Source organism: Bombina bombina, chromosome 3 (assembly GCF_027579735.1).
Source record: "Bombina bombina isolate aBomBom1 chromosome 3, aBomBom1.pri, whole genome shotgun sequence".
NCBI lineage: Eukaryota > Metazoa > Chordata > Amphibia > Anura > Bombinatoridae > Bombina > Bombina bombina.
Window position 1 is genome coordinate 513,754,179 of NC_069501.1, and position 144,179 is coordinate 513,898,357.

General features: G+C 36.9%; 2 protein-coding genes across 2 annotated transcripts in view; one reads left to right on the forward strand and one right to left on the reverse strand.

The window, feature by feature from the left end:
- Nucleotides 1-23,987: 23,987 nt before the first annotated feature.
- On the forward strand, nucleotides 23,988-94,530 carry PKP1 (plakophilin 1). Its single transcript, XM_053706918.1, has 14 exons — nucleotides 23,988-24,349; nucleotides 38,829-38,932; nucleotides 58,056-58,579; nucleotides 59,677-59,824; nucleotides 60,316-60,523; nucleotides 65,345-65,522; nucleotides 72,292-72,406; nucleotides 77,550-77,708; nucleotides 79,867-80,043; nucleotides 81,914-82,067; nucleotides 82,159-82,345; nucleotides 86,413-86,497; nucleotides 86,692-86,786; nucleotides 93,734-94,530. The coding sequence occupies exons 1-13, from the start codon at nucleotides 24,142-24,144 to the stop codon at nucleotides 86,764-86,766; spliced, it is 2,322 nt and encodes a 773-aa protein (XP_053562893.1). The 5' UTR covers nucleotides 23,988-24,141; the 3' UTR covers nucleotides 86,767-86,786; nucleotides 93,734-94,530.
- Nucleotides 94,531-109,555: 15,025 nt separating this feature from the next.
- The window catches only part of TNNT2 (troponin T2, cardiac type), a 40,752-nt gene continuing 6,128 nt past the window's right edge, over nucleotides 109,556-144,179 (reverse strand). Inside the window, exons 2-9 of the mRNA XM_053704740.1 lie at nucleotides 136,861-136,977; nucleotides 135,434-135,511; nucleotides 135,249-135,359; nucleotides 114,582-114,691; nucleotides 113,746-113,836; nucleotides 111,383-111,423; nucleotides 110,489-110,494; nucleotides 109,556-109,733 (exon numbers count right to left, since the gene is read on the reverse strand). Coding sequence (XP_053560715.1) covers nucleotides 109,682-109,733; nucleotides 110,489-110,494; nucleotides 111,383-111,423; nucleotides 113,746-113,836; nucleotides 114,582-114,691; nucleotides 135,249-135,359; nucleotides 135,434-135,511; nucleotides 136,861-136,977 — 606 coding nt within the window. The 3' untranslated portion in view covers nucleotides 109,556-109,681. The remainder of the gene's footprint in view (nucleotides 109,734-110,488; nucleotides 110,495-111,382; nucleotides 111,424-113,745; nucleotides 113,837-114,581; nucleotides 114,692-135,248; nucleotides 135,360-135,433; nucleotides 135,512-136,860; nucleotides 136,978-144,179) is intronic.

The following is a 144,179-nucleotide window of genomic DNA, read 5'->3' on the forward strand; positions in this document are numbered from 1 at the left end:
CATTTTTTTATTTTTTTTTACCTGCAGCTGAGCAGCAGTTGAGTATAACTTTTTACACAAAACTTACTCTGCTAAGCTGAGGAAATTGTGAGGTAAAATATCTTCCTTTTTTACATAGAGATGCTCAGGTGATATTTTCCTGTCAGCTTTTTAAAGTTATACTGCATCAGTTTCAAGTGATTTAGCATATGAGTATTATGTCCCTTTAAATCTAAATACAAACTTGTGGGCCTGTGTTTCTGGCGAGTCTTCAGGCTCGCCAGAAACAGCAGTTATGAAGCAGCGGTCTAAAGACCGCTGCTCCATAACCCTGTCCGTCTGCTCTGATGAGGCGGACAGGAATCGCCGGAAATCAACCCGATCGAGTACGATCGGGTTGATTGACACCTCCCTTCTGGCGGCCGATTGGCCGTGAGTCAGCAGGGGGCAGCTTTGCACCAGCCACTCTTGTGAGCTGCTGGTGCAATGCTAAATGCGGAGAGCGTATTGCTCTCCGCATTCAGCAAGTTCTTGCGGACCTGATCCGCACTGTCGGATCAGGTCCATAAGACCTTTGATAAATAGGCCCCTTTGTCTCTATAAAGTAATGGGACCCACCATGTTGTAACTTAGTTTATCCTAGGTTTAAAAGCCAATTCTCCCTATATCCCTATCTTATATTGTCTGCTAAGGCCAGTTGGGGAAAGTTTGCAATATACTTTTATTAAATTTAAAGGGACAGTCTAATATTGTTTAAAAAGATAGAAAATCCCTTTACCCTTTACCCATTACCCAGTTTTGCATAACCAACACTGTTATATTAAAGGGACATTGTACACTCACTAGATTTTTATTTGCATCAATGTTTTGTAGATGACCCATTTATAAAGGTCATCTGGTAGTGTTTTTTTATAAAAAAATTATAGTTTTGTTTATTTTTGTAAGAACATTGTGCTGATTTTCAGACTCCTAACCAAGCCTCACTGTGCTAGATGTATACGCATGTTCCTCCTGTTAATGTTATGTGTCTGATCTTTTTGTTTACCCAGCTCCTTTTACCGTGTGTCCCAGACAAACATCATCAACAATGCTAAACTGGGAGCTTCTAAGTAAGTTTTAAAAAGGTTTTAAACTGGATTTTAAAATCAGTATCTGTACATATTCTTCTTTATAGTAGTGTCTGTTACATGCAGTTAAATTAAATAAAAATTGGTGTATTACTTTGTATCTAAGCCTCTGCAGACTGCCCCTTATCTAAGTTCTTGTGGCAGACTTGCATTTTAGCCAATCAGCGCTGGCTCTTAAATAACTCCATGGGAGTGAGCACAGTGTTATCTATATGGCACACATTAACTAGCACTGAGATAAGAGGCGTTTTTTAACAGTTTAGAAATCAGTTTGAGCCTATCAAGGTTTAGCTTTCAGCAACAAATTTCAAGATAACAAAGCAAATTTGATGATAAAAGTAAATTGGAAAGTTGTTTAAAATTGCATGCCCTATCTTTCATTAATCAGTTAATGAAAGTTTAATTTTGACTAGACTGTCCCTTTAACTCATTGTTGGCTGCTGCTATGTTTTAACTTTCCCCATTCCCCAGTTTTGCATAACCAACACTGTTATATTAATATACTTTATTCCTCTGTCTGATTACCTTGTATCTAAGACTCTCAAGACTTGTTTCAGTTGTTTTGACAGACATGCATTTTAGCCAATCAGGGCTGACACATAAATATCTCAACGGGAGTGACCACAATGTTATCTATATAGCCACATTAACTAGCGCTGTCTAGCTGTAAAAAACTGTCAAAATGCACTGAGATAAGAAGCGACCTTCAAGGACTTACAAATTAGCATATGAGCCTACCTAGGTTTAACTTTCAACAAAGAATACCAAGAGAATAAAGCAAATTTGATGATAAAAGTAAATTGGAAAGTTATAAAATAGCATGGCCTACCTGAATCATGAAAGTTTAATTTTGACTAGACTGTCCTTTAAGTTGCTCCTTATCTGTTTCCCCTGCTGAAGGCAATTATGAACCAATATAAAACAGGCAATAAAAGAGACTGCCCAGACAAGGCTGTGTGGAACATAAGATAGTCTACACTACACTATCATTAAATAAATTAAATTAATTAACTACAATTACCTAAAATTAAATACAATTAAATAAAATAAACTAAAGTACCAAAAAAACCCACTAAATTACAGAAAATAAAAAGAAATTTACAAGAAGTTTAAACTAATTACACATAATCTAAGCCCCCTAATAAATAAAAAAGCCCCCCAAAATAATAATTCCCTACTCTATACTAAATTACAAATAGCCCTTAAAAGGGCTTTTTGCGGGGCATTGCCCCAAAGTAATCAGCTCTTTTCCCTGTAAAAAAAAAATACAATACCCCACCCCCAACATTAAAACCCACCACCCACACACCCAAACCTACTCTAAAACCCACCCAAACCCCCCTTAAAAAAAACTAACACTAACCCTTTGAAGATCACCCTACCTTGAGCCGTCTTCACCCAGTCTCCAATCCAGTGGACTTCCAATCCGGGCAGAAGACTTCATCCGATCCGGGCAGAAGAGGACCTCCAGATGTGCAGAAGTCTTCATCCATCCGGAGTGGAGCATCCTCCCAGCACGACGACTACCCAATGAATGAATATTCCTTTAAATGACGTCCTTTAAAACATGTCATCCAAGATGGCGTCCCTTGAATTCCGATTGGCTGATAGGATTCTATCAGCCAATCAGAATAAAGGTAGGAAAAATCCTATTGGCTGATGCAATCAGCCAATAGAATTGAAGTTCAATGCTATTGGCTGATCCAATCAGCCAATAGGATTGAGCTTGCATTCTATTGGCTGTTCCAATCAGCCAATAGAATGCAAGCTTAATTCTATTGGCTGATTGCATCAGCCAATAGGATTTTTCCTACCTAAATTCCGATTGGCTGATAGAATCCTATAAGCAAATTGGAATTCGAGGGACGCCATCTTGGATGACGTCATTTAAAGGAATATTCATTCGTCGGGTAGTCTTCGTGCTGGAAGGATGCTCTGCGTCAGCTGGATTGAAAATGGACCCGCTCCGCTCCGGATGGATGAAGATAGAAGATGCCGCCTGGATGAAGACTTCTGCACATCTGGAGGTCCTCTTCTGCCCAGATCGGATGAAGACTTCTGCCCGGATCAGAGGTCCACTTGTGCCCGGCTGAGTGAAGACGGCTCAAGGTAGGGTGATCTTCAAGGGGTTAGTGTTAGGTTTTTTAAGGGGGGTCTGGGTGGGTTTTATAGTAGGGTTGGGTGTGTGGGTGGTGGGTTTTAATGTTGGGGGGGTATTGTATTTTTTTTTTTACAGGTAAAAGAGCTGATTACTTTGGGGCAATGCCCCGCAAAAAGACCTTTTAAGGGCTATTTGTAATTTAGTATACAATAGGGAATTTTATTATTTTGGGGGGCTTTTTTATTTTATTAGGGGGCTTAGATTAGGTGTAATTAGTTTAAAATTCTTGTAATTTTTTTTATTTTCTGTAATTTGGTGTTTTTTTTGTACTTTATTTAATTGTATTTAATTTTAGGTAATTGTAGTTAATTAATTTAATTTAATGATATTGTAGTGTTAGGTGTAATTGTAACTTAGGTTAGGATTTATTTTACAGGTAAATGTGTCTTTATTTTAACTAGGTAGCTATTAAATAGTTAATAACTATTTAATAACTATTCTACCTAGTTAAAATAAATACAAACTTGCCTGTAAAATAAAAATAAATCCTAAAGTAGCTTCAATGTAATTTAGACCTAGATTTGGAGTTTGGCGTTAGCCGTGAAAACCAGCGTTAGAGGCTCCTAACGCTGGTTTTAGGCTACCGCCGGTATTTGGAGTCACTCAAAATAGGGTCTAACGCTCACTTTTCATCCGCGACTTTTCCATACCGCAGATCCCCTTACGTAAATTGCGTATCCTATCTTTTCAATGGGATTTTTCTAACTCCGGTATTTAGAGTCGTGTCTGAAGTGAGCGTTAGACATCTAACGACAAAACTCCAGCCGCAGGAAAAAAGTCAGTAGTTAAGAACTTTCTGGGCTAACGCCGGTTTATAAAGCTCTTAACTACTGTACTCTAAAGTACACTAACACCCATAAACTACCTATGTACCCCTAATCCGAGGTCCCCCCACATCGCCGACACTCAAATAATTTTTTTAACCCCTAATCTGCCGACCGCCACCTACGTTATACTTATGTACCCCTAATCTGCTGCCCCTAACACCGCCGACCCCTGTATTATATTTATTAACCCCTAATCTGCCCCCCACAATGTCGCCTCCACCTACCTACAATAATTAACCCCTAATCTTCCGACCGCAAAGCGCCGCCACCTACGTTATCCTTATGTACCCCTAATCTGCTGCCCCTAACACCGCCGACCCCTATATTATATTTATTAACCCCTAATCTGCCCCCCTCAACGTCGCCTCCACCTGCCTACACTTATTAACCCCTAATCTGCCGACCGGACCTGAGCGCTACTATAATAAAGTTATTAACCCCTAATCCGCCTCACTAACCCTATAATAAATAGTATTAACCCCTAATCTGCCCTCCCTAACATCGCCGACACCTAACTTCAATTATTAACCCCTAATCTGCCGACCGGAGCTCACCGCTATTCTAATAAATGTATTAACCCCTAAAGCTAAGTCTAACCCTAACACTAACACCCCCTAAGTTAAATATAATTTAAATCTAACAAAATAAATTAACTCTTATTAAATAAATGATTCCTATTTAAAGCTAAATACTTACCTGTAAAATAAATCCTAATATAGCTACAATATAAATTATATTTATATTATAGCTATTTTAGGATTTATATTTATTTTACAGGTAACTTTGTATTTATTTTAACCAGGTACAATAGCTATTAAATAGTTAAGAACTATTTAATAGCTAAAATAGTTAAAATAATTACAAATTTACCTGTAAAAGAAATCCTAACCTAAGTTACAATTAAAACTAACACTATACTATCAATAAATTAATTAAATAAACTACCTACAATTAACCTAACACTACACTATCAATAAATTAATTAAATAAACTACCTACAATTAACCTAACACTACACTATCAATAAATTAATTAAATACAATTCCTACAAATAAATAATTAAATAAACTTGCTAAAGTACAAAAAATAAAAAAGAACTAAGTTACAAAAAATAAAAAAATATTTACAAACATAAGAAAAATATTACAACAATTTTAAACTAATTACACCTACTCTAAGCCCCCTAATAAAATAACAAAGCCCCCCAAAATAACAAAATGCCCTACCCTATTCTAAATAACTAAAGTTCAAAGCTCTTTTACCTTACCAGCCCTGAACAGGGCCCTTTGCGGGGCATGCCCCAAGAAGTTCAGCTCTTTTGCCTGTAAAAAAAAACATACAATACCCAAGCCCCCCAACATTACAACCCACCACCCACATACCCCTAATCTAACCCAAACCCCCCTTAAATAAACCTAACACTAAGCCCCTGAAGATCTTCCTACCTTGTCTTCACCATACCAGGTTCACCGATCCGTCCTGAAGAGCTCCTCCGATGTCCTAATCCAAGCCCAAGCGGGGGGATGAAGAGGTCCATGATCCGGCTGAAGTCTTCATCCAAGCGGGAGCTGAAGAGGTCCATGATCCGGATGAAGTCTTCATCCAAGCGGGAGCTGAAGAGGTCCATGATCCGGATGAAGTCTTCTATCAACGGCATCTTCAATCTTCTTTCTTCCGGATACATCTTGCAGACCTCCGACGCGGAACATCCTGCTGGCCCGACGGACTAACGACGAATGACGGTTCCTTTAAGGGACGTCATCCAAGATGGCGTCCCTCGAATTCCGATTGGCTGATAGGATTCTATCAGCCAATCGGAATTATGGTAGGAATATTCTGATTGGCTGATGGAATCAGCCAATCAGAATCAAGTTCAATCCGATTGGCTGATCCAATCAGCCAATCAGATTGAGCTCGCATTCTATTGGCTGATCGGAATTCTGTGGACTCTCAATACCAGAGTTATTTTTATGGTGCGGCCAGAAAAAAGCCGGCGTTAGTTTTTCGGGTCGTTACCGACAAAACTCCAAATCTAGCCGATAGGGTTTATTTTATAGGTAAGTATTTAGTTTTAAATAGGAATAATTGAGTTAATAATAGTAAATTTATTTAGATTTATTTAAATAATATTTAAGTTAGGAGGGTGTTAGGGTTATGGTTAGACTTAGGTTTAGGGGTTAATAACTTTACTATAGTTGCGGCGATGTTGGCTATGTGGGCTATGGCGGTTTAGGGGTTAATACTTGAATAGGTTAATGGCGTTGTGGGCTATGGCGGTTTAGGGATTAATACTTGAATAGGTTAATGGCGTTGTGGGCTATGGCGGTTTAGGGGTTAATAATTTAGTTATTACTTGCGGTGTGGGTTTGATGGCGGATATAGGGGTTAATAGACTTTATTAGTTATTGCTGTGGGGGATTGCGGTTGACAGGTAGATAGACATTGCGCATGCGTTAGGTGTTAGTTGATATTTTGCAGGCATTTTCGGGAGTTACGGTGCTCCCATACTCAGCGCAAGGCTTGCTACGGCTGCCTTTTATGGCGAGGTAAAAATGGAGTAAGATTTCTCCATTTTTGCCACGTAAGTCCTTGCACTGGATATTGGATACTGATTTACAACGCAGTCCCATGTTAGCTTATGGGAGTAAAAATTGCGGGGGGCGACAGGTAAAATATACGTGCCGCATTTATATGCGGCACTATATATAGGATACCAAACCCGAGCAAAAACTGGCATCGCCGGCTTTTGCGGGCGACGCTGCATATGTAATGGAGGCCCTTGCGTTTATACAAAAGCTTCTGTGTATTTCCATTATAAAATAAATAATGTTGGTAAGCAACCAAGGTTTATCTAAGGTTTGCATGTGTGCAGGAACACCGCTTTTTACAAGAGAGTGCACATGCATTTTAAAAGTGCGCACAGACAGGATTGGCAGTCATTTTTTTAAATGCAGATTTCTTTTTATAAATGTTTGGTGATAAGCAGGCGGATTATTTTAACTGGAGCTAGTTTGAATGCAAAGTAGACGGGAAATACAAAAACGTTTTTGCTGCCGTCACTCCAGCACTTCAGTCTTTGGCAGTGACTAAGTAGTGGTGGGCAGAGGGAAGGTACCAGATTTAGGTAAGTAGGCAGTTATCAATATCAGCTGCCTTTACAATACTTAAAGGGACAGTGTACTGTAAAATGTTCTCCTCTTTAATGTGTTCCCAATTATCTATTTTATCTCTTGAAGCATATTAAATTGATTACAAATAACTTCCTTACCGATACTTAAAGGGACATGACACTTCTATTTATAAACTTTGTTTCATTCTCTTGGTATTATTTGTTGAAGGATCATCAATGCACTACTGGTTGCTAACTAAACACATGCGTGAGCCAATGACAATCAGTATGCTTACCAGACGTCCCAGTTTGACTGGGATTGTCCCTGTTTGTAGGCGCTGTCCCAGTGTCCCACACAATTGTTCATTATGTCCCAGCCAGTGCCGGTATTACAAATACCGGCAATGCAAAAGATGTTTTTTTTACATTCTGATTGCAATTGTCTAGCATAGCTGACATGGGCGGTATATCAGGAAATGCTATACTGTGTACGTCCCAGAATGCCCCCTCTAAACTCAAAATTAATTGCAAGTACTACACAACCCTCCGATTGGAAGCCACACTCAGTGACACAACCAAAATAGCTTTATTCATCCAATCCAGAAATGCGCTGGAAGGTGCCATCTAACAAAACACTGACAGCAGCAGAGACAGTGCAAGGCAGAACCAGGGCTATAAGGAACTGGTAATAATCGTGGAAGAAAAGGGAAGAAAAGACTGAACCAGGACACGAAGAGAGTCAGTAACGAAAGCAAAGCAAGACCAGGAAATAGTTCATCATAACCGTGGCACCAAGGCCACAAGCTACCTCCAGTACACACTACCATGCCTCCCCTCAGAGTGAGCATAATCGGTTCCCGAAATTGGTGAGTCAGAATCAGCAGTCATCACTGTGCCACAAGCAGTGAGTATCACTCATTTGGGTTATAGTGTCATAAGGACTGACCCGTTGAAACTAGGAGGTAAATAATAAATGCAACCAACTGGGATCTTGATGTAGCATTATCCAGTACTGATATTTATTTATGGGAGCAACAATTACGTCACTTAATTTCCCAAAACTAGACTCTCTTATTTTACTGGTACAGTCTCCAACTCCCATCAATAAATGGTGAAATCCTAATCTTTTCCCTGTTTGGGTCAGTGCTTACCATGAATACTACGTGAATAGTTATAATTCACTACTGACTGCTTCTACTCTAACCTCCCATCACAATGGCTTCTAGTTACTATAGGCTTATCGATTAGTAGAGGAATGTAGTTGTTATCCCTCCCAAAGCTCTAGGGAGCAGCATTAGACATCTTGTTCTGTCTCTTCTCTCTCTATTATACAGCAGACTCAGAGAGGTTTAATAGAGATTTAAAAATTTGCCTTTGTTGTCCCCACAAATGAAGCATTCAAGTGCAACAGATCAAAAAGCTACTCTTTTATATGGGTGAAAAATAAAAGGGAAAAGTGTGAAGAAGGAGCTCAGTTTTTTACATTTTGCTATGGGGCCTTGGGTTTCTTTAGTTATGCCCCAGACTGGTCAAGCAGTAGCCTCACTCACTCAATGAGCATTCTGCCCCTGCTCTTCAACTACTGACTGTTCATTCAGTTTTATTACTAAAATCTGCTGGACATGAACACAGTCCAGCAGTTTAATGTTTCCATATCACAGTACCTACCATCCCTATACAATTGCTGGGCTTATATGTGTCTCCTTATGTGCACCATGCTGTTGCATTGGTCATACTAATGATAATGTATATTGTTCAATATAATATAATTCCTCTATATATGTAGAAATACTAATTTAAATAGCCATATCATCACCATTTCTGAATAGCTTCTGCTTTAACTTCTGACTTTTCCAACCCTAACTAATTAGGGTTGGATGATGCATTTGTGAGTTTTTTTTTAAATTAATTCCGGTCGACAATCGCCACACCCCCTTGAACATGCCCACTTGACTATGCCCCTTGACCATGCCCCTGACCACACCTAGTTTGTCCTATTTTCACCTCTAAAAATGACGGTAAGTATAAGTATATATATATGCAGCCAACAATCAGCAGCTAGAACATAGGTTCTTTGCTGCTCTTGAGTTTACCTAGATAAACCTTTCAGCAAAGGATAACAAGAGAAGGAAGCAAATTAAATAATAGAAGAAAATTGGAAAGTTGTTTAAAATTGTATCCCCTCTGTCTTAATCATGAATGTCTAATTATGACTTTAATGTCCCTTTAAGTATTCACTATGGAAAAGCTGTGTAAACCAGAATAATAAATTACACTTCCAGTTAGGTGTAATAGAGATACGTACTAATCTATTAATTTTCAGTTGTTCTCTCTAAGTATAGAAACAGACATAACATAACGAGGATTTGTGTGAGTGTATAAAGGGTGATAATGGAAGGAGAATTGATATCCCTGCAAACTTGACACACTGTCCCTTTAAATCTTTGCAACTGACAGTGCAGTGATCAATGGAGAGCAGTATGTACAGGTGGAACATTCCTCTGCAGGACCTCTGTTGGTGCTTGCAAATGAATTATTATACATTTTTGCATAGGGATTTATTAGCACATGCTTTGGTATCTGCTAATACTTAGAATTCTTTATTGAGAAAAAACTCTCCAGTTCTGTATTGTTATGAGTTTATAGGCTAAATCTCCCTCATAAGTGAGTTATCCAGATTTAAAAATTTAGTAAATAGACTAGAAAATCTACATTCAATAGAAGAGAAGGAAGAGAAGGAAGAGAATTTGAATGGGACAGATTTCTGGTTTATGTGGTTAGTTGGCTCACTAAGGGCTAGATCACGAGTGGAGGGCTAACTGTAGCATGCAAGCGATATCAAGTTTTTTTCTGCTTTTTGTATGCAACGCAATTAGCACGTATATACAGAGTTGAAAGTAAACACGTTTGTTCAAGCGCAATCTAATTTAATGCACATTGAGTTAAAGGGACAGTCTACACCAGAATTGTTATTGTTTTAAAAGATAGATAATCCCTTTATTACCCATTTCCCAGTTTTGCATAACCAACACACTTATAATAATATACTTTTAACCTCTGTGATTATCTTGTATCTAAGCCTCTGCAAACTGCCCCTTTTTTCAGTTCTTTTGACAGACTTGCAGTCTAGCCAATCACTGCCTGCTCCCAGATAACTTCTCGTGCACGAGCACAGTGTTATCTATATGAAATACGTGAACTAACACCCTCTAGTGGTGAAAAACTGTTCAAATGCAATCTGAAAGAGGTGGGCTTCAAGGTCTAAGAAATTAGCATATGAACCTCCTAGGTTAAGCTTTCAACTAAGAATACCAAGAGAACAATGCAAAATTGGTGATAAAAGTAAATTGGAAAATTGTTTAAAATTACATGCTCTATCTGAATCATGAAAGTTTATTTTGGCCTAGACTGTCCCTTTAATGCGACTTGAGAGCTTGAGTAAAGGGGAGGCGAAGAAAAAGTTGCATAAAACACAACATAAATACATGTAAAAGTATAGTTACACTCTATTTACTAAATTTTCAAACGCTGTGTGATAAAAATTATTTTTCAAAAATTATTTAAAAAGTTATAGATGGTATAAGGTGTTGAAAACAAAATAGCTGCAATGGGCTTTAACATATATATGCATACATAGACGTCTAAATATGTGTATGTCTGTATATATATATACTGTATGTATAAATGTGTGTACATATGTATTTTACTGTGAATGTACTGTACATATTTCCCATTCCAATGTCCTGTATATATATTCCTATAGGTATATATATATATATATATATATATATATATATATATATATATATATATATATATATATATATATATATATATATGTGTATTTTACATGAACAGTATCATATAAATATATATTTAATAATAAAAAGTACATTATTTTCTATGTGAAGAACATGGGAATGCAAACTATTGTCACACCCATGGCCAGGATTGAAACTGAGACTCCTACTTTGCAGCCTGAAGCCCTGTCTATGCGCAACCAGAGGGCTTTAACGCAACCTCACAGACAACTCTCTTCCCTGAAATTGTGGTTGTACCAGTCTGTTAGTGCCGCTGTCCTCATCTAATTTTCCTTTTTGGGTTTTTCCTCTGGTTCCTGAATTCGGCTTGCCCCCTGACTGCTCTCTTGGATTTCAACGGTTTTCTGGTATGTCAAACTTGGCATTGTCTCCTGACTACTCTAACAGATTCTCCCTGTATTTGGTAAATTATTGGACTGCTCTCAGGTATCTGACTCTCGGCTTGTCTCCTTGCTATTCTCTCATCACTAATCTGTCCCTGCTCTGGTATCCAGCTACTGCACCCAAACTCTGCAGAGGGTGTCTGTCAAGTTCCTCTATCCCATTCCTGTACCCCAGCTCTACAAAGGGTATCTGCCAAGTGCCAGTTTTCAGTTCCTTCTGCCAAGTCCTGCAGAGGGTATCTGCCATATACCAGTATCTAGCTATTGTACTCAAACTCTGCAGTTGGTGTCAAGTAGGCATTCCTGTCTCAGTCTCAAGTGGGCACTCCAGTCTCTGGTTTAGAGTGGGCATTTCTGTTCCTGGTCCTTTCTTGTCATTACCTCCGATTTCATCTCTGGAGTGGGTGCACCTGCACAACTATCCTGCTTCCAGTATCCGATCCTTCAATGCCAGTATAATAAACTTGCATTGACTGTCTGTTTCTTTAGCTATGCTTAAAAGGAAAGATCTATTAATAAGTTCATCTTACTGGCCCCTTTTAGTGCACAAGACACCCCACCTCCACACATGAGCTTGAAACCCCTGAACCTGCTCTGCAGAGCATGTCAGAATTTTTAGGGCAAAACATTGAAGCTCTTTGAGGTGGTCCAAGTTCTGAGATCCCTACTGGAACAGGTTACAAACACGATACAGCTAATACAGCAGTTTATTCAGGTTCTCTGTAATTTTTCCGATAAGCTACAGTTATTTTCACAGCCTATGTCTGCAAGTTTCCAGACTATTATGGATGGTCTAAAGGATTTTTTTTATAAGATCTTTGGTGCATATAAATCAGGAACTGAATTCAATCCATTGCCCCCATGGATAGTCCAAGAACTGCCTTGAAAACAGAGGTAGAGCGTGCAGCAACCAAAAAAGATACTATGACCACTAAGTCTTCCAAGTATCCAGGTGATCCACTCCCAGCTGCAGAAATTGCTAGAAGAAGATTACTGGGATTCTGTTTTATTGTGGGAGTAGTGGCCATGTAATATATTTTTGCCCAGTTAGACCTCCTAAGACCCTCACTCCTATACTACGCAAACAGTCCTCTGAAAACCAGCACTCAGAAATCATTATCTGTGCCTGGAAGCATTCCTGTTTCTCCTGAAAAACCTGAGGGTGCCGCTTGGAAAACAACAAAAAAGCCTCTAGTCTGCTTAAAACTGAGGTTTGTTTGAGTACAATTTCCCTACAACCATCGTCCGCTAGCAGGGGGTGTCAATCAACCCGATCGTATTCCATCTGGTTGATTTCTGTCCCCAGCCTCAGAGCAGGCGGACAGGTTAAGGAGGAGCGGATCTTGATAAATATGCCCCCATGTGTGAATGCCAACTGGGCAGTTTGTGGATTGTGTGTTAAAACATTTTTAAGTTTGACTACACCCAATAATAAAGTGCACACACATTTTAAGTCAATTGTCAAAAAACTGCACTGGTAAAAAAATGTGCTCACAGTGCTCAAAAAAATGTTGGTGTTATGTGTAATAGAACTGCTGTGTTTACTGACCCTTCAATTCCTTTGCTGTCGAGACATTTCACACACCCCTCCTGGAGCTGCTTTCAGTTGTTTGACCCTCATTGCATTTACACCTAAATGTAACCTTTTTGTGTGAGGTACCCAAACAAATAATACTTCTTTTTTTTTCACCCCTCTGAGGAAGCGTTTTTTGTGAAACGTACGTCAGGGGTCCTCCGGGATAAGCTCTGTCTTTCCCTTCTTTTTAACTTGCTCACCTTTGTTGGTCTGGTATAAAGCAGCTTTAATTATTGGTAAAAATTTAAATTTAAACCTAGCCCTCGGATTGTAAGGGCTTAGCCTATATCTATAATTCTGCTGCCAGATACCTTTGATACTGATTTCAGACTAATTTAAAATTCACAGCTCAACTTAGGTGCAGTGTTTTTAATTTTTAGCTCTTGCTAAATGTATGTGTGGTTAAAAATTTTGACTTTAATAAACTTTAGTGTATGAATGGAGAACAACATTTTTTCTAACTAAAAACAATCTAGCTCTGATTTTGCGAGGGCATTGGTGGAATTTTCCTCACAGATTTAAGCTACCTACTCTTACTTGTAAGTCTATTTACAATTACTTGTTAGTTCTTTTTTTTTCAGCAGACCAAGGGGTCGATCTGATATAAATCGTCGCCCGCAAAAGCCGGCGACGCCAATATTTACGCTGATTTGGTATCCTATATACGGCGTAACCTAGAAGTTACGCGCGTATATTTCTGCCGTCGCCCGTAGTTTTTTGGGCCATTGGCAGGTATACCAAACCAGCGCAGTTTGGTATCCAATATGCAGCGTAAGGACTTACGTGGCGAAAATGGAGAAAACTTACTCCATTTTCACCTCGCCACAAAAAGCAGCCGTAAGAAGCCTTACGCTGACTATTGGAGACCCGTAACTCCCTAAACTGGCTGCTAAAATAAACCTAACACCTAACGCATGCGCAATGTCTATCTCCCTGTCAACCGCGATCTTCTAAAATAAACCTAACACCTAACGCATGCGCAATGTCTATCTACCTGTCAACCGCGATCCCCCCCCCCCCCGAAATCCCTAATAAAGTTATTAACCCCTAAACCGCCGCTCCCGGACCCCGCCGCCATCTACATAAACTAACCCCCTACTGTGAGCCCCTAAAACCGCCGCCATCTACCTTATCTATCCCCTAATTAGAACCCCTTACATCGCTGTCATCTACCTTATCTATCCCGTAATCTGACCCCTTACACCGCCGCCACCTATATAAAAATTATTAACCCCTAATTTAATCTACCTACCCCGCCGCCAGCTATGTTATCTATATTAACCCTAAGTATATTATAGTTAATATAGTTATTACATTATATATATTAACTATATTAACCCTAATTATATTAGGGTTAATATAGTTACTATAGTATTTATATTAACTATATTAACTCTATCTAACCCTAACACCCCTAACTAAATTTATATTAAATTAATCTAATTCATTTATAAACTAAAATATTCCTATTTAAATCTAAATACTTACCTATAAAATAAACCCTAAGATAGCTACAATATAATTAATAATTACATTGTAGCTATGTTAGGGTTAATATTTATTTTACAGGTAAATTGTTAATTATTTTAACTAGGTATAATAGATATTAAATAGTTATTAACTATTTAATATCTACCTAGTTAAAATAATTACCCAATTACCTGTAAAATAAATCCTAACCTAAGTTACAAATACACCTACACTATCAATAAATTTAATAAACTACAAACATCTATCTAAAAATACAATTAAATTAACTAAACTAAATTACAAAAAAAAAATAAACACTAAATTACAAAAAATAAAAAAAAGATTACAAGATTTTTAAGCTAATTACACCTATTCTAAGCCCCCTAATAAAATAATAAACCCCCAAAATAAAAAAAATTCCCTGCCCTATTCTAAATTAAACAAATTTCAAAGCTCTTTACCTTACCAGCCCTTAAAAGGGCCTTTTGTGGGGCATGCCCCAAAGAATTCAGCTCTTTTGCATACAACAAATACAATCCCCCCCCCCCATTACAACCCACCACCCACATACCCCTATTCTAAAACCACCCAAACCCCCCTTAAAAAAGCCTAACACTACCCCCCTGAAGATCTCCCTACCTTGTCTTCACCACACCGGGCCGAACTCCTGATCCGATCCGGGCGATGTCTTCCTCCAAGCGGCAAAGAAGAATTCTTCCTCCGGCGATGTCTTCCTCCAAGCGGCAAAGAAGAATTCTTCCTCCGGCGACGTCTTCCTCCAAGCGGCAGCAAAGTCTTCATTCTTCCGGCGGCATCTTCAATCTTCTTTCTTCGCTCCGCCGCCGCGGAGCATCCATCCAGGCCGACGACTGAACGACGAATGAGGTACCTTTAAATGACGTCATCCAAGATGGCGTCCGCCGAATTCCGATTGGCTGATAGGATTCTATCAGCCAATCGGAATTAAGTTAAAAAAATCTGATTGGCTGATTGAATCAGCCAATCAGATTCAAGTTCAATCCGATTGGCTGATCCAATCAGCCAATCAGATTGAGCTCGCATTCTATTGGCTGATCGGAACAGCCAATAGAATGCGAGCTCAATCTGATTGGCTGATTGGATCAGCCAATCGGATTGAACTTGAATCTGATTGGCTGATTCAATCAGCCAATCAGATTTTTTTAACTTAATTCCGATTGGCTGATAGAATCCTATCAGCCAATCGGAATTCGGCGGACGCCATCTTGGATGACGTCATTTAAAGGTACCTCATTCGTCGTTCAGTCGTCGGCCTGGATGGATGCTCCGCGGCGGCGGAGCGAAGAAAGAAGATTGAAGATGCCGCCGGAAGAATGAAGACTTTGCTGCCGCTTGGAGGAAGACGTCGCCGGAGGAAGAATTCTTCTTTGCCGCTTGGAGGAAGACATCGCCCGGATCGGATCAGGAGTTCGGCCCGGTGTGGTGAAGACAAGGTAGGGAGATCTTCAGGGGGGTAGTGTTAGGCTTTTTTAAGGGGGGTTTGGGTGGTTTTAGAATAGGGGTATGTGGGTGGTGGGTTGTAATGGGGGGGGGGATTGTATTTGTTGTATGCAAAAGAGCTGAATTCTTTGGGGCATGCCCCACAAAAGGCCCTTTTAAGGGCTGGTAAGGTAAAGAGCTTTGAAAGTTGTTTAATTTAGAATAGGGCAGGGAATTTTTTTTATTTTGGGGGTTTATTATTTTATTAGGGGGCTTAGAATATGTGTAATTAGCTTAAAAATCTTGTAATCTTTTTTTTATTTTTTGTAATTTAGTGTTTATTTTTTTTTGTAATTTAGTTTAGTTAATTTAATTGTATTTTTAGATAGATGTTTGTAGTTTATTTAATTTATTGATAGTGTAGGTGTATTTGTAACTTAGGTTAGGATTTATTTTACAGGTAATTGGGTAATTATTTTAACTAGGTAGATATTAAATAGTTAATAACTATTTAATATCTATTATACCTAGTTAAAATAATTAACAATTTACCTGTAAAATAAATATTAACCCTAACATAGCTACAATGTAATTATTAATTATATTGTAGCTATCTTAGGGTTTATTTTATAGGTAAGTATTTAGATTTAAATAGGAATATTTTAGTTTATAAATGAATTAGATTAATTTAATATAAATTTAGTTAGGGGTGTTAGGGTTAGATAGAGTTAATATAGTTAATATAAATACTATAGTAACTATATTAACTATATTAACCCTAATATAATTAGGGTTAATATAGTTAATATATATAATGTAATACCTATATTAACTATAATATACTTAGGGTTAATATAGATAATATAGCTGGCGGCGGGGTAGGTAGATTAAATTAGGGGTTAATCATTTTAATAGAGATGGCGGCGGTGTAAGGGGCTTACATTAGGGGTTAATAATTTTAATATAGATGGCGGCGGTGTTAGGGGCTCACTTTAGGGGGTTATAGATATAATATAGCTGGCGGCGGGGTACGGGAGCGGCGGTTTAGGGGTTAATAGCTTTTTTATTGTTAGGCTAGTGAGGGGGGATAGCGGATAGAGGGTTAGACGTGTCGGGCTATGTTAGGGAGGCGTGTTAGACAGTGCGGGCTATGTTAGGGAGGCGTGTTAGACAGTGCGGGTGTTTTAGACTTTAGTCAGGTTTTATAGGCGCCGGCAGTTTCTAACGTGGCGCAAGTCACTGGCGACGCCAGAAATTTGTACTTGCGCAGATTTCTGGACATCGCTGGTTTGTGAGACTTACGGCACGTTAGCATCTGACAGCGACTTATATGGGATAGCTCGAGTTGCGAGCTGAAACTGCGGGCGACGCCGGTTCCCTCGCTTGCGCCGCAAACTGCGATCTATATCGGATCGCGCCCCAAGTATTTTAAAAAAAAAAAAATAACTTTAGTTTTCATAAATTCCCAAACCGTATGAAAAATAAATAAATCATTAGCTCTTAAATATTTCCAACACATCAGGTAATGACTCAATTTGTCAATGGCTGACATGATACAAGCCCCAGCTGCTGTTTAAAATGCTGATGCACCGAGAATATCTAGCTATGCTTCACATGCAGAGAAAAATGTTAACACTAAAACAGTGACAACTTTTACTAGAAACATTTTTGCCAGTACACGTATATTGCAAATATGTTTATATTGAAAGATATAATTCATCTATGTGCATTTCAATTTTGACTGGAATGTCCATTTAAAGTGCCATAAACAGGTTGACATCTGTGCATATCCTAAAATGGGGTAATTAATTAAAAATAGTGTGCATCAAAAATTGTTTAAAAATTGCTGGCAACTTGTATTTTAAAATAATTTTCAAAAATACTTACATAGCCATGCTGTCTGGAGCACTGTGCTCCACCCCCTATCAGTGTTTAGACACAGGCATTGTATTTCAACTGAGTTCACAACTTCTATGCATGCTCCAGCAGATAATCACTGTGCACTTTTGTATTCTACCAAAACAACAGTATATATAGATACAGCCACAGAAGGAAATGTGTGGGGGGAGTTAAAGCTTTACAATTCGGAAACTTAAAAGAAAGGGTTAATGGCGAGGCACTGCAGTATAAATTTGCAGGTAAAGTAATTAAAGTACATATTATATTATTTTGTCTCTATCCCAACTTGTTTTATGTCCTTTTAAATACACTTTTTAAACAGCTATGGCTTTTATTACAAGCATTTTAAGCTAATACATGTATATTGCAAAAATGCTTCTATTCAAAACTGAAATGCACCCGTGTGCATTACAATTTTGGCAGGACTGTCCCTTAATGAATATTTGCCCTTAAAGGGACACTCAATCAAAATGAAGCATTCATTATTCAGATAGAGCATGCCATTTTAAACAACTTTCCAATTTACTTCCATTAACTAAATATGCACAGTCTTTTTATATTTAAACTTTTTGAGTCACCAGCTTCTACTGAGCATGTGCAAGAATAAGTGTGTATGCTTTTGTGAATGGATGATGGCTGTCACATGGTACGTGTATGCATTTATAATTGGCTGATGTCTGTCACATGGTACAGGGGGAGTAATAAAAGACATAACTTAAAATTGTCAGAAAAAAATCTACTACTCATTTGAAGTTCAGACTAAGTGCTATTGCATTGGCTTGTTATTTTGCATTTGTTGATTATGCAAATCTACTCTGTTGACTGGTCCTTTAAATATCATTCTCTACAATCTGCTCTCTCCACTTAATCCTTTCCGTAAATAATTTGTATATTTTTCTCTGCCTCTCAGACTCAATAGGCTAGATCTAGGGATGCTTGTTAGGCTGCCAAGGAATCTCGTTGTTAAAGTGAAATCAATTTGAAAATTCAGATGCTCACACCTTTCCTAGCATTTTGTTAGTGGGATATAGAAGAACAACCTAAAAAAACCTCATAGGTGTGAACAAAGCAATGGGTGTTCTAGAGGTGTACCAGATTCTATTGTCTTTGTGAAGTATCTGGTCTTGTGGTCAACTTTTACTATTTTAAAGTTGATGAGGTTGTCTCCCTTTTATCTTTTTTTTATCTCTATTAAACTTTCTCAAATGTTTTATTTTTTTCTTGCACGTATGTTAGAGTGGACTGTTTTATAGATTGCACGCTAGTATCCTAGACAGTGGAACTCATTCTATGGGCTCCATTTAACAATGGTCGTGCGGACATTATTTGCTACATCGCTGGACATCTCTGCGGGCGGACAGCATACGCTTTCAGCATTGAACATTGCACAAGCATTTCACCAGAAATGCTTGTGCAATGCTGCCCCTGCTGACTGGCTCAATTACCCCAATCGAATCAGGACGATTTCAATTGTGGTGAACAGTTAAGGAGCAGCAGTCTTATTTCAGGCGAACCGCTGCTTGATCAATAGAGCCCTATGAGTCAAGGGAGCACTTACAAGACAGATGCAACGCTATTATTTATAACGCAGTTGATTCCACAATTTGTACCTGTGATGAGAGATGGTTATAAATATCTTTAAATTCTGCAATTTGTGAGTTACATGGTTACATGTTATGGCAAGTTTTTTTTTAGCAAGATTTTAGTTTCACAAATGAGTTGTATTGAATCTAAGCCAGTGTTTTCACTAAAATGAATTCCTTGATACCTCTCAAATCTTAATGAATTCCAATAACTATTCAATAACTAATTTCCCTAAATTAACTTTCTCTCTTCCCTTACTCTCAAACCTTAACAAATATTTCCCAAAAATATTTCTCTCTCCCCTCTTTGTAAAAAATTAAAGGGACAGGAAACCCCAACATTTTCTTTCATGATTCGGATACAACATAACAATTTTAAACAACTATTTCCAATTAACTTCTATTATCAAATTTACTTCATTCTCATGTTATTCTTTGTTGAAGGATCAGCATTGCCATAATGGCTTAACATGTCTAGTTAGGTAGTCACAAGAGACAAATGTGTGCAGGGACCAGTCAACAGCTAGCTCCCCCTAGTGTAGGATATGTGCGTATTCTTTTTCAACAAGGGATACCAAGAGAACAAAGCACATTTGAAAATAGAAGGGAATTTAAAAGTGTCTTAAAATTACATACTATGGGGCCGATTTATCATCGGTCTGTCTGACATAATCCGCTCAGCGAATCATGTCCGACAGACATCGATGGATGCATTTATCATTGCAAAAGCAGTTCTTGTGAACTGCTTGTGCGTTTCCGCCCCCTGCAGATTTGCGGCCGCTAGCAGGGGGTGTCAATCAGCCTGATTGTATACGATAGGGCGGAATGATGTCGGCAGCCTCAGAGCAGGCGGACCAGTTAAGGAGCAGCGGTCTTAAGACCGCTGCTTCATAACTGCTGTTCCCGGGGAGCCTGAAGGCTTGCGCGGAAACAGGGGCATCAGGGGCAATTTGGCCCTTGATAAATTGGCCCCTATATCTGAATCAAGTTTAATTTTGACTTTCCTATCCTTTTAATTTATTTTTATTATCAAATAAATTTGTAAATGCTGAAAGTTTTATTACACATAATTTAAATGTTATTGCCCTTTGAAGTGTGTACAAATGATGTAAGCTTTTTATGTGTGACAAACAAATACCATTTACTATTACTTTAACCCCTTAACGACCAACAGGGTACGTCATAGAAAAACTGGTAGTTAACAATCAACGACGTACCCTTTACATCGTCAGGGGTTTCAAGTGGTGGAAGCGATCCTGATCGCTTCCAGCCGCTTTCAAGGTATTGGTGTGATGCCTTGATATTGAGGCATCACTGCAATACCTTTTTTTACACACCGATGCAGAGAGAGCCACTTTGTGGCCCTCTCTGCATCGGCCAGCAGTGGTGCCGATCGTTGGTGGGTGGGAGCCATTGCAGAGAGCCGGGTGTGTGGCCCATCACTGACAAACTTCCAGCCAGCAGTGGATAATCACTCCAGTGTGCGCGCGTGTGTGCGCGCGCCTGCGATCTGCCATATGAAGTGGTGTGAGAGGGTGGTGGGAGGAGAGGGTGAGAGGGAGGGGGGAAATAATGTTTGGAAAGGGATCTGGGAGGGGGGAGGAGGGTAAAGGGAATTAAAGGGAGACTCAATCAAAATTAAATTTTCATTATTCAGATAGAGCATGCCATTTTAAACAACTTTCCAATTTACTTCCATTGACTAAATGTGCACAGTCTTTTTATATTTAAACTTTTTGAGTCACCAGTTCCTACTGAGCATGTGCAAGAATAAGTGTGTATGCATTTGTGAATGGCTGATGGCTGTCACATAGTACGTGTATGCATTTGTGATTGGCTGATGGCTGTCACATGGTACAGGGGGAGTGGAAAAAGACATAATTTTTAAAAATGTCAGAAAAAAATCTACTACTCATTTGAAGTTCAGACTAAGTGCTATTGTATTGTCTTGTTATCTTGCATTTGTTGATTATGCAAATCTACTGTGTTGACTGGTCCTTTAAGGGGGGCAGCTACACTACAGAAAAAGTGGGAATAGCATTAAAAAACATGGTACAGGGGGAGTGGAAAAAGACATAATTTTTAAAAATGTCAGAAAAAAATCTACTACTCATTTGAAGTTCAGACTAAGTGCTATTGTATTGTCTTGTTATCTTGCATTTGTTGATTATGCAAATCTACTGTGTTGACTGGTCCTTTAAGGGGGGCAGCTACACTACAGAAAAAGTGGGAATAGCATTAAAAAACAGCATAATTTTATTGCAAAGTGGGTACTGGCAGACAGCTGCCAGTGATGCAATTATTTGATCGCATTTGGCACATTGGGTATTTCTAAACTCAAGACAAAATTTAGAAACTTTTTAGCATGGTTGTTTTTTGGTGGTTGTAGATGTGTAACAAATTTTTGGGGTCAAAGTTTGAAAAAGTGTGTTTTTTTTATCATATATTATATTTTTTTATAGTAAATTATAAGATATGATGAAAATAATGGTGTCTTTAGAAAGTCAATTTAATGGCGAGAAAAACGGTATATAATATGTGTGGGTACAGTAAATGAGTAAAAGCAAAATTACAGCTAAACACAAACACCGCAGAAATGTAAAAATATCCCTGGCCCTTAAAGGGACAGTTTACTCAAAAATGTTCTCCCCTTTAATTTGTTCCCAATGATCCACTTTACCTGCTGGAGTGTATTAAATTGTTTATAAGTAATTCTGTTGCCCTTATATTAGCATTTGAAATAGTTTATGTAGCCTGTGGTATCCACACCTATCCTTAAAGTTTTTGGCCTCGAGGCCAAGCTGTGTAAACACAGCCATTAGAAGAAATTACACTCCCAGTGGGCTATAGAAGAGATAAGGTAATAAATGTTAATTTTTCATTGCTCTCTCCAAGTATTGGTGATTGGTTTATGGACAGATATAATATAAGGAAGTAGGTATATGCACACAATGTGATAAAGTAATGAGATCTGATTATACCTACAAGCTCAACCCATTTTATTAGGTTGTGGCTTCAAAACACAAAATCAGCTAATTCATATAAACAAATAAGCCTTAAAAAAGCAAATCTCATACATTTTATACTCTGCAGCTGGTAAAAAAACGTAATTGGAAACACATTAAGGGAAAAACAATGTTATAGTATACTGTCCCTTTAAGGGTAAGAAAACTGAAAAATAGTCTGGTCCTTAAGGGGTTAAAGGGACAGTCTACACCAGAATTATTGTTTAAAAAGATAGATAATCCCTTTATTAGCCATCATCCAGTTTTGCATAACCAACACTTTTACATTAATATACTTTTTACATCTTTGATTACCTTGTTTCTAAGCCTCTGCAGACTGCCCCCTTATTTCCGTCCTTTTGACAGACATGCATTTAGCCAATCAGTGCTAACTCATGAATAACTCCATGGGAGTGAGCACAATGTCATCTATATGACACACATAAACTAGCAGTGTCTAACTGTGGAAAACTGTCAAAATGCACTGAGATAAGAGGGAGTTTAACGACTTAGAAATTAGCATATGAGCCTACCTAGGTTTAGCTTTCCACAAAGAATACCAAGAGAGCAATGCAAATTTGATGATAAAAGTAAATTGGAAAGTTGTTTAAAATTGCATGCCCAATTGGAATCATAAAAGTTTAATTTTGAATAGACTGTCCCTTTAAGTCTTTTTGTAAATGCTGCAAATCTAAGTATTCATGATAGAAATTTTGAGTTTTCTGTATTGTCTGTGTAAATGTTGTGAGCTTTATTATGAGTGATCTGAATGTTTACATTTTACTGTCCCTTTTAGTGTTTGTGTAAATGCCGAGAGCCTTATTAGGCATGATAGATTTTTTTTTGTTTACTGTCCCTTTTTGTTTGCATATGTAAATGCTCTGAATCTTATTGTGTGATTTCATTTTTTTACAGTTTCCTATCCCTTTAAGTTTGCGTGTAAGCGGGACACAAATACTTTATAGCATTGTTCATAGCCCTGAATTAAACCTCCAAACCAATGTTAAAGGGACAATATACACTCGATTTTTCTTTGCATAAATGTTTTGTAGATGATCCATTTATATAGCCTATACATACTTATTTTTAAATAACATTGCGCTTATTTTCAGACTCCTAACCAAGCCCCAAAATTTTCGGAGAATACCAACGTATACCTACTCCAGCTTGCTACTGTTTTTGTAAATGGTCTTTTCATATGCAGAAGAAGGGGGAGTGTCTGCTTTTTTTGCTATTGAGGCACTTGCAGTGGGTGTTCCAGCTAATCTTTTAAACAGAGCTAAACTTGGAGCTTTAAAGTACATTTTTTAAAGGTTTTTCACTGGATTTTTGATCAGCATCTGTGCATATTATTCTTTATGGTGTATACTGTCCCTTTAACAGTAATATCATATCAATATTTAGAATGCTAAATTCTGATTGTACCAGAATTCTGATATAAATTCAAACACCTTTGTTTGGGATTTCCATTGTACTGCAGATACCTGTGAGATAAAATCTTGTCCTTGAAGTAGTTAACTGGGAGTGGTTGAAATTCTGGTGTGTCTGACAGATGCAAAGACGCCTCTCTAAACCTGTACAGACTCCACTCTCCCAAAAGGCGTCACACGAGAAGAAGCAGTGCATGTAGTGAGTGGTTTAGGATCCATTTTGATTGCCTGGATTTTTTTACAGCTCTGTTTACAGCAAATACTTATATAACTAGCTATACACACACATAAATATCTACAGATACTTTTTGCCATGTTAGCTTCACCGTCCCCATTAAAAACTGCACTGCAGTCAGAGGTCTTCCAGTGGCAGAATGAATCTTCTTTAGCTGTGCCTTCGGACAATCATTTGCGGAATGGAGCATCTGGTGACCAGCGTGTCAAGGAGCAGGTTATGATGACTGTCAGAAGGCAGAAGCCAAGGACCTCCCAATCATCAACCCTGAGTTACGGGAACAGAGGTAAAGAATACTTAAAAAATGAATTGAGAAAAAAAATCAGGAATTGCAGATACTAGGCTAGTGAGAAAAAAAGTAAAATGGAGAAAAAATATATAAGGCAACTGCATTGCAAGCTATCCACTGTATTTATAAGGTTAATTAAAGGGACACTGAACCTATTTTTTTTCTTTTGTGATTGCACAACATTTTAAGCAACTTTCTAATTTACTCCTATTATTCTCTTGGTATCTTTATTTGAAATGCAAGTTTAGATGCCGGCCCATTTTTGGTGAACAACCTGGGTTGTTCTTGCTGATTGGTGGATAAATTCATCCACCAATAAAAAAAGTGCTGCCCGGAATACTGAACCAAAAAAAAAAAAGTTTAGATGCCTTCTTTTTCAAATAAAGATAGCAAGAGAACAAAGAAAAATTGATAATAGGAGTAAATTTGAAACTTGCTTAAAATTGCATGCTCTATCTGAATCCCTTTAATGTGTTCTGGTCTAAGGCCTGAGGTATATTTAATTAAAGGTGCATGAAATGCAAATGTTTTCTTTTGTGATTCAGATAGAACATACTTTTGTAAATATTCTGATTTACTTCTTTTATCAGTTTTTTCGCTTAACACATTGGTAAGCCAATCACTTAAGGCATATATGTGCAACCACTGATCATCTGTTCGCTCATAAACTTACCTTGGTATGCTTTTAAGCAATGGATACCAAGAGAACAAAACAAATTAGATAATAGTAGTAACTTGAAAAGTTGTTTAACATTGTATGCTCTATCTGAGTCATGCAAGAAAAAATACATTTTTCCCAAGTTTTATTTCCTTTTATTAATAATCTTTTTAAAATTGAATCCTGCAATAAACAAAGCCAATCTCCAATTATTTTTTCTGCTGAACTGTTTCCTTACTTCACAACAGTAAATAGTGTCCCATCATTGTAAGCTGTCTTTCAATTCATATCAGTCTGTACTCACCACACACCAGTTTGCCCTCTTACCAAGATTTTGCCCTGAACAATTTCTCTGCTGACAATGTACCATCTTTATTTCACAGTAGTTTGCTTACTGCTGAAATGTATTCCCTCTGCACTTTACCTAAACTAATATTCCCTATTATCTTGTTTTTATTACTACGTTTTCCTTTTATAACACTGAACATTATGTTTTTTTTCTGCTAAAACTGCACACAACATAACAAAGAATAAACACATACCTAGGTCTCCCTTCACTAACCTAGTTACCAGCATATTTTGGACTGAATCACATTCCAGTTGTAATCTTAAAGACTAGTTTTAACAACAACAAACTGTATACAGTAATCTCTAAAGGAGATTTTTTTAATTATCAACTGTAAAATATATAACTGGAATTTAATATAGATATCTTTCCTCTATTACACTCAATTTATATCAATTATTTAATTAATCATATTGGCATTATTTGCAACAAATCTATTAATGTTGCCAAAGAATATGATAATTATTGTAGTTTAATAAATATAATCTATTTGGCAATTAAATCTATATAATTGTTTTAAAAAATATATAAATTATTAATAAAGAAACTTAATAAATTTTGTGAAATCTACACTTTGTAATGTTAATTATTTCAATAACACTTTAATGATTTTAGTGTGTAAGAAAAATAATTTGCAGGTTTCAAAGCCTGGGCGACGACACCAAGATTTTTGTTTCCTAATGTGATGTTACATTGTGTGAGGTGGAGAACAGAACTGAAATATTGTGTCACACTGTCTGTTACTATGAAGCGCTGGCAATAAAAGAAAGTTTTGCCAGGTTAAATAGTAGTAGCGCTATGGAACATTTAGCTCACAGCCTCTGGGAGCAGGCAGAAGTCACATTATTTAAAAACAAACAAAAAACACAAATCATATTTATTTCACCTCACAAATATCTTTACTCCAACTCCAGTACCATCACCATCATTATCTGTCATACACAGAGGATTTTAACTCTTCATGTGGAACCAATGTAACTTGTAAGGGTTAAAATACTGTGACCCTATTTAGAGCAACTCATTTGAGCCACGGGCCATTTTCCATACAAGTGAAACTCACACGGGACACACACTACCTACATATCTTGCCATTGCTATGTTTGTTGTTAGGGAATTTCATTGAGGGTCTTTCAAAGATATTTTATTATCTAATGACAAATCAATTATGATGTATTTCAATGTTCACAATGAAACTTTTTGATTAAAGGGACAGTATATAGCAATTTTCATATATAGATACTACTATAAAGAATAATATACACATAAAAAATCCAGTATAAAACCTTTTAAAAACTTACGTAGAAGCTCCCAATTTAGCACTTGATGAAGTTAGGCTGGGACACCTACTGAAAGGGACTGAGAAAGCAGAAATAGCAGACACTCCCCCTTCCCCTGAATATTTAAAGACCCATTACACAAACAGGAGAAAGCAGGAATCTGTAGATTTCAGTCTACATCTGATACTTTGGGGCTTTGTTAGGAGTCTGAAAATCAGCACAATGTTATTAAAAAAAAAAAGCAAAACTATACATTGTTACAAAAACATTCCAAGATGGGCTTTATAAATGCATCATCTAGAAAACATTTATGTAAAGAAAAAAATGAGTGTAAATGTCCCTTAAATTTTGTATCGCTAATAATTGTGGTAATTAAAATGAAAACATTGTGAACGCTATGAAATTCAGCATCCAATGCCAAAAACAAACTTTCCTTTCATTTTCTTGTTATTATTTATCATTGAATTGTGTCTTTTCGGCTCCCACAAGAAAGGCTGAAGTACATATACCATATGTATTACTTTTTGCATTCATGTCTTTGACAATGTTGGTGATTTATAGAACATGGACACTTAGTGATACACAATTGAATAAAACACATGACTAAGATGCAAAATCCAGACATTGACATTGACTCTGACACATACAATGAGACATTGATTACGGCCTACAGACACACACACAAACATACACTTAATGATACATCATGACACACTCAAACCTAGACAAACTGGAATGAAAAGGGTGTGTTATGTTCCTAAATTTAGAGAAGTATACTGACTCTGTCCTGGGGTTTTTCACATCCCCAAAAATTAGCCTGATAAGTGAGTTTTGCCATCTCTGACGTAGATTGTACCTGTAATGAGGCACAATATTGAACACTCATTACTATTATTACAGCACTGATATTTCATAACACTACAGAAGTGTCTCAGTTATTAATGCATCCAATACTAAATTGCACTTACAGGTTTTCATGAAATCATTTTTTATATCACTGACAGTGGAGTCATAGAGAACAGTGTAATTATTTCTCAGTAGACAGCCATATACAAGATTTTTAATAATCACATATTTTATTTAGTTTAAGTTTGTAATGTGGTAATAAAAATGTACTGTAAATAGTAAACAAAAACAATTGTTTTTTTTTTTGTTTTTTTTTTTTAAATCGCCTAATTTGAAGAGTTGCTTTCTAAAGGTTTTTTTCTTGACTTTCTTTTGTTGACTCTTTGTAATGTTTTCCTGGTATTGAATTTTTGCTCTCTTAGAATTTGACAAAAATAAAAAAATGTATTTCAATAATATATGTTACTTTAATTAACCCTTTCGTGACAGGGTTAAAGTGCCTACATCGGAACAACTGTTCCGATGTAGACAAATTGAAACTACGCGATCGTGCATACGATCGCGAGATTTCAATTATTGGATCGCATCTGGGGGGCGTCCCTACAATCCTAGGAACGCCCTCCAGACCGCGATTAAATCCCTGAAGCACAGAAGGCTTCAGGACAGCCGTTAGTTATGACGTTCCATTCCGTCATAACGGCTTTAAAGCCCAGTCTAATTATGACGGAATGGAACGGCATAACGGCTTTAAAAGGTTAACAGAACTAAATTTACTAATTGTTTATGTTTGATAGTAGTATTGATATACATGAACGTTCAATAAAAATATTTTGATCATAAATTTAGTATTTACAAGTATGTTATGTTTTTACAAGTATTTGGGAATTGGAAAGTGCTAGAGCTGTGACTTAATAGCAGTGGTAATAAACTCTCCCCTAAGAGTTTAACTAATAATAGAAAAAAAGGAAGTATACTTCAAATAAATGAAACTATACAAAAAACCACTGCACCCCTAAAAGGCTAAAGGCGATATAGAAACAAATAATATGTGTTAAAGGGACAGTCTAGTCCAAAAAAAACTTTCATGATTCAGATAGGGCATGTAATTTTAAACAATTTTCCAATTTACTTTTATCACCAATTTTTCTTTGTTCTCTTGGTATTCTTAGTTGAAAGCTTAACCTAGGAGGTTCATATGCTAATTTCTTAGACCTTGAAGGCCGCCTCTTAAGAATGCATTTTAACAGGTTTTTCACCACTAGAGGGTGTTAGTTCATGTTTTCCATATAGAAAACACTGTGCTCATGCACGTGAAGTTACCTGGGAGCCATCACTGATTGGCTAAACTGCAAGTCTGTCCAAAGAACTGAAATAAAGGGGCAGTTTGCAGAGGCTTAGATACAAGATAATCACAGAGGTAAAAAATATATAAATATAACTGTGTTGGTTATGCAAAACTGGGGAATGGGTAAAAAAGGGATTATCTATCTTTTTAAGCAATAACAATTCTGGTGTAGACTGTCCCTGTAATTAAACACAGATATATATCTATGTCGGATATAAATCCAAACCTACATAGGCCACTATGTTGAAAAGTGTTAAATAGATTTAATAATACATCATTATGTTCTAACATACAAACTAAAATATATATTGAAAGCAATACATTCATGATGGATACAATAAGCTGCCTGTGCAATCTGTTACTTAAAGTATCAAAAAGTGTATGAAAAATAAGAAATATATGTACAGTATACAATAAAAAACATAGTCTGTATATTAGGAAAATGGGAAACCGGAGCCGTTCTCCAAGATGGCGTCCTTGTAGTGGTAAATCTGTTTGTCCTTTACAGATTTACGGTTACAAGGACGCCATCTTGGAAAACGGCTCTGGTTTCCCATTTTCCTAATATACGGACTGTGTTATTTTTATATACATACATTTCTTATTTTTCATACACTTTTTGATACTTTAAGTAATAGATTGCACAGGTAGCTTATTGAATCCATCATGAATGCATTGCTTCAATATATATTTTAGTTTGTATGTTAGAACATAATGATGCAACTATTATTAAATCTTTTTAACACTTTTCAACATAGTGGCCTGTGTAGGTTTGGATTTATATCGGACATAGATATATATCTGTGGTTAATTAACACATATTATTTTATTATTTGTTTCTATGTCGCCTTTAGCCTTTTAGGGGCACAGTGGTTTTTTTGTATAGTTTCATTTATTTGATGTATACTTCCTTTTTTTCTATTGTTTTTACAAGTATGCACAGTGTAAGATAAATGTAGATTTCTTTCTTTAGGTCTAATAGCACATCAACATGGTAGCCAAAACATATATATATATATATATATATATATATATATATATATATATATATATATATATATATATATATATATATATATATATATATATATATATATATATATATATATATACACACATAATGCAGGATGCTGTCTTGTGGGTTATTACATCATGCCATGTGCATTTTATCTGCGATTTTGGAGAGAATTTTGCATTTTCAGATTTGCTCCAGGCATTATTTCCCAATGAAAAGGATTGCAAGCATTTGCACTGCAAGCTGCATTTGCACTGCAAGCTGTATAGCTTGCAGTGCAAATGCTTGCAATCCTTTTCAGTGGGAAATAATGCCTGTGTAGCTGTTTTATAGAAATATTAAGATTGGATTGTAATTCCCTCAAAATTTCATGGGTACTTAATTGAACATCTTTAATGATAAAAGTTTATAGAAGAATACATAGGCATGATTACCAGACTTTTGAGAGCATGTACACAAATTGATAATTAGATATTTTTATTTAAAAGTTATTTCTCACGCACTACATTGTTTGTAACATCAGTATGGCGGTAGCCCAGGGGCAGTAAATTGTGCGCTGCGTGCCAACAAAAAAAAGTGCAACACCTTGGGCAATTGTGCCAAGATTTGCCACCCATGATATAACAGGTTGTCTTCTTTATAGCAAATAACATAAATTAAAATAATTAAATAATTAAAATAATGGTAAATTAAAATAAATTGTAGTATCAAGCAGATAAAGTTAACTCTTTGCACCTTTTACTTTTACAACAGAGACAAATGTTAAGACATTTATTTAAATATTATATATGCATATGTACATTTTTTACATCCAGTAGTATTTTTATGCTGATTGAGCCAAGATACTGAATTAAAAACTAGACAAATACACCAGAAATGTCCAAGATTTTTTTTAGTTAGACAAAGAATTGAAACATACAGAATGCTATGAAAATAACAACAATTACTATTCAACTGCCGAATTGGTTAATTCCGAGAGCGAGCGATGAAAAAGCGCTTTGAGTCCCACTGGGAGAAAGGCGCTATAAAAATAATAGTTATTATTATTATTATTATATTATTATGTATCCACTTGTGCTTCTGATTTCCTTTAACATATTTCTACAAGCTTTGAACATCAATTCTTCATTTAGTTTAACAATAAATTGAACTTGGAAAAAAAACTGATTTAATGTGAAAATGTAAACTATTTGTACAAATCCTCATATTATTAGACACAAACACACATCTATTTACCATATACACATACACAGCCAATAGTATAGACTATATTTTGCAAGCATACAAACAGTGACACGCACACATAGATATGTTTCATTTCTGTCTCATGTGTTCCCACCCCTCCTCACTCTCACTTGACACATTCAGGCCCATCCCAGTCTGTGGAGTTTATTGTCAGTGAAGACCTTTTATCTTACAAAACTTTCTTTTGAGCTGTTATGATTTTTGGAGATGATACACTACACTTGATATAAATAATGCAAAAAAATGTAAAAGTCGAAATAAAATTGTCATGATTTGGACGGAGCATGCACAAAAAACAACAACTTTAAAATGTATATATTTTGAGCAATATATGGTAGCAGTATTTGAAATATATTTGTAATAATGTTATACATTGTTGCAATCACTGTTGCTCTATAATGCTCAACAATGTATAACATTATTTTAAAAAATACTCTTTAATAAAGGCTACCAAGAGAACAAAGTAAATTTGATAATAGGGAAAAAAAAAAGGAATTGCATGCTAAAAACTTTATTTTGTGTCTGCATAATACACTAGAAATTGAGTTTTTTTCTAAATTAAGATTATCTTAAATTCATAATAGAATCATTTTATTTAAGACACTAGAGATGAGTAAATATCATTACATTTCCTTTACCAAACCAATGCAGTGACTTTTTTTTATATTTTAATGCAATGTAGAAGTAAACTATAAAAAAGAAAAAAATGTGTTGTAATAATGATAACTGCATAAACTGTATTAAATGGTATATTCTGAATCGTTTTTGGAAAATTCAATAAGAAGCCTGAAATTTAGGCTTTTTTAAAAGTGGATTGTCCTCTTAAAGACATCCCTCTTTCTCTTATGTATAAGATTAAACAGCCTGAAACAAAACTAAAGAACTATAATACAGTTCAGAAGGCAAACTCCATTATTAGTCCAAAGGTGAATTAAAGGGACATGAAACCCAACATTTTTCTTTTATGATTTAGGTAGAACAAGAGAATGAAGCAAATTAAATAATATAAGTAAATTGGAAAGCTCTTTAAAATTGTATGCTATGTCTAATTATGACTTTACTGTCCCTTTAAGTAAAACTTTAGGGGGAAAATGTTGTTGAAAGGTCATCTCCAAAAAGGGTTAAGGAACAAAAGGTTCTTGTTTTACAATGGCTTACTGAACAAAAAAATAGTTGGGAGAGAAACTAATAAACAAATGGGTGGGAACATATTTATCTCTTAGGGCCCAATGATCTAAGAAGGTTAATCCGTACTGTGAGGTCCCTCAAAGTTTTTTAGAAAATTGTAGCTTGATAGTTGAGAGTTGTTTTCTAGCTATGCAGGGTTTGGGATGTGAAGGAGAGATACCTGCATTCTAATATAATGCTGGGAAAAGCCCCCAAAGATTTTGAGTGATTTCTCTTCTTGCTGAATTTGAATCAGCCAAAATCAAATAATGTATAATTAGAAGTCCATTTTGAGTGTTCTGGTTCCCTAATCATTAATAAATTGTTAATTAATCCATCACCAAATTTAGGAAAAAAATTGTATTACAAACCACAGGCATATTTTAGTTTAGTACAAAATAAAGCAGTTTTAATTAAAAAGATTAAAATGTGCAATCACTTTTGATTGATCTCAGAAAAAAAACAAACAGATTGTGTTTGGTAGTGAGGAGTAGATTGAGGGGAGTGGGGGGGGGGGGCTGTTCTATTTTTAACCTGACACTGTTTGTAACAATCTGGCAACTTAGAATAACTCTTCTTGTCACAGTGGCCAAAGAAGTGTTGTCATTCTGCATTAGATAAAGGCTACGTCTCATCACTTTTTCTGCCCCTCCTTTTTTATCCACTCTGAGAACTGGTAATTGTTCTTGGCTAAACAAGGGGATACCAAAATAGTCCAGAAGAGTGACTTCTGATTATGAATTGGTTGATTTTGACTGATTATTTCAGAATTCTCCTATCCGATCCAATATAGTCAAAGTCAGATGTGTCCTCAGATGTAGTATAGTTGCTTCCTTCTCATTAGACAAATATTAGGTAGTATTTATGTTCTTATGTTTAAGTGCCCTAGCAAAAGACCAATTATTATATTTAATTTCTTTCTTTCTTCTTTTTTTTTTTTTTTTAAATTGAAGTAAACAACATTTTTTTTCCAGCAGCAGCAGATGGATGGAAAGCTAAAGTTACAGTGACTAAATAAAAATGTAACTAGTCAACCAAAAGACAGAAATAATAAAACAAGTTTGTAATATAAATTATTAGCAAGAGTTAGCTAATTTATTTGTATAAAGGATCCATGTAGAGTTACAGAAGAAAGTGGTTTAAAATAGTAAAGATGAAAGGGAGAATAGAGAGAGGGAGGGAATTGTTTTTCTTCTTTTCCTAATGCAATATTGGATAAGAATATTGGTTTAATATTTTTCTTATAGGACTCTGATTATTTAAGAGTTCGTGTATATTTTGTTTATTTTGTCTTATATTGTCTCGAAAAATGAAACCGGTTTATATTGATTGAAAGAAGGAGCTGCGTCTCCGAATATTGTATATATTTATATTTTTTATATTGAGAATTAATAAATCTGATTCAAAATAAAAAAAAATAAGTAAATAACTTATTAGCAAGTGGTAGAATATATATAGAAAGACCAAAAATTAATTTAAAGGAATACTAAACTCAAATGTTTTCTTTCATTATTTAGATAGAGCAGAAATTTTAAGCAACTTTCTTATTTACTCAAATTATCAATTTTTCTTCGTTCTCTTGCTATCTTTATTTAAAAATGTGCATTTGCGTATGTGACAGTAGAATTTTGAGGACAAGATGATGTAATAAGGAGAGAGGGTGTACAGGGATGCCCATCTATAGAGGCTCTGAAGAGTGCATGTGGCAGAGATATTTAAAGATTATTAAATGGTGCTGAAATTCAGTTGATTGTAACTGGGTATTGTACAAACTGAAAAGTCCCTCTCCTACTGATCAAAGATTTATGCAATTGTCTTTTTATTATATGATTTTATCTTTCATACAGTTTGTTTCTGCTATTGAATTAAGCTGTTAAAGGGACAGTCAACACTAGAATTGTTGTTGTTTAAAAAGATAGATAATCCCTTTATTACCCATTCCCCAGTTTTGCATAACCAACACAGTTATATTAATATACTTTTTACCTCTGTGATTACTGTATCTAAGCCACTGCACACTGCCCCCTTATTTCAGTTATTTTGACAAACTTGCATTTTAACCAATCAGTGCTCACTCTTGGGTAACTTCATGTGCATGAGCTCAATGTTATCTATATGAAACACATGATCTAACGCCCTCTAGTGGTGAAAAACTGTCAAAATGCTTTCAGATTAGAGGCAGCCTTCAAGGTCTAAGAAATTAGCATATGAACCTCCTAGGCTTAGCTTTCAACTAAGAATACCAAGAGAACAAAACAAAATAGGTGATAAAAGTAATTTGGAAAGTTGTTTAAAATTGCATGCCGTATCTGAATGATTAAATTTTTTTTGGACTTGACTGTCCCTCTACATTTTACAGTTGTTGTGTTGTATCAGTAAAGGGAGGTTAAACAGTCTGTTTCATTGTTGTAATAAGAGGTGCTAAGCAATGGCTTATATTTCAGTAGATTTTACCTTTTTTTTTTTTTACATTACATTTGTGCTTCCTGTCGAGCCCTACAAGGAGGAGACCTTTGCAGGAAGTTTTATCTTAGCCTGTCATAAAGTCATAACATTTCTAGTCTAGTGAATAAACTATATAACAAGGAGTCAGATTTGCTCATGCACAGAGCAGACAGAATAAAAACTTAGTGACATGAAGCCCAAAATTTTTCTTTCATGATTCAAATTTTCTTCATTCTCTTGGTATCATTTGTTGAAGGAGCAGCAATGCACTACTGGTTTCTAAGTGAACACATGGGTGAGCCAATGACAATCGGTATATATATGTAGCCACCAATCAGCACCTAGAACCTAGGTTCTTTGCTGCTCCTGAGCTTTCCTATATAAACCTTTCAGCAGAGGATAACAAGAGAAGGAAGCAAATTAAATAATAGAAGTAAATGGGGAAGTTGTTTAAAATTGTATGCTCTGAATCATGAATGTATAATTATGTCTTTACGGTCCATTTAAGTTTTGAAAATCCTTTGCTCTTAAAACACTGGGGGAAGGGCTACACTGAGAATTTGTAAGTGCTAATTTTGCAAGGAAAGAGCTGGACAGATAGCTCTGCATGCTAAGGCACTGTGGCTGAGCTCTGTAGCAACCCAAGGGTTGTAGGTTCAATCCCTGGCGAGGTCCACTCAGCCTTTCATCTTTTCGAGGTTGATAAAATGAGCAGCGCCTTGAGACCCTTACGGGTGATTAGCCGCGCTTTACAAGTACCCAATACATACATACAAGGAAACAAGTAACTTAGGAGCACTTTTTATTATCCCTTTAATAGATGCATTTATGCATTCACACTTGGGGGTATATGTATCATAGTGTGAGCGGACATGATACGATGTAGCGTATCATGTCGGCTGCACATCGATAAATTCTTGTCAACTGCTTGTGCAATACCGCCCCCTGCAGATTTGCGGCTAATCGACTGCTAGCAGGGGTTGTCAATCAACCCAATCGTATTTGATCGGGCTGATTTCTGTCCGTGGCCTCAGAGCAGGCGGACAAGTTATGGAGCAGCGGTCTTTAGACCACTGCTCTATAACTTCTGTTTCTGGCGAGTCTGAAGGGGATAAATCGTCCCCTTATACTCTATAAATCAATAAAAACATTTATGCTCACACACTGTCACATTCACACTTACAGCCAAATTTTGCCAGTGCATAAGTTAATTTTGTACTGAGAATACTCTGAACTTTACTGAATACAACAAGGCACCAACCACAACAAAACTACTAACTACAATACTTTGTAATTGTCCTACTAAAACATTCTGTCAAAGAGTTCCATTGAGCATGCATTATAGTCACATAACTACAATGTATTTCCTATGACAAGTAGTTTGTGTATTCATGATTTTAAATATTAGTGCTAAAAATTCATGAGATGTCCTTTTTAAGGTAACATATGAGCTGTTCTCAAGGCAAACTAAGCCACAGTTGACTGGTTAAAAACCTTTATTCTACAATTATCGGTACTTGCCTTTCCCTTTTTCCACTAATATTGTATCTTGTTTCCTTGTGTATTTTATAGTGTTACCTTTATTTATTTATTTATTTATTTATAAAATATTTTTTAGGAAGGATTACATTGAGATTTCTCTCTTTTTCAAGTATGTCCTGGGTCTACAAAACATTGCATTGATACAATAGGGTACAATAAAATTAAAAAACAGTAATAATACACAATAGATGACCATGACAGGTGCATTCTGTTTTGAGATATGTAGAGAGGGATCTCTTAAAAGATTTTAGGCTTGGGGAAGGTTTGAAAGTGTGCAGGAGGTTGTTCCATAATTGTGGTGCTCTGTAGGAAAAGGAGGATCGAGCTGCTTTCTTTTTGTATTGAGGCAAGCTAAATAATGTGCTGGTACTGGATCGGAGATTATAGGAGGTGGGAATAGCCAGGGAGAGCATTCTGCTCAGGTAGGGTGGGAGCTTTCCTGAAAGGCTCTTAAACACAAGGCAGGAAAGATGGAGGGTGCATCTGGATTCCAGCGTCAGCCAGTTTAATTCTTTTAGCATGTCACAATGGTGGGTCCTGTAGTTACATTGTAGCACATAGCGGCAGTGTATTAAGTTTATTAAGGTGAATTCGCGGTGCAGGTGCGTATACTACGTCCCCGTAATCCATGATAGGCATCAGCATTTGCTGTACAATTTTTTCCTTTACTGTAGGGCTGAGGCAGGATTTGTTTCTGTACAGGGCACCTAATTTTGGATAAAGTTTAGATGCAAGTTTTTCTATGTTGGAGACCAAAAGATAGATTAGGGTCTGAAAAGATACCCAAGTATTTGAAAGAGTTCACAGTGTTACCATTGCTATGTGCACCTCGAAGGCTTCCCATGGTATCCCTGTGTTTTATATATATATATATATATATAAATTTACTATGGATCCTATTTAAGTAATACAGGGGTAGTGAAACCCTTTCATTGCTCTGGTGCCTGAATGTGTTACTTTTTGAACTATTGTTATCCGCTCTTTGCGTAGACATATATTTAATATAGCTATTTGAAATGTTATTGTAATTTTATATTTACATACAAACAAATTACATTTAATGCCAGTGTTCGGAAAATATGAAGTCCCTAAGCTTTAATAAAAAAAATAATCTTAAAACATAACCTATAAATAACTATACATTATATAGGTAGGTGTAAAGGCATCTAACTATAGGCATGAGAACACAAAAAAATATTCAGCTATTTCTGGTTATAGCTTTTTTTTATTATTGCTAGGGTCCAAAAACTTCTTGGATCCAGGAGCTTTTTGGCCTTGGCAAACAAGGCACTTGCCTAGGGTAGCAAATATGGAGGGGGCAGCACTTTTTGAGTCTCACTACACCCACACATACAATCACACTGCACTACACACACACACTTACAGTACACATACTCCACATATACACACATACACACACACACGCACTTGAACATTTACTTTGGAAATGCCTTGAAAAAAAGGTCATGTTACACCCTCCCCAAAAAATATTATGGCCAAAAAAGGCCTGGGGAGGGGGGGGGCAGCAGAGTTGTGAGTGCCTAAGGCAGCACAAAACCTAAATATGCCACTGCTTGGATCATAAAGTCAGAGGGTCTCATCTTTTCTTTATAAATATAAATGTATATCTTTGTTTGAACATAAACAAAATGAAAATGGTTGGGGCTGGCAGAGGCTTCATCTCTTGTTTTAAGGGTTTGCTTTTTTCTAGATACAGAGCTGTGTTCAGACAATAGAGTGGCTTGTGTTTGATAGAACACTATCTCCATGGAATATGCAAACCTTTCCAAATATTATGCTATTTTGGTATAAAGGGAATTTCCATTTACTGGCTGTGGAAATGTAAATAAATGTTAAAGGGATATGAAACCCCAAAAGTTTATTTTGTGAATCAGACAGATCATACAATTTTTAAAAAAGATTCCAGTTCACTTCTATTATCAAATTTGCTTCGTTACTTCATAGGTGTCTGGAGCACTACATGACAGGAAATAGTGCCCATCTAGTTCTCTTGCAAAAGGATAACATTCTTGCAAACTGCTACCATACACAGTGGTGGTTCTATGTGGGTGCGCAACTCCAAACACACGTGTAGCACCCCGTTGAGCTTCAAAGGGCCGTATATTATGTATAACTTTACCACATTTTATAGCCCCTAATGAGCCACCCAAATATTAAAGTGATCATGCTCTACAAATAACCGATAATAATAATAATAATAATAATAATAATAATAATAATAATAATAATAATAAGTGATGGTAAATCCAAGCACTTAACAAACCGTAGATCAAAAGTTCTAGAACCGCCACTGGCCATATAGTGCTCCAGACTCGTGCATGCTCCTAAACTTTATGTCCCTGCTTTTCAATAAAACATACCAAGAGAACAAAGAAAATTTTATAATAGAATTAAGTTAGAAAGCTTTTTAACATTGCATGCTCTATCTGAATTATGAAAGGAAAAAAATGGGGTTCCATGTCCCTTTAAGTTGAAAGATACTAAATCTGTCTCCCCTTTCTGCACCATATTCTCTGTTTTACTGAAACACTGTCTGGTAATCTCAATACTGATTGACTTTTTTTTGCAGGTTCTATGTATGATACCCTTACAGATAACAACTACAACATGAATCGCGGCAGTGGTGGGAATCACTACTCTAAGTACCAGAGCAACAGTGCATGGGGAGGCCAGGTAAGACCATTATAACTATAAAGGGGCTGACAATACTAAGGTTTGCACAGTGTGTATACATAAAATGGGATTGACTTGAGCAGGGCCGCCATCAGGGGTTGAAGAGGTAACTTCTGTCAGGCGCCCACTGGGCTAGGTGGCCCGATGAGGCAAGCACAACTATTTTTTTTAATGTTGGCAGCCACAAGAGGGTGCTACAGCAGAGTATTATTGAGTGCAGGAAACATATTTTTTTAGTTATATGCAGCAGTGTATTTATTATTATTTGACAATGCTGTATTCTAAAGAAAACCATGCAGAAATGTTTCCTCCTCAATACACAAATGATAGGTGCCCTTTTTGGCAGATATGATTTATATATATATATATATATATATATATATATATATATAATACACATTCCAGTTTACTGCCCCCTTATGCAAGGACTTTAAAGATGCCAGGAGGCATTTTTACATCTGCAGAAAATGTTTTACTCTCAGGCTAAGATTGCTCAGTGTTTAAAATAAGAGAGGTTAACTTGACACTGCTCAGTTTACACTACAGTTGACTTAATTTTGAAATACATACAAACAAACCTAAATCCTGCATTAACCAGTTCCACCAATACCATATAGAGTACAACATTTTCAAAATCCATTACAAGTACAGCTATCAGATAGGAACATTTGTACACCAGATTTGAAGTGGTGCTTTTGGTTGGGGAAAATGGGGGGGGGGGCTAAACATGTCAACCTTTCAAAAGTACTTTTCTTCATCTACCCATTCTGACAGATCATTAATGTACAATTTTGAATTCACAGAAGTATTTTTATTTGCACATTTACAAATATGATTCTTTAAAAAGTGATCTCATTTCTGCTATTTTTTATCATGCATGTCATACACTGTTGATTTAGGGGATGGAAATGTGCTGAAATTTTACCTACCGTGTGTAAGTGTCTATGTTTATGTCTTTGTGCTTTTTGTTGGTGTCTCTATGAGTGTGTATGTATTTTTTCTTCTGTGGGTCTCTCTGTGAGGGTGTGTGAGTCTGCCTTTATGCATTTTCTGTGGGTGTCTCTGTGAGGGTGTGTGTGAATGTCTTTGTGCATTTACTGTGGACGCCTCTGTGAGGGTGGGTGTGTATGGCTTTGTGTGTTTTCTGTGGATGTCTCTGTGAGGGTGTGTGTGTGTGTTTTCTGTGGAAGTCTCTGTGAGGGTGTGTGCATATGTCTTTGTGCATTTTCTGTGGGTGTCTCTGTGAGGGTGTTTGTCTGTATGTCTGTGTGTTTTCTGTGGGTGTTTCTGTGAGGGTGTGTGTATGTATGTCTGTGTGTTTTCTGTGGATGTCTCTGTGAGGGTGTGTGCATATGTCTGTGTGTTTTCTGTGTGTGTCTCTGTGAGGGTGTGTGCATTTGTCTGTGTTTTCTGTGGGTTTCTCTGTGAGGGTATGTGCATATGTCTGTATTTTCTGTGGGTGTCTCTGTGAGGAAGTGTGTGTGTGTATATTTTCTGTTTTTTCTGTTGATGTCTCAGTGAGGGTGTGTGTGTACGTATGTCTTTGTGTGTTTTCTGTGGGTGTCTGTGTGTGTATGTCTCTGTGTGTTTTCTGAGGCTTTCTCTGTGGGTGTTTCATTGGTGTATGTGCAAGTTTGTGTTTGAGTTTGTGTGTGTGTGTCCATTGTCTGTTCCTTTTTAGGTCATTTTGACCTTACTACTGATTATTCACATCTTTCTACAGAATTTGAGACTAATGAGACCTTTCCAGAAGTCACCAATCTAACACTTAACCTTTAAATTATTGCTTTGGCAGTTCAGGGCCCTTCCTTTCAGCCACTGCATGCTGGTGTCATTATCTAGTTGGCATCTTCCTTGACAAAAACATAATCAGATTTACATATTTTGTCTTGTAAATCTCCTTTTTTGACAAAACTGTAGTCTACCTCATTGCTTGTCAGGTCAATGTAAACAAGTGCTGAGTGTCTGTTTGCGTGTCTGCCAAAATTTCTAGTGGCGGCCCTGGACTTGAGAGAATAGGCATATACTGTATATAAGGCAGTTATTGAGAAGCAGATCTGTCAATTCATACTAAGTGATAATGTGACCCAATATTTGAGATATAAAATTAATTATGCATAGTCAAACAACTTTGAAATTGCAATATACTTCATTATTTATTTCATAATTTATTTTGCCACCTTTTCCTATAATTTAACTGCTAAATAGTGTGGCTTTTCCAGACCTGAAAACTGAAAGAGCACATGGCAGGCTTCACAAACCTAACCTTGCCAGATATATGTTCCTAATTTGCAGCTTGTTATTTTATAATTTCTGCTGAAACCAAACAATAGAGATTTTGTTAACACAATTATAGTGGCAATCCCTGGTTCCTCCAGACTGAATTGGTCCCCCCAGATAAGGAAAGTTGTGGGTGAAGTTTAACCACTGAAAAACAATTGCAGCAAACAAGGTGTTAAACTGTTCAAATAACATTCATATTCTGACATCTGTTATCTGTTGGAAGACTGCAAAAAATGCAGGTTGTTTGCTGCCCCTTGATTTCTAAAAAGTGAGGTTGAATATTTAGTGGGATAGCAGGAGCTCAGATACTGATGATAAAAGGTATTCACTATTCTTTACAAATATATAATTTTTTTGCATAGGTTAAGAGCTCTACTTAAATTTAAGACTATGGGGTTGATTTATCATATGTCGAGCGGACATGATTCAGTATATCGAATTATGTCAGCTCGACATCCCTAAATGCAGACAGCATACACTGTCGACATTTATTATTGCACAATCATTTCTAGTGAAATGCTTGTGCAATGCTGCACCCTGCTCACTGGCGGCCAATCGGGTGCTAGCAAGGAGTGTCAATCATCCCAATCGTATCGGACCTAAAAGGTGGTGGAGAGGTTAAGGGAACAGTCCACACCAGAATATTTATTATTTAAAAAGAAAGATAATACCTTTATTACCCATTCCCCAGTTTTGCATAACCAACACTGTTATAGAAATAAACTTTTTACCTCTGTAATTACCTCTGTGATTACCTTGTATCTAATCCTCTGCAGACTGCCCCCTTATTTCAGTTCTTTTGACAGACATGCATTTCAGCCAATCAGTGCTGGCTCCAGGGTAACTTCAGGTGCATGAGCTCAATGTTATCTATTTGAAACACATGAATTTAAAGGGACACTGAACCCAAATTTTTTCTTTTGTAATTCAGAAAGAGCATGCAATTTTAAGCAACTTTCTAATTTACTCCTATTATCAATTTTTCTTCGTTCTCTTGCTTTCATTATTTGAAAAAGAAGGCATCTAAGCTTTTTTTTGGTTTCAGTACTCTAGACAGCACTTTTTTATTGGTGGATGAATTTATCCACCAATCAGCAAGGACAACCCAGGTTGTTCACCAAAAATTGGCCGGCATCTAAACTTACATTCTTGCATTTCAAATAAAGATACCAAGAGAATGAAGAAAATTTGATAATAGGAGTAAATTAGATAGTTGCTTAAAATTTCATGCTCAATCTAAATCACGAAAGAAAATTTTTGGGTACAGTGTCCCTTTAAGCCCTCTAGTGGTCAAAATGCATTCATATTAGAGGCAGTCTTCAATGTCTAAGAAATTAGCATATTAACCTCCTAGAATTAGCTTTCAACTAAGAATACGAAGAGAACAAAGTGATTGGTGATAAAAGTAAATTGGAAAGTTGTTTAAAATTACATTCCCTATTTAAATCATGAAAGTTTTTTGGGACTTGACTGTCCCTTTAAGGAGTATCTTATGACCGCTGCTTTTTAACTGGGACTCTGAATCAGCATTGGCTGCTTCATAAGTGGAGCCCTAAGGGTTTCTATTATGGGCTACAATATTTCCAGGGATTACAGAAACATAGAATTTGATGGTAGATAAGAACTAAAAGACCCATCAAGTCTACCAATAATACTTGCAAAGTGTAAATATAGTTATTTCTTAGGATAGCTTATGCAGGTCCCAGACATATTTTCAATTTGTTTTCTGTCCCCCACATTCATTTGTTTATTAATCTCCCACATTTTCTGTAAAACAAAACAAAACTGCTTTTAAACAGTTCTCTTGAATCTGCTGCCCTCTCTTAAGATTGTGACCCCTTCTTTTGGTATTATTTTTTTGTGGAAAATGCTATAGTAAGCTTCCACTTTATTTAGTCCCTTAACCCCTTAAAGACCAGCGACATACACTGTATGTCGCTGGACTTTCTATGGGGATTGTGCAATTAATATCGTGGTCTCACTGACAGCTATTTCCAGTGACAAGAAGTGAGGAGGGTGGGTATTATAGTCCAGTCGTGCTATTATAAAAAAGAAAACCCATAATGGCCGGTGAGGTCCATAGTACGACGCGGACGTTAAGGGGTTAATATATTTGAAGGTTTCTATCATGTGACTCCTTTCCCTTCTCTCTAAAATACACACGCAGGTGACATTTTAAGAGCTACCATTTACCCCTAGGTTTGGATTGTTGTTTTTATAGCATTGATATTACAATAGCAGATGATAACAAACAAACCTCAGGGCAGCATTTAGACCACAATCAGCACTACTGGATTTTATGTGTAAATATTTTTTTTCACAACATTGTAGTTGCAAGAACAGCAGAAGAGTGGCAGCTCTGGGTGCTTTGTACTTCCGATAGTTGTGATAGCCAATGAGGGTGGTTATTTGGGTGTATTGTGTGGGTGTTATGAAGATAATTAGGGTTTGATGATCAAAAATGTTCTGCCATGGAGAGAAATCAAACAAAATAGTTTTTTGTTTTTTTAACCTTATATTGTAATATAGGCGTCTGTCCTTCATAGAGAGAACCTTGTATAGTGAGCTAAACATCTATCAATGTATAATATCTTTGAGGGACCCCACCGTAATGAAAAGTTGCCCTAAATCATCTTGCCTGAGCGAAGAGTCTTAGCTTTAGATCATCAGGCCCTTAAAGGGGCAGTATACACCAATTTTAATTTAACTGCATTTTATCATAAAGAACAATATGCACAGATACTGATATAAAAATCCAGTATAAAACCTTTTTAAAAATTTAATTAGAAGCTCCCAATTTAGAACTGTTGATGAGATAAGCCTGGGACACCCAGTGAAAGGGGGCTGACAGCAGAACCTCCCCCGCCCTCTCCTCTGCATATGAAAAGACCCATTATACAAACAGAAGCAGTCTGAAGTCTGTATACATCAGTATTCATCTAAAACTTTGGGGCTTGGTTAGGAGCACAATGTTATTTAAAAATAAGTAAAACTATACATTGTTACAAAAGCACACCTAGATGGGCTATATAAATGGATTATCTACAAAACATTTATACAAAGAAAAATCTAGTGTATAATGTCCCTTTTAATGAGCTGAATAGCTTTTAATATGATGTTCTGTGTTTGATGAATTTTAATGTCACAACTAGTGGATGTGTTCTGGATCATATAGTGATAGAGTGGAGTCCATTAAAACCACAAACCCAAAGGTGCTGATAGGTCAAGAGAGGGCTGCTAGACTGTACGGAAACAATGATGTCATACTGAACATACTTAGAGAGTATATGTAATGGAAGATGGACAGCAGAGAGGGGGATAAAAGGACATCAAGAGTATACACTTGAGGAATCCTTATACAAAAAGTATATAAACAATCAGACAGATAAAGGGACAATAAATTTAAAAAATGATATGCTCTTATCTGTTAGGACACGCAATATCTTTACTATTGACTCTGCTCTACTGTGTATTTAACCCTGGCAAAGGGACGATAGTCGGAAAATTATATACTCTAACAGATAAGAGCATGTACTTTTTCAATTATAATGGCCCTTTAATTAGTGCTGTGGAGATGAAGTTGCAAAAAGTCTGTTAATTTTTTTAGACCTTTTCCCTGAAGAGTAAATGGAGGCTGAAGATGGTCAGATAGAGAGTTGGATAGCCAGCATAGATGGATGTACATTCGTAGTTAGGAAATCATGATAGGATTTGTTTTAAGACACATAATAACTGATTTTTTTTCTGCATTATATAGTGAAACTTGTTCATTATCAGTGTAAAGACACTCACTAATATTCTGTTCATACTCTTAATATTATTCAGTTCTGCGCTCTTCATCGTTGTACATAAACTTTACTGGAGTAGCCCTGTTAGTCCAGTGAATTTGATGCCAAAATCCCCTCTACAGGTCTGAAGTAATACCACTTTGCATTGTTTTCAATTATCAGAATTTGTATACAACAATGAAAATTCATTACCAGAGTACAGATATTTATAATTAGTTACTATGGTCTTTGGCTAAACAGAAATACTGTTTGGGCTAGATTTACCAAGTGTCAAGCGGACATGATTTGCTTATAGCGAATCATGTCCACTCGACATCACTGAATGCAGACAGCATACGCCAGAAATGGGACACTGAACCCAAATTTTTTATTTCGTGATTCAGATAGAGCATGATATTTTATGCAACTTTCTAATTTACTCCTATTATCACATTTTCTTCCTTCTCTTGGTATCTTTATCACTGGGGCCAATCGGCTGCTAGCAGGGGCTGTCAATCATCCCGATCGTATCAGATCGGGATGATTTCAATTAGGTGGAGGACAGGTTAAGGAGCAGCGGTCTAACGATCGCTGCTTCTTAAAGGGATACTAAACCCAATTTTTTTTTCATGATTCATATATAGAGCATGCGATTTTACGCAACTTTCTAATTTACTATCTTTATTTGAAAAGCAGGAATGTAAAGCTTAGGAGTCAACTCATTTTTGGTTCAGCACCTGGGTAGCGCTTGCTGATTGGTGAATACATGTAGCCACCAATCAGCAAGCGCTACCCAGATGCTGAATCATGAAAAAAAAAGTGGGTTGTGTCCCTTTAACTTCCATTTCTGGCAAGCCTGAAATAATGGGCCTCCGGTGCAGCATCCGCTGCTTAAAGGGACACTGAATCCAAATTTTTTATTTTGTGATTCAGATAGAGCATGATATTTTATGCAACTTTCTAATTTACTCCTATTATCACATTTTCTTCATTCTCTTGGTATCTTTATCACTGGGGCCAATCGGCTGATAGCAGGGGCTGTCAATCATCCCGATCGTATCAGATCGGGATGATTTCAATTAGGTGGAGGACAGGTTAAGGAGCAGCGGTCTTATGATCGCTGCTTCTTAAAGGGATACTAAACCCATTTATTTTTTTCATGATTCATATAGAGCATGCGATTTTACGCAACTTTCTAATTTACTATCTTTATTTGAAAAGCAGGAATGTAAGCTTAGTAGCCAACTCATTTTTGGTTCAGCACCTGGGTAGCACTTGCTGATTGGTGAATACATGTAGCCACCAATCAGCAAGTCCTACCCAGATGCTGAATCATAAAAAAAAAAAAATGGGTTGTGTCCCTTTAACTTCCATTTCTGGCAAGCCTGAAATAATGGGCCTCTGGTGCAGCATCCGCTGCTTAAAGGGACACTGAACCCAAATTTTTTATTTTGTGATTCAGATAGAGCATGATATTTTATGCAACTTTCTAATTTACTCATATTATCACATTTTCTTCATTCTCTTGGTATCTTTATTTGAAATGCAAGAATTTAAGTTTAGACGCTTTCCCATTTTTGGTGAACATCCTTGGTTGACCTTGTTGATTGGTGGATAAATTCATCCACCAATAAAAAAGTGCTGTCCAGAGTACTGAACCAAAAGTAAAGCTTAGATGCCTTCTTTTTCAAATAAAGATAGCAAGAGAACAACAAAAATTTGATAATAGGAGTAAATTAGAAAGTTGCTTAAAATCACGAAAGAAAAAAAATTGGGTTCAGTGTCCCTTTAATAAATGGAACACTTTGACTCTTCCTATGTCCACCAAAAGCCAGCTCCATTGGATTTGAGCATTCACTGACTAATCCCAGAACAACAAGTCGTACAGGGGTGTGTTTAGGATATTAGCAATTTTGTAGTTTTCAGTTGGTTGACTTAACTCAAGGAGATATACTCAATGGTTTCTACCAGTTGCCAAGATTTGTGAGCAGTATAAATACATCCAGAAAGAGGTATAATGCAACATATTAGAAAATGTCTTTTGATAAAAAAAACTTACTGTATTTCAATTTCTACTAAACACGTGTTTGAGTTTGCTGGGCTATCCTGTACATTTGATAATTCTGGAACATCTCGATTTCAAGACTTTTGCATAGCTATACTGAAGCAAAACATAATCAGCTAATTGCAAAGGAAAACACATCAAGAACTGATACAATGCTGAGGACTGCCTCATTTACGTGCTTGTTTTAGTTCCCTTAGAAGCTCAGATCAAGATATGTGCACTTCTTTATTATTTCATATCCATTTATGCGTACAAATGTTATGTCAAAACATTGTAGCAAGGCACAATCATACAAATATGTATATAATATTGTATTTCTAAATATTTCATAGCTTAAATGGACAGTCTACTCCAAAATGTTTATTGTTTACAAAGATAGATAATCCCTTTATTACTCATTCCCCAGTTTTGGTTATATTAATATACTTTTAATACTTTGTAATTTGAATAGCAGATGTCCAAACTTATTTCATGCATATCTGCCATTATACTAGATTCTAAAATAGGCTGTAAACTGTTATTTAGAAATGCTAAGGCTCATGCATAAGAAAGATAGCTCAGTCAGTATAACATAGTTATAATACATTTTTTAGATATCATGAAAAGGGCAAAAACAAAAAAGCTTAACAGTAAGACATTAAAGGGACAGTCTACTCCAAAATGTCAATTGTTTAAAAGGATAGATCCTTTATTACCCATTCCCCAGTTTGCATAACCAACACTGTCCCTGTGATTACCTTATATCTAAGCCTCTTCTGACAGCCCCCTTATCACATGGCTTTTAATGTATTATCTATTTATTTCTACTTTCATTTTAGCCAATTAGTGCGGTGTCCTGCACAACTTCATGGGCTTGAGCACAATGTTATCTATATGGCCCACATGAATTAGCAGTCTCCAGTTGTAAAAAGCAAATAAAAAAATGTGATAATAGGCTGTCTGAACAATAACAATTTTGTTGTAGACTGTCCCTTTAACTTGAGTACTTTGTTGTTTTTTTAAATGACCGAAATGTGTTCTGTATAAAGCTAGATGACTTACTTGATCAAAGGTAGCATGATTGTTAGTAAGGGAAATGAATCTAGTTTATTGTTTGACTATGTATTCAAAGTTGTAGACAAGGGTGGGGCAGTAGATTTAGCTTATCTAGATTTTTGAAAAGCATTTTTTCACAGTTCTACACAACACATTAATTCATAAATTACATTCGTTGGGCCAGGTTAGAAAACTAAAGTGGGAAGAATGTTGCCTTAAAGGGACAATTAAGTATTTTTTTATCAATGCATAGCAGAGCTCCCAACCATTTAGAATTTTGGGAGCTAATATCTCTCCTAGTGCATAGTTTGAATTTCAAATGAGAAGTAGATTTTTTTTCTGACAAATGTCAGTTAGTTGCATTTTCCTTCCTAATGCATCATGTAACAGCCATCAGCCAATCAAAAAAATGCATATACGTATATTCTATGAATCTTGCACATGCTCATTAGGAGCCGCTGCCTCCCAAACTGTGCATATAAAAAGATTTGCACATTTATACAATGGAAGTGAATTGAAAAGGTTTTTTTTAAAAAAAATCTGAAACGTGACATTATAATTTTGACTTTACTATCCCTTTAAATACAGAAAGGGGAGAGTAGGAAAAGCACAATTTCCACATGTATTTTACAGTAAAGGCAAGCAAAATAAACAGTGAGTGTGTATTGCAGTGGTATCATTCTGATATTGGCAGTAGGGTTCAAGAGAATATTTTTTTTTATGTCATCTACTCCAAAACAGGAGTTGCCCAATAACTACATTAAATATTCACTAACCTGTAGATGTAATTGAAGAGAAATTTATTGTACTTATTACCAGTGTTTTATCATAAGTGTATATATATTTAAATGGACAGTCTACACCTTGGTCATCTTAAAGTCTTACCTTAGATGAAACTGCAAATAGCCTCCTGCACCTTTTCTATATCATGCAGCATGAATAGTAAAAAAGTTATTTTAAAATTAATATTGTTTCTGGTCAGTTTGAAATGGCTGCCAAGCTCAGCCCACTGATGACATCATGATCTGGGCTGCATATGGCATCCAATCACAAAAGGCTCACTAGTTGGATTTAACAGACTGTCAATGCTATTCAGCAAAGTACCTAGATGCAGCCCAGATTGTGATGTTATCAGTGGGCTGAGCTTGACAGCCATATCAAACTGGCCAGAAATACTATTCATTTAAAAAAAACATTTTTACTGTTACTGCTGCACGATATAGAAAAGGTGCAGGAGGGTATTTGCAGCTTAATCTGAGGTAAGACTTTAAGATGACCAAGGTGTAGACTGTCCCTTTAAATATATATACGCTTAATATAAAACACTGATAATGAGTACAATGAATTTCTCTTCAATTACATCTACAGGTTAGTGAATATTAAATGTAGTTACCAGAAACAATATTCATTTTAAAATAACTTTTTTACTGTTCCTGCTGCATGATATAGAAAGGGGTGCAATATGCTGTTTGCAGCTTCATCTAAGGTAAGACTTCAACATGACTAAGGTGTAGACTGTCCCTTTAACAACATTAACAAAGTGCCAATACATATATATATATATATATATATATAGAGATATATATATATATATATATATATATATATATATATATATATATATATATATATATATATATATATATATATATATATATATATATATATATATATATATTTAGATACTCATCATCCTTATGCAGTGCCATATATTTATTAGCTTTGTATAAATACTTAGTATCATTATACATTGCATTGTCTTTGGATTTACTGAGTATTGTGGTAGAAACAACACCTGGAGGTATTTTAGGGTGAGGTATGATAAAACACCCTTCTGCGCTTATAGCTGTTCCTGTTTTTTTTTTTTCTTATTTTCACTGCTGTTTCTATGGTATCAGACTGGGGGGGAGCGTTCCTCCCATGCCTGGAGCAACAGAGCCACTCCCACATTACTCTTTAATCTGTGGAACTGACAAATTTTAACCCTAGAATGAGAAAGTAGACTGGAATAAACAGCAATATGCAGAAATGTGACAGTGAGACACAGTAGCCTTGATTTACTAACAATGGGTGTGGGCTTAGCAGAAAAAAAGAGTAAAGATGCCATTTTAGAAGAGGGAAAAGTGCTCACAGTGTAGGACTAGCAGAAGATGTGGAGTATGATATGTTGACATTGTAGTGAGTGTGTACAGAAGGTACCAGAATAAAGCAGAATGGTTTACATAGTCTGAAATGCTATCAGATTTAGGCATTAAAGAGACACTAAACCAATTTTTTTCTTCTTTCATGATTTAGATAGAGCATGCAATTTTAAGCAATGTTCTAATTTACTCCTATTATCAATTTTTCAACATTCTCTAGGTATCTTTATTTGAAAAGCAAAAATGGAAGCTTTGGAGCTGGCCCATTTTAGTTTCAGTACTCTAGGTAGCGCTTGCTGATTGGTGGCTATATTTAGCCTCCAATCAGCACGAGCTACCCAGGTGCTGAACTCAAAATGGGCCAGCTCTATTGCTTACATTTCTGCTTTTCAAATAAAGATACCTAGAGAATGAAGAAAATTGATAATAAGAGTAAATTAGAAAGTTGCTTAAAATTGCCTGCGCTATCTGTGTCATGAAAGAACAAATTTGGGTTCAGTGTCCCTTTAATAAATGGAGCACTTTGACTCTTCCTATGTTCATCTATTTTTTACTTTTTCTTTTTTTTCTCCCAATTGTGCTTGTTTCACATTCCTTACAAAGGCCAAAAAACTAATTCTATTCAAAATGCTGCAAATAGCCTACCCAGCTATTGAATTGTGGTATTTTGGAGAGAAAAAAACGTAGAATTTGGGGCTCTATAGGAAGCAACTGGGCAAAAGAAAAACGTGTTCAATGTTTCTTTAAAGAATAAAGCAGAGATCTCATAGGTTGAGAGGGAAGTGAAAAAATATAGCAAGGGGGCTTCTTGATACTTAAAGGGAAATGAAACCCAATTTTTTTCTTTCATGATTCAGATAGAACATGCAATTGTAAGCAACTTTCTAATTTATTCCTTTTATCATTTTTTCTTTGTTCTCTTGGTATCTTTAGATGAAAAGGCAGCAATGTAAGCTTAGGAGCCAGCCCATTTTTGGTTCAGAACCTGGGTAGCGCTTGCTGATTGGTGGCTAAAAGTGCTACCCAGGATTCTGAACCAAAAATGGTCCGGCTCCTAAGCTTACATTCCTGCTTTAACAAATAGAGATAGCAAGAGAACCTTTGTTTCTCTTTAGAAATTGATAATAGGAGTAAATTAGAAAGTTGCTTAAAATTGCATGCATGCTCTATTTGAATAATGAAAGGAAAACAATTGGTTTTCATATCCCTTTAAGAAGCAGAGAGTGAAGCTCATGTTGCAGTTTTACAGAGGTAGAGACTAGAGCACAGGGAGGGCACAGAGACACTGAGAGTTAGAGGGTGGAGTGCGATTGTTGCTAGAGAGGTTTTGCTGGAAATGAAGCAGGCAGTGTAGTGTCACTAAATGTAGAAAAACAAAGGTTAAAGGTTGAGCATTCATCAACCAATGCACTGTTCATAAAAAGATAAATGTACAGAACCATAAATTGTAGTGTTAGATGAGAGACAAAGTGAAAAAGTGGTTACATTACAGGGACTTTACATCCCAAATTTTTGTAATATACATGTAGTAGCAATAATGCTTCTAATAAAAGCTATAGCTGTTTCAAAAGTGTATTTAAGTATGCACCGTGCATCAGCATTTCAAACAAAACACTTGCTCAAAGAGTCTAAGGTGCTTGTAACATATGTTAATGAATCAAGTTCTTACTTGCTGACATGATTACAAGCCCCACTGGTGCTCTGAGCAGCTGTAGCTTTTAAAATGCTTATGCACTTTAAAAATGCTTATGCACGTGCAGAGAAAAATGTTAACACTAAAACAGTGATAGTTTTCACTAGAAGCATGTTTGCCAATACATGTATATTGCAATTATGTTTCTATTCAAAGATGTAATTAATCTACATGCATTTAAATTTTATAAGGAAAAAAGGAGGTCTGTGAATTAGCACAAGAATGGCTACCCTGAAAAAAGAGGTAAGTTCCAAAAGACCTCTGAACAATAAATATAAAAACCAAATACAGGGTGCGCTAATGAAAGCTGCTAATAAAGAGGATTGAGTTAAACTAATAATAGCAGAATATGTAGAAAACAAGTGGATAAGATAATATCATGAAATATATTTTAATACATTAAAATGAACCCTAATACAAATAAACTAACAATGAAAATAATTATGAATGTACTCTAAATGAAAAATAACAAAAGATATAAAAATATATTGATAAAACATAAAATAAAATTAAATAAAATTAAATAAAACCACCGGTGGAAAAAATCAGGAAGAAAAAATGGAAAAAAATGGAAAAAATGGAAGTCCGTGAGGGGCTTAAAAATGTATCCAAATAAACACAGTTCATAGGTTAAAATTGCAAATGAAAAAAATATATGTAGTGGAAGTCAAATGAGAGCATGGAAAGCAGCTAAGTCAGTCTGTGTGGCTGTATCAATGTGATTTTGCATCAATGTAACATTCGGGTAGAAAGTTCCGTGGATGGCTAAAAAGACGATCTGCATTCAAATGGAAAAGTCAGTGACATAAATGATTCATCTTACAAGTTGGACTCACCCAGAATACGAAGCTATTTTCTGTTTGCTTCTCCGTGTGTTGGAGTAGTAGGTCCGAAGTAAACACGTTAGACCCTTGATGGTTAAGAAATTACCTTTCAGGTGAGCAGTATCGCTCCAGCGTGTACTGTGGTTTGCCGGATTGTGCAGCGTGTGCGGGGTCACGTGATATTTTGTTCCAATTAGATGCACGGATTACCGGGTGGTCTGTGGTTCAGCGTGTAAGTGATGTCTGCAGATTCTGATCGTCACAGCTAGCCAAACTTGTTAATAAGATGGAAAACAATGTTACATAGCAGTTAGGATTGTTTACGAAGAGTTCCAAAGTGGAAAACAACAGAGAGCTCTGTGTGCATTTAAATTTTGACTGGAATGTCCCTTTAACACTGTTACGAAAGGATATGGCTGCTTTTTTTTTTTTTTAAGCTATCCAGCCTTCTCAGCTCCAAGTTCAAATGCTCAGGAATTTACTCTTATTTTTTTTAATTGTTTCTTGCCTTGGGGATTTCTTTAGTACATTGTGTCATTCTGGGGAGACCCGCATTTTGGCAGATTGTAGAGTCCTATGCCTATGGTTGTTTCACACAGATGATATTTATGCTTGTTTCATTTCAGGGCATATGAAATGATCTTGAATATATCAAACTGCCATTAGTAATACAGTGTACAATGGGGTGTTGTTGACTAACCTTTTTATAAAAATACAAATGCTGAAAATCAAGTAGCTGTAATTTAGATCTTCAAAATGCTGTATTTTGCCTAAACCAGATTGTGCTTTTTGGACTGTCTAAGGAGCAAGGGACAAAACATTTTTTTACACAAAGAAAGAGGTGTTTATTGTCCTTTTATAAGGGGAGTTATGTCACTTTCACTTAAAAGAGAGGTCTCTTCACTTTGAAAATAGAGGCTTTTAATCCAGTTTTACTGCCAAAACGCCTTTCACTTGGCCTGTGGACAAATTATTGCAACTGTTGTAGCACTTCCTACTAACTAAATGAGTGTGAGGTATTCATATGAGGCAGGAGTCAAGTCCTACAAAAAAATGTGGCAACTTGAACTCACCAACTGGTGCCCACAATTAACCTTTTTTTTTTTGCTTAGATATCCATGTCCCAGTCGCATATTTTAAGGTGCTATGAGCACCCTGGCTTATTGGATAACAGAGTCCTTCCCCATACACTAAATACAAATGGCAATCACCAGCTACTGAGAAAGGCTTTATTAGAAAGAAGGTCTCATACCCTTCTGTATGAAGGAAGATCTTCTAGTGATCACCAAAGAAATCCCTTTCTTACACATGAGTGGTGGCACTCCTTTCTAAACAAAGCAAAGGGGAGAAAAGGTCTTCATATGAGCTACTACATCTTCCAAAGAGAATCTTTGTCTAATCTAGAGGTGTAGAGGAGATCACCATTTTTGCTTGTGATCACCTGACCATCACTCAAAAAATGGGATTCTTTTTTTAAAAAAAATAAGGGGTTTCAGCCTAAATTCCCTGGTGGTTGATATTGCAGGTGTTCAGCATTTTTTTGATCACCTGTATCTTAGAATGACACGAAACCCTTCATTTGTACTACAGAATTACCTCTTTCAAATGAGGAGTAAGTGATTCAACTCTTCAATTCCCTACAAACAGGAATTTCCTCTTCCTGAGAACACTCATTGTGTGATACTATCATGTACAAAATGATGTTTCCATCCCATCAGAACTTATGAAGAGATATTAAGAATAAGGGAGGGGGAGGAAGTCGTCCTCTACACCAAATTAGTTAAAAGGATAGTCTAATCAAAATTAAACTTTCATGATTCAGATAGAGCATGCAAATTTAAGCAACTTTCCAATTTACTCCTATTATCAATTTTTCTTCGTTCTCTTGGTATCTTTACCACCATACATATACCTATGTATTTATGTGTATATATATACAGTATATATATATACACACACACACACACTCTTTGGAGCCCTTTCCACTGAAATACCTGAAAATACGAAACATTATTTTTAATAAATATTATTATTATTTAATGTTTTTTTACTGTGATTTTACTGTACATCTTTTACATTCCAGTGTTCTTCACATATGGAAAAATGTTCTTTGCATTTTTAAATAGATATTCATACTCCATTGAAGTCTAGGGTAGAAGTTACATTCTATTTTCACATGTTTTTGCCGCCAGAGTTATCTACGGAAAATGGGCAATAAACTGATTGCAACTAGATTAGCAACACTGCAAATAAAAGACTGCTTCTCTGCCTTTCTGTAGAGACCACAGCCCCATTGTGTGGCTGTGACAGCAAGTAATAGACCATGCACAAATTAAAGGAACAGTCTACTCAAAATTAAACTTTCATGATTTAAATAGAGCAGGCAATTTTAAGCAAATTTCTTATTTAGTCATATTATAATTTTTCTTCATTTTCTTGGTATCTTTATTTGAAAAAGCAGGAATGTAAGCTTAGGAGCCAGCTCATTTTTGTAGTACCGGTGTAGCACTTTCTGATTGGTGTCTAAATGTAGCCACCAATCAACAAGCACTACCCAGGTGCTGAACCAAAAATGGTCCGGCCCCTAAGCTTATATTCAAATAAAGATACAGAGAGAACAAATAAAATTTGATAATAGGAGTAAATTAGAAAGTTGCTTAAAATTGCATGCTCTATCTGAATCATAAAAGTTTAATTTTGACTAGACTGTTCCTTTGTTAAAAAAAAAAAAAAAGAGAAAGAAATGGTAAATATTTTTTTAAATAATGAATTGTACATATTGCAATTATTTCTAGGGATAGTCTGTTACAACAATGAAACAGACTAATCCCTTTAAAAGACACACTGTTCTCAAGGTAAAACTGTCTTCCAACAGAAAATGCACTTGAGAACGTATAGGCCCCAAGTTATCAAGGTCTGTCGGATCTGATCTTACAGTGCGGATCAGGTCCGTCAGACCTCGCTGAATACGGCGAGCAATACGCTCGCCGTATTTAGCATTGCACCAGCAGCTCACAAGAGCTGCTGGTGCAACGATGCCCCCTGCAGACTCACGGCCAATAGGCCGCCAGCAGGGGGGTGTCAATCAACCCGATCGTACTCGATCGGGTTGATTTCCAGCAATGTCTGTCCACCTGCTCAGATCAGGCGGACAGGTTATGGAGCAGCGGTCTTTGTGACCGCTGCTTCATAACTGCTGCTTCTGGCGATCCTGCAGGCTCGCCAGAAACACGGGGCATCAAGCTCCATTTGGAGCTTGATAAATATGCCCCATAGGCTCTTCTTTAGAAGATATATGTTTTGGAACTGACAACAGTGAGTATATATTTTGGTAGTAGCCTCAGCTGGGGCAAGTTGGTAGGCAATTTGGAAGCTTCAAAATAACTTCAGCCTAAGGTTGTTGGCAATGCATTTTTGCTTGTGGATATATAGGGCTAAACTGCTGGTATTACGAGTTGAAAGTAAATGCAGTTGCTTGAGCGCAATTGTGATTTACACTAGAATTATTACCGCAACTTCAGACCTCTGGTTGACTGTTTTAGGAAACTAAAAAGTTGCACAAAACACACACACACATATATATATATATATATATATATATATATATATATATATATATATATATATATATATATATATATATATATATATATTTATAGATATATATTGTACAAAAAAAACATCAAAAATATGTAGAAATATGTATTTATTAATAAATAGAACATATTCTGTTATGTAAAGAACAGTGGAATGTAAATTATTAATATTTTTATGTTTGTTAGCGCACATGAGAATATGCAATCGGGTTTGCGCGAGAGTTTAGGGTTTTTCCCACTTTTATTTTACATTAACTTCTATAGGGGAATACGTAAATGTGCACGTGATATTGTAAATTCAGCTTTTTGCTCTCGTCAGGTTAGCGCGCAAGCAAAAACAGTTTACTTTCAACTCATAGTACGAGCACAGCCCAATGCATGCAAAAAGCTTACTTCTAGCACAATTAATGCCCCACTCGTAATCGTAATCTGGCCCAGTACTGAATTCTAATTAGGAAGAATCAATAAAAAAGGAGACCAAAGCAAAAAGCATTAAAATAAAGAAATAGAAAATTAGCTTTACCAGATTAGTTTTTAAACATTTCTCAAGTATAACACATTGGGAGATGTTTTACTATTTTAATCCCCTCCTCTTGCATCTCTTTTCATTGTGTCATTAAAGGGCCACTAAACCCAAAATCTTTCTTTCATGATTCAGATAGAGAATAGAAATTTAAACAACATTACCATTTACTTCTATTATTTATTTTGCTTCATTTTTTAGATATCCTTAGTTAAAGAAAAAGCAATGCACATGGTGAGCCAATCACACGAGGCTTCTATGTGCAGCAACCAATCAGCAGCTACTGAGAATATCTAGATATGCTTTTCAGCAAAGAATATCAAGAGAATAAAACAAATTAGATAATATAAGTAAATTAGAAAGATATTTAAAATTGCATTCTCTTTCTAAATCATGAAAGAAAAAATGTGGGTGTCATGTCCCTTTAAGTTTTTACTAACATCACATCAGTGGTTTTAACAGAAACTGCAGCATATATATTTTTTCTGCAATTCAATTGTATATGAAATGTGAATTACATTCACGGCTTCGTGTCTGTCTTCCATATAATACAATGAAATAGAGGGAAGGTCCCTATTACTCATTTAAGGACATTCACCATCATATATGCTATTCTCAGGACAATTACAGGTGTGAGTTTATTCGCCTTGCATCATGACAGTAGTTATATGCTTGGGCCTCAAATATTTTCTCCTTTCGTTTGACACAGCTGATATTTACAAGGTTTCTGGCTCTGCATCTTAATACAAAACAGGGTGTGTTTGGGTGGAAACAGTAAACTCCCCAAAGCACAGAAATGAAGCCTCCCTGCCTATTATTACAATATTAACCATTTAGTGGATGGTTTAAACCTTTTTACATTACAAGAAAAAGATTTATGCACAGTTTAATAAAGATGTTTTGGCATCACATTCATTTTTTTCACTATTCTTAGTGAATTTGAAAAACATTTCTTTTTGAGCTGAAAAGAAAACACTAGTTCTGATTACACTTTATTATTTATAAAATATACAACACTTTTTTCTCACTTTTAGTTTTCTGTTCTCCTGTGTTTTAATCCATAAATTTTTTCTTCTTGGGAATAAGGAACAGTTTATGCATTCAGGTGACATCTATACCCATTTGTATTTATTTCCTTTTCTACAAATGTGTTCCTATCTTTATAAATAGTCACATTTATTTGCATTTGCCAACAGCCTCAGTATAATGGTACCCTGAAGAAAGACAACCGACGTTTCAGTTCATACAGTCAAGTTGACACATGGGGTAAGCAGCATCACATGTCTGTAGGAAGCCCAGTGAGCCCAGGGAGTGACTTCAACTACATGCAGACCCTCAAGAGTAGCCGGAGTGAACCAGACCTTACAGGTCCGGATGGGAGGACCACACTGCGCCGGCAGAACCAATATAACTATATGCAGAACCAGCATTACCAGCAGCAGCAACAGCAGCAACAGCAGCAGCAGCAACAACCGAGATCAATCCGGGGTGGCGTGCATAATTCTAGCTTCTACAGCCACCAGAGTGCTCAGCAAAGAAAAAGATCGACCCTGCCACCAGCAAGAACACCATCCTCCATCTCAGCCATGCAACAGCAGCAGCAGCAGCAGCAGCAACAGCAACAGATGGTCTACAGCACCATCCAGAGAAATGAGGCAGGGCAAGCTCTCCAGCAAATGCAAAAACAAGATCAGTATGGAAACATGCATATACCGTCCAGGTGAATCAGAGAGTGACATGGTGACCAATAAAACTGACATTAAAGCAGGGCCAACCTTACCATTTGTGGGGCCCTGGGCAATATAAATTTGTGGTGCCCCTCAGCCCAGTGCCCTTATTCCCCTCGCCTTTATGCCCTGCCCCTTGTATGACCCACCAATTTTCCAACATTCAGTGATACATATATAAAGAATAACACAAAATATTAGACCTCCTGATACAATAGATGCTTCTCATAAGATAAATATAACATATACATTGCACCATCTCATAACCTCACCGCTGACATTGCGGGGGCCACCCAAAGAGTAGGGCCCTAGGCGGGTGCTCATCTCATCCTGCCCAAAGGGACATGAAAGTCAAAAGAAAGGACGTGAGGTCATAGTAATGTATAAGTATGAACCAAAAATATGAAAGAAGTAGATACATTGATGGTCAAAAAAGTGAGAGAAAGCAAACTGTAAGAAAAGAATACTTGGATTAAATGATGTTATATTTAAAGGTCATGGGCAATGTGGCAGTGGTGTTTTTAACAATCTATAACACTGTTACAAACATTGTTGCAGATACTAGCGCCATAGTGTGTTTCTATGTGTCTACCTAGGTATGCCCTCCTGGTAATTAGTTCAGCTTCAATAAAAGATACCAAGAGAAAGAAGTTAATTTGAGACTAAAAGAAAATATGTAAAGTTTATATTTTTAACTTTACAATTTATCTGAATTATAAAACTTTAAATGTCTCGTTAATATGGCATAATTTAATCTAGATATTCTTTTCCAACTATTGTGCCTTTTAACACTAACATGGCCATCCATTTGTGTACTTCTCTTACATTTTTGATTCATACTTTTTCTTTCACACAATCTCCCTCTTTTATAACATCCTCTCACAGTTTCTCCAGTTTCTCCTTATCACTATAACTCTATCTGTATCTCTTTCCCATTCTCCTTATCTCTCTCTCTCTCTCTCTCTCTCTCTCTCTCTCTCTCTCTCTCTCTCTCTCTTTCTCTCTTGCTCTTTCTTCCTTTGCATACACAGGTAAGCACAAGCACACTCAAATAATGTGCCTCCTCTTACTGTATCCTTCCACCTGGCAGGTTGGATTCTCGTGAAGATTTTGATGGTGGGGCTATGACCATTGAGAGAGCAGTGGAACAACTCACTTATCCAAATGATAAGTACCAAACATCTGGAGCTAACTATATACAACATACTTGTTACCAGGATGAAAATGCCAAGAATCTGGTATGTATAGTTGCCATGTATTTCTTTGATAACAAATACAGTTTTGTAATCTTCTCCTTTTTTATTGAACCTTCCATATTTCATCATGCCCCTTCTTCTTGTTCTCTATTTCTGCCTCTCAACTAAACCCTTCAGAGTTTTGTTTCACCAAAATGATAACTTACAAGTGGGAAAAAATACCCTTTCTAATTGTGTCATATAAATAAAATGGGTTATGATTTAGAGAGCTCCCTCACAGTTCGATGAACCTTGTTATTAGGAAAACATAACCATTTTATAGATTTTCTGACATTGGAGGGCAGAAAGGTCTAGAAAAACGGTGTCAATCATTTACATTTAGAAGGGATTCTAAGTGTTCTTTATTGACATTATACTTTGAAATTCATATGGTTTTAGTTTTGGAATTCTCAGTCTAAAATAGTGCCCCTTTTTTCTCTTGCATTTTTATTGGATATTTCTTTCAACATCACACATGTTCCTTTCCCCCACAGGTTTACCAGCATAATGGAATCAGTAAACTTGTCAAACTTCTTCAGAGCCCCAATCAGAATGTCCAGCAAGCGTCTGCAGGTGCATTGAGAAACCTAGTCTTCAAAAACACCCCAAATAAACTTGAAACCAGCAGATGCGGAGGTGTGCGCGAGGCTGTTACGCTTCTGAGGAGGACCCCAAACTCTGAGACTCAGAAACAACTGACAGGTCAGTGATGATACTAAATTTTAAAGGGGCAGTCAACAATAAAACTGTTATTGTTTAAAAAGTTAGATAATGCCTTTACTACCCATTTCCCATTTTGCACAACCAACACAGTTATATTAATATACTTTATAACATTTAGCCCTCTATATTTCTGCCTGTTTGTAACTCACTACAGACAGCCTCTTATCACATGCTTTTTTATTAGCTTTTCACAACAGGGGAGTGTTAGTTCATGTGGGCCATATAGATAATTTTGTGTCCGTGGGTTCTGCACAATACAGCTAAAATGCAAGTCAGTAGATAATAAATAAAAAGTCATGTGATCAGGGGGCTGACAGAAGATGCTTAGATACAGGGTAATCACAGAGGTAAAAAGTATATTAATATAAACATGTTGGCTGTGCAAAAATGTGGAATTGGTAATAAAGGGATTATCTATCTTTTTAAACAAAGATTTTTGAGTTGACTGTCCCTTTTAAATTGGAAATCTGACTTGGACATTATTATACACTTAAAGGGTTATTTTTACTTTCCTGCTGTAAGATAATAGGGACTTTCAGAATGAACCACTGCTACCTAGGGTGACCATATTGCCGCTTTAAAAAGAGACACATATGAAAAATACATATGTCAGGGTTCTTATACAAAACATGTATTTAAACAGCCCTGAAAATAGCCCTACCATATGTATTTTTCATATGTGTCCCTTTTTAAAGCGGCAATATGGTCACCCTACTGCTACCTGTACTTCATGGGGCATCAACTTAGTATAATTTTAATTATATAATATTCACATTGCATTATCTTATTATTAAATGGGGTAAACAGCAATGAGTAGTAAAAAAATGATGACTAAGTAGTAAGGAGCACCCTTGGATCTAGAGTCATACATCTCTCATACAACTTGGTTTGAGCACACTGAATTTTTATTTTATGTTTTGTATTAGAAAATGAGTTGACAATTGCTGATAGTATGGGATCTGCATAGTCTCTTAATAAATGGGTCATGAGTTATGAGCTACAAAGTGAATACAACTCTCTTGTCATTAAGTTCCTCACTGTATTAACTTAATACTTCTTATTCATTAGTATGTTTGGAATTCATATTTCAAAATATACAATATTAAATTTATATTGGAAAAAAATGCAAAAAACTCTTCAGACCAAAAAAAACTTGTTCTAGCCCCACTATTAATAGCTGACATTGGAGGCTTGAATAGATAGACATATGTTTTAATCATACAAAAATTACATTATTTGAACATATTGACATATATACATTATTACATATATACATTGTTACATATATACTTTTTTACATATATACATTATTACATATATACATTATTACATATATACATTGTTACATATATACATTATTACATATATACATTATTACATATATACATTGTTACATATATACATTATTACATATATACATTATTACATATATACATTGTTACATATATACTTTTTTACATATATACATTATTACATATATACATTGTTACATATATACATTATTACATATATACATTATTACATATATACATTATTACATATATACATTGTTTTGAACATATTGACAGCTCCATTGCTTTATATTAATAATTTAAATATTTAATCACTAGTGGTTCAATGTGTCTCACAAGTTAAAGGGACAGTAAAGTAATTAGACAATCATGATTTAGACAGAGAACACAATTTTAAATAACTTTCCAATTTGCTTCTATTATTTAATTTGCTTCCTTCTTTTGTTTCCTTTACTGAAAGGTTTATGTAGGTAAGCTCAGCAGCAGCAAATAACTTAGATTCTAGCTGCTGATTGGTGGCTGTGTGTGTATATATATATATATATATATATATATATATATATATATATATATATATATATATATACTGTATATATATATATATATATATATGTGTGTATATATATATACAGTATATACAGTATATACAGTATATATATATATATATATATATATATATATATATATATATATATATATATATATATATATATATAGATATATATATACACATTAGCTCACCCATGTGTTCAGTTAGAGACCAGTAGTGCATTGCTGCTCCTTCAACAAATGATACCAATAGAATGAAGCAAATTTGATCATAGAATTAAACTGGAAAGTTGTCTAAAATTGTTTAAAACATGTTCTACCTAAATCATGAAAGAAAATGTTTGAGTGTCATGTCCCTTTAAGCTAACAAGGATTAGTAATACAAGAACCATTTGTTTAATTGAGACTGAGCTAGCAACTTAAATGGACAGTGTACCATATAACGTTCTCCCCTTTAATGTGTCCCCAATAGTCCATATCACCGGCTGGAGTGTATTAAATTGTTTGAAAAAAATTGATGTAAACATAAGGCAGCCTAAATTAGCCTCCCAGCTTCTTGTAAATACAATGAACTCTTAAAGGGACACTAAACAATAAATACATTGCATGCATCTCCCTCTAATCATGGGTGCCACCATTATGAAACCTAGGTTACACTGCAGGTATCTGAAGGAGACTCTGCGCCGAAAGATAGATTTCAACATGACTAGAGGGAGGCAGGGAATAACCTAAATACTAGGCTTGTAAAATGTCCCTTTAACTACTTGCCTGTATACATTTCCCACTTTTCATGTCAAAATATAGATTTAATATGCGTAATTGTAATATGCAGGAATGTTTTTGAGCACAATGTCCCTTTAATGTTAACCAACGTTCTAGCCCTATTGTTTATAAATTTCAGACAGTGGGGTGCAGGTTTGATATGGTTCATGAGCTATTTTTTCTCATACTTTTTTATTGCTATTGCATTGAGCCATTAGACGCAATAAAACCTCAGCTTCCTTCTATTTACAAATTAGAATCATTCTATGCAGCCAACATCTGCAACAGAAAGTGCAAGTGCACCTAGGTCTAGCATTATGTAGCAATGCTGGTGTATACAGGCAAGTCATTATTTTTTAAAAATACTTTACAAATTGTTTATGATTTGACTAATCTTTACAGAGATATTAAACAAATACCTATAAAACATTGTTTTAAATATCACTTAAAAGTTGTATGCTTCTCCTTATTATACTGACAAAGTGACAATCAGTAATGCACCACTGGCAAACCTTGATGGGTATGAATGTGATTATGTGTGACCAAATAAAAGCTACCTGAACATTTATAAACTGCGCAAAGCAATGTCTGTAAAGGATATAGATGAGTCAGCAAATCTACATCTAAAGCCTGCTGCTTCCACCTTAAAAACATAGCGAAAATTAGACCTTTCCTTACACAAGACACAACTAAGATTTTAATCCACTCTCTCATCCTTTCCCGCCTCCACTACTGCAACTGCATCCTCTCTGGTCTCCCTAGCTGCTGCCTAGCTCCTTTACTATCCATAATGAAGGCCTCTGTCAAGCTCATCTACCTTACACATCGCTCTCCATCTGCTGCACCTCTATGCCAATCCCTTCACTGGCTTCCTCTTGCCTCTAGGATTAAACACAAAATTCTCACTCTGACATACAAAGCCCTGAACTGCATTGCTCAGACCTTGTCTCCAGATACTCTCCCTCCCGTCCCCTTCACTCCGCTCATGATCTCTTACTCTCCTCCTCTCTTGTTACCTCCTCACATTCCCGTTTACAAGATTTATCCAGACTGGCTCACATCTTATGGAACTCTCTGCCTCACTCCACAAGAGTCTCCCCTAGTTTTAAAAGCTTCAAGTGCTCCCTGAAGACTCTACTATTCAGGGATGCATACAACCTACACTAAATTTCCTATCTCCACTGCTATCCCCTTAAACCCCTTAGCATGTAAGCCTATGAGCCCAGCTGTTTGTAGTTCACCTTCATAAGAGCCAACTACAACAGCGCAACTCTCGGCAGGACCCTTCACCCTTTTGATCCCTATAAATGTTTTTTTTTTATATACCGCCTATGTTCATTGCGCTGCGGAACCTGTTGGCGCTCTACAAATACCTGATAATAATAATAATAATAAGCAGTTGCTTATAGGTTATGTAATTTTGAGTTTCTATCACTTTAAGTACTATAGAAAAAGAAAAAGCTTTATGTACGAGGAATTATGTTTAATGTCCCCTAATGCTTTAAATACAAATACCATTCTTTTTTGTAATTAAATGTTAAATATTTTCCTCTTTTCTACACTTGTGTGGGGTGGCACAGTTATAGTTAATATTTAGAAGGCCTTGTGGGGGTTGCAGATGGTTATATCTGCTTAAAGGGACACTAAACCCACATTTTTTCTTTCATGATTCAGATAGAGCATGCATTTTTAAGCAACTTTCTAATTTATTCCTATTATCAATTCTTTCTTCATTCTCTTTCTATCTTTATTTAAAAAGCAGGAATGTGATGCATAGGAGCCAGCCCATTTTTGGTTGAGAACCTGGGTTATGCTTGCTTATTGGTGGGTAAATGTAAGCCTCCAATAAGCAAGTGCTATCCATGGTGCTGAACCTAAAATGGTCTGACTGCTAAGATTTACATTCCCGCTTTAAAAATAAACATAGCAAGAGAACAAAGAAAATTAATAGGAGTAAATGAAAAAGTGGCTTAAAATTTCATGCTCTGAATCATAAAATAAAATGTTGGGTTCAGTGTCCCTTTAACGACAGCTTGCAAATGAATTGGGGCTCATGTATAATACAGCCAACAAATAGACTTTGTACCTCTCATTGACCTGTGGGATTTTTTTTAATTAGGATCACTGAGACAGTTTTCCTTAGGTAGAATGTTAAGACATGGAATCTCTTATTCTTCTTCACTCATGTTCCCTCTAGGCTTACTGTGGAATTTATCCTCCACTGACCAACTGAAGGAGGAACTTGTTAAAGAAGCTCTTCCTGTTCTTAATGAATGCGTTGTGATTCCATATTCTGGTTCAGGGGATAACTCCATGCCTGGTCAGAAAAGCCAGCTAGATCCTGAGGTCTTCTTTAATGCGACTGGTTGTTTAAGGTGAGACATTAATGTGTTTCCTTGTATTCCCATTCATCAGTACCTCGACCATTCTCCATATCTATTTTATGTTTACTACTGTGATCTCAAATACTTTAAATTAAGTTCATCAAAGTAATTTAGCCTGAGGATTCCACAAACTAACCAAACCCCTTCCCTTATTGTACCTCCATCCAAGGGACTCTCTATAATGGATCTTCCCATCCAATCTGTATGCTAATTTCCATTTTAAGCACTTAATATTGATTGTAAAGTATGTTAACTCATCAGATACTTTGCACTTACTTGCCAAATATACCAATCTGCCTTAAAGGGACATTAAACACTTTTTGATATGGTAATATAAAATGATACATAGCATATATATATATATATATATATATATATATATATATATATATATATATATATATATATATATATATATATATATATATATATATATATATATATATATATATATATATATATATATGAAATTTTGAGCATTTCAGTTCCTGTTACACCGCAGGGCATAACTACAATAACATTGTTATACGGCTCACTATACTACTGCTTTTCCTATGGTTCTTGCAGCTCTCTTCAAAGCATTTCTCCTATTTCTCCCCTTAAAGTTGCTAGATTGGTCAAGCTCTGCCTCTTCATACTGGGCGCTGCCATTTTAGAGCTCAGGTATTCTCACACACTGTGACAAAAAAGCCGCACACATTTACAGATCATTGATGTAACTTGGTTTTTGACTACAGTTTAATGTGCTTAAGCAGACTATTTTAGCCACATTGCCTTATATTCCTATTGCTGAGTTATTTTTTTTAATAAATTTGATGTAAACTTTAAATCTGTTAGCAAAAATATAAAACTCACACCATGCACACTAATCCCAAGCAAATTATACAGCTTTCAAAAAGCTGGCAAAATCACTGATCTGTGAGTGTGCACACTTTTTCTGTCACAGTGTGTGAGAATTCCTAAGCTCTAAGATGGTGGCGCCCTGTATAAAGAGGTGGAGTTTCGTGACCTGGAAACTTTAAAGGGACAGTGTACACGAAAATATTTTTCCTCTTTAACGTGTTACCAATTATCCATTTTACCTACTAGAGTGTATAAAATTGTTTAAAAATACTCCCTTCCCTTTATTTTCTCATCTGAAATTTCTGATTTTGCCTATTGCTTCCCCACCTATACTGAACATTTCTGAACTTAAGTTCTGGTTACACAAAAACCATGTAAAGAAGTGTGTTCTCTCAAAACATTGTCAGACCCACGAGAAATGGCATTTTTAGCCTTGCCAGTCTCGCAGTCTGTGGGTCTAGCGATATATTGTAAAAAAGTGGGCTGAACCTTTCTGTTCCAACGAGTGGTGGTGATGTGTCTCCCATAGGAAACAACAGAGATCGCCAATTCAGCAAAAGTACCCCCACATCGCCACTTACCTGAGAAGTAGGTGGTGTAAACACACTGTCTTCAAAGTGTGTTTACACAACATAGACATAAGCTTTTTTTTTTAGTAACACTTCAAATTATGCATATGTAAACTAAGTTTCACTGTACATGCACTAGATTTGTCATACTGGAAATTCTCGCCACTAAAAAGCTGGCAAGACTGATATGGCTGAAAAGGTGCATCCGAGATGTTTCTCCCAATGCCCATGAAAATCCCAGGGAACGCCTATGTATTCATGAGGTCTGCGATCAACTTTGTTAATAAAGAAAAAAACATCTTCTTATTAAACCTATAGAAGATGAGGGACGGCGAGAATATGACAGATGTATATGCAATGTTTAATTTATTTGTAATGTGTAATGTTAAAAAATGTATGTGAAGTCTTGTCATGATTGTAAAAATCGTGTATTTTGCCTTTGTGTTTTTGTTTCTTTTTTCAGGAAGAAGATTCTAATATTGCAACCGCACTATTACAAACTTGTTTTACTTCTAATATTGTGACTGCACTGTAACAAATGTGTTATTAATATAGAATATGTTTGTTACAGTGTAGTCTCAATATTAATACTAAGTATAACACATTCAGAATAGTGAGAACTTGTATCTGCTGTCTTCTATGAAACACAAAATCTTATATAAAAAAAAAAAAAAAAACCACTCCAAAGGCAAAATACATTATTTTTACCCACAACCCCCCCCCCCAGCTCCTTTAGGTGTATTATTGATGTCATAATTCCACTATTACATTGTAAGAAATGGATCACTTGACTAACTGGGAGTCACAGATTTTGCAACTACTCTATGCTAATTTTCAAAGCCTTGAACTGCATTTAACAAGCATAATCTTTATTACGCCAAGACAAGTTTGAACTAACACTTTGGTCGCTGATCATCCCATTAATACTTACCTACTTCAAGATGGCGCTGGAAGGTTTGACCGCTACTACCGAAAGGTGTGCAGTTGCAATGGAATGGAGGTTCCACAGGCTCGCAGGTCAGAGACTGATCTCCTAACTGGCACGGGAAAAAGATCTTGCATCATCCATATGCGTGTCAGTGTATCAGGAATGGTGTGGCATTACCCTGGATTAGAGACTGCTTCTGACACTGAAGTCACTACTACCGACTTCTCCTTTCATTCAGAGAAAAAATATGCATGAGTTTCATGCTCCTATCATGTCACTGTCTCCCAGATTCTTTGGGACTTTGCCACCTATACAACTGTTGGAAGTATTCCCTAACAAGCCAATTATGATCCAAAGAGATATGGTCCTAAAATGCTCAATGGTGAGCTTGAGGCATGGCAAGTTAGTTCGGCGCTGGACTGTCATTGGGCAGGGTCAGACTGATATGCTACAGGATATTTTTTCTCTGTGAAGGGGCATAGTGTGCTAAAAGAGTATGCACCCTGAGTGACACACTATAATAAAATGAACAGGCACGGAAGTTTTTCCAGCTTTTGTTCTGTCTCAGCTGAGTGCATCTCTCTCTCTCTTTTTATTTATGCAAATTGCTCTTGGGTCTCCCTAAGAGTAAAAGGGGAAACCAGACGTGGACTCCTTGCACACATGCCCTTAGAGAGATGCGACTGCACCTCACTGACGAGGCCCATAGAAGGCCGAAACGATCGTCTGGGGTTGTTGTTTCTCTTGTTCAGAGAAGAATTGCCTGGTATTTCGGCGCTGGACTGTCATTGGGCAGGGTCAGACTGATATGCTACAGGATATTTTTTCTCTGTGAAGGGGCATAGTGTGCTAAAAAGAGTATGCACCCTGAGTGACACACTATAATAAAATGAACAGGCACGAAAGTTTTTCCAGCTTTTGTTCTGTCTCAGCTGAGTGCATCTCTCTCTCTCTTTTTATTTATGCAAATTGCTCTTGGGTCTCCCTAAGAGTAAAAGGGGAAACCAGACGTGGACTCCTTGCACACATGCCCTTAGAGAGATGCGACTGCACCTCACTGACGAGGCCCATAGAAGGCCGAAACGATCGTCTGGGGTTGTTGTTTCTCTTGTTCAGAGAAGAATTGCCTGGTATTTCGGCACTGGACTGTCATTGGGCAGGGTCAGACTGATATGCTACAGGATATTTTTTCTCTGTGAAGGGGCATAGTGTGCTAAAAGAGTATGCACCCTGAGTGACACACTATAATAAAATGAACAGGCACGGAAGTTTTTCCAGCTTTTGTTCTGTCTCAGCTGAGTGCATCTCTCTCTCTCTTTTTATTTATGCAAATTGCTCTTGGGTCTCCCTAAGTGTAAAAGGGGAAACCAGACGTGGACTCCTTGCACACATGCCCTTAGAGAGATGCGACTGCACCTCACTGACGAGGCCCATAGAAGGCCGAAACGATCGTCTGGGGTTGTTGTTTCTCTTGTTCAGAGAAGAATTGCCTGGTATTTCGGCGCTGGACTGTCATTGGGCAGGGTCAGACTGATATGCTACAGGATATTTTTTCTCTGTGAAGGGGCATAGTGTGCTAAAAGAGTATGCACCCTGAGTGACACACTATAATAAAATGAACAGGCACGGAAGTTTTTCCAGCTTTTGTTCTGTCTCAGCTAAGTGCATCTCTCTCTCTCTTTTTATTTATGCAAATTGATCTTGGGTCTCCCTAAGAGTAAAAGGGGAAACCAGACGTGGACTCTTTGCACACATGCCCTTAGAGAGATGCGACTGCACCTCACTGACGAGGCCCATAGAAGGCCGAAACGATCGTCTGGGGTTGTTGTTTCTCTTGTTCAGAGAAGAATTGCCTGGTATTTCGGCGCTGGACTGTCATTGGGCAGGGTCAGACTGATATGCTACAGGATATTTTTTCTCTGTGAAGGGGCATAGTGTGCTAAAAGAGTATGCACCCTGAGGGACACACTATAATAAAATGAACAGGCACGAAAGTTTTTCCAGCTTTTGTTCTGTCTCAGCTGAGTGCATCTCTCTCTCTCTTTATATTTATGCAAATTGCTCTTGGGTCTCCCTAAGAGTAAAAGGGGAAACCAGACGTGGACTCCTTGCACACATGCCCTTAGAGAGATGCGACTGCACCTCACTGACGAGGCCCATAGAAGGCCGAAACGATCGTCTGGGGTTGTTGTTTCTCTTGTTCAGAGAAGAATTGCCTGGTATTTCGGCGCTGGACTGTCATTGGGCAGGGTCAGACTGATATGCTACAGGATATTTTTTCTCTGTGAAGGGGCATAGTGTGCTAAAAGAGTATGCACCCTGAGTGACACACTATAATAAAATGAACAGGCACGGAAGTTTTTCCAGCTTTTGTTCTGTCTCAGCTGAGTGCATCTCTCTCTCTCTTTTTATTTATGCAAATTGCTCTTGGGTCTCCCTAAGAGTAAAAGGGGAAACCAGACGTGGACTCCTTGCACACATGCCCTTAGAAAGATGCGACTGCACCTCACTAACGAGGCCCATAGAAGGCCGAAACGATCGTCTGGGGTTGTTGTTTCTCTTGTTCAGAGAAGAATTGCCTGGTATTTCGGCGCTGGACTGTCATTGGGCAGGGTCAGACTGATATGCTACAGGATATTTTTTCTCTGTGAAGGGGCATAGTGTGCTAAAAGAGTATGCACCCTGAGTGACACACTATAATAAAATGAACAGGCACGGAAGTTTTTCCAGCTTTTGTTCTGTCTCAGCTGAGTGCATCTCTCTCTCTCTTTTTATTTATGGCAAGTTAGTTATCACAGTCGGAGTCACTTACTATCATATGCCTAAAGACTTTCAAATATCTTATTATTTTTATTTTACTTGTATAATAGGTTTCTAGGCTATTCACAGAGCTGGAGTATGTTATAGCTCCCTCTGTTTTATTTCCCTCATGAAACCTATAGCAAAACTTTACTGTAAAAACCTGCGGTTATTTATTTCCTTATGATATTCAGGCAATGCTTAAAGGGACATGAAACCCAGAAATTGTCTTTCATGATTCAGATAGAGAATACAATTTTAAACAACTTCCTAATTTACCTCTATTATCTAATTTGTTTCATTCTCTTGATATCATTTGTTGAAGGAGCAGCAATGCACTTCTGGTTTCTAACTGAACACATTGGTGAGCCAATGACAATCAGAATATATATCCATCCACCAATCAGCAGCTAGAACCTATGTTCTTTGCTGCTCATGAGGTTGCCAAGATAAACCTTTCAGCAAACGATAACAAGAAAAGGAAGCAAATTAAATAATATAAGTAAATTGAAAAGTTGTTTAAAATTGTATTTCCTATCTGAATCATGAAATACAATTGTTGGGTTTCATGTCCCTTTAAACCCTTCTTGAGTTCTACTATAGAATATGAATGTTGAACTGCTGAATTATTGTCACATTTTCGGTAATTATTTGATTTGCCTGTAAAGGTCTATGTATTCCCTTTAAAAAAATGATTAAAGAAAATAAATAAAAATAGGAGAACTATTTGCGGTACTACCCTCAATCCTCACAACCCTCATAGATCATTTAAAGACAACAATGGATATGTAAGGAAATGTAATCCACAAACTCAGCAGCAGTACCAAGGTAATATGCACTTCACTTTATTAGTACCAGGAAGCAAAAAAAAAAAACATGATTAAGGGCATTTGAGCCCGAAACGTCATGTTTTTTGCTTCCTGGTACTAATAAAGTGAAGTGCATATTACCTTGGTAGTGCTGCTTAGTTTGTGATTTGCTTTTTATTTGGAGTTGGCGCTGGTGAATCAATTGTTTTGTGGATATGTAAGAAAATAGCACACTTTTGGCAAATTCGCCCGTTTAGGGACGCGTGATAAAAAAACAGTCATTACAATATATAATAATAATATTCAATAACTGCAAATGTTTTCCCGTGTTAGATGAATCTTAAATACAAAATTGAGAAACAGTAAATAAAACTTTCATGATTGATTCAGATAGAGCATGCAATTCTAAATAACGTTCCAATTTAGTCTGTTATCTAATTTGCTTTGTTCTCTTAGTATCTTTTGTTGAAGAGCATACCTAGAAAGGCTCAGGAGAAGCTGAGCTGCACACACATGCCTCTTGTCATTGGTTCACCAAATGTGTTCACACTCAGTAGTGCATAACTGCTCCTTCAACAAAGTATACAAAAAGAATGAAGCAAATGTGATATTAGCATTAAATTGGAAAGTTGTTTAAAACTGTATGTTTCAACTGAATCATGAAAGAAAAAAATGTCCTTTTGACATTTAATGCCTATACCAAAAAATATATAAAGCCAATGGAGACCTATTGTTTTTCATTAAATGGACACCTGATTTAACAGTACTGTGTACAAGTGCCAGTTTTATGTCATCTACCATCTCTCTTTCAGGAACCTCAGCTCTGCAGATGTCGGTCGTCAGGCAATGCGCAACTGCCCAGGGCTTGTTGATTCACTGATGTCCTACATACAACAATGTGTGGCCAATAACTGTGCCGATGACAAAGTAAATTCACCACTTCCTTTAATCCCCTTGTCTTGTTTCTTTTCCTGTAATTTCTGTATGTTGCACACTTTTTTCTGTAAATTATTTTTCTCTTATTTCGATTTAGTTTGTTGCAAACTTCTCTATGGTCTTTGTACTATGTTTCTGTTTTTTCTGTAATCTAGATATCCTGCAGCTCTCTTTCCTGTAAACTCTTCAATCTGCAACCCATTTATCCATATCCTTGCAACTAGGGATGGGCGAATGTTTCGCAACATTCGAAAAAGGAAACTAATTTTAACACATTTGTTCGCTCGAATCGAATTTAGAATGTATACATAACATTCTAACATTCGATTTTCGAATGTTCAGTTTCGAATTTTATGATTACATTCGAAAATATTATTTTCGAAAAATTTGAATTTATATTTGTAATAGTATTTCTAATGCTTTCATTAAATGTAATATTCGAATTATGCAATATTTTATATAGAAACATTTGAAATGATATATTTGTATCTATTATGTATCAATTTACTAGATTACCTCCCTACCACATGAACTATTGAACTTCTGAATAGTATTTGTTAAATAGAATGTTAAATTCGAAATTTCGATTGTGGACATTCAATATAATTATAAACATTCAAATTCGAAAGTGAAATTCAAAAACTGTAAATAGCATTCGATTATAGAATTTTTAAGAATATTTGTTCTTATAAATATTCGGATTTATAATTCGAATTTCGGTAATAACATTCGTTCTAACATTCGAAATTCGAAAAATTAGACATTCGCCCATCCCTACTTCCAACCCATTAAATAATAATCTCTACATTTAAATCCCATTTGTCTGTATTTCCATAATTCCCTGATCTCTGCGTCCTAATCAAGTAATCATTAGCATTCTGTCTTCTCTTCAACATACAGTAGTTTTTTTCCTATAATGTATACATCAGGGGGTCGATCCGATAAAAATCGTCGCCCGCAAAAGTCGCGGGTTTGGTATCCTATATATGGCGTAACCTAGAAGTTACGCGCGCATATTTCTGCCGTCGCCCGTAGTTTTTTGGGCCATAGGCAGGTATACCAAACCCGCGCAATTTGGTATCCAATATACAGCGTAAGGACTTACATGGCGAAAATGGAGAAATCTTACTCCATTTTCACCTTGCCACAAAAAGCAGCCGTAAGAAGCCTTACGCTGACTATTGGAGCCCCGTAACTCCCTAAACTGGCTGCTAAAATAAACCTAACACCTAACGCATGCGCAATGTCTATCTCCCTGTCAACCGCGATCTTCTAAAATAAACCTAACACCTAACGCATGCGCAATGTCTATCCCCCTGTCAACCGCAATCTGCTAAAATAAACCTAACACCTAACGCATGCGCAATGTCTATCTCCCTGTCAACCGCGATCTGCTAAAATAAACCTAACACCTAACGCATGCGCAATGTCTATCTCCCTGTCAACCGCGATCCCCCGCCGCAATCCCTAATAAAGTATTTAACCCCTAAACCGCCGCCATCTACATAAACTAACCCCCTACTGTGAGCCCCTAAAACCGCCACCATCTAACTGATCTATCCCCTAATGTGAACCCCTAAAACCGCCACCATCTAACTGATCTATCCCCTAATGTGAACCCCTTACACCGCCGCCATCTATATTAAAATTATTAACACCTAATTTAATCTACCTACCCCGCCGCCAGCTATATTATCTATATTAACCCTAAGTATATTATAGTTAATATACTGTAGTTATTACATTATATATATTAACTATATTAACCCTAATTATATTAGGGTTAATATAGTTAAGATAGTTACTATAGTATTTATATAAACTATATTAACTCTATCTAACCCTAACACCCCTAACTAAATTCTTATTAAATAAATCTAATTCATATTATAAACTAAAATATTCCTATTTAAATCTAAATACTTACCTATAAAATAAACCCTAAGATAGCTACAATGTAATTAATAATTACATTATAGCTATGTTAGGGTTTATATTTATTTTACAGGTAAATTGTTAATTATTTTAACTAGGTATAATAGCTATTAAATAGTTATGAACTATTTAAGAGCTACCTAGTTAAAATAATTACCCAATTACCTGTAAAATAAATCCTAACCTAAGTTACAAATACACCTACACTATCAATAAATTAAATAAACTACAAATATCTATCTAAAAATACAATTAAATAAACTAAACTAAATTACAAAAAAAACAAACACTAAATTACAAAAAATAAAAAAAAGATTACAAGATTTTTAAGCTAATTACACCTATTCTAAGCCCCCTAATAAAATAATAAAGCCCCCCAAAATAAAAAAAATTCCCTACCCTATTCTAAATTAAAACAAGTTCAAAGCTCTTTTACCTTACCAGCCCTTAAAAGGGCCTTTTGTGGGGGCATGCCCCAAAGAAAACTGCTCTTTTGCCTGCAAAAAAAAACACAATACCACCCCCCAACATTACAACCCACCACCCACATACCCCTAATCTAACCCAAACCCCCCTTAAATAAACCTAACACTACCCCTCCTGAAGATCTCCCTACCTTGTATTCACCCCGCCGGGCAGAACTCCTCATCCGATCGATGTGTTCCAGCAAGCGGCAGTGAAGTCTTCTTCCATCCGGGCGATGTCTTGAAGCAAGCGGCAGAGAGTCTTCTTCCATTGGCGACGTCTTCAAGCAAATCGGCATCTTCAATCTTCTTACTTCGCTCCTCCGCCGCGGAGCATCCTTCCGGCACGACGACTTCCCGACGAATGAGGTTCCTTTAAATGACGTCATCCAACATGGCGTCCGTCGAATTCCGATTGGCTGATAGGATTCTATCAGCCAATCGGAATTAAGGTAGAAAAATCTGATTGGCTGATTGAATCAGCCAATCAGATTCAAGTTCAATCTGATTGGCTGAATCCTATCAGCCAATCGGAATTCGACGGACGCCATCTTGGATGACGTCACTTAAAGGAACCTCATTCGTCGGGAAGTCGTCGTGCCGGAAGGATGCTCCGCGGCGGAGGAGCGAAGTAAGAAGATTGAAGATGCCGATTTGCTTGAAGACGTCGCCGATGGAAGAAGACTCTCTGCCGCTTGCTTCAAGACATCGCCCGGATGGAAGAAGACTTCACTGCCGCTTGCTGGAACACATCGATCGGATGAGGAGTTCTGCCCGGCGGGGTGAATACAAGGTAGGGAGATCTTCAGGGGGGTAGTGTTAGGTTTATTTAAGGGGGGTTTGGGTTAGATTAGGGGTATGTGGGTGGTGGGTTGTAATGTTGGGGGGTGGTATTGTGGGTTTTTTTGCAGGCAAAAGAGCAGTTTTCTTTGGGGCATGCCCCCACAAAAGGCCCTTTTAAGGGCTGGTAAGGTAAAAGAGCTTTGAACTTGTTTTAATTTAGAATAGGGTAGGGAATTTTTTTATTTTGGGGGGCTTTATTATTTTATTAGGGGGCTTAGAATAGGTGTAATTAGCTTAAAAATCTTGTAATCTTTTTTTATTTTTTGTAATTTAGTGGGGTTTTTTTTTGTAATTTAGTTTAGTTTATTTAATTGTATTTTTTAGATAGATATTTGTAGTTTATTTAATTTATTGATAGTGTAGGTGTATTTGTAACTTAGGTTAGGATTTATTTTACAGGTAATTGGGTAATTATTTTAACTAGGTAGCTATTAAATAGTTAATAACTATTTAATAGCTATTATACCTAGTTAAAATAATTAACAATTTACCTGTAAAATAAATATAAACCCTAACATAGCTATAATGTAATTATTAATTACATTGTAGCTAGCTTAGGGTTTATTTTATAGGTAAGCATTTAGATTTAAATAGGAATATTTTAATTAATAATATTAATATTAGATTTATTTTAATAAGAGTTTAGTTAGGATGTTAGAGTTAGATAGGGTTATTATACTTAATATATATATATAATATAACGATATTAACTATATTAACCCTAATATAATTAGGGTTAATATAGTTAATATATGTAATATAATAACTATATTAACTATATTAACCCTAATATAATTAGGGTTAATATAGTTAATATAGCTGGCGGCGGTGTAGGGGGATTAGATTAGGGGTTAATACATTTATTATAGGTGGCCGCGGTGTAGGGGGATGTAGATTGTAGGCAAAAGAGCAGTTTACTTTGTGACAAAGCCCCGCCAAAAGCCCTTTTAAGGGCTGGCAAAAGAGCTGTTACTTTGGGGCATGCCCCGCAAAAAGCCCTTTTAAGGGCTGGCAAAAGAGCTGTTACTTTGGGGCAATGCCACGCAAAAAGCCCTTTTCAGGGCTATTTGTAGGGTTAGACTTAGGTTTAGTGGTAGGGATAGTTTAGTATTTTAGGGGTTAAATAATTTAATATAGATGGCGGCGGGGTAGGGGGATTAGATTAGGGGTTAATAATTTTAAAATAGAGGCGGGGGAGGGGCTCACTTTAGGGGGTAGGTAAGGTAGATGGCGGCGGTGTTAGGGGCTCACTTTAGGGGGTTATAGATTTAATATAGCTGGCGGCGGTTTAGGGGTTAATAACTTTATTGGGTAGCGGCGGGCTCCGGGAGCTGCGGTTTAGGGGTTAATACATATTTTATTGGGGGATAGCGGATAGAGGGTTAGACGTGTCGGGCTATGTTAGGGAGGCGTGTTAGACGTGTCGGGCTATGTTAGGGAGGCGTGTTAGACAGTGCGGGTGATTTAGACTTTAGTCAGGTTTTGTAGGCGCCGGCAGTTTCTAACGTGCCGCAAGTCACTGGTGACGCCAGAAATTTGTACTTGCGCAGATTTCTGGACATCGCTGGTTTGTCAGACTTACGGCACGTTAGCATCTGACGGCGACATATATGGGATAGCTCGAGTTGCGAGCTAAAACTGTGGGCGACGCGGGTTCCCTCGCTTGCGCCGCAAACTACGATCTATATCGGATCGCGCCCCATATGTCTATAATTCTGTCTATAAAACTCTATGTTCTAAAGTCTCGCTCATTTTTACATTCTTTTGCTGCTCTTTCAATCGCCTCTAAATTATTTAGTCTCTGATTCTATAACTCCTGCATCCTGATACTCTTGCTCCATATTGTCTGAATTTTGTTTCTTTTGTCATATGCATATCTCTTGCTATTTTAGTCAGTGGAGAACTGTGCTTGTATCCTGCACAATCTTTCTTATCACTTGGACTCCGAGGTTCCCAACAAATATTCCCAACTCAATGAGCAGATGTCCCGAAGCAATCAGACTGAGAAGACCTCCACTGGCTGCTTCAGTAACAAGAGTGACAAGCTGCAGGTAAACCCTAGTAAAAGCTAGTACTAGCAGGGTCAGACTGTGCCCAAAACCAAACCCAATCTACTAGCCCTACAGACCCTTTTTTAGGCTTGCACCTTCATTATACCTTAGAACAGACCCAATAGCCCTGCAGCCCCCGCGTCAGCCATATACTATCATTATACCTCAGATAAGACCAAATGATCCTACCCTCCCTCGGCCAGCCACATGCCTAAATTATACTTCAGACTCAGAATAGGCCTCTGGCCTGCAACTGATCTATGTGCAGCATATCAAATCAGACTACCTAGCCTGCACTTTTTCTGTGGGCAATATGCCTACATGAAAACTTTAATCAGACCCTTGGTCCAGCAGCCCCTTAGTTTAATACACTGTTCATGGCCCCCTGTAGTGTCTGTTTTCCATGCATGCAATGTGCTATCTCTGAAGCTGCATGCATGAGGCATGGGGGAGAATGGGGAGAAAGAGGAACGGACTGTTGGGCTTACTCCCTACCCTGCTTGACAGCCAGAAAGAAAAGAAGTTGCCATCTCTGAACAATAGGCAGCCTATTATAGCTGACCCATCTTCAGCTGTCAGCCTCTAGTACATAAGTGAGGCTTCAATATACTAGCCAGATCTACAAGGAAATTGTTCGGAATGCACAATGGTTATTCTGGGTCATTCTTGGACTAGTGATAATTTAATGGCAATATTCACACCCTTATAGAATATAGCATAATGTCATGTTAACCATATTTCCAATTTAAGTTACGATTACGACACTTTGGGGCTTTACACTGTAGTATTTACTACACTGTTCCTTCAAAATTCCTATGCAAAATGAATATTTAAGGGGAAATATTTTACATTTACATAATGACTTTTAGCATTATGCACATTTTTTGTATTCTAATGATCCTACAACATCAACTGTGCTAACAAATACATCCCCAAGGTTGTATTTATATTTGTGACAAATGCTATCACCGCAAGGATGTGCCCATATTGGTTCCGACTTGCAAACATATATTGATTTAAAAAAGACCTTGTTTAAGTTAATTTTCTAATTTGTTGTAATGCAAAACACAAAAAGTAGGATGATGCGGATAATTATACATTTTATTTTTTGTTGTCAGGAAAATTGTAAAATCAGCTAGCGCATCGCTCTTAAAATCCTGGTGGGATGAACACATGAATGGGCAGATCATTTAAATTGTTATACATTGTTTCTGAGGAAAGAGGAAATTGAAAAGAGGGAGGAGTGTGATTTTATGTTAAACTTAAATTAAACCTAGTATTAATTAATGCTTATATCATAATACTGGGGAATAATGGATAACGTGGAAGCCTTATGGAGAAAATTGCGCAGGCGCTAAGAGGGCAAACACTTTTTAGGAATATGCTACAGATCACCATATAGTAATATTTATGAAGAAGATCAGCTTTTATCACACAGGTAAAAAGCAGCAATATGGGGCAAGTTTTAATCATGGGAGATTTTTTTTTATATATTTATTGAAATTCAAGGGTGACAATGAAATTATGCAATTTCAAGTACATATCAGTGAGAACAGTTTCAAGGTATATACAACCATCAGAGATAAGCAATGTTCTTGATATTCATTTTATAGATACTAATAGGAGATAACTTGAAAACTCAAAGTGAAGTGAACTCACAATATTACTAATGAACCATCCTTCTGAAATCAGTGGAAAGGGGAGAGGAAGAGAAGAATTGAGAGGGTACATTGAGAAAGTTCCAATGGCTAATCACGGGAGATTTGAATTACTCAGACACTGATTGGGCTGTTGGAACTAGTAGTTCAGCTAAGGGAAACACGTTTTTGAACTCTAGAAAAGCATATACTATAAAAGCAAAAACAAACTTTGGTCTTGTCCCATATTATGTACTACAACATTCAGAATTTTCTGGCTAGTGTTTGTATCAAAGGACAAATAAAAATACATATAGTGCTCACCAATATTACTGTAGGGACTATACTCACAAAGCAGCTACATATTTCTATTATTTTTTAAGCATGTGTTGATATGATTTTTACACTTCTTGAATGCAAACTGCTTTCCTTCTTACTTTCCTCCCTCCCATTTCTCATCTCACCTTTTGCTCTTTTTTTTCCCTTAATTTATTGCTTTGTTTCTTTTTAATTTGCATAAGAATAACAACTTTGAGTTGCCCCTACCGGAGGAAGAGTCTAATCCTAAAGGCGCCGGACTCCTGTCTCACTCCAGTGCTGTACGAACATACCTGTCACTTCTGGGGCAGAGTAAGAAGGACTCAACACTGGAAGCATGCGCTGGAGCACTTCAAAATCTGACTGCCAGCAAAGGAATGGTGAGAGAGTTCACTGAAAGTGGGCACAGAAATTAAAGGAACACTCAAGTCAAAATTAAACTTTCATGATTCAGATAGAGCATGCAATTTTTTGCAATTTACTTCCATTAACAAAATCTGCACAGTCTTTTTATATTTACCCTTTTTGAGTCACCAGCTCCTACTGAGCATGTGCAAGAATTCACAGAATATACGTATATGCATTTGTGATTGGCTGATGGCTGTCACATGATACAAGGGGAGTGGAAATAGACATAACTTTGAAACTTGTCCGAAAAAAAGTCTACTACACATTTGAAGTTGGGGACCAATTTATCAATGTCTGTCCAACATGATACGCTGTAGCGTATCATGTCCGACAGACATCGCTGAATGCCGACAGCATACGCTGCCGGCATTTAAGATTGCACAAGCAGTTCACCAGAACTGCTTGTGTAATGCCACCCCCTGTAGATTTGCGGCCAACCAGCCGCTAGCAGGGGGTGTCAATCAGCCCAATCGTATAGGATCAGTCCGATTGGAGACCGCAGTCTCAGAGGCAGCTGACCAGTTATGGAGCAGTGGTCTTAAGACCGCTGCTTCATAACTGCTGTTTCCAGCAAGCAATTCAGAGCTTGATAAATCGGCCCCTAAATGCTATTGCATTGTATTTTTTTATCATGTATGTGTTGATTATGCAAATCTACTGTATTTACTGGTTCTTTAACATTTGGAAGGTAGTTCTCATGATTAGTATTATTAGTAAACTATTTTATTTGTTGAGGAGCTTTACATAGTATAAACAAATCCCACAATGCATCATATTCCAAAATGAATGTGACAATAGGCCCGATGATCTAAAGGTCTCTGGGCTGGCAAAATTATTAAAGAATGCTCTGCAGTGCTTCTATTTCCCTGTTGGAATAATGTAAAGCCACTTTTTAGCCTAAAAACAGGGTGTCTTGCGAAAAAAATTGTATTTTAAAAATCTTACAAAATGAAAAATTGAACCATTCCCATTCACACAAAAATTTGCAGAAAAAGTATTGTTACGGTGCATTAAAAATTGTAACACAATTCTTCATCAAAAATGTGTATGTAAATGACTCAAGAATAAATCATATTAAATATTCACAGTGTAAATTTTAATTTAAGTACGCTGGATGTGCAAAAATCACTTAAAAATTGGTACAAAATACAAAGTAATTTTAGTTTTTTCGTAAAACATGGACATTCCATGAGTGTATATGAAATTGTCTCTCTAATCCCACCAGGGCAGCCCCTGCAAGAGTCGGCATGAAAAACCATATCTGATCTGGCGCAGTTTAGATCATCAGACCCAATGAGTCACAGTCACATGTTTTTAAGACATTTAGGGCTAGATTACAAGTAAAGTGCAATTGATAGCATTAGGGTGCGTTATTTTTTGCGTCACGTAAAAGCATCTTAACGTGGCTAAAACTTTTTTGGCATACCCTATACCTTTAGTGGACAGCACTGTAAATAGCAACATATTAAGACATGAAGCAAACCATTATTTATAATATAGATAAGAACTACTGCACATGAAGAACTATTTGAGAATTGAGATCCATCACCTTAGGACACCATCAGCTTCACACTCGAGCAATATCCGCCATTAATTTTTCTGCGCACACCCATAGAAGTCTATTATGTGAGAGATTTAGCACACCCGTGCTATCCAACATAAAGATGTTAGTGCGCTCTAAACTATTACTCGAACAATAAAAAATACCTTTGGACTTTTGTAATATGAGTGCAAAAATAGAAGCAATAGTTTTTCGCTCCACTTGTAATCTAACCCTTGTTAATGTGTTACTCACTTGCCAGGTAGCAGCTGTGCCTGACACAATTTTTTTTACCTACCTAGATGTCTAATGGGATGAGTCAAATTATTGGGTTGAAGGAGAATGGACTTCCGCAGATCACCCGTCTACTTCAGTCTGGAAACTCTGATGTGGTTAAGACTGGAACTTCTCTGCTAAGCAACATGTCACGTCACCCTGCTCTGCACAAGACCATGGGTAAGAACATACTATGCAAGTGTCTGTTTTATTCTCTTTGTATGCGGATATTATCTTCTCACTAACTTTTCCATATGTTTTTGAATTCCAGGTACCCAAGTCCTTCCTGACGTTTCTAAACTCCTATCCCAAAGCTCTGCAAATGCAACAAATTCTGAAGAAATCCTATCATCTGCCTGCTACACTATGAGAAACCTTGTCATGGCTGAGCCTCAGCTGGCCAAGCAAAACCTTTCTGGCAATCTGCTTGGCAATCTGGTCAACGTTTGCAAGAGCGGGTAAGTACATCCTATATGCACAATACTTAAATATCCTAATACTCCTCTTGTTTATTATATATTACTGGTGGATCTTCAGTCCATTATTACTGATGCCAGTTTAGACCCTATCATTTTGTGTTGAGGGACATTAAACTGCTACAGTAGGAGGTCTAATAATCACTATGCTATTGTTTTAACTCCTGTGCCTGCAGCTGTCTTTAAAGTTGTTCTCTTGTTTTAACCTGTTAATAGTTAGTGAAGTTCTGCATCTTCACTCTGGGCGCCACAAGTATGGAGATTATGTTTGTTTGTAACTTTTAAACTGTGCAGAAATAAACTGCAAAAATGTAACAAATTCTGCTCTCTATTATGTGAACTGAAGTAGTGCAAGTAGTTGCACCCAGCTGTTCAATGTCCCTTTAAATGTCTGCATATTATTATGCTAAGCTTCTAACTCTTAGTGGTGAATTTATTGTAGTGCGAGGGGACATGATACAATGTAGCTTATCATGTCCGCTGCACATCGATAAATGCTGACAGCATACGCTGTCGTCATTTATCATTGCACCAGCAGTTCTTGTGAACTGTTGTGCAATGCCGCCCCCTGCAGATTAGCGGCCAATCAGCAGGGGGTGTCAATCAACCTAATTGTATTCGATCGGGTTGATTTCTGTCCACCGCCTCAGAACAGGCGGACAGGTTATGGAGCAGCTTGACAGGCTTGATAAATATGTCCCTTAAACTTGATGACAGAATATATATGTAAAGTGAGATAACCGTATAAACCGTTACAAACTTACAATAAAAATATATCTTACCTTTATGTCTTGCAATTTATTCACAAACTATTGGCCCATGAAACTCTTTTATTTATTAAGACATGATGACAATCTTCCTCTGTAGAGTACTTGTTACTGCATACAGAAAGCTATTGTGCTCCCACAGAAAGTGTTATTAACCCTTTCATGACTGACCTAATATGTCTACACCGGAACAACGTTGTAACAAATTGAAATCACGCGATTGTGCATGTGATTGTGAGATTTCAATGATGGTATTGGGTCAGGGGGCGTGCCTATGACGCTAGGCACGCACTCCAGGCCGTGATCCTATTCAGGAAGCGCCGTTGGCTTCAGTATAGTAATGGCGCTAAAGAAGTAAACAACATTTTTAGGCTTGACTCTCATACTGTGCTCAAAATGTAGATTGTTCTGTTGATTTAAGGAACATGAAACACAAAATCTTTCTTTCATGATTCAGATAGAGCAAACAACTTTCCAATGTACTTCCATTATCTAATTTGCTTTGATCGCTTTCTATCGTTTGTTTAAAAGAATACCTAAGTAGGCTCAGGAGCTGGGAGCTAGCTGCTGATTGGTGACTGCACATATATGCCTCTTGTCATTGGCTCACCACCATGAAAGCCAACACATGAATCTTTCTTGTCATTGGCTTACAGATGAGTTCAGCTAGTGCTTGGTAGTGCATTGCTGCACTTCAACAAAGGATACAAAGAGAATGAAGCAAAATTGATAATAGAAGTAAACTGAAACGTTTAAAACTTTTTTTTTATCTTTAATTTTTTATTGAGATTTTTGGCAGATACAGAATATAACTTTGTCCTTTTACAACAACACGGACAATATGTAGCATATGCAGAGTGATATGGGAAAGTAGTTATACAACATGTTTGTAAGCTTACAAAGACAATGGTGTTAAACATAGACATTTTCTTAGAACAAGTATGACTACCACCCCTCTCTTCAAAGGGATTTGAGAATATAGCGTTAAGTGAGTAACCCAATAGATAAACCTTTTTGTGTGACAATCTATGTCTATAAATTAGTAGGTAACACAATTTTCTCTGACAATTGCTATGTAAATGAACTTAATACATTGAAATCTCATTTTATATAGGGTTAAATTACCTCCCAAGCTGTGTGAGGCCACTTATGGACCCCAATGAGGATATAGGGCATGGGGGAAGAACTCAAATGATATATACGGTCACTCTTGGACCAATGTTATTAAAATTTAACTAGCATCATGAACTCTAAGATGAAGTAACAAGAACTTTTGCTTTTAGTGTGATAATTTTATGTTTTAGTCATGTAGTACCTCTTGATGAATCCATAACGGGTTTAATGTTTACGTTTTAGTTAAGTGTATTTGGACCTGTGTTCAAAGCTAATAGAACCATAAATTACTTATCATTATACCTTCCTTTAATTACACTGTAGGTCCATCTTGAACCCATTATTAACAGTGGAAACAAATTCTAGGAAGGCAGGGAATATGATAAAACAACCACTTTTGGGTTACCGTTATTGTATAACTCAACTCAGAACCCATGATAGAATAAAACAATTGTAAGAGATATAACTAATTAAGAACACCAGAGCTAGTCAAGACTAAGTGATGTGATAATTTTCAACACTTTAGAACATTAGTAAGTCAAATAGTACACCCAGAACACAGAATGAAAAGTAGAACAAAAGCCAACTATCAAGGAGTTGTATGAATAAGAGAACATTAAATATATGTAAAACTACATGAATATGCTGATCCCCCTGAATATCTGTTTCCTAAAGATAATGTAAGATATCATGTTTAGCACTCTCGATATAGGTAAAGAAGAAGGTTCTCTATAATATTAAGATGACTTTTGGTCTTAATTAATAATATACACAGAAATGACAACGTGTAGGCTGTAGTAAGATGTTCGAAATCTATGGAACATAAGTCTGGGTATGTATCAGGGAAGCGTCTTGATAAAGCAGTATATAAGCTTTATGTAAAAGAAAAAATGCCTGCCGTGGGTCTGCTAACAATCTGGATAGCGTGGTTACTAGCCAACACCAGACTTAGGAGAACAAAGGTTTCCAGGTAAGCAGCAGTCCACTCTTGGGGAGCCAGGAGACCGACCTGTGATTCTTAGACAACCCTCTGAGATCAGAGATGGTAAATCTTTACTGACTATGTGGGGAGTCTCTTCCGAACTGTATAGCAGGAGCAGCATACCCCCAGCGTAAGTTGATGAGTCTCTCCTGATGCTCCGTCCGGTAAGACAATCAGTTGCTGGTCGATGTAAGAGGTAAGAGTCGCCTGACATGGCAAGTGTAAAAGAAGTCCCCAATGTGTATTTTACAGACCAGTAAACAGATGAGGCATCAGTTGCTCCCAAATATTTGCCAAGCGAATGAGTGGATGGGTCCATATAAGAGACGGAGCTTCCACATGGCTTGCAGGAACCGTAGCGACCGGCCGCATCACCAGAAGGCCCTGTCTCGACCCTTCAATTGTGGGCGCCATGATAAAGCCCGCCCCTGAATCAAGTGAAACTTTAGGCCAAGTAACCTCAGTTAATCTCTCTTCACCATCTACCATTAGATTAAGCGGAGAGGTAGACTCATCTGGGACCTCTGTTGTGGTTTCGAGTGACTTAGTTGTAGATACAGCCAATCTACAAGTCTTTGCTTTGTCACAAAAGTCGACCTGCTCCACCTCCAAAAGCTCCATGAGGGAGTTAAAATGGCTATCCATTTTATTTGCTATGGATTGTAGAAGTGTCTGGGCAAACAGCAGACCAAGAGCTGCTCTACCCGGCCGATTCCTTAGCCGGGGGGGGGATTTGACAAGGTGTTTCAGGCCTCTTTCAAACTTAGGTAGTCCAATATAAGTGTTCTGCTGATCGGAATGCAGGATAAATGAATTTGTCTAGCTCCGAGTCTTCCCTTCAGTGAACCTGCCGATGTTTGTGGTAGATTGATGCACTTAACAAAGGGTATTCAGTTGTATATTTAAAGTTTAGTCGGAGCTACGATTCTATGCGAGTTGACAAGGCTGCGGCTTGGACACGCCCCCAGTTGTTTAAAATTTTATGCTCTATCTGAATCATTAAAGAAAAATATTAGGTTCCATGTTGTCCCTTTGAAAGAATCTTAGAAAGTTTAGTTACATAAAACCATGTTGTACTATTACATCTGTCAACTTACTGCGCTGATGAGTAAGTTATAAAAAATAAAATAAGTGACTTAGTACTTTTGATAAATATCCCTTTATAAATATGCTCTTCTTTTCTGTAGTGCATCCCCAAAGGCTGCAGAAGCTGCACGACTCTTCCTTACAGACATGTGGTCCCAGAAAGAGTTGCAAGGACTCCTCAAACAGGTACAGCATACAATTCAGTGCTAATAATGTGGGAGGGTTCAGATCTATATTTTTTTTTTCCTCTGGTCCCTTTCACATCCAGAAATAGAGAACACTGTTTGACTTGGTTTCCTGTTTACTTTACTGAAAGACGAGCACTTTAGTGAATTCTATGCATGCATTTTTCTCACTGTTGTTTTATTTCTCTATTACAGCAAGGATTGGATAAGTCAATCATGTCCTCTCTAGCAAGCTCCGCCCTCCGGAATACCGTGTCTCGAGCCTTTTAAGATGCCATCCAATTTTTTAGGTGAGAGACTATTTTATCATTTATACATATGACTGTCTTTTTCTGCATATAAATATATGTACATGATTAATACATATTTTTAAAATATATATTATTTTTCTTAAGAGTATTTGTAATCTGGTAAGCAGCAGATACGAGTTGATTGTATTTAAAGGGATATGAAACTCGAAAAATGTATTTTGTGATTCAAACAGAGCATACAATTTAAAAAAAAAGTTTCCAGTTTACTTCTGTTATCAAATTAGCTTTGTTCCCATGGTAATTATTTGTTGAAGAGATACCTAGGTAGGTGTCTGGAGGACTGCATGGCAGGAAATATTGCTGCCGTCTAGTGGATAACATTCTTGCAAAACTCCTGCCATATAGTGCTCCAGACATGTGCACCTGACTGAGTTTACACCCATGTTTTTCAACAAAAGATACTAAGAGAACAAAGTATATGTTTAATAGAAGCAAATTAGTTGTTTAAAATTGCATTATCTATCTGAATCATGACAGAAAAGTTTTGGGTTTCATGTCCCTTTAAAGCTGATTCAGGAACACCCTTTAAAAAGGTCTGAGCTCCCTCTCCAACCTCCCCCACTGTGAGGTTGATTTCTTCTGATTCGCTTTGTGTACATAGCTTTTCTGTAGTACTGACATTTTTAGTACAGGTGGATGTTTCAACAGGAAAAGCAGATACTATGGATGACAAAATAAAGCTAATGGAGGTATTTGTAAACTATTTTATACACTCCGCAGGTAAAATGGATCATTGGGAAAACATTTTACAGTGTACCTTCCCTTTAACTGTGTATTGTTTGCTTATAAAAAGATTCAGCATCATACAGTCATCACACAGCAGGAGTCTTGGTAATAAATATGAACTATATCTAAAACAAGCACATCCAAGAAATGGGACTTTTTCAAAACTTGTGGCTTTAAACTCACATAGTGGATACTGTGGAAGATATTTTTATCAAATGAGATAAAGCTGCCTTTAAAGTATAAGGACAGAAACATAAACATTATTATTCAATCAATATTGTTTTTTGTTGAGCTTTGCGCATAGAAAGAGTGATAAGGAAGATGACCCCATGGGGCAGATTTATCATAGTGCGAGCGGACATGATATGATGTAGCGTATCATGTCCGCTGCACATCGATAAATGTTGACAGCATACGCTGTCAGCATTTTTCATTGCACTAGCAGTTCTTGTGAACTGCTGGTGCAATGCCGCCCCCCTGCAGATTGGCTGCTAGCAGGGGTGTCAATCAGCCCATTTGTATAGGATCGGGCGGATTGCTGTACATTGCCTCAAAGGTGGGGTATAAGTTAAGGAGCAGCGGTCTTTAGAAACAAGGGGCATCAAGCTCCATAACAGAGCTTGATAAATATGCCCCGATTTATTTACAGTGCTATATTTGTTTTGTAGCAAAAAGCTGACAATATTAGTTACCTGGATGTTACCTAGGGATGTTAGTGTGTTACATAAGGAAACATCTGAAGTGCTAAATGCTCAGCTAATATTACCTGTTCACTTCTGCCTCTGTCACCAGCATGTTAGTGTATAAACCTCACATATATATATATATACACACACACACACACACACACACACATATATATATATATATATATACACACACACACACACACATATATATATATATATACACACACACACACACACACACACACATATATATATATATATATACACACACACACACACATATATATATATATTTATATATATATACTATAATCGTGTTTGTAACGCGTCCGTCGTTGTCGGCAGTTGCGCAGCCATTTTTCAGAATCCGCCTAGATGCAGCATAGGCAAACAAAGCATTAAGAAAAAAAAAAACACACAACCACCCGAACGAAATAGTAAAAAAAAACTAACCGCCCGCACGAAGTATAACAAAAAAAACACATAAGCGCCAGCAAGAAATATTAACAAAACACCTAAACCGCCAACCCCCACATTGCAATATAATAAATTAATTAACCCCTAATCCGCAAATTAAACAACGCAAATAACATAATTAACCTATTAACCCCTAAACCGCCAACCCCCACATAGCAATAAACGTAATAAACCTAATTAACTATTAACCCCTAAACCACCAACCCCCATATCGCAATAAATCTAATTAACCTATTAACCCCTAAACCGCCAAACCCCTACAACACAAATAACAAATTTAATTACTAAGCCCTCTAACCTAACACCCCCTAAATTAACCCCAATTACATAAAATAAAAAATGACTAAGTTAGAATTAAAATAAAAAATCCTAACATTAATTTAAAAATAAAACCTAAAATTAAATTACAAAAAATAAAAAAAATTAAACCTAATCTAATACCCTTATGAAAATAAAAAATCCCCCCAAAATAAAAACACCCCCTAATCTAAACTAAGCTACCAATAGTCCTTAAAAGGGCCTTTTGTAGGGCATTGCCCTAAGTTAAACAGCTAAGTTGCCCTAAGTTAAGTCCCCCCTAACAGTAAAACAACCCCACTAAACCCCCCAAAATAAAAAAAACTAACACTAAAAAAACCTAAGCTACCCATTGCCCGTAAAGGGGCATTTGTATGGGCATTGCCCTTAAAAGGGCAATCAGCTCTTCTTTAGATTATGGATTTTTATTTTAATGGGCAGCAAAAGTGCTGCCCACTAAAATAAAAAGCCCTAATCTAAAAAAGGGACTTTTGTAGGGCATTGCCCTAAATAAAACAAAAACATTTTTATCTAAAAATTTACCAGTTACCCCCTAACACTAAAACCCCCCACCCAACCAATCCCCCAAAATAAAAAAACCTAAAAAAAAACAACCTAAGTCACCTCTTTTACAAACAGCTCTTTTACGCACAAAAATAAAATAAAAAAATCCCTAATCTAAAGAAAAAAACACCCCAAAAAATAAACCTTTCTAGCCCCCGAAATAGGTACTGTACTCCTGAAGTCCAGCGGTGAAGGTTTTCTTCCAGACGGTGAAGGTCTTCATCCAGCGCGGGGACATCTTCTATCTTCATCCGGAGCAAAGGTGGTGCAGAGCGGAGATGACCGTGGAGCAGGACCGGCGATCGCGGAGCAAGACCACTGAAGATTTCATTTAATGTACCCCATTTATTTTGGGGTACCTTGCATTCCTATTGGCTAAAATTTTGAAATCAGCCAATAGGATGAGAGCTACTGAAATCCTATTGGCTGATTTGAACAGCCAATAGGATTTCAATAGCTCTCATCCTATTCGCTTATTTCAAAATTTCAGCCAATAGGAACGCAAACTACCTTGCATTCAATATTCAGTATGGGCCTGCGACCACATAAAGAGGATCCTTCACGCCGATCCTGCTCCGTGACGGCTGGTCCTGCTCCACGGTCATATCACCTCCACTCTGCGCCGCCTTCGCTCTGGATGAAGATAGAAGATGTCCCCGCGCTGGATGAAGACCTTCACCACATGGAAGAAGACCTTCGCCGCCGGATTTAGGAACTGTGAGCAACCATTTTGGGGTTAGACTTCGTTTTTCTGTTGTTTTTTTGGGGGTGGGTTTTTTTAGATTAGGGATTTTTTTTTATGGGCACAAAAGATTTGTTTGTAAAAGAGCTGATTGCCATTTTAAGGGCAATGCCCATACAAATACCCCTTTAGGGTCAATGGGTAGCTTAGTTTTTTTTACACTTAGGTTTTTTATTTTGGGGGGTTGGTTGTGTGGGAGGTTTTACTGGGGTAATTGGTCATTTTTTAAGGTAAAAGAGCTGTTTAACTTAGGGCAATGCCCTACAAAATGCCTTTTTAAGTGCTATTTTTAGTTTAGATTAAGGGGTGTTTTTATTTTGGGGGGTATTTTCATAGGGGTATTAGATTAGATTTTTTTTTTGATAACTATATTTATTATTTTCAGTAATTTTCAATAGACTGCCCCCTGGGCAGGCTTCTCACCTAATATATATATATATATATTTATATATACCCCTTTGAGCCCTTCCCAGTCCAACACCTTGTCATATACCATATCCCTTTAAAACACATACAAAGTGTAATACTTTAGGTCTCAAGTTGCGCTAACTTTTTTTAATGCTGTTGTGAATTGCGTTCATCATTCTCTAGTAATCATGCTTTAAAATGTACTTGTAATACCAGATTATGCGCTAATCTTAGCACATCCTGCAATATTGATAGCACTCCACTTGTAATCTAGACCTTAATGTGTAGAATATCTCAGTATTAGAAAACAAACCACTATAAAGGCCTAGATCCTATGCTTGTCACCATTAATAGAGAGAGGGTTTATGTCTAATGAAAATCCTGTCACTATCAATAGCAGTGTGTACTCTTCTCAGTTATAATTTAGAAACAGGTATTGGTGCACCTCAAAACACATGCGACCACAAATTATTTCACATATTTAAACTTTTTTCCTTTTTTCTTAATGCTGCAAAAAATTGCCTTCTTAATATTTCTTAATTTTTAAAAAAAATAAAGATGGGATCTTAGTCACACAATATGGCCATATTCTGCTCAGCCAGTCACCACTTACAAGGTGTCCCACGGTAGACTGGTCCTCCTAACACTATGAAATTAGCCAAACTAAGCTGAATAATACAATTCTAATATATCAAAGTAGAATTTCCAATCTCTCATCCAGACTGCATGGGATGAGGCTTCCTGGCTACATATTATTTCACATACTTCAAACTTGTTTCTCAATGTTGCGAAAAATTGCTATCTTAATATTTCCTAACACTATGAAAAGAGCCAATGTAATTCTAATATACCAAAATGAAATTCCAACATTACAATATTATACCTCTCATCCAGACTGAATGTGATGAGGTTTCCTGGATTTATATACACACAGTTAAATATCTGTTTCTGGAACACACCTGAACTGGGTGGAGTGATTTAAACCAAAGGGCTTTGGTCAGTTTCCCTAGTGATAAATCAGCAAGAAATTTTGATTAAGCACATCTAATAAAAGCATATGTTTTTAAAATGCACATATTGTGGAGTGCTGCCAAAGTGACCAAAATACATATATATAATTTAGAAACAGGTATTGGCGCACCTCAAAACACATGAGACCACAAATTATTTCACATATTTAAACTCTTCTCAGTTATACATTTGCTGACAGCTGCATTGTATCTTCTCCCAGGTAATGTTATATGGTATGAGAGTAGCTATGCTACAATAGTGACTACAGCCTATATTTGTTTTATATTATGTGTGGCTGGTTGCCATGGTCTTCTTGCTTATGGATGCTGTGACCTGTTGTAAAGCTCTTTACACATATATGCACAAATAAAAGATTATCCACAGGGAGGTACCCCCTCACCACAATAATATAGGTTATGTCAAACTGCCCCCTGCAATTAACCCTAACATGGCATGGCTTTACCTTTCCCTACTTGCTTCACCTTGTACTCCTATCTGGTCTTTATCCCACCAGCAACAAAAAATACCGTACCTAGCTCCAGTACCTTGACCCTAAATCCATATCTTATCCATCTCCCAAAAATAATAAAAACTATTTGTGGCTTGTTAGGTACCACTAAAGGATCCCCTTCACCACAATACTCACTCAAAGAACCCCTCCACTTGACCTTAACCTACACAATAGTACTCAGGCAATCCTTATACATGACCTTTCACAACAGTAAATTCACCCTAAAGACCCCTTAATGCTAACTCCAACCAGCACAACTACAAATCCCTCTTGGTCCTCTTCCTTGCCATTAGTCAAGGTATTGTCCATGGTTAACTTCTACTTATCTATATTTTAAATCTTACTGTCTTTCTGCATTGCTATCACATCACTGTATCTCAAATGTACTTTACACTTTTACAGTGAGGTGATACACTCTGCTTCTCAGCTGCAACTGAAAAGCCTGCTGTTTTGTACAGGCGAAGTATACTAGCTATGGCAAGTGGACTGCCATTTTGTCAGTCCTTTTAGGAAGTCTGTTTGTGGTCTTGTCATGCAGGTCTCTGAAATGAAAGAGCATTTCTTGTGGTTTCCCACATTACGGGCTAGCATATCTTAAACAAGATCTGTAGTACATCAGTTTTTAATCATAAACACAAATTTCTTTTTGTACAGATATAGTCTACAGTTTTTTCCAGCACCAGTGGTGGTTCTCTTCAGTAAAAGATCTATAATAGTAATAATAATAGTAAGAAACATATATAACTGATAAAGAAGTGCAAGCAATGAAACTAATGATCCATTATGTGGGAAACCAAAATACCTTTCCTAAAGTAATACATATAACAGTAAAGGTATTATCCCATGTGTTTTGCTACTATTTGGTTTAGTACCAAAATAGTACTCAATAAAGGTCTCTTGGTTTTCAACATAATAGATAACTCGTTTAATTATTTCCAGGCTGTGTTTACCTCAATCTTACCATCATTTCAGTAAAAACGCACAGAAGAAGGCATGGCAGCATGTCAGGAGCTAAATCCATGGATTGTGCACTCTTCCATCCAACTCTACCCTCACCTTTAATACCTACCCTAAACTTTTATGAATGTAGGCCTGTGTGCCACTAAATACTAGAATCATAGAAATCACAGACACTCCACTTCAAAGCACCATCCTTACATAATATACAAGCAAACAGGAAGCTACTCTGTGGACTATAAGCTCTAAAATGTACCAATATTACTAGTATTGTTATGTTTTGTGCTAAACAGTTTTTATGCTTATTTAGGCATTGATAGACTGATTTCATGTTTATATATAAAAAAAGTTATGTAATACTAGATAGTCTATGATAATTACCAGAAGGGGACCTGAAATGTATAAAACATAAAGCCAAAATATTTGTCCATGTTTTTATTAATGTTCAATAATGTGCACTTATAAATTTCCTACTTTCTAGAGTGCAGCTGTTTTTGGTTTTCTATAATAAAATCCTAAACCCTTGTCTTTTATTTTCTTACAGAATTTATGTCCATCTCTTCTCTCCTCCACTAAGAAACAACTGACTATGTTCTTCTTCTATATTCTCATCATCAAAACCAAATCCATGTCTGAAGGAATAAGAAGCAAAGAACAGAGCATGATTTGTTGAGGGGAAACAGAGAGGGAATAATTGTTTAGGACACTGCACTTATATTGAATTTTAGGATTATATTTTTTTAAAATGTTTTTAATGACTGGTAACAAATCGGCAGCTTGGTCACCGCCTAAGTATTCCCCACTAAACCAATTCCATTAATATAAAATAGGTATAAATGGTCACCCAGCTTCTGTATTGTCCCATAGATAAAGACCCACAATTTACTGCTATTTTTGGAACTCTGCTAATATGTAAATAGCTCTGATAACTGATTTTAGAATACAGTAACTCTGGCAGGGGCAAGGTTCATGCTTTACTGTAAGCACATTTTCTAACAAACACTGGTAGTTATAATTAATTCTTAACTTCAATATTTCTATTTTGTTTGTTATAAAGCACTTAGTATTATTTTTATATAGCGCTGGCAATTTTAAATGTATATGGGGATAAAGCAAGAGTATGGTCTCTGTCTTAGAGAGTGCAATTTAAATATATTAAATATAGGTTAAACATGCAAAGTGTTTCAGCCCTAGAGAGCATACGGTCTAATTGTTGAGAAAACATTTATTATGCAATATTATGGCTCAATTCTATGTAAGCTTCTATAATGGAGTCACAATAAAAAAAAAAAATCTAGAGGCAGAAGATCATGTGCCTTCCTGATTACGCTTAAACTGTTATTATGAGAGTGAGAGTTTATTTTTTGTGACTTATTTAAAAGATAGCAGCTTCTGGCGGTTGCTAAGGCCAGCGGTGACAACGTTTCTGACTACAGCCACTATAACTATGGAAACTAAAATAAATAGGTATCACAGTTATAGTGCATTTACCCTATCCACAACCTCTCCCAACACAATTAAACCATTACTGTTCCTGACTCAATTCCCCCCATTGCAATAAAATCCTAATTGCTGCTGACCCAAGCCCCTCTAACACATTTAAACCTTTCCACTCCCGACTCCATCTCCCTCTCACTTCAATTAACCTTGTATATCAATAGCACTACCGTCCCTAGCACTATTTTCACCAAGCACACCCCTGTCCCCAATTATTCTTGTCCCAATTCAATTTCCCCCTATGTGATCCTCTCCTCAATAAACCACCCAAATTACTTGGGGCAGGGCCAAGTTAGGTTTAATTGAAGTGGGCCATGTTACTGAGGTACTGGCAGTTAATTTTAATTAATTTAATTTGAGCATAGAGAGTATGACACTGAATCACCGCTATTCATATCAACAAGGATGTCACTATACATAGAAGTGTTCTCTTTGAAATAGTTCCAATAGGCAATATGGTCATCAAAAATGTATTATAGTATACAAACTTATATAGGGATTGAACATCAGGAACAGGGAATTTGCACACTTATGCTGTCTTTGAGAGTTTGTCTATATGCATACATTCGTCCAAATGTGATATACAGAACAAACAAATCAAGAATCAGCGAAGAGTTAAAAAGAAGGTGTTCTTTATGGACAGAATAAGAGGGGCAACATATACACTCTAGCACATGTTTAGAAGTATCATTTTCATATATTACTGTCTTAGTGAAAGCTATAGAAATATACATTGTGTATTTGTATGTTTTACAGATGACATTCTATTAAAAGCTACAATTGAAAAAAATTTGAGTAGGGTTGCCTGCTGTCCTCCACAAAAATACTGAAAAACCTGCAGGTGACTGAGGGTAGGCAGTAGGCGGGGTCACAGAAGACCCCTCCCTAAAGCTCTGTCTCAGCTCGCACCAATTTAACGAGTTATTTTATCCTCTTGGCTGCCAGTAACAAAGTATGCAGTGATGTTACCCTTCCTAGTTGCTAGCAATACATGCAAAGGAGTGATTGTATCTCCCCCTTTGGTTGCCAGTGACACACAGCCCTAGATTACGAGGGGAGCGATATCATTAGCCTGAGGAGCGTAAATGCGCTTGCGAGATTGCGGTGTTCTTTACGCTCTAATCCATATTGCGAGTGCACTGTTAATATTACAGCAAATTCTTTGCGAGAAATTGTGGTAATTTACGCCCACATATTTTCTATGGGTAGCTATAAATGGTAATGTGCGCTTGTATTACAAGTTGAAAGTAAATGCTAATGCAATCGCATTTACCACTCAAACTTTTTATGCTACCTGAAAGGTCGCATAAAGAGTTTGTCCGGAGGAAACAGTTGCACTAAACTACACTTTGAATACCTTAACCGCCACCCCTCCACATCGCAAACTCTTTACACTATTAACCCCTAAACCGCCACACACCCCACCGCAAAGTAAGGTTCTACACTATAAACCTCTAAACCGCCAGCCCCCTGCATCACAAATTCCCACAGTACACTATTACCCGTGAAACCACCAGCCCACCAACGCAAATGAACCCACTAACTTCTAAACCCCCGAACCTAACACCCCCTAAGCTAACCCAAATAGATTAACCCTACCTTTAAAAAAATAAAAGTTTACCTGTAAAAGTAAAAGAAATCTAACCTTACATTTAAAAAAAAGAAAAAACTACCATTAGTATTAAAAAAAATAAAAAAATTAAAATAACATTACAAAAAATAAAAAAATCTAACATTAATTTTAAAAACAAAAAAGCTAAAAAACAAATAATCTTACATTACAAAAAATAAAAAAACTACCATTACAAAAAATAACAAACAAATTACCAAAAATAGTTATGCCTATTCTAAAAACAAAACAAAAAAGGCCATTCCAAAATAAAAAAAACTCTGTTCTAAAACTAAACTACAAATAGCCCTTAAAAGGGCCTTTTGTAGGGCATTGCTCTAAAGTAAACCAGCTCTTTTTGTGAAAAAAACTTACACCTTAATATAACTTATTAACCCCCCCCCAAAAAGAATAAATAAAAAAAACTATCTAAAAAAATATTTAAAAAAAAAATGCCCTTTTAGGGCATTTAGCTCTTTTGCTGCCGAAAGAAAAAAAAATTCTAATTAAAAAGCAAAAACAAAAAACAACAAAAAAACAAACAAAAAAAAACACAACACTAAATCCTAAAATGGTACCCACCAAAGATGATGGTGGTGTTCCATCTTCATGAGCTATATGGTGGTTTAGGGGTGGGCTATGAGGTGGTTTATGGGTTATTAGAGTAGGGGCTTATGGCGATTCTGGTTAGCACGAGAATAGGGTTTTTTCACTTTTTTTCTTTATTAACTTCTATGGGGAATAGGCTATTGCGCACGCGATATTATAATTTCGGATTTTTGCGCACGTCAGGTTAGTGCTGGAGCAATAACCTTTTACTTTCAACTCGTTATACCAGAGCAACCTGACGTGCGCAAACAGTTTACTGCTAGCATAATTAGCACTCTAGCGACATCGCTAATTAGTGCTCCTCTTGTAATCTAGCCCAGAGAAAGCAATGTTTTTACCTCTTTTGTGCTGCTGGTAGCACACAAAGAGGAAGGTTACCAGTTACATACACAGTGCACATTTTGTATCCTCCATGGCTACCAGTACCATACACAAAGCAGTCTGTTAACCCCCTCTTGACTGCTACTGACACATAAGACTGTAGCTCCTACTAACACAAAGAGTAGTGCATGTGCAGTTCTTTCTGGTACCATATTTCTAATAGATAAGGGCATGGATATAAATGTAGCTTCCAATAATGGACACCTGGAAACCCTAAACTTGAGCTATTTATTAAATGTCTTAAAACATGATTAATACACTGTTTTAACATAAAGATATACACTTACATAATGATCACTGATGTTTATATAGGTACAATTGTCTCACAAATATATTTAAGAGGTACCATTTTATTATTTTAGTGAAAACATATGGTATATATTTTTATACTTTACTAATTTAGACTAATGTAGCTAACACTAACTATGTCTGTAGATGACTTATAAATTCCACATGTGTCTTGTGAAAGAGTATAATGTTATTTACTGCAGCGTGCGTGAGTCTTACACAGTACAGCCAGAGACTGCATTGTCTGAGCTAAATGCAATTGATAGATGAACAGAAATGTCTCTTGTCATTGGCTCACCAGATGTGTTCTGCTAGCTCCCAGTAGTGCACAATTGCTGCATCAACAAAGGATACCATGAGAATTAAGCAAATTAGATAATAGAAATAAATTGGAAAGTTATTTTAAATCTGTATAAATTATGAAACATTTTTGGGTTTCATGAAGAAAGAAAAAAGGAAGGAAAGAAAGTGCTATGCTAGATAAGAGCAACAGAAAATTTCGATTTACCATTATTTATTGGCATAAACAAAAAAGCATGCAAAAGAAAAAAGTAAATATATTTATATGCATAGTAGATGCTGGGATTAAAGAACTAGTATTTCAAATTGCTGTAATCTCATAATTTAAAATACTAATGTGAAGTATTTATCAGAAAAGACTGTGTCCCTGTAAACAATAAATATGTAAGTATATATACAGGTATATATATATATATATTTATGTATATATATATATATATATATATATATATATACAGTGTATATATATATATATATATATATATACATAGATGCTCAAATAACAAAAGTATTGCAGTATGCAGTGATACCTATTGCTTCAGACCTGAGGAAGGGAGGAAAACTCTCGAAAGCTTGTCTTTGAAATATTATGTTAGTCCAATAAAAAAGGTATCACTGCATACTGCAATACTTTGTTATTTGAGCATCTTATCTACTGAACTAACACAGCTAATCCAATCTTCATTATATATATATATATGTATATATATATATATATATATATATATATATATATATATATATATATATATATATAAAAATGTGAAAAAAGGAGTGTGAAAAAAAGATGTGCTGTTCTCTCTTTTCTGATATATATACAGGGAGTGCAGAATTATTAGGCAAATGAGTATTTTGACCACATCATCCTCTTTATGCATGTTGTCTTACTCCAAGCTGTATAGGCTCGAAAGCCTACTACCAATTAAGCATATTAGGTGATGTGCATCTCTGTAATGAGAAGGGGTGTGGTCTAATGACATCAACACCCTATATCAGGTGTGCATAATTATTAGGCAACTTCCTTTCCTTTGGCAAAATGGGTCAAAAGAAGGACTTGACAGGCTCAGAAAAGTCAAAAATAGTGAGATATCTTGCAGAGGGATGCAGCACTCTTAAAATTGCAAAGCTTCTGAAGCGTGATCATCGAACAATCAAGCGTTTCATTCAAAATAGTCAACAGGGTCGCAAGAAGCGTGTGGAAAAACCAAGGCGCAAAATAACTGCCCATGAACTGAGAAAAGTCAAGCGTGCAGCTGCCAAGATGCCACTTGCCACCAGTTTGGCCATATTTCAGAGCTGCAACATCACTGGAGTGCCCAAAAGCACAAGGTGTGCAATACTCAGAGACATGGCCAAGGTAAGAAAGGCTGAAAGACGACCACCACTGAACAAGACACACAAGCTGAAACGTCAAGACTGGGCCAAGAAATATCTCAAGACTGATTTTTCTAAGGTTTTATGGACTGATGAAATGAGAGTGAGTCTTGATGGGCCAGATGGATGGGCCCGTGGCTGGATTGGTAAAGGGCAGAGAGCTCCAGTCCGACTCAGACGCCAGCAAGGTGGAGGTGGAGTACTGGTTTGGGCTGGTATCATCAAAGATGAGCTTGTGGGGCCTTTTCGGGTTGAGGATGGAGTCAAGCTCAACTCCCAGTCCTACTGCCAGTTTCTGGAAGACACCTTCTTCAAGCAGTGGTACAGGAAGAAGTCTGCATCCTTCAAGAAAAACATGATTTTCATGCAGGACAATGCTCCATCACACGCGTCCAAGTACTCCACAGCGTGGCTGGCAAGAAAGGGTATAAAAGAAGAAAATCTAATGACATGGCCTCCTTGTTCACCTGATCTGAACCCCATTGAGAACCTGTGGTCCATCATCAAATGTGAGATTTACAAGGGGGGAAAACAGTACACCTCTCTGAACAGTGTCTGGGAGGCTGTGGTTGCTGCTGCCCGCAATGTTGATGGTGAACAGATCAAAACACTGACAGAATCCATGGATGGCAGGCTTTTGAGTGTCCTTGCAAAGAAAGGTGGCTATATTGGTCACTGATTTGTTTTTGTTTTGTTTTTGAATGTCAGAAATGTATATTTGTGAATGTTGAGATGTTATATTGGTTTCACTGGTAAAAATAAATAATTGAAATGGGTATATATTTGTTTTTTGTTAAGTTGCCTAATAATTATGCACAGTAATAGTCACCTGCACACACAGATATCCCCCTAAAATAGCTATAACTAAAAACAAACTAAAAACTACTTCCAAAATTATTCAGCTTTGATATTAATGAGTTTTTTGGGTTCATTGAGAACATGGTTGTTGTTCAATAATAAAATTAATCCTCAAAAATACAACTTGCCTAATAATTCTGTACTCCCTGTATATATATATATATATATATATATATATATATATATATATATATATATATATATATATATATATATATATATATATACTGTATGTGTATATATATATATATATATATATATATATATATATAAACATACCAACATATACTTTCCTAAAGACGGTACATCATTTGAATTAAATTTTAAGCTCTTTGCTTTGCACTGCACTCTGTGCACCAACATCACACTGTCCAAATAATGAATAAAAGATGAAAAACATATGTCTTGTTTATTTGGTACCGTACATATGCTTTGAATGCAAATATTTACATCTGACAATCTTTTTATTTTCAAATATTCTATTAGAAACACATAATAATGAATAAAAGAGTGAAATTAAGCAAAGAAAAAAAGTTTATCAACAATTTTTTAGAAAAGCTTGTGATGCTACATATGTAGGCACTGTAATATATATTGTTTATATTTATTTTTTGTATAGTTTTATTTGATGTGTTTATGTTGATGAAAGAGGAACTGCAGAGTAAGGGGTTTGAGCTGATGTTATGTATCTGCAGGATCCAGGAATCTTATCCTGTATGTATTTAAAAGAGTGGGGGCCTATTTAACAAGGTGCAATGCCGCCACCTGCAGATTCTCGGCCAATCGACCGCTAGCAGGGGGTGTCAATCAACCCGATCATATTCGATAGGGTTGATTTCTTGTGAGTTCTGTCCGCCTCCTCAGAGCAGGCGGACAGGTTATAACTTGTTTATAACTTGTGTTTCTGGGGAGCCTGAAGGCTCGCCAGAAACACGGGGCATCAAGCTCCATATGGAGATTGATAAATAGGCCTCAGAGGCTTCAGGACTGGGAGTTTGGTGTGGCTATTCTACTGATAATAGACTGCAGGGCCTAAAGTTTTACCTGATGATAGTATGTATTTGACTGAGGGGTTGAGATCTTTTGGGTTTGATATGAAGTCAGATGTGACAGAAGAACTGTAGGTTCATGGGTCTGATTTTATGTGGAATCTACGACCAGGATTCAAATAAAATGTGGCTATGTACCTGACAGATGGGCTGCAAATATTAAATCAGATGTGGGTGTGTAACTCACCAAAGAGCTGGTTGCCAAGGGTCTGACCTGATGTGGGTATTTAAACACAGTGTATCCACACTGTGTTTGAATTTTTATTTTTATCTTTGGGAAGGAGATAATTTGGAGTGGGCAGTGAGTCTGTAGTTTAGCCTCATACTTTTTCCATTTGTTCATCTGATATGAGTATTTTCTAATAGAGGGTCTGATACAATGTTGCTATGTATTAAACAGATAAGCTACAGGGTCTACTCTGCAGTGGGTATGTGAGCTAAAAAGAATTTGGAGGGCCATGGGTCTGATCTTATGTAAATATGTGGCTGACAGAGGGGATGAAGGTTCTTGTGGTCTGATCTGAAGTGGGTATAATGTATACATGAAAGAGGGGGCCACAAGGCTAGCAGTTTGATCAAATATAAGAATGCAGCTGACAATGGGACTGTAAAACCTTGGGTCTAATCCAGTGTCCATATGAGGCTGAAAGGGACTGATGGACTAACAGTCTTATTTAATTTGGTTTTGTTGATAAAAAAGAGGCTGCAGGATCAGGGGTTTGAACTGGTGTCAGTATGTATCTGACACAAGCACCAGATGTCCAGGGATCTTATCTAATGTTAGTAAATGTCTGAAAGGGAAGTCTTTTTAATTTGGTTATGCTATAGACAGGAGGCTATAGGGCCTAACGTTTGTTCTGGTGAGGTATGTGGATGAAAGAGGGGTTGAAGGTCTTTTATAAAGGTATGTGGCAGGCAGAGGTCCCAGCCTGCTGACAAAAGGGCTGCAGGGTTATGGGTCTGATCTAATATTGCTATAAAGCTGACAGAGGGGATGAAGAACCAGGGATCTTATCTGATGTAGGTATGTTTTCTGATATAGGGGCTGCATGACCAGGCTGTAGGGATAGGGATCTGATGAGAAGTCTGATGTAGACAAGTCATACAGAGAGACTGGAGGTCTAGGAATCTTATTTTAGTCATTATTTGAATATGACACTGAGGGGCTCAGGACCTGGGGTTTTATGGTTACATTAAGACATGAAGGGTCTATGTGTTGAATTTTAAGTTGAGAGAAAGCAATGAAATAACCAAGTAGGTCCTTCCAACAGGCTCATTCCCTTTTCCATTCTATTGTAGAAAACCTCAGAACTTAAATGTCTTACCATGATGAAGTGTATATAATCACGTTTATTTTTTTTAATCACATATACTCATAGTTTTCTGCTTTTACTGGTGGGGAACACTTGTCATAGCCCAGGTATCTGAAACTTTACTCAGTTGTTTTTTCATGGAATAGTGAAATAGGGAATCCATGTTGATTGTGGTTGAAGGTTAGAATTTTATTTTTTTCTGCCATAAATATCCATGGACAAAAAAATAAGGAGTTACCAATGTTTGGATCTCTCATGCAGGGACATTAGTTAAAACAATAGGGCATCATATTTTTTGTATAGATTCTATAACTGGAAAATAGTGCCATCTTACATTATATAATATTTATTGTTTATAAAAAATATTTTTTCTCTTTATTATTCATTATATTATAATAATATTGTTATAACACCATAGAAATACACATTTCAAAGATCGGCTTAATATTTACAAGTATATATAGATTTGTCTTGCAGGGGATTTAGGGAAGAAATGCACAAAACAATTCTGACAGACATGATGGTTGAATTACACTTAACCCAGAAGGTATAAGCATAAGATGACTCTAAAACCTGTATCATCACACTGACCAAATATGTATCTTTTTATCACCTAAACATTACTCTATACATCAATTTGGATATAACTTTGTCACACAGAACTGTTATAGAATAACAGTACGTTTACTCATTTTCTTTGTTCATTATTATTTAGGAATCATGATTAATAATTATTTGTATCAGAATAATACAATTTTTTTGAGATATATATATATATATATATATATATATATATAGTAGCCGGTGGCCTAGCACTCCATCCACATCGGTGCTTCTAGTGCCCGGGTGCAATCCTCAAATAGTATACATAGATAGTTAGTAGAGATGGAGGGCACTCACAGGACTTCATATAAAAGATAGCCTTTATAATTATAGTAACATAGGTATAGTGTCAACGTTTCGGCCTTTTCCTAGGCCTTCTTCAAGACAATTTTCATAGTCTCAAGTAATGCGGAATACGACCTCCGCGTAAAGCTCCCAAAGAGACACGATCATATGATCGTGTCTCTTTGGGAGCTTTACGCGGAGGTCGTATTCCGCATTACTTGAGACTATGAAAATTGTCTTGAAGAAGGCCTAGGAAAAGGCCGAAACGTCGACACTATACCTATGTTACTATAATTATAAAGGCTATCTTTTATATGAAGTCCTGTGAGTGCCCTCCATCTCTACTAACTATCTATATATATATATATATATATATATATATATATATATATATATATATATATATATTATACAATTATCAAGAATCTCTATGTGAACTGGTGTGAAGCTAATATGGCACTTAGAAAGGGAACCAGAATACATCTGAGATGCTATAGATTAGTATTTCTAACATCAGAGGTGGGGAAGCTACTAGAGGGGATTATACTTTTTATACGCAGGAGTATATTAAAAAAAAAAAAAACAAGATGAGTGTCAATTATTATGTTTTTATAAAACATTAGATCACTTAGGACCAGATTACAAGTGGAGGGCTAATATCAATGTATGTATGTTTATCATTTTTATAAGGAACCAAGGGAGAGGTTTAATTATAAAAATCTACTTTTACAGATTAAACTAACCTGTGAAAGTGATTAGGTAAGAGATAGAAGAATGGGCAAATATGTTTTAACACTACACTTTTACATTTTGAAAGCAACAATAACATGACAATACGAAAAAGAAGTAGAAAAGGATTTAGGGCCTCTCGTAGACAACAAGCTTAAAAGTAGTGCTCCAAGTCAGGCAGCCGTTTCTGAAACCTTTTTAAAAAGTGGCATGGGTACAAGTGAAAAAAACACAATTCTGCCTTTATATAAATCCCTGGCACCAGGGGCGGAACTACAGGGGGTGCCGAAGCGCAACTGCGATTTTTTTTTTCTTTTTCAATATAAAACGTTGACCTGCCACTGCCTGCACTGATATCATGTGAGTGTTATGTGATGCTTCACTAGTGTCTCTGACTACAGGGGTTAGTGTTTTTGTTTTACCCATTGGAGTTTATGTGTGTGTGTGTGTGTGTGTGTGTATGTGACTGTGTGTGTATTTATGCATGTATGTGTGTGTGTATATTTGTGGAACCAGCAAATTACAGACCTTGTTACTACAGCATGGGGGGGGGGCGGGGGGTAAACAGTGTCACTATACAGTACCACTATATACAGTACGGGGGGGGGGCTGGACCATGTCACAGACTACTGTGGTCAATTTATAAAGCACCTGGGGCGGGTAGGGTCAGGCCAGCCATCCCACCGGCAGATTACAGACTGTGTCACTAACTCACTACATACAGTTACTGGTGGGTTAAACAGTGTCACTATATACAGTAATAGGGAGTCAGACCCTCTCACAGACTGTGGGCATAGGGTACCTTCTTTTGCAGACATGTAATCTGATTCAAAAAAAAATTCTGTGTTAAATGTAAACAAAAGAAAAGATATGTATCAAATTCACCATTTTTGTATGTGGGGGGCCCTTCTTAGATTCTTGCACCTGGGCCCTGTGGTTTCTAGTTACGCCTCTGCCTGGCACTCAAGTATGGAGTACAGTATGGGGATTCAATTATTTCCTAGGACATAACAGAACTAGAAAGGAATTGGAAAAGGGGTACATGATTAATAAGAAAGGATTTAAACTATGAGGAGACGTTAGTCAAATTGGGTCTGTTTACTCAAGTCCATAAATTTCAAAGAACTCCAGCCACCAATTTCTTTAAAAGACCTTTATTCTTTTGTCTTGGGTCCCATTGATAATACAACGTTTCAAGCCAGCATTAGGCTCTTAGTCATGTACACGTACAGGTGTACATGACTAAGAGCCTAATGCTGGCTTGAAACGTTGTATTATCAATGGGACCCAAGACAAAAGAATAAAGGTCTTTTAAAGAAATTGGTGGCTGGAGTTCTTTGAAATTTATGGACTTTGGTGAGACTTGGCAAGTCTGTTGCTCCGTGCCCCATTGAAAGAAAATCTGGTGTGTTGTTTGCACTACTTTGATTCTGTTTACTCAAGAACAGAGGCTTTTGATGTATGATTAATGTATTTATAGTCTATATATAGGGCCCCATTTATCATATGCCAAACAGACAGTATCCGCTGACTGCATTTATCATTGCACAAGCCGCTGCTTGTGGGATGCCGCCCCCTGCTTGGTCATCAATCATTGAGATTCGATTGGAATGGGATGATTTAACGCCACAACACTTTAGGTGGTAGATAGGTAGTATCCTAATAAATGTGGCCCATAGAGTTGGCAGGACCAATGTCTATTCTAGGAACAAAAAATTGGACACAATTTAAGGCTAGAGGAAAATAGATTTCCAGCAACAAGAAAGCTTTTTCACTGTAAAAGCCATCAAATGATGAAACTCTGCCTGAGGAGCTCAATGGTGCCAAACCATCAGATAGCGTTTAAAAAAGCCTTAGATATAATATTTTAAAAAACCCAACAGATTATGATTGGTTGTGCCAAATATGTAAACAATATAAATGCTTTACCATAAGTATACTACAGTAGTTAAGCAAAGTTTTTAGTATAAAAACAGGTATCAAAGAGGACTATGGGGGATAAACTAAACTGACTTTTTTTCAACCTTATTTACTATATTACTGTTTTATTATATTGATATAAAAGTTAATTTCAGTATGTTTTTGAGGGTGATTAACTTTAGAGCAGGTATGTGATTATTCAACAGAACTAGGAATAGTATTTGTGTCCAGCAGGGCATTTATCAGTGGTCTATATTTATTTTTTTGAAAGGAAACAGTTCAAGGGATGTTAACAGTCTGTTTCATTTTAATAAAAAAATTACTAAGCAGTTGTTTATACTTAATAGAAATCATTGCTATATGTATTATTCATCTATTTAAATGGATTTTACATTTTATTTATTTTTTACACTACATTTGTGCTTCCTGTCACAGCCCTACAATAGGAGGAGGCCTTTGCAGGAAGTTTTATCTTAGCCTGGTGTCAAGTTGAAAGTAAAAGTGATTGAGTGCAAATGAAGTTAATGCACAGCGGGTTAACGTGACCTCTGGTTACCTTTTATTTTGCAAAACAAAAAAGTCTCACAAAACACAAATACATTACAAAGTATAGTTACATAATAATCATAATGAAACCATCTAATAAAAATTATTGAGAAAATATTGCACACAAATGTTATAAAGGCTCAAAGATATGAGGTCTCAGGTGATAGAAAATAAAAGGCAGGCAAAAGGCTTTAACATAGAGATACATACATACAAATCTCTAAAGATGTATATATATTTATATATATACACACATGTCTGTATGTATTTATATGTGTATATATGTATTTACAGACATATGCACATAAATACATACATACATATAATATTGGCACCCTTGGCAATCTGAGCAAAAAATGCTGTGAAAAATTGTCTTTATTGTTTAACCTTTTGACCATTGTTCAAAAAATACACAAAAATATTCTGCTCTCATGGATATCAAACAAATCATTTTTGTATGTTTTGGATCGTTGTCCTGCTGGAAGATCCATCCACAGCCCATTTTAAGCTTTCTGGCAGAGGCAGTCAGGTGTTCATTTAATATCTGTTGATATGAGATAGAGTCCATGGGGTCAATTTATTAATGCACGAGCGGACATGATATGATATAGCATATCATGTCTACTGCACATCGATAAATGCCGGCATTTATCATTGCACCAGCAGTTCTTTTTGGCCGCTAGCAGGGGGTGTCAATCAACCTGATCGGGTTGATTTCTGTCTGCCGCCTCAGAGCAGGTGTTCAGGTTATGGAGCAGCGGTCTTTAGAGCCTGAAGACTCGCCAGAAACATGGGGCATTATGCTCCATTGACCCCATGTATCCTAACAAAATGTCCAGGTCCTCTGGCAGAAAAACAGCCTTAAAACATTAAAGAGTCACCACCATATTTAACCGTGGGCATGAGGTACTTTTCCATATGGCTACCTCTTTGTGCCCCGCCAAACCCACCTCTGGTGTTTATTGCCAAAAAGCTCTATTTTGGTTTCATCTGAACAAAGAAACCAATCCCATTTGAAGTTCCAGTAGTGTCTGGCAAACTGAAGATGCTTGAGTTTGCTTTTGGATGAGAGTAGAGGCTTTTTTCTTGAAAACCTTACAAACAACTTGTGGTGATGTAGGTGACGTCGGATTGTAGTTCTAGAGACTTTCTGACAACAAGACTAACTTTTGCAATTCTCCAGCTGTGATCCTTGGAAATTTTTTAGCCACTTGAACCATCCTCTTCACAGTGTGTTGATACAATATAGACACACATCCTCTTCCAGGTTTATTCATAACATTTCCGGATCAATTTATCAAGCTCCATAACCTGTCTGCCTGCTCTGAGGCGGCGGACAGAAATCACAACCCAATCAAATACGATCGGGTTGATTGACTCTCCCTGCTAGCGGTCAATTGGCTGCTAATCTGCAGGGGGTGGCATTGCACCAGCAGTTCACAAGAGCTGCTGGTGCAATGATAAATGGCAAAAGCGTATGCTGTCGGCAGTTATCGATGTGCGGCGGACATGATACGCTACATCGTATCATGTCTGTCCGCACAATAATAAATAGAACCCTTCCAGTTGACTAGAACTTCTTAATTATTGTCCTGATGGTAGAAATGGGCATTTTCAATACTTTTGCTATTTTCTTATAGCCACTTTCCATTTTGTGAAGCTCAACTACCTGGTTGAACAATTTCCTATTCCTAGTGACCCAGATGTAATAAAAAATGTAAAATATCAATTGGAATATACTTCAAATATATTTTTCTCATATATTTTTTTGGATAAACCTGTGTTGTGTTTGCAATTGTTTGATATCAATGAGCGAAGATTATTTTATGTATTTTTTTAACAAAAATCAAAAGGTTAAACTGTAAAGACAATTTTTCACAGCCTTCTTTGCTCATATTTACCAAGCGTGCCAATATTAGTGGAGGGCACTATAGATATATATATATATATATATATATATATATATATATATATATATATATATATATATATATATATATATATAAATAAATAAATATATATATAGTGCATTGGAGCCCTTTGCAGTTAAGTAGATGAAAACATGAAAAATCATATTTATGCAATAATTATATTTAATCAAGGTTTTAACTATGTAAATATTTCATATTCCAATGTTATACAGACAACAGAATATGTTCTAAGTATTTCTAAATAGATATACCAATATGTATATATATATATATATATATATATATATATATATATATACATACATACACACACACACACACACAAAGTATATATATATATACTGTATATATATATATATATATATATATATTTGCGCAAAAATAACTATCAGATATATAAATAGCACATATTCTGCTATGTGAAGAACATTGAAATGCGAAATATTCATATTTTCATGTCTGGTTAGCACATTTAAGAATATGGGATTGTGTCTGTATACGAGTAGGATCTTAGGTTTTTTTTTTTTCACTTTTTTGCTCCATTGACTTCTATGGGGGAATACGTTATTGCACATGCAATTTTATAAGTTCGTATTTTTACGTGCGTCGGGTTGACCCTCAAGCAAAAACAGTTTACTTTCAACTCATAATATGAACGCAACTCGACAAGTGCAAAAAGCTTACTTCTAGAGCAATTAACGCTTGAGCAGGAGATCCACTTGTTATCTAGTAACTGAGTGGGCATTAGAATTTTGTCTGCCAAAGGTTGCAAAATAGGCAGTTATTTACTTCCATCCAGTTTACATAAATATATACAACATTCATGCTCTTTACTTTTTAAACAAGAAAAGAAAAAACACTGTATGCATGCAGACGTTAAAGCTGTCTTTATTTAACATAGAATGGAAAAAATATTTTGCATACTGATGTGGTATTCATGAATTTAAGTGCATACAATCAGTTAGTTGTAGCGGATGATAACCTTTGAATAATTTACTTAAAAGTCTTCATATAGGTGGTTTTCAAAATCATATAACTTCTTCAGCAAAGGTTCATCCTACTAATATGCCAAAATTCCCACTATTGCACTTGTAGATGTGTAGATAAATATCCATAATTGAGCCTTTACACATCTCAGAATATTTTATAACACTTTTTTTAAGAATGAATGGATTGTTTCCTAGATTCTTTAGGGTTCTGTTATTTCCATCTTCCTCCCAGTATGCCTTTTCCAGCTCTCGGACCTTTGGCGCTGCAGGATGAAAATATCGGAATTACTATTTCTGTTTTGCTGCACAAATATTATGTTAAATTTCTGTTGTATAGAAATTTAGTGATAGGGTAAAATTATCATTTGCACTGTGACCATGACAAGTAAGTTGCATATATAACATGATTCATACTTAAAGGGACAGTCTACTCCAGAATTGGTATTGTTTAAAAAGATAGATAATCCCTTTATTACTCATTCCCCAGTTTTGCATAACCAAGAGGTTAATATTAATATTCTTTTTACCTCTGTGATTACCTTCTACCTAAGCCTCTGCAGACTGCCCTCTTATTATAGTTCTTTTGACAGACTTGTATTTTAGCCAATCAGCCCAATCAGTGCTTACTCCTAGGTAACTCCATGGGCGTGAGCACAATGTTATCTATATGGCACACATGAACTAATGCCCTCTAGCTGTGGAAAACTGTCAAAATGCCCTGAGATAAGAGGCGGCCTTCAAGGGCTTAAAAATTAGCATATGAGCCTACCTAGGTTTAGCTTTCAACAAAGAATACCAAGAGAACAAAGCAAATTTGATGATAAAAGTAAATTGGAAAGTTGTTTAAAATTGCATGGCCTATCTGAATCATCAAAGTTTAATTTTGACTAGACTGTGCCTTTGAGTCAGGTATGCCCTTATACTTCCCTACTACTTTTATCATGAAAATCCCACTGGGTGCACAGTATTTTCCTTCTCTTACAATTAAACTTCTGACCACTTCTAGATAGATACTCACCTCTTACTGCATAGGGATGATAGAAAATTTCATCAAAGACAGCAAACAAGAAAAATGAATTGAAAATAGGGAAAAAATGAGAAAACAAATTAGAAACTACACTGAAATATTGAAATATACAATGAGGTGAAGTCATTTATGGGGAACAAACAGTGTTTAAAGGACCACCAAATTAAGTAGAATTACATAATTAACAAGTGCATAATAAAAAGACATTGGGGACGATTTAAGAAAGTGTGAGCAGACATAAGATGTAGCGTACTGCTTGTGCAATGCCGCCCCCTGCAGATTTGCGGCCAATTGGCCGCTAGCAGGGGGTGTCAATCACCCTGATCGTATAGGATCAGGCGGATTGATGTCGCAGCCTGAGAGCAGGCGGACCAGTCATGGAGCAGCGGATTTAAGAAGGCTTGCGTGGAAACAAGGGCATCAAACTCCATTCAGAGCTTGATAATTCGGCCCCAATGATTAAACAACTACTCTGAAGTTCAAATAAGCAGTAGATTTTTTTCTGACAAATTTATTTTTTCTCTCATTTTCCGGCCCCCTGTATTATGTGACAGACATCAGCCAACCACAAACGAGTATACGTATACCCTATGACCTTGTGCACATGCTCAGTAGGATCTTGTTCCCCAGAAAGTGTGAATATAAAAAGACTGTGCAAAAATTGATAATGGAAGTAGATTTTGTTCCCCTGAAAGCGTGTATATAATTGGATAATGGAAGTAAATTGGAAAGTGTCTTAAAACTACATGTTCTTTCTGAATCATAAAAGTTTATTTTGACTTGAGTGTCCCTTTAAAGAATATGTATAGTAAGGAGGTGGCAGATAAGCAGACTATTGGCAGGCATATAAAGTTAGGTAATGTGAAGGAAATGTCTGATTCTCACAGCTTCTGATGATCAGTTACTCTATTCCGCAGGACGTTGATCTGAAAGAAAAAAAACTAGATGTGAAAATACAGCATTATAACCATGTCACGCAAACAAAAATATCCACAGTAGTGATGCAGATTCCATTTTTTAGAGGCAACAATAACACTCCCATAGTGAATCCACTGCTGTGGAAATATCCATTGTTCACTCTCTATTTTCAGCAGTTCAGGCCTATATGGGTCTTAAAGATTTATTAGATGCCGTAGAGGTTTGAAATATAGTATTCCTAAGATGAGATGTTTGCTCCAGGTGTATCTTTGAACCAGTATTTTGTTCACAATAAATATGTGACCTAACATCTCCATTATCAAATTAAACCTCTTAAAGGGACATGAAACACATTTTTTTTTCTTTCATGATTCAGATAAAGTATGCAGTGATTATTATTATTATACTTTATTTCTAAAAATTCCACAGCACTGTCCATGGGTACAAAAGATAAAAGTACAATATTTTTGAGGGACAGGACAAAAATTATCAAACAAATACAGTAGGAATTTAGGGCCCTGTTCCCATGGGAAGTTATAATCTAGAAGGGTAAGAGGATGAGAAACAGGAGGTGGGGACAGCAAGGGTGAGAATGATGTTAGTACAGAGTTAGATGAGGGCAATCATTAGGTAAGTGGAATTAATTTGTTACTGAGCTGGATGGTAGGCTTCCCTGAACAAAAATGTCTTTAGGCAGCATTTAAAGGAGGACAGATAAGGGGAAAGTCGGACAGCTTGAGAAAGTGTGCTCCAGTGGGTTGGTGCAGCAGAAGTCCTGCAGTCTAGCATGGGAGGAGGTGATGGTAGAAGATGCAAGGAGCAGGTCATTGCTGGACCTTTGGGGCTGGCTGGAGTATATTTGTTGACTAGTGAGGTCAAGTATGGGGAGCAGCATTGGTATGGGCTTTGTAGGTCAGAGTGAGAATTTTGAATTTAATTCTGCTGTGATTTGGGAGCCAGTGAAGGGACTCACAGAGAGTGGCAGCAGATATAGAGTGGTGGGAAAGGTGGATTAGCCAGGCAGAGACATTTAGAATTAATTGAAGGGGGAGAGGTGGAAGAGAGGAAGGCCAGTTAGTAGGTTATTACAGTAGTCAAGTTGGGAAATCACCAGGCAGTGGATTAGTTGCTTAGTGGTGTCAGTACTCGAAAATAGATGAAGTTTGAAGATAATGCGTAGGTGGTTGCGGCAGGATGAAGAGAGCAATTGGATGTGGGGTATGAAGGACAGATTTGAGTCAAGTGTAACTCCAAGGCAGCAGACTTAGGGTGATGAGGAGATAGTGGTGCCGCCAGCAGTGATAGAAAAGTCAGAAATTGGAGTAGAGCTATAGGGGGCGATTAGAAGGAGCTCAGCCTTGGACATGTTAATCTTTAGGTGGTGAGAGACTATCCAGGAAGAAATGCAGGTAAGCAGTCACTGACATGATAAAGGACAGAGGGAGAGAGAGCAGGGGTGTAGAGGTAGATCTGAGTATCATCAGCATAGAGGTGATATTTGAAGCCATAGCTGTTGATAAGTTTACCCAGTGAAGACGTATAAATAGAGAGGAGTAGATGCCCCAGGACAGAGCCTTGAGGTACTCCAACAGACAGAGGCATTGAAGCAGAGGAGTTGCCAGCAAATGACACAGAAAAGGACCTGTTATAAAGATAAGAGTGGATCCAAGGGAGGGCAGTGTCACAGAGACCAAGGGAGCTGAGAGGCTGTAGGAGGGGGGGGAGGTCAGCAGTGTCGAAGGCAGCTGAAAGGTCCACTAAGATAAGTATAGAGTAGTGGTTGTTATTTTTAGCAGAAACGGATAGGCTGAAGATGTGAGTAAAAGCTAGAGTGAGGGTGGAAGACAGAGAAGGTATTAGATGTGAAGTGATAGGGTCAAGCGGGCAGGTAGTTAGGCATAAGGAAGACAATAAGGAACCCCACTCAGTGGCTGGGGGAAGATGCAGGGAGTGGCAAAGGGGGTGACTGGGGGTGGAGAAGGAAGATTGCACATGTGTGTCGGGATGTTTAAATAGTTTTAAATAACTTTGCAATTAATTTATATTAACTTATTTCTGTCATTAAATAATAGAATAGATAATAGAAGTAAATTGGAAAATTGTATGCTGTATCTAAATTATAAAAGAAAATAATTGGGTTTTGTGTCCCTCTTAAGAGAGTTGTAGCAACTGTATTCCGCATCTTCAGTCCTAATATTCCTATAACTGACCCCTTTGTTTTTTTCCTATACTAATGTCATCTCATCTAGGCAAATACACATCTATGCATGTGTTAATTCATCTTTAAGCCTAGAATACAAACACATTGTCATAAACTGTAATGGCCTCACCTCATATTTCTGCTTCTTAAATTTTTCCTGTAGATCAAATTTTTCAGCTTCAAGTTCATAAATCCGGTTAAATAGTTGCTGAGCTTCTGCCCTACAAACATAAATACATATTTGTTAATATAGCTTTAAAAAAACAAAAACAAATTTTCAACAAAATATTGCCAAATTAAGAAGTCTACAATGGTCTGGAAAAATAGATAACTGGTTTTGAAACCTGTTCTCAGACCTCCCTAACAGGTCACATTTTGAGGATATCTGAATTAATAGCACAGGTGAAATAATCAGCTGATTAGTAAACATGGCTATTAACCTGCTCTCATCCAAGGTAATTTTGAAACTCTGGCCTGTTGGGGAGGCCTGGGGACAGGTTTGAAAACCAGTGGTCCAGATACTATAAATTGTTGTGGAGCTGTCAGTAGTCCTCTCGAGACACTCCAATGTTGTCTATGGTAGCTGTTGTGCTTTGTCCCAGCTAGTCCATAAAACAGTTATTTTACTGCTTTTAGGTAAATATAAGTCAATGCATGCGTTCAAAAATAAATTATATGAAACCTTGGACCAAATCTAAATGTAGTTCTTAATTTTTCAAATAAAATATAAAGTTCTTTACCTGTTAATGTTTATTTTGCTCATACTCAACCAAGTAAAAACTTGGTTAGAGATCATTTTTGCCCTGTGCAGCAATCACAAGATACAAGCCCAGTTGCCCACATTCCACATGTCTTTGTATAAAGGCAGAATAGGGTAATCAATTAGAGAAACTTGCACTTTGATCTATGGTTAATATTTGTGTTTTTATCTGCAGGTAATAATATTGGACACAGAAAATGAATAACCTCAGTTTGTCTTCATTTAAGTTTTCGATGTTTAGAGATGTTTTTCTCTCTGTAAGAATCTTCTTTTTCTTTTCTCGTTCTGTTTGCTTCTTTCCACCTCTTCTGTCTGTCTAATGGAACATTTAACAAAGCTTTAGAACTTATACTTCAGGACTTTTATAAAAGATAGAGACCTTGACACACTACCTGTCCCCAATTCTAAAGTATCATGTTTCAATTATCAAGAAATCTAAGCTCCTATGTATGTTAGTAAAATACATTTTAGGTTCCATATAAACTTGGCTAATTTTTAAACCATGTGGTCTGTATGTAAACCAGGACTCTAAATTGAAAAAATGAAAACAAAACCATTTTTCTATATTCAATGTATTTCTGAACTGGACAATCTGCTAATAACACATGTACTACACATTTGCAAAACATATGCTAATCATTTGCTAGGTTTTTGTGTCAGAGTTACAGAGATTTGAATGAAAATCTTTATTCCACATGCAAACAAAAACAATGTTATTTGTGTTTTTGAAGTACAAATGTTCAGAAAATAGTTGCTTTAAATGTCTATGTTTCGCAAACTAAAACTTTTTAAACAGCAGCTTTTCACTTTAAAGGACAGTAAAGTAAAAATCTAACTTTTATGATTCAGATAGAGCATACAATTTTAAATAACTTTCCAATTTATTTGTAATATCAAATTTGTCTCATTCTCTTGGTATCCTTAGTTATAAGCATACCTAGGTAGGTTCAGTAGCAGCAATGCACTACTGAGAGCTGCACATATATATCTCTTGTCATAGGCTCAGCTTTTGTGTTCAGCTAGCTCCCAGTAGTGTCTTGCTACTCCTTCAACAAAGGACACCAAGAGAATGAAGTACATTTGATAATAGATGTAAATTAGAAACAGCTTAAAACTGTATGCTTTAGCTAAACCATGAAAGTAAATATTTTGATTTAAAGGGACATGAAACACAAAATTTTTCTTTCATGATTTAGAAATGCATGCAATTTTAAACAACTTTCCAATTTACTTCTATTATCTAATTGTCTTTATTCTCTTACTATCCTTTGTTGAAGAGCATTTCTAAATATTGGCTCATGTGCATTGCTATTTCTTCAACAAAGGATATCTAAAGAATGAAGCAAATTAGATAATAGAGAATACAATTTTAAACAACATTCCAATTTACTTCTAGCTGAATCATGAAATAACATTTTTGGGTTTCATATCCCTTTAATGTCTGTTGACATACATACATACATATTACTCAGGTAGACTGTAAACCTATATTTGATACATGTCTGTGTATATGCATAACACATGTCTACATTGTTAGGAAGAATAATTATTGACACAGGTGGTAACTGGTAAGACAAATTGGACGTAATAAACAAACAACAAAAGAGACAATTTCTTTTCATATGCAAAGACATTTACTCTTCCCAAGGATGTCAGCTTGTCCCACAAAAAGATCTTAGGTAAATATATATATATATACACTGTGTATGTATATATATATATATATATATATATATATATATATATATATATATACTGTATATATATATATATATATATATATATATATATATATATATATATATATATATATATATATATATATATATATATATATATATATATATATATATATATATATATATAATCAGGACAGCTGACAGGGAGTGAGTTGGAAAGTTGGTATGAAATACACACTAACACTACACAGCACACATGCACTCGTATTCACACTGACACTTTACACAGCACACATGCACTCGCATACACACTGACACTCTACACACCACACGAGCACCAGTGACGTGCAGTAATAGGAGGCAGGGTAGGCGGAGCCTCCCCTGTCCAATCTGAAAAAATGTTTTAATTATGATTAAAAATAAAAAAATACTTGTGTTGTTTTTTTTATTAATTTTTTGGACCACGCCCCCTCCAAGGTACAACCCCCCTCCCTCCGACACTACCAGATGTGATCCCATCCATGTTGTGCAATTAAGAGGCAGTAAGCCGTTCCGCTGCCCTCCTTGATTGCGCAACAATGGATGCAGACTACTGTTCTTGGCTAGCGCCACCCAGTGGTGTCTCACCGGAGCCAATATCACTCTCCAATAGAGGCGGTTCTCAAAACCGCCTCTGTGATATGGAGCTACTCGCAGCCAATCAGCCATCAGGGCCGGGCTTGTTTGTGACGAAGACTAACTGGTGTCATTGGCTGCTGGCGGGAACTGTGAGGAGGGAGAATTAGCAAGACAGTGGCTGCCGAGCAAGTCTGACTCTGCCTTGTCCCAGGTGTTATAAACTGAGTGAGTGTCAAAACTGCAGTTAGTATAACAATCTCTTTTACAAAGCATTAGTATTTTACTTCTAAGTATTGTGATGAATGTGAGCATTTTTTTTGCCATAACCCGGTGGACAAGGACAAGCATGCATAAGGCACATGGCTCTCTGAGACTCTGTTAGCGGTGTTAAACTCAGCCCCCTAAGTTGATACTTGACAGCCAGGATCTAGTGAGATCGATGGGTATTACTATTTAGCAGAGCGGCATGGGATGGTTATTTAGCACAGTAGCACATTCAACTGTGCTGTAAGCAGTTAGCAGACAGAGGCACGTAAGACAATGTGTGTGATTCTCAAAATGTACTTCCTGCAGCCTGCCAAAACTGCTAGCTCATTTATGTTTTGGGCGGGTTGCAGTAAGTACATTTTGAGAATCACACATATTGTCCTATGTGAATGTGCCTCTGTCTGCTACTCTGCTTACAGCCCAGTTGAGTGTGTTAGAGGAGCGCTGACTTCTTACATTGCTAGCACTGCAGTCAGCAGTGTCACTGTCAGGTCATGATGTGTGTAAGCTTGTTATCTTGGTGACGGTCCAGTAACCTAATGTTAGTGTTTTTTTCTCTTTAAGAGTAAACAAGTCTTAGTTACAATGTGAATGTGCTGTTGTGAACTAATGTTATTGTACTGTACACAGTGTACTGTTCCTTTAAGCAGTAGATTTATAAACCTCATTTAGTTGTTCTGCTTCTGCCGCTGTGTTTTCCCTCCCCCTTCTCCCCCCTCTCCCCTCTACTGAGCAAGAATAACTAAGGAATAGTCCCTACTGCCTCCTTACTTCAGTCATACAGTACACAATCCTAGCCGAAGTTGCCGCTGTTAGTTTTCTGTGGGGAGTGGTCAGGGGTCATAATGGTGTCACCAAGACTAAGCTATTTCCTTGATCCTGAGCAGTAGCTGTGTCTGCCTTTTGTTAAAAGATGTTAATGGTGCACACAGCCCTCCCTTCTCCCACTCATTCTTCCACAGTGCACAGTCTACCTTATGTCTCTCAGCAGCACTCAAAGGGTTAAGTTCCAGCTGACAGCTGCAGCAGCTGATTGTAGAGGGCTGCATGCTGGGGGAACTGCAGATTCCTACTGCTGATTAACCCTCTGCTAGGTTGGAACTCTGGTGTTGTCCTATTAAAATGTTAACCCATTGGGCAAGGTCACATTCCAGAATGTGCCCCTGTGTATGTGATGATAGTGACACAGTGCCTTGTGTTATGTGTGTGTATGTGGCAGTGAGATAGTGCCCTGTGTGTGTATGTGGCAGTGAGATAGTGCCCTGTGTGTGTATGTGGCAGTCACATAGAGCCCTGTGTGTGTATGTGGCAGTGAGATAGTGCCCTGTGTGTGTATGTGGCAGTGAGATAGTGCCCTGTGTGTGTATGTGGCAGAGAGATAGTGCCCTGTGTGTGTATGTGGCAGAGAGATAGTGCCCTGTGTGTGTATGTGGCAGTGAGATAGTGCCCTGTGTGTGTATGTGATGATAGTGACACAGTGCCTTGTGTTATGTGTGTGTATGTGGCAGTGAGATAGTGCCCTGTGTGTGTATGTGGCAGTGAGATAGTGCCCTGTGTGTGTATGTGGCAGTGAGATAGTGCCCTGTGTGTGTATGTGGCAGTCACATAGTGCCCTGTGTGTGTATGTGGCAGTGAGATAGTGCCCTGTGTGTGTATGTGGCAGTCACATAGAGCCCTGTGTGTGTATGTGGCAGTCACATAGAGCCCTGTGTGTGTATGTGGCAGTCACATAGTGCCCTGTGTGTGTATGTGGCAGTCACATAGAGCCCTGTGTGTGTATGTGGCAGTGATATAGTGCCCTGTGTGTGTATGTGGCAGTGAGATAGTGCCCTGTGTGTGTATGTGGCAGTCACATAGAGCCCTGTGTGTGTATGTGGCAGTGAGATAGTGCCCTGTGTGTGTATGTGGCAGTGAGATAGAGCCCTGTGTGTGTATGTGGCAGTGAGATAGTGCCCTGTGTGTGTATGTGGCAGTGAGATAGTGCCCTGTGTGTGTATGTGGCAGTGAGATAGAGCCCTGTGTGTGTATGTGGCAGTGAGATAGTGCCCTGTGTGTGTATGTGGCAGTCACATAGAGCCCTGTGTGTGTATGTGGCAGTCACATAGAACCCTGTGTGTGTATGTGGCAGTCACATAGAACCCTGTGTGTGTATGTGGCAGTCACATAGAACCCTGTGTGTGTATGTGGCAGTCACATAGAACCCTGTGTGTGTATGTGGCAGTCACATAGAGCCCTGTGTGTGTATGTGGCAGTCACATAGAACCCTGTGTGTGTATGTGGCAGTCACATAGAGCCCTGTGTGTGTATGTGGCAGTCACATAGAACCCTGTGTGTGTATGTGGCAGTCACATAGAACCCTGTGTGTGTATGTGGCAGTCACATAGAGCCCTGTGTGTGTATGTGGCAGTCACATAGTGCCCTGTGTGTGTATGTGGCAGTCACATAGAGCCCTGTGTGTGTATGTGGCAGTCACATAGAGCCCTGTGTGTGTATGTGGCAGTCACATAGTGCCCTGTGTGTGTATGTGGCAGTCACATAGTGCCCTGTGTGTGTATGTGGCAGTCACATAGTGCCCTGTGTGTGTATGTGGCAGTCACATAGAGCCCTGTGTGTGTATGTGGCAGTCACATAGTGCCCTGTGTGTGTATGTGGCAGTGAGATAGTGCCCTGTGTGTGTATGTGGCAGTCACATAGAGCCCTGTGTGTGTATGTGGCAGTCACATAGTGCCCTGTGTGTGTATGTGGCAGTCACATAGTGCCCTGTGTGTGTATGTGGCAGTGAGATAGTGCCCTGTGTGTGTATGTGGCAGTCACATAGAGCCCTGTGTGTGTATGTGGCAGTGAGATAGTGCCCTGTGTGTGTATGTGGCAGTGAGATAGTGCCCTGTGTGTGTATGTGGCAGTGAGATAGTGCCCTGTGTGTGTATGTGGCAGTGAGATAGTGCCCTGTGTGTGTATGTGGCAGTGAGATAGTGCCCTGTGTGTGTATGTGGCAGTGAGATAGTGCCCTGTGTGTGTATGTGGCAGTGAGATAGTGCCCTGTGTGTGTATGTGGCAGTCACATAGAGCCCTGTGTGTATGTTATAGTGACACTTTATGCACAGACTCTAGTTACTGTATAGTTTGTGCAGATTTACAGTCAGATGTCCAAATAAATGTAATTTTATATTGATATAAACAAGGATATAACTGAATTTAATGAAAACTATTTGGCACCAGTGTATTGTTTGCTTTGCTCCCTTATCATGGGATCTATGATGATCTTCAGTTTCTTCTTGCACATTAAAATGCATTTTGAAGAGGAAAAAACCCCTACAAACTGGGTAAAATTAAAATCTAAGCTTTATGGCAATTTTTTGGGTTTTCATACTTAATGCCCAAAGTTTCTTGATTTCTAGGTTTTAAATAAGGATGCACATACATGGGGCAGTAAATTTGTTTTATTGCATATTTATATAAGACTAGTAATAGTCGCTGTCATGTGTGCATTTTTGTTTCTCTTTTTTTATCATGAATTGATGATGTTTCTTTGACATTGGAGAGGTTACTTGCATATATGATCAGCCCCTCCCTATTCTTAAGTAGAGTTACTAACGTGTACACCAGTGGTACCGAGATTACATATGCTTTATTGCTAGAGACATTCTAGTGTAATGCATTACGTTTACTACATGCTTTTATCTGCTGGTAATCAACATTGCAGATAACGATAAGCTGGTGCTTTAGTGCACTAATTATCAACCACGGTCCTCAAGTACCCCCAACAGGCCAGGTTTTCATGATAACTGATGAAGGTGAAGTGATCAGCTGATCAGTAACACCATGGTTGCTAATTTTCTCTCATCCATCAGCTGATTGTGTCACCTGTGCACTGATTCCGCTATAATGAAAACCTGCCTGTTGGGGGTACTTGAGAAACAATGCTTTAGTTTAATTTAAGCTACCTCTATTGGGTTCATATATGTGTTTCTCTGATGTATCATAGAGAGTGCCTCACCAGCCTCTGACCTCACTGCACGTCACTGACGAGCACTTGCATACACACTGACACTCTACACAGCACATATGCACTTTCATACACACTGACACTCTCCAAACCACACATGCACTCACATACACTGACACTCTACACAGCACACGTGGACTCGCATACACACTGACACTCTACACAGCACACATGCACTCACATACACACTGACACTCTACACAGCACACGTGTACTCACATACACACTGACACTCTACACAGCACACATGCACTCACATACACACTGACACTCTACACAGCACACGTGTACTCACATACACACTGACACTCTACACACCACACGAGCACTCGCATACACACTGACACTCTACACAGCACATATGCACTTTCATACACACTGACACTCTCCAAACCACACATGCACTCACATACACTGACACTCTACACAGCACACGTGGACTCGCATACACACTGACACTCTACACAGCACACATGCACTCACATACACACTGACACTCTACACAGCACACGTGTACTCACATACACACTGACACTCTACACAGCACACATGCACTTGCATACACACTGACACTCTACACAGCACACATGGACTCACATACACACATGCACTCTACACAGACAGCACACGTGCACTCGCATACACTCTGACACTCTACACAACACACGTGCACTCGCATACACACTCACACTCTTACACAGCACACATGCACTCTACACAGCACACATGCACTCTACACCGCACACGTGCACTTGCATACACAAACACATGCAACTACACATACACAGTGATACTAGAAAGGCAATAATAGATAGGACACAGGGAGTGCAGAATTATTAGGCAAGTTGTATTTTTGAGGATTAATTTTATTATTGAACAACAACCATGTTCTCAATGAACCCAAAAAACTCATTAATATCAAAGCTGAATAGTTTTGGAAGTAGTTTTTAGTTTGTTTTTAGTTATAGCTATTTTAGGGGGATATCTGTGTGTGCAGGTGACTATTACTGTGCATAATTATTAGGTAACTTAACAAAAAACAAATATATACCCATTTCAATTATTTATTTTTACCAGTGAAACCAATATAACATCTCAACATTCACAAATATACATTTCTGACATTCAAAAACAAAACAAAAACAAATCAGTGACCAATATAGCCACCTTTCTTTGCAAGGACACTCAAAAGCCTGCCATCTATGGATTCTGTCAGTGTTTTGATCTGTTCACCATCAACATTGCGTGCAGCAGCAACCACAGCCTCCCAGACACTGTTCAGAGAGGTGTACTGTTTTCCCTCCTTGTAAATCTCACATTTGATGATGGACCACAGGTTCTCAATGGGGTTCAGATCAGGTGAACAAGGAAGCCATGTCATTAGATTTTCTTCTTTTATACCCTTTCTTGCCAGCCACGCTGTGGAGTACTTGGACACGTGTGATGGAGCATTGTCCTGCATGAAAATCATTTTTTTCTTGAAGGATGCAGACTTCTTCCTGTACCACTGCTTGAAGAAGGTGTCTTCCAGAAACTGGCAGTAGGACTGGGAGTTGAGCTTGACTCCATCCTCAACCCGAAAAGGCCCCACAAGCTCATCTTTGATGATACCAGCCCAAACCAGTACTCCACCTCCACCTTGCTGGCGTCTGAGTCGGACTGGAGCTCTCTGCCCTTTACCAATCCAGCCACGGGCCCATCCATCTGGCCCATCAAGACTCACTCTCATTTCATCAGTCCATAAAACCTTAGAAAAATCAGTCTTGAGATATTTCTTGGCCCAGTCTTGACGTTTCAGCTTGTGTGTCTTGTTCAGTGGTGGTCGTCTTTCAGCCTTTCTTACCTTGGCCATGTCTCTGAGTATTGCACACCTTGTGCTTTTGGGCACTCCAGTGATGTTGCAGCTCTGAAATATGGCCAAACTGGTGGCAAGTGGCATCTTGGCAGCTGCACGCTTGACTTTTCACAGTTCATGGGCAGTTATTTTGCGCCTTGGTTTTTCCACACGCTTCTTGCGACCCTGTTGACTATTTTGAATGAAACGCTTGATTGTTCGATGATCATGCTTCAGAAGCTTTGCAATTTTAAGAGTGCTGTATCCCTCTGCAAGATATCTCACTATTTTTGACTTTTCTGAGCCTGTCAAGTCCTTCTTTTGACCCATTTTGCCAAAGGAAAGGAAGTTGCCTAATAATTATGCACACCTGATATAGGGTGTTGATGTCATTAGACCACACCCCTTCTCATTACAGAGATGCACATCACCTAATATGCTTAATTGGTAGTAGGCTTTCGAGCCTATACAGCTTGGAGTAAGACAACATGCATAAAGAGGATGATGTGGTCAAAATACTCATTTGCCTAATAATTCTGCACTCCCTGTATATATATATATATATATATATATATATATGTAATCAGGACAGCTGACAGGGAGTGAGTTGGAAAGTTGGTATGAAATACACACTAACACTACACAGCACACATGCACTCGTATTCACACTGACACTTTACACAGCACACATGCACTCGCATACACACTGACACTTTACACAGCACACATGCACTCGCATACACACTGACACTCTACACACCACACGAGCACTCGCATACACACTGACACTCTACACAGCACATATGCACTTTCATACACACTGACACTCTCCAAACCACACATGCACTCACATACACTGACACTCTACACAGCACACGTGGACTCGCATACACACTGACACTCTACACAGCACACGTGTACTCACATACACACTGACACTCTACACAGCACACATGCACTCACATACACACTGACACTCTACACAGCACACGTGTACTCACATACACACTGACACTCTACACAGCACACATGCACTCGCATACACACTGACACTCTACACACCACACGAGCACTCGCATACACACTGACACTCTACACACCACACGAGCACTCGCATACACACTGACACTCTACACAGCACATATGCACTTTCATACACACTGACACTCTCCAAACCACACATGCACTCACATACACTGACACTCTACACAGCACACGTGGACTCGCATACACACTGACACTCTACACAGCACACATGCACTCACATACACACTGACACTCTACACAGCACACGTGTACTCACATACACACTGACACTCTACACAGCACACATGCACTTGCATACACACTGACACTCTACACAGCACACATGGACTCACATACACACATGCACTCTACACAGACAGCACACGTGCACTCGCATACACTCTGACACTCTACACAACACACGTGCACTCGCATACACACTCACACTCTTACACAGCACACATGCACTCTACACAGCACACATGCACTCTACACCGCACACGTGCACTTGCATACACAAACACATGCAACTACACATACACAGTGATACTAGAAAGGCAATAATAGATAGGACACATTGGGGTCAATTTATCAAGCTGAGGCGGACAGGGGCTCGCATGCAATCCCACCCTATGCGCGGGCAGGAGCTGTCAATCTAGATGTAGGGATTGGGCTGCCATTTGCACTTAATTGTGTGTGTTCTTAGTCAGATTTAATCTGACACATTTAATATATATTCTCTGCCATTGTTTACTCGTTAGAGACATTTTATTGTAAACACATTTTTTATGTTGATTGTAGTCAAATTGTATTGGATTGGCCAATACATTTGTGACCACGAGTTTGTTAATATTGTATCTCTGCACTTATCAGGTTTAAGTAGAAAACCATTCTCTTTTATTCTCACTTATGATACATTTGAACACTTATGTATAACTTTTCTCTTTCTTTCAAATCACTAAACAGTGTAAACTGTTCATTTGTACCAATCAGTTACATTCACTTAAGCAGGAGATATTCTTTTCTCCCCCTATTGACATTTTTTTATACCTATACCCCCCATTTTTCCCCAACTGATAACTCACGATTTTTTTGGATATTTTTTTCTCTCACCCTTCTAGTCTTAACTATTATTTATTGCCTTTTACATTTTACAATATCATTTTGTATTACATTTGTCTCCTTAGGCTGCTAGACCAATCAAGATCTTTTAACTGACCACATATTCCATTCACTTAGCTATCATTTTATTATTATCGGTTATTTGTAGAGCGCCAACAGATTCCGCAGCGCTAACTGACTATTTCTAGTCTCTCTCACTCACTTTGCCCATCACACAACGACACAGACATTGACATTCACAGCTTCTTTCCATTTTTCTATATAGCTGGCTGGTAAATCAGCTCTGCAGTTTTTATTTACTTGTTTTAAATTATGCTTTTTAATTGTGCTTGTTATTTTATTGTATCCGAATTGCGCCTTTTAAAACTCCGCCTTTTACTATTTTTCCGTAAATAATTGAAATGAATAGATTTATAACACACTTCTTCTGAGTTATTTTATCACTGATCCAAATTGAATCATATTTATTCCGTTTATTACTATCAATTAAAGAATCTAATTGAATAGATTTATACACATGCCCTCTGAGTTATTTCATTACTGGTCAAAATTCTATTTACTTTATAGGGACGTATAGGTCAGGTTGGATTAATATTTTGTATACTCAATCCACTGTTACCCCACCTCCCTATCGCTCAGTCCCCACTTGATTGCTAAGTTCATATACTACTATATATGTACTAAAGCCTCTCTGTGGCGCTCCTTCTACCCTTCCTTCTTTTGTCAGGTGCTGTCAATCTCCCCGGTCGGACAAGACCGGGGAGATTGAAATTCGCCACCTAAGAGGTGGCGAAAGGTTAGGAAAGCAGCGGTCTGATGACTGCTGCTTGTTAAATATGGACTGCAGGTTCTCTTGTGAGTATCTGCAATTGTAGGCAGGCAAAGCCTATTGAAGGGGTTGATAAATCGACCCTATAGTGTATTTTTGAGGGTGAGTGAAAAGCTTTTTGTAACCTCTTAAGTTGGGAAGATTCTAATTAAAGCTCTCTGGTAAAGAATCAAATGTCTGGTAAATTATTTAGCATGGAACTCTGGGACTTGTCCTAAGTAGCACTACACATCTACACAATTTTTATCTATGAATAGTGGTAATTATGTAATTGTGTAAAGGTGAGTGGTGAAGTGACACTAGGGGTTATTATATTCATTACATAACCAGAGAGTATTATCCAAAGCATGTTAGTGTGATTCTGGCAGACTTTGAGGGATAATTGTGCAATTGTTTTTGGATGTTTCAGAAATTGCTTTTTAAAATGAGCTTTTAACATTTCCAATTTCGTATTTATAGGAAATGACTTCTTAAATTCCAAATTTCATTAAAATTGGCTACAGCTATTTGAAAAATCAGGCTAATAATGACATGTCTGATGATATTTAAAGGGACATAAACCCATTTTCTCCTTTGAATATTCAGATAGAACATACAATTTTAAATAATTTTCCAATTTACTTCTATTATCAAATCTACTTTATTCCATTGGGATCCTTTGCTGAAGGAGCAGCAGTGTACTTCTAAGCACTAGCTGAACACCTCTAGTTAACCAATCACAAGAGTGAGACAAATGGGTGCAGGCACCATTCACCAGGTAGCACCCACTAGAGTAGAATATGTGCATATTCTTTTTGTAACAATGGATACCAAGAGAACAAAGTACATTTGAAAATAGAAATTAAAGGACCAGTCAACATTGTAGATTTGCATAATTAACAAATGCATGATAAGAAGACAATGCAATAGCACTTAGTCTGAACTTCAAATGAGTAGTAGATTTTTGTTAAATAAATTGCAAAGTTATGTCTATTTCCACTCCCCCTGTATCATGTGACAGCCATCAGCCAATCACAAATGCATATACGTATATGCTGTGAATTCTTGCACATGCTCAGTAGGAGTTGGTGACTCAAAAAGTTTAAATATAAAAAGACTGTACACATTTTGTTAATGGAAGTAAATTGGAAAGTTGTTTAAAATTGCTGCTCTAACGATGCTCTAGAGTTCTGGAGGAGGAGCTCAGGTGTGTGGTCAGGTGAATCACCTGTGCAGCATTACCTCCATCACAAGCCTTGGCGGTTTCTTCGCGCTCAAACCCTCTGTCCTAGGGCGGCTTACTTAGCTAATTCCACCGCTTCCAGAACCGAACAGTGCCTCACCAAAGCACTGGACTGTATAATGCAGCAGTTATAGGACTTATCCTTTTCTTCTAAATACTGCCTTATCAAAAGGATAATTTTCAAAGGACATTGCCGTCTTTCCTATACGCTGAACCTTTCTCATCTAACCAGAGGTTGTGTCCCAAGGAGGTCTATTACACTGAAGTTTCACGGCTGTCTTCCTTACCAGGTGTGCTACAGAACTACGGATTCGACTACGATCTTACCCGCTTAGGAGAGAGACCCTCTCGTTCTGCCTTCCTGCATCTGGCACCGCTCCGGGAGGTCCTGCTCAGGTGAGACGCTGCTGCAGATCGTCATCGGAAGCGTTGAGGGGTAAGAGAGGCTCCGAACTCTGCACTTCCTTTCCCGGCCGTACAGTCCCCTCCCACCGGTGCTGCGTGAGGGGACTCGACCGCTGCTCGCCTCCAGGAGTCTCACACAGACGTCAGGCGTGAGTATCTCCGCTACAACCTTGCTTCCTGGGCAGCCCTGGACCCCCAACAGTTGACCAACGTCTTCTATTCCTCAGCAAACCCGACTAGGCGCCCCTCTCCCACCGGTGTTGCGTGAGAGGGGTTGCTCCAGAAAACGGGTCTCTCTCGCCCACGGACACTCACAGCTCCAGCGGGTAATATTGTTGGTTTTTCTTTTTATTGGTAACTGACTCTCCCTGTCCCTATTAAATAACTATATTACCTACACAAAGTCAAAAACTGGCAAAGGGAGACAAGGAGATACAGAGTCAAGCGATTAAGAACTCACCTACTAATTTGGCCCTTGGGTAACTCAGTTCTCAATCATTGGGGAAAGTTATATCCCTCTGGTTAAAATATTAAGGTATTGGACAACTCCTTTGTCTAATGTGTAGCCTCTTCCCATGCCTCTGGTTCAGATTATTTAAATCTACCAAAAAGGAAATGACTGTTTCAATGCAAACTCTGCCTTTGAAGTATAGTGCTCATGTATGGGTCTCTTCATTATAAGAACTGTCCTCACTAAGAAGGCCACAAGTACTCTAATTCTTAAATATTCTGTGTTAGCTAGTTCACAGAGAAAAAGGTTAAAATTTCATCTGTAGATGGCTAACTTTAACATGCTTATTTATTCAGTCTGATGCTGCAGAGAGAAGAGGAGAAAACCCACTGTTAAAATCTGCCTATGCACTATGTATTGCTAACTATTATATATTTTCTCCCAAAAATGTATTGCTGTATGTACCTGTATTAAGCTAGGGTTACATTCTGCTGTCTTTTTTTACATAATTGCTGTAATCTTAGAACCGTAGCCGTATCATCTCAAGGTCTATATTTAAATCTCCTTTTTGGTGGTCACAGTTAAGGACGATTTATTCCACTTATTTAAACTAAACAAAACAGACTATCCCTTAAGTACTGTAATTATTTGAGGTAGCTTCTACTACACATAAATTCCTAACATATAGCATATCTTTTGCTTTTTGCCTGTGATAAAATATTAAGGGTACATAGCAGAACATAACAGACAAATCTGCTGCCTTAATTTAAAAGAGGGGAGAAAAAAAAAAAAGGGAAGGGGAAAAAGGGAAAGGGAGATTATTAGGAAAACTAGAGAGAACAGAAGAACATTTCACTACTATTATTATATCTGCATTAAAAGTAGATTACTCTGTTGAACTACTTCAATTTCTTCCTCGTATACCTGCTTCAAATAGTCCAGAAGTTATAAGCGTACAATTAAATTGACCCTGATCAAGTACTGATATAAGCAGACCCAACTAAAGCCTAGGCTAAAATAGTCTCCTGTAACCTATAGAACATATTGGTAGAAGATATTCAGCTAAACTGTAACTGTTGAATAAACTAACAAATTTAATCTTCATAAGAAAAAGAGGGGGAAACTTCTTATAGATTTCATTCATTGTTATCTTGGTAAGAACCCCACTGATCCCTCTGATATATATCACAGAAGCTTGAGAATTTTTTGCACTTTAATATGCGGATTGTCATTAAGTCCACACATTGGAATCCACAGTAAATCCTCAAGTATCTCAAACCCACATTAGGTTTCTATCTCTCTTTCCCTTTCTGCTCAATACATTTTTTTCACCCTCAATATTTTTCTAGACACACACACGTAGAAATTTAATAATTTTAACATACCCTGACAGACTCTATTAGAGCAATTCAAGGGTAGCTCAAGCACATAGTAGTTTACAATCTCACTGTTCTGTGAAACATTTTCTCTTTTTTTCACGGCCTAATTCTCTCTGACTGCCTTATTTTTTTTTTTTTTCTCACTATCACACCCACACTTTCCCACTTTCCCGGTTTTAATGCCCCCGGGACCTTACATTCTCACTCCCCCCTTGTTTTTTTTTTGTTTTTTTCCTTCACTAGTAAGCGCTAGATTTAGCGCTCTTCCTTTCACGATCACACACACCCACGTAGCGTATGGATAATTTTTTTTCCACTTCATCCAAAACACTTTCCCCAAATATGGCAGCCAGGCAAAGGGATAAGAAATCCAAGAACACTCAAGAACTCGCTATTGAGACACTACCTATCTCACCCCACAGGGTACCTAATTCCTGAATCCACTACCTTACAGACCCTGGTCGCAAGCATATCAGACGCTCTAGCACCTAAATTTGAGGCCCTCAGGGCAGAGATTAAACAAGACATTGTGTCATTATCTCAAGAGATTAGACAATTCTCTACTTGAATTCAGGATATAGAACAACGAATATCAGATCTAGATGATCTAACAACAGTACATAGCTCAAAAATTGAGACCTCAAGTAATAACATGCAAAAAATCTATGACAGACTGGAGGATTTAGAAAATCGCTCCAGAAGAAATAACATACGTATAAGGCCTTCCAGAGGACAAGCAATATGATAACTTAAGTCTTTTTATATCAGACAAACTTACCAAAACTTTAAAAATTCCCTCAACTTATCCTCCAATTATAGTGGAGAGAGCACACAGAGTAGGCAATGTTCGCTTAGATAATAAAAATTCTACGCGTCCGAGACCTATTATAGCGAAATTACTTAATTTCCAGGACAGGAATACGATATTACAATACTACCGCAAAAACCAGCCTATCCTCATAGACAATGCTACAATCCTGATTTTTCAAGATTTTTCAGCTTATACAGCTTCTAAAAGAAGAGAGCTAGCCCCCATTTGCACTAAGTTCATACAAAAGGGACATCGTGCTACTCTAATCTACCCCTTTAAACTTAGAGTTGTAGTGAACAACACAGTACAATTATTTGAGGATGCTCAAATGGCTGAGAGCTTTTTTAGGACGGTAAATTCTTAATTTAACTAAAAGATGATCTTCATACTGAGGGAAAGGATGAGACCTATGACTAGGGAATCCCCCTGGGTTGGGGACGGTGTGGATGATTGTATGATTGGGGTTTTTTTTTTTTTCGTTTTTTTTTTCTTGTTTTATTTTGTTTTGTTTTGTCTTGGGTTTTTTTTTTTTTTTTCTTCTCTCTCCCTCTTCACTCTTGCTCCATCTCTATGTTTGTAAATGTCACAAGAGATAAATAAACTTAAAATTGTGTCTTGGAATGTTGGTGGCATTTCGACCCCTATTAAACGAAAGGCGATACTCGCCCATTTCCGTAAGGCCCATACAGATATCGGTTTCCTTCAAGAAACCCACTTAAACTTAGAGGAATCTCTAAAATTAAAGGCACAATGGGTCAAGGAAGTTTTTGTAGCACCGAGTGTCAGGAAAAAAAGAGGGGTGGCTATTCTAATTGGGAAAAGAGCAGAAGTGAAGGTTTTGCACTCCGAGGCTGACTCCGGGGGGGAGATATATTCTGGTGAAACTCAAGATCGCTCAAGCAATCTATACATTTTGTAATGTATATGGCCCAAATATTTCTGACCCAGAGTTCTGGAACCTAATGCAATCAAAACTTTTGCTGCTTAATGAAGGTCATCTAATTTTAGGGGGTGACTTTAATATGGCACCACAATGCCCTTTAGACAGACTTAGGAATAAGGTTAAACATTTAAAGTAGAAAAAAGATAACTTAGACTCTAAAATACTTAAGAAAATTCAACGTAATCTTGCAATTCGAGATATCTGGAGAGTCCAATACCCGGATGTCCAGAACTTTACCTGTCTCTCTAAAGCCCATAAAACCCTCTCTAGAATCGATCTTTTTTTAATTGACGAACGCCTACCCATAACAAAAGTTAAAGCAGAAATAATGCCAATTCTTTTGTCTGATCACGGTCCTATCTCCCTCGAATTATACCTTGACCAGCCTAGGCCTAAAATGTTGCGTTTCTTCTTTCCTTACCATCTTAATACAGACTCTAAATTTAAAAAATGGATGAGAAACAGGTTTTCTGAATATGCTAATTTTAACAAAGACTATGTGCAGCGCCCAGAAATATTCTGGGAGGCTGCAAAGGCAGTGCTCCGAGGGGAAATCACGGCCTATGCTGCTATGATATCTAAAAAGGTTAAGCTGAGAGAAAGGGAAATGTGCAACTCTCTGGTCAACTCATATAATCACTTCCTACTTGAAAAAAAAACCCTAAGTTGGGCGAAGTATATCCGCGCTAAAAATATTAGAGATACTTTTTTATTGACCCAAAAAACATATAGAGAACTTAGATTTCAAGCTAAACTATACAGATTTGGTAATAAATCTGGAAAAATGTTAGCTAGATTAGTTAAAAACGAAGGAAATAAACCAATGATAGAAAGACTTGTACATAATGGGAAGCAGTTATTGAAACCTGAAGAAATATCTAATTTATTTATAGAATATTTCCGAGATATATACACTTGTAAAGGATATGATGACGCGAAAGCCTCAGAGTTCTGGAGCAAAATTATCTCTCCGATAATTTCGGCTGATGAGATAACCAGCCTTAACTCTCCGATCTCAAAAGAAGAGATAGAGAAAGTCATTTTTGATCTCTCTCTCAATAAAGCGGCAGGCCCGGATGGACTCCCGAATGAAGTCTACAAAATTTTATCGTCTGAAATAACACCTTACTTGGGCAATCTCTTCAATGATATCTATCTCAATGGCAAACCGGTCTCACCCTCCTTCTCTGCGTCATTTACAACCTTGATCTTAAAGGGGGGGAAGGATCCATTGCAAAAAGAGTCATATAGGCCAATTGCTCTATTGAATTCTGATTATAAAATTATGTCCTCCATCTTAGCAAACAGGCTACAGACCATCTTACCCAAAATAATTCATACAGACCAAGCCGGCTTCCTTAATAAGCGAAATTCCGCTGCAAAAATCAGAGAACTTCTTGTCACTCTGGATTATACCCAGAATAGCCCCTCTTCGGAGGCGGGGAGAGAGGACACCCCGGACCTAGCCATTCTATCAATTGATGCAGAAAAGGCGTTTGATTCAGTAGTATTTAATCATATAATAACATCTCTAACAAAGTTTGGGATTAAAGGAAATTTCCCTAGATTTCTTGATAATCTGCATAATCAATCCCAAACAAGATTGATAATAAATTATACTGTTTCGCCCCCGATTGTAATAGAGAGGGGGACGCGACAGGGTTGTCCTCTCTCCCCGCTTCTGTTTGATATAGCAATTGAGCCTCTCGCAATCATGCTACGGGAATCACTTAACGGCATAAAAATTCGGAATTATGAGGTAAAGATCGGTTTATATGCCGATGATCTTTTAATTTATCTTTCTAACACAAAGTTTAATATACCAATCCTTCTTCAAATAACTGATCACTTTAGCTCTTTTTCGGGATACAGAGTGAATAAATCAAAATCTGAGATTTGTTGGCTGAGGAGAAATAATAATTCCATCACAAATACCCCATTTAAAGAGGTCTCTGAATCTTTTAAGTATCTTGGGATTCATATACCGATCAATCTTAAAGACCTTTATAAACTAAACATACTTCCTATATTAACTAATATTAAAGAGAAACTAAAGGACTGGCAGCATCTACCATTATCTATTTCTGGGCGATCAGAACTGTTTAAAATTATTCTCCTCCCTAAGCTTCTTTATATCTTGCAGAATGTTCCACTAATCCTGTTAGAAAAAGACATTCGCTCAATTAACTCTGCACTTATACAATTTATATGGCAAGGGAAAAGATCCAAGATATCTTTTATCAAACTCACTGCACCAAGGGAGTATGGAGGCATAGCAGTACCAAATATTAGATTTTACAATAATGAATTGGAACGTAATATTTGTGAACCATATCTCCCACTGGCCTTGATCCATTGCTTGCCAAAGAAACTCCCAGAAAAAAATCAAAAGATTTAAAACTATATATAATCCTATAAAAGCTTGGTGGAAAGTAACTAAACTCTTGGCAATAAATGGTATTGCCTCAAATTACCTTCCTCTGATAGGAAATCCACAATTTCAAGCAGGCATAAATTCAGCGGTTTTCAATCGATGGCACAACAATGGCCTGGCAAAGATCTCCTCTCTGATAGATAGCGAAAGAAAGTGCATTAAGACTTTTGAAGGGTTGAAGACTGAATTCAACCTCGTTAACAAAGATTTTTTTGCATATCTGCAAATAAGACACTTCATAGCTGAATTAGTTAAAGAGGCCGACTGGCACTGGGCGTTAGGAAAGCTGGAAAATTGGCTAAGCCTTGTCAAAATCGGCCTTATGTCTATCTCACCGTGTTATCACTTACTCAGTGCCAGCAAAGCCACCCCTACTTTGGAAGGGCTGGCAACGGCATGGTCCTCTCTAATATCTCAAAGTAATATTGTATCAAAAACTATCCAGTCATCGATTAACAAAGTGGCATCTACCACTATCTCGGCTACTTGGCGAGAGGCGCATCTTAGGCTCCTTCACAGGGCTTATTTCACCCCGGAGAAAGGTCTTAGAGTGCATAACCAACAATTCAATAAATGCCCCAAATGTTACTATCCAGCGGCAGACTTGACACATATATTTTGGCATTGCCCCAAGATTAGAAGATTTTGGATTAAATTGGAATACTGGCTCAAAAATGTTCTGAAAATCGAAATAACCTCTCTATCATTATATCAAATCATATTATGTTTAAATATTAATAATACCGCTCGGAGTAACGAAAAATTAGTAAATCTTTCTATCTTGGCCTCTAGATACTTGATCTGCAAAAAATGGAAACTGAGAACTGTGCGAACTATTACTGAAGTTAAGAATTATCTAAAGAAACAATGTGTATTAGAACAAAAAGATACAAATATTGATAAAGAACCGGATATAAGAAAATTCTTTAACAAATGGGCAGCTTTTATAAAAACATTTCAAGAAAGGGAAATTGATTTTCTGATTTTTCCATTTAAAAACTCAGAAATAGTTCTTCTTGGTATCTGGTAACTGGAGATAAGGGTTGGATATCCTTTCCCCCCCCCCTTTTTTATTTTTATTTTTGTGTATTACAAGTGACGTTCTGTGTGAATGTGTGTTACATGTTGTATGGCTATGGTCTGTCTTTCTAGTGGTGGCTATTGCTTTACCACTAGTCTAGTCCTTGATCATAAACTAACCTAACATTTAGATTCGGATAAGGAACCCACTACGACACCAGGAAAAATAGGGAAAGTTTTAGAGTCTACATAAAAATGACACTGCTGCGAGACTTTAGTCCTTAGTCATCACAAATAGATTTTGCTCCGCCTCGGTTACAGAGGCGGATAGTGATCGTTAACTTCTATAATTACATATTTATTCTTTTCTCTCACTTCCTTTTTCCCCTTTTTTTTTTTTTTTGTTTGTGTGTGGTTTTTTTTTGTGTTTTTTTTGCTTTTTCTCTACGAAGGTTATAATCAAGAATTTGTTAAAATAAGAAGTTAAAACAAGGGAAAAACCCTGCAGAGTATACAATTTAATTTTAGAGAAACCGGGTCAATACTGATAAATATTTTTGTTTCCAACTTTAAATTTCTGTTTTCTCTGCTGTCAGTTATGGGCCCTGCGTGGCGCCAAATATATTCTACTATTATTCTTTGTATGCTCGGCTGGTTATAAATAAAAGTTGTAAAAAAAAAAAATTGCTGCTCTAACTGAATCATGAAGTTTAATTTTGACTTGAGTGCTAAAGGTGTCGTGTCTTAAAATATTATGCTATGACTGAATCATGCAACTTTGATTTTAACTATCTTTTCCCTTTAAACTTCTCTTTAATGTATAGTACCTTCTGCATATATCCACCGAAGTGCAGCATGTTGGACAAGGCTTTCTTTTTCCTCACATCATCCGCTGCTCGCTTTCTGTTTTCCTCTTCTTCCTTCCGAGCACGTTCCTCCTGAAAAATTGCATACAAAGTAGTAAGGCAAAACATATCAAGACCACTCACCTGCCAAATAAAAACCCACTTACTGCTAATCTATTCTGCCTCTCTTTCTCCCTCTCGGTTCGGATCCTCAACTGCTCTGCGCGCTCAGATCGTCTTTTTTCCTAATTAAGAGTGCAAAAAGAAGGAAAGAGAAAAGAAGGTAATAAGTATTTGCTTTATAAAATGAAATTATTAAAGGGACATTAAACCCCAATTATTTCATGATTTAGGCAGAACATACAATTAAACAACTCTCCTGTTTACTTCTATTAGCAAATTTGTTTAATTCTCTTGGTATCATTTGTTGAAGGAGCAGCAATACACTACTGGTGGTTGCTAACTGAACACATGGGTGAACCAATGACAATCGGTATATATGTGTAGTCACCAATCAGCAGCTAGAACCTAGGTTCTTAGCTGCTCCTGAGCTTACCTAGATAAGCCTTTCAGCAAAGGATAACATTAGAAGGAAGCAAATTAAATAATAGAAGTAAATTGGAAAGTTTTTTTTAAAATTGTATGTCTAAATCATGAATGTCTAATTATGACTTTACTGTCCCTTTAAGTTAATCAATTCCTGGAAGATTTAAAGGGGTAGTATACGGTAAAATTGTTTTTCCCTTAATGTGTTTCCAATTACTTTTTTTACCAGCTGCAGAGTATAAAATGTATGAGATTTGCTTTTTTAAGGCTTATTTGTGTATATGAATTAGCTGATTTTGTGTTTTGAAGTCACAACCTAATAAAATGGGTTGAGCTTGTAGGTATTATCAGATCATTACTTTATCACATTGTGTACATATACATGCTTCTTTATCTTATGTCTGTCCATAAACCAATCACCAATACTGGGAGAGAACAATAGAAAATTAACATTTTATTACCTTATCTCTTCTATAGCCCACTGGGAGTGTAATTTCTTCTACTGGCTGTGTTAACACAGTTTGGCTGCGAGACCAAAAACTTTCAGGATGGGTGGGGATTAGGGTTGCCACCTCAGCCATGTTTTCCTGGACACTCATGATTTATACATGCTGCAGGGTGTGCAGGGAGGAACATGAACAGGGTTGTTCAGTGAAACTATTTGTGTGCTGTCCAGGGTGGAAATTCATGTTTCTCCCAGCACACCCAGCAGTATGTATAACTCATAAGTGTCTAGGAAAACATGGCTGAGGTGGCAACTCTAGTGGGGATACCACAGGCTAAATAAACTAATTCATATGCCAATATAAGGGTAATGGAAATACTTGTAAACTATTTAATACACTCCAGCAGGTAAAGTAGATCATTGAGAACAAATTAAAGAAGAGAACATTTTTGAGAGTAAATTGTCCCTTTAAAGAATAATAAACCATACAGGTATAAAAAGGCAGGAAAAAAACACTATGAAGAGACAAAAGTGAAAAGAAAAAAAAAGGTAAAAATTAAAAGTAAAAATGTCCTTGAAAGCGCCCTCTGAAAATATCAGTACCATGCGTTCGGTTAGTTCCAGCAGTTCTTCCTCCTCTTTCTTTCTATTTACAAAATGAGCTTCGATTAATGTTTGCAGTTCAGTTAAATCTTTCTCCATTCGCTTCCTGTGTATGTCCTGCATGTAAAAGAGAAAAACCAGCGGTAAGTGACGTGGGATATAAATGGGAGAATCACTTTTCCTCATAGTCTCAAATTCTACACAAGTCTTCAACATTTAAAAGACTCTAAACCAGTTCACTTGAAAAAGCAAATAACTTTGGACCTAACTAGGCAGCATGGAGATAAATTTTGCAAAATCTTTAGGAGCTTTAGACCATAAGGCTTGTAGCACATAAAATTTTCTACATACTCCACCAATGAAATTAAAGGGATATGAAACCCAATTTTTTTTATTTCTTGATTCAGGTAGAGCATGCAATTTTAAGCAACTTTATCATTTACTCCTATTATCACTTTTTCTTCATTCTCTTGTTATCTTTATTTGAAAACCTTAGGAGCCGGACCATTTTTGGTTCAGCACCTAAGTAGTGCTTGCTGATTAGTTGCTAAATGCAGCCACCAATCAGCAAGCGCTACCCAGGTTCTGAACCAAAAAGGGGGCGGCTCCTAAGCTTACATTAATGCTTTTCAAATACAGATAAAAAGAGAACAAAGAAAATGTTTTAATAGGATTAAATTAGAAAGTTAGTTAAAATTGCCTGCTCTATTTGAATCAGGAAAGAAAAAAATGGGGTTCATATCCTTTTAAAGCAACATAAAGTTGAATTGCACAATGATTTCAAATTCTAACAAAAACATTTGCAATATACTTTACATTTTAAGTTGTATAAGAAGAAATTTGTAAATAAAGTATACAACAAAAAAGTCTTTAATTCAATCATAAATGCAACTACTCATGTATAATAAAGCAGCCATCAGTCACCCTCTTGCTTTTTTTGTCTCATATAAGCCAATACCCTGCAGGCTAACACTCAGACTTTCCTATAATTTACTTCTATCAGATAATTTGCTTTGGAGTCCTGGAATCCTTTGTTCAAAAGTATATACATAGGTAGGCTCAGGAGCATCAATGCACTACTGGAAACTTGCTGCTGATTGGTGACTGCCTATGTAAGCCTCTTGTGATTGGCTGACCTGTAGTACATTGCTGCCCAGTAGTGATTTGCTGCTTCATCAACAAAAGATACCAAGAGAATGAGGCAATTTTGATAATAGATGTAAATTGAAAAGTTGTTTAAAATTGTATGTCTGTCTGAATCAAAAAAAAAAAAATTTTTGGTTTTATGTTCCTTTAATATTCCATTCTTATTTCTAGAGCCAGGTTTAGACTCCAGCAGGCCATAGGCAATTTACAGAACTGGGTCGAGTAAAAAAGCACTAAACACTATGGGCCAGATTACGAGTGCTGCGCTAACTGTTTTACAAGATCGATATCGGGTTCATCGCGGCCGTTTGTGCATGTCAGAAGGAGCGCTCGTATTAAATGTTCAAAGTAAATGTGAACATGTGAGCGCAATCGCAATTTACGCTATAATGATTAGGGCGACCTCAGAGCTCTGGTTCTTTGGATAGCAAAATATGTTCTATGTATTTTTAAATATATATATATATATATATATATATATATATATATATATATATATATAATATATATTTATTTCTGTATATTATTATACTTTATTTATAAAGCGGCTACAAATTCTGGAGCACTGTCCATGGGAACAAGAAATAAAAGTACAACAATGATACAATATTTTTAAGTGACAGGACAAAATGTATCAAACAAATAAAGGAGGAATTAAGGGCCCTATTCTAGTGGGAACATATGATCTAGAAGGGTAGGGGTGAGAAACAGGGGGTGGGGACTGCAAGGGTATAGGTATAGATATATATTTTACCAAAAAAACCTTCAGATATATTGTTTCCTGTGAAGGCTAATTAGGGAAAAATATGCTGCAGACCTAGCCTCCAAAAATCAGCAGTATGGATTTCCAACTGTAAGAATTAGAAAACCCATATTTGTCAGAGCTAAAGTACATGAAAAGGGGGGCGGGGGGGGGGGGGGGTAAATAAATAAAGTAAATTAAAAAGTTGTTTAAAATTGCATGCTGTATTCTCTTGAAAACATATGATATTAAGAAATGTAATATTGCAGCTCGGCATTTTATATGGCAATCCAAAAAACCAAGAATATCTCTTCAAAAATTATCACTTCCCAAACAATTCGCTGTTCTTGCTTTCCCAGACTTATACCTATATAATCTAGTTTTTCAGGGTCTCATTGTAGTCGATTGGATCACAGAGATGGATCATTTTACAGACAACAGGTTAAAAAGTAACATGATTTATCCATTCTTGCCCATCTCACTGATTCATTTACCTTTCAGTTTGATTCCCAAACAGGTGAAAACATTTAAATCAATTTATATAATAATCCAGGCCGGGGGAAAAATTGGAAATCAAGTTTATCTAGATATTAGGATTCCTAAATTCCAAACTTTTTTAGGAAACCCAGAGTATCAAGAAGGTATACAGTCTGTAGTATTGAAGACTGGCAAAGGAAAGGTTTGTATCTTGTATCACAATTTGTAAATTCAGCAGCAAAAAATATCAAATCTTTTGAAGAATTAAAACAAGAATTTGAATTAAGTAATTGTGACTTCTTTGCATATCTGCAAGCTAGACATTACACACAGCAGTTAACTAATACATTTTCTTGGAAATGGTCTCGGGAAAAACTCGACAATTGGCAAATTTTGTCCAAAGCAGGTCATTTATCTATTTCTACATGGTACTTATACTTGATCCTCACACAAGGGAGGATCTAATCTTGAATATATAGCTCAGAGATGGACTACTCTCACTTCAGAGAATATTGACCAGAATTTACAAATATCACACTCTTTATCTTTGCTCTATCGAGCCACAATAGCGGAAACCTGGAGAGAGTCCCATATAAAGCTAATATATCAAACATATTATACTGCAGAAAAAGGACATAGGTGGCATAACAAGAATTTTAATAGATGTCCAAAATGCAATTTTCCAGATGCAAATCTAATTCACATGATTTGGGCATGTCCCAAAATACAGCAATTTTGGATTAAATTGCAATATTGGCTACTAAGAGTACTTAAGCTAACTCCTTTTACATTTACTCTGAAGGACATACTTTTTCTTGTGGACAAGAATCTACCTTTTGACGAGTTTAAGATAATAAATTTGGTTATCCTTGCCGCTAGAAATTTAATTCTCAAAAAATGGAAGAAGAAATTTTCTCCAACGATAACAGAAGTTAAAAACTATCTCAAAAAACAATATACAGTTGAGCAATTAGCGACAGATTTAAACTCTGATCAGGAAATAACTTAGAGGGTCATAACTCTCACTATCCTTTTTGAGATATTGAGGTATAATATTTGTTAAAATTTTTATTTTCTTGAAGACAGGTTGCCGATTTTTCTTTTCTATTATAAAGTAATGTATATAAAATTTCCAACACTGTGCCGAGAAATTGTTGAATGAATGAATGCAAATAGGCAATTGTTGATATATTCTTTAATGAAATGGTACATTCAATGGGCCAGCTAGGTATTAATATGGCATTATCTTCTTGTTTTTATTTCTGTTTAATATGCTTATGGCACAATGTTGGTTTGGAAAAATTTTTTTAAAAAAAATTAAAAATAAAATACATCTACATATAATTCTAAGGAAAATTGTTGCTTTGAATACATCACTATGTCTAGCATGTATTTACTGTTTAACATCCCTGTAAGTTTTCTATCAACTGTTCAAATATAAATGTCACATTGCTGATGATACCATCAGAGATATCATTAGTGATACCATTGATGATGTCATAGGTAAGTTAACTAGTGATGTCACTTATGATGTCATCAACAATGTGATATCATAAAAAGCTATTAAGGGAGGAATGGTGGCATTTTAAGTTTTAAAATTCCTTGTTTTTGAACATTTTTGACAATTAATTTCCTTTATTCCCCCTAAGAAATTAAATTAAATATAATATATACTACATAGACACTTTAGAAAATTATTTTTCTAAAGTGTCTATGTATTATATATTATATTTATTTTAATTTCTTAGGGGGGGAGGGGGAGAAGGAAAATTTAATTGGTAAAAATTTTCAAAGACAGGGAATTTCAAAATTATTAAATAAAAAAAAAAAGGAACCAGAGAACTATTAGCATTTTTTTAATTCTTGCTTTTTAATCTGGGGCATATGTACCTCTGTGGTACCTAAACCTTTAATGGAGTTACTCAGTGTCTTGCCCTTTCACTATTTTTTATGTATCACAAAAATCACAATTTCGCAGTTCTAACATCAAGCACCCCTATTAGGCAGATTCTAATTCTCTGCCTGGGCTGGTCAGTTGCTGTCTCATTGTGAGTGACTCACCTGTAACCAGATAGGGAAATCCTTAAAGGGATATTAAATCCAAAATTTTTCTTTCAGGATTCAGACAGAAAGTTGCTTAAAATTGCATGGTCTAATTTACTTCTATTATCATTTTTTCTTCATTCTCTTGATATCTTTATTTGAAAAAGCAGGATTGTAAGCTTATGAGACGGCACATTTTTGGTTCAACACTGTGGATAGTGCTTGCTGATTGGTGGCTGAATTTAGCCACCAATTAGCAAGTGCCACCCAAGTGCTGAACCATAGATGGGCCGGTTCGTAAAGCTTTGAAAATGGGAATAAAAATAGGAATAAATTAGAAAGTTGCTTAAAATGGCATGCTCTATGTGATTCATTAAAGAAAAATATGGGTTCAGTATCCCTTTAAATCTGCCTGATTTTGAACTTTTGAGGACTGAAGTTTATAAATGCTTATATAAAATGTGTCATAGGAATTAGTGCCAGGTAAAGTGTATATCACTGTGAAAACCTGTCAGAGACATGTGCCACATATAGGGCTAAGCGAAAATATTCCATGGTGAAATGTGTCAGGCAAAGTGTTCTATACCCAAGAATGCACTAGTCCCCTTAGCATAAAGGCTGGCCTGGTACTGCAGCAGCTCCAGTCAGCCCTGTCAGCAACATGCCCCGCCCATGACACACCCAATCCTGCCCCACCCGCAACAAACCCAGCCTGGTCCCCCCACCCTGCCCACAACTCAACAATGGGCCTCCTGGAAAAGCACCAAGAAGAAATTTCTGGGAACACCACTGATTATACCACAATGTTATGAGCCTGATAAGTTGTGTATGTGATGAAAATAGATGCAGAAATGTAGTAACATGAATATTACTTCCCTTGCCATGTTTTTTGTATTAAAGGGACAATAAACACGTTGAGATGGAAATATAAAATGATGAACTGTATATATAAAAAAAGTCTGCAATATACTGTAATGATTTATTTTGTCCCCTTTTCCTGTAATTCCATTCTGAGCTTTTCAGTTCCTGCTAGAATTGGAAGTGCAGAACACTTATATTCCATACAGCCATTGGCTGATCACTCTAGTGACCTATTTATAACTGTCTCTAATTGGTCACAGCAGAGAAGGTAACCTAAGTTAAAATATGGCAGCTTCCAATGTTTTATAGACACTAAAACTTTACACTTATTTTGTCAATATTTAAACAGCTAATGAAACTTATAATAATAATAATAGATACATGTTGCAGATAGGAGTATTTAAAGGGACATGGAAGCTAAAAAAAATTATTTCATGATTCAGATAGCACATACAATTCTAAACAACTTTTCAATTCAGTTCTATTATCTTATTTGCTTCAATTTCTTGGTATCCTTAGTTGAAGGAGCAGTAATACACTACTGGGAGATAGTTGAAAACCAATCAGCAGCTTATGAGTCTACAAAGGCATACTTTTCAACAAAGGATACAAAGAGAATGGATCAAATTAGATAATAGAAGTAAATTAGAAAGTTATTTAAAGTTGCATGCTCTACTTGAATTTAAAAAAAAATATATACCTGTAGGGGTACTTCCTATAAAAAAAAAAAAGTGGGAGGCATTGTTCAGCTAACATATATTAAATTATATGGCAGCGACCACTTGCCAGTTTTTTTATTTAGTTGAAACTTGTTACTGACTATGGTTAATAACTTTGCACGTACATTAAAGGGACATTGTACACTAGATCTTTCTTTGCATAAATGTTTTGTAGATGGTCCATTAATATAGCCCATCTGGTAGCGTTTTTGTAAAAATTTATAGTTTTTGCTTTTTTTTTTTAAGAACATTGTGGTTATTTTCAGACTCCTAACCAAGTCCCACAGTGTCAAATGTATACACGAATTTACAGACTCCTGTTGGCTCTTGTTTATGTTATCTGTCTTTTCATATGCTGGGAAGAGGGAGTTTCTGCTCTTCCGGCTTTCTCAGCCCTTTTCAGTGGGTGCCCCAGTCTAATCTCATCAACAGAGCTAAACTGGGAGCTTCTAAGTAAGTTTTTAAACGGTTTTATACTGGATGTTTATATCAGTATCTGTCTGTGCATATTCTTTACTATAGTAGGGTCTATTAATGCAGTTATATGACAATTGGTGTATACTGGCCCTTTAACAATTCCCAGTCTAGAGATACAAGACACCTAGGGTTACCACCTCAGCCATGTTTTCCTGGACACTTATAAGTTACACAAGCTGCAGGGTGTGCAGGGAGGAACATGTATTGTGATTTTGGACAGCACTATTCATATTCCACCCTGCAGCATGTGTAACTTATAAGTGTTCTGTATTTTAAGGGACGGGTGGCAACCCTAAAGACACCTGCTAACAACCTCTGCTTTGTGGGATATATACTGTGCAGAAACAAGTATATATTTATATTTAATTTGTTGATTGCATGATTAATTTACATGATAATTTACTCAGAAAGTTTTTCCAATCTGTAAGAATGTTAATCTGTTGGAAAACTACAAAAAAAGTCTTATGATTGCAACGAGACAGAGATAAAGCTTCCTGTTTCAACAGCAGTAGACCTACTCAACAGAAAGTCAAGGTGCATTTTTTTGGGGCCCTATAACTTTCTCTTGACACTGAGAATGTTCAAAAGACCTTAACATTTCTGTTAATATCTTAAACCCCACCAAAAAAAAAAAAAAAAATAGGCACTAGCATAAAATAAGAGTTGTAATATTGCCAATTTTCAATACCCCCCAAATGTCCCGAGTTCACAGGACAGTCCCAATTTTAGGGGTCTGTCCTGCTGTCCCAGGATGCTTGCCATCTGTCCCGCATTGCCCCATGCATTTTTTTTTTTTTTTATATTGGGCCCATACTCAGAAGCAGCTGGCTTTTATCTCCCTAGGTTAGATACCT

Excerpts from the sequence above, each read along its gene's own strand:
- PKP1 (XM_053706918.1), top strand. The coding sequence starts at position 24,142 with ATGTTAGCTTCACCGTCCCCATTAAAAACTGCACTGCAGTCAGAGGTC. Across the intron at positions 38,933-58,055 it reads ACAGTGCATGGGGAGGCCAG|CCTCAGTATAATGGTACCCT; the intron begins GTAAGACCATTA and ends ATTTGCCAACAG. Across the intron at positions 72,407-77,549 it reads ATAACTGTGCCGATGACAAA|TCAGTGGAGAACTGTGCTTG; the intron begins GTAAATTCACCA and ends TTGCTATTTTAG.